The 127,199-nt window shown below is 45.6% G+C and overlaps 3 protein-coding genes across 5 annotated transcripts; all 3 read left to right on the forward strand.

Annotated features, from left to right (window-relative positions):
* Nucleotides 1–3,703: 3,703 nt before the first annotated feature.
* On the forward strand, nucleotides 3,704–31,653 carry LOC128331885 (immunoglobulin superfamily member 1-like). The gene is made up of 8 exons (XM_053265873.1): nucleotides 3,704–3,771; nucleotides 3,897–3,932; nucleotides 12,975–13,277; nucleotides 13,545–13,835; nucleotides 21,084–21,374; nucleotides 23,958–24,077; nucleotides 25,199–25,251; nucleotides 28,544–31,653. The coding sequence occupies exons 1-8, from the start codon at nucleotides 3,741–3,743 to the stop codon at nucleotides 28,700–28,702; spliced, it is 1,284 nt and encodes a 427-aa protein (XP_053121848.1). The 5' UTR covers nucleotides 3,704–3,740; the 3' UTR covers nucleotides 28,703–31,653.
* Nucleotides 31,654–36,839: 5,186 nt separating this feature from the next.
* Nucleotides 36,840–72,466, forward strand: LOC128331886 (osteoclast-associated immunoglobulin-like receptor). Of its 3 annotated transcripts, XR_008310463.1 has the most exons (9): nucleotides 36,849–36,876; nucleotides 40,404–40,439; nucleotides 44,613–44,933; nucleotides 48,598–48,882; nucleotides 54,616–54,906; nucleotides 59,517–59,624; nucleotides 61,037–61,089; nucleotides 62,855–63,166; nucleotides 72,441–72,466. XR_008310463.1 is itself a non-coding variant. In XM_053265875.1 (8 exons), exons 3-8 carry the CDS (start codon nucleotides 44,741–44,743, stop codon nucleotides 63,011–63,013), a joined length of 1,089 nt encoding a protein of 362 aa, XP_053121850.1. In that variant the 5' UTR covers nucleotides 36,840–36,901; nucleotides 40,404–40,439; nucleotides 44,613–44,740; the 3' UTR covers nucleotides 63,014–63,381. The 3 variants fall into 3 exon arrangements, 2 of the variants coding, with proteins under 2 accessions (XP_053121850.1, XP_053121849.1); XM_053265875.1 differs by lacking the exon at nucleotides 72,441–72,466 and having other exon boundaries at nucleotides 36,840–36,901; nucleotides 62,855–63,381; XM_053265874.1 differs by lacking the exon at nucleotides 72,441–72,466 and having other exon boundaries at nucleotides 62,855–63,381.
* Nucleotides 72,467–74,455: 1,989 nt separating this feature from the next.
* Nucleotides 74,456–93,587, forward strand: LOC128331888 (T-cell-interacting, activating receptor on myeloid cells protein 1-like). Its single transcript, XM_053265880.1, has 5 exons — nucleotides 74,456–74,526; nucleotides 84,755–85,129; nucleotides 86,330–86,617; nucleotides 88,643–88,933; nucleotides 92,208–93,587. The coding sequence occupies exons 1-5, from the start codon at nucleotides 74,472–74,474 to the stop codon at nucleotides 92,396–92,398; spliced, it is 1,200 nt and encodes a 399-aa protein (XP_053121855.1). The 5' UTR covers nucleotides 74,456–74,471; the 3' UTR covers nucleotides 92,399–93,587.
* Nucleotides 93,588–127,199: the final 33,612 nt, after the last annotated feature.

Below are 127,199 nucleotides of genomic sequence, written 5' to 3' on the forward strand. Positions count from 1 at the left end.
CGTTAACTTCTTCTTCTTCTTCTTCTTCTTCTTCTTCTTCTTCTTCTTCTTCTTCTCTTGTTTACACAGTCAGACAGGTGTTATTGACGGGTTTGTTTTATCCAGACATCGAGTCCTTCCCAAGGACCTGGGATGGCTGAATTTTATTGTCATTGTTATAGATATCGTCGCAGAATATAGGCTGTTCCCAGTAAAGCTGCTTTTTGTAATTGGCTGATGGTGATTTCTGTGGCCCCTATGGTGTTGAGGTGCTCTTCAAGTTCTTCTTCTTCTTCTTCTTCTTCTTCTTATTATTATTAATTCGATTTCTATACCGCCCTTCCAAAAATGGCTCAGGGCGGTTTACAAAGAGAAATAACAAACAAATAAGATGGCTCCCTGTCCCCAAAGGGCTCACATTCTAAAAAGAAACATAAGACACACACCAGCAACAGTCACTGGAAGTACTGTGCTGGGGGTGGATAGGGCCAGTTATAAGCCGTTAACGGCTTAGGTCCTGGTTATTTAAGAGAGCGTCTTCTTCTCTACGAACCCCACCGCCCACTGAGGTCATCTGAGGAGGTCCCTCTCCAGTTACCACCAACTCGTTTGGTGGTCACACAGAGACGGGCCTTCTCGGCTGCTGCCCCGAGATTGTGGAATGTGCTCCCTGCTGAGTTACGATCCTCCCCATTTCTGGCTATTTTAAAAAAACATTTGAAAACCCATTTTTTTACCCAAGCCTTCTCAGGTTTTTAATTAAAAAGTACTGTTAATTTTATGGTTTTTAAGTTACTGTGTTGTTTAACTTTTATATGTGTTTTAATTGTTGTTAGCCGTCCAGAGACATAGGTTTAGGCGGGGTGTGTGTGTGTGTGTGTGTGTGTGTGTGTGTGTGTGTGTGTATATATATATATATATATATATATATATATATATATATATATATATAAAGAAAGTTCAGTATATCTTGCGGGAATATATGGTTTAGTGATATTTATCATGAAGATCTCTGTGGGGAAATGAAAATCTATATGCAAGCCAAGATTTGCTGCATCAAGAAGAAATGAATCTCATCCCGGCAAAGAGTTCCTCTTTATGCTAATTCTTCATTTCCTCATGAAGAACATAACACTGGTACTATATTTATCATACAGAACATGCAAAACAGCACAACCTATCCTGCCCCCCCGCCCCCGGATCTCCAGTTTGTAACTTGCTTCAATCACCAAGAAAAGACCCATCAGAGCACAGCCGGCTCCTATGTTAGGCAGGGTAATTCAGTCCACTCAAGCAACTGGTTTGGGAATGTCACAGAATGGTAGCAGATTCTCAGTTATTTGGGTTAACTTTTTTTTGGTTGCCATTTCCTGCTTCAGGCACCCACATGTTTTGGGCCACCTTTACATCAGTGCCTGAAACTTATCAAAATCTTTCTGATTTGGGGCTGAAAGTAGATAGGAAACGAGAAGATGTTTCCTTAAGAACTGCGGGCAGATGCGGATTAACACAAAGGCAGAGGAGGCATCTGCCTAAGGCGGCAAAATTAAAGGAGTGGTGGTGGCAGTAGCTCCAGGGAGAGGGGGCAAGGCGAAAGTCTCCCATTTTACTTTGATCTTTTAAAAAGCATCGGCAGTAGCAGTGGGGGAGTGGGGGTGAGCGGGCAAGGGCAAAGTTCCCCCTTTTGCCCCCTAAAGATAACTGGTGGCGAGATGGAGCGTGGCAGCTGGCTGCAGGGGGGGCAAGGAGGGGAGAGTCTCTACATCCTCCCACCTATTCAGAGACTTAACTTTCTTTTTTTCAGATTTCAAATTTTTATTAACTTTTAACAATAATAATAATAACAACCATAACAATCATAATAAACACCTCCCACCTATTCAGAGATTTAACTTTCTGAAGAAGGAGCGGAACCCTGAAGAATGACAATGCTAGCAAGTCATGTGAACATCATTTTAAGATGGCATCTCCAAAAGGCAAGAACAGGGACAGTGATTTTCAAGGGACAGAATTATGAAAAGGCAATTATCCCTGGTAAATGGGAATAGCTGGCATCTTTTAACTACATAGAGCTGGGCAAAGTCTTCAGTGGCCCATCTTGTAACCATGCTGTTAAGCAATTGGATCAAGCGTCACTCCTGAGATGAAATGTCATCATCCCTTTTGGGGAGAAGTCATGTGTTTGGCCCATTTCTGCTCCATTTTCTTAAGATGAGAGTGAAAACAAGATGAAATGAATTGCATCCCTGCAAAGTGTTCCTCTTTCTGCAAATTCTTCATTTCTTCTGAAAATAACACTGGTTCTATATTTATCATACAGAGCAGGCAAAATAGCACAACCTACCCTCCCCGCCCACCCAGAGCTCTAGCCCCTAACTTGCTTCGATCACCAAGAAAAGATCCATCAGAGCACAGCCGGCTCCTATGTTAGTCAGGGTGATTCAGTCCACTCAAGCAACTGGTTTGGGAATGTCACAGAATGTAGCAGATTCTCTGTTATTTGAGTTAACCTTTTTTTCACCACAGGAGTTGTCATTTCCTGCTTCAGGCACCCACATGTTCTAGGCCACCTTTGCATCAGTGCCTGAAACTTACCAAAATCTTTCTGAGTAGATAGGAAACAAGAAGATGCTTCCTTAAGAACTGTGGGTCCAAGGGGAATAATCTGAGTAGATCAGTTCTCTGAGGTGGGCTGATGCTCCACGTCCAGAGCAGAGGGCTGGTTTACCCACCAACCCCAACTGGTAGGCCAGCGCTCCGGCACTTGAGTCATCCGAATTTGGGTGAATTGAGGGTGATTTGTCGAGGCAGCTGGCCAAGCCACCTGTTTTTGACAAATCAGTTTAAGGGTCTGCAATTCGATTTGACCTTTAATCGAATCACAGAATCTGATTTATGCACACCCCTAAAAGGGACAGTTGCTCTCCCCTTTCTAAGCATCAGGTCACAACAACAGTCAGGGCAGAAATGTGCCTGTATCATCTCAAGCATATTAACCAGCTGAAGCACCAGTTGTGGCACCAATAGCCATCAGGACTAGTAGTCCATCCAGGGTTGATTTTATCATTAATTATGATGGGAGTTTCCTTGAGGTTCATTAAGTATTCTGAGTGCTACACACCCTCTACACAGCCTCTGGGCTTATTGAGCTTCCCTGCCAAGTAATTCATGGTCTGGTATCCTCAAAGACAGAAAAGTGCGAATTAATGCCCTGATTCAGCCTCTTGTTTTGGAGGCAAGTGTGTTTGGCTGCTTCCAGTAGATGAGGTTTCATTTATATCTAAATCTTGAAATTCAGCTTTCTTTCTAGAAAGAAAATCTGTCCTAAGACAGGATTCAATGTATTCCCTGGCTCCAGGATCCATTGTAGTCCCTTGCTTTCAGGGTCCAATCCTTTCAACAAAAGCTGATTCGATTGACCCATCTGTATAGCTGAAGAGTCCTCCTCTCTATTTTATGAGAAGTCAGATCATAAGATCATGTCCAGGCAGAAGCTTCAAGTATCATAAAGGGTATTTTTGTCAAGAGCCGTTCACTTCCTCTGCCTTTCCATGCTGTAACTGCAGCCCAAAATAGGATGTGGTTTGTAAAGCAACATTTCAAGTGTTCAGTTGTGTGCCAGATCATCGCTGAGAAGAACTGACTTGTGGATCAATGTTGGGTTTCTGAAGCAGTAGCTCTTGGCTGAGATCTTCATTTGCAGGACAGTCGAGCTAAGAAAAGGATGCTGGTGTTGCTACGGAGCTGAGTGGCCCTTCAAGATGAGGTTTTATTTTGACATCCTCTTTCTTGGTTGGTATTCTATACAGAATGGTAACAGGAGCAGAAGTATGCAGTGGCAGGGTGGGAAGATCAGGGATCCAGCGTTTTCCCAAGATGATGATATCCTTCCACTAATGGAAACTTCTCCTTTCCAGGAGGGTGGCTGAGTGGACAGAGGTATGCGTCTGGAGGTGAGTAGCAGTAGACAAAAAAATGGGACTATTTGGGCTGACTGGGGGGCATAAGGAGAGCTAAATCTCATGTCTCTCCACAACCCAGGTATCTTCCTTACTAGTGCTCTTTAGTACCACTGAGGCAATGCTTGTGCACAGTCAGATGGACGTGGAATGAAAATTGTTGCTCTACGTGTGACTAAATAGTTCTCACAATCCATCAACCAATCATCTTTATTACGGTCAAAGACCAGCACAATAGATCTCTCTATTCCTCGTACATATGGAAATGGAAGCCAGTTACTTCCTCTTTGGCTGAAATTCAGGAGAAGTTTTCCATAGATGGTATCTGACCCCAGTAAAAATATCACATACTGTATCAAAAAGGATTGCTCTTCACTTTGCTGGAGTGGTCGTGGGAAGAAGGGAACCTATTTTCATCTTAGATGGATCTGTCCTAGGGCCTCACCCTTTTGGATAGAGGTATTCATGGATATGAGTAGGATTACAAACCAGAAAATAGGCTTATTCCCCCAGCTGGTGCAAGGAAATGTATTTTCTGGGGTAAATAAAGATGTAACATCAAAACAATTAATTGTGTTTATGGTAACTGTTGTTGGATTAGCTACTGTATAGCTAAACACTGGAACAATCAAACAATGCTAGTTATTATTCAGTCCTGTTCAAACCAAACTATAAATAATGCTTTTCATGTTACTTGGTCAGATTTTATTCTTTACACTAATCGGGAAAATTGTGGTTGTTTTTCTACTTCAGAGTTTGGATGGATTGGTGAATCGGGCTTTGTTGTATTATGTTTTGCTGTTTGTGTTTGGATCAATGTTGTTTAGCATTGTTAGTTAGTTAGTTAGTTTTTAGCATTGTAAATTTGTTTTAATCAAGTGATAATCTTTTGAGGGGAAGATGGATGTGGAATGAAAATGGTGGCTCTACATTTGATTAAATTTATCTCACTATTCCTCAAAAATCGTACTATGCAATGTCCATTCCACTGGACAATTGCTTAAGTATGTTTACTCAGAAGTAAGTCCAATTTGATTCAATGTGACTCACTCCCGAGAAAGTCTGTTTAAGACTGCAGCCTCAAATTGGCAAAGATTTTCCTGTTTTATGTTTTAAAATGCCTCATCCTTTTCTTGACTACTGGCCTGTATTATTAGCCATCTGTTAATAAATTAGCCTAACCATCCTAACCTAGATCAGGAGATGAAATGACTCATCAAAAGACTACTAGTGTGAGAATCAGGAGTCACTTTAGCTACACAAAATTGGGAGATTTCCTGAAATTTGCTCTGCACTGGTTCTGGTCATGATTGAATTTGGTTCATTCTGTTAATGTTTTTTTAAAAAACACATTTGAACTGTCCTGAAAAATGTAATTAAAACTAAATAGAATTTAATTTCTATTTGGGCACTTGCACATTACTGAAAAAAACAAAATGGGATAATTTTTAAAAGGCAAAGTATTATATACGGCGAGGGAACTATGTGGCAGGACATAGTGAGTCACTATGAAATGCAGGGCAAGCAGTGCAGAAAGGCAGAAATAAACAACATAATAAACTGTCTCACAGACCAATTCTCCTCACATCAGCAGTGTTGTGCAGGTCCTTAGAATCTGAAATTGATTTCAAAGTCAGGAAAAAATCTCAACAAAGCAAGTGTTAACATAGGAGAACCGCACAGAAAAAAAATGGAATGATGAAAGAAATGATGTCAGTTCCAGAGGAAAAAGTTATTGTAGAATGAACCTAAATCCGCATTTCTAACACAAAGGAATATAGAAAATTGGGGCGGGGTGGGGGAACCATACAAATCACAGCAATAAAATGTGAAAAAGCATATGTATGATTTGTAAATCAGCAAGTGGGCAATAGTATACGACTGATAATCTACAAATATAATAATTGGGTCAAAAAGCTAGGAACGTGCATCCTTTGATTAACTTCAAATGATCTTGTAGATAATTGAATTACAGAAATGTATCTGTATCCAAAAATGAACATGAGTCCCATAAACAATGCTTCAAAGATGCACTCTGAGTAGATAGTCAGTTGTCCTTTGGCACATGTCTTATTGATGGAATAACATGTAGTTCAGCATGGCAATGGTACTTTGCCCCCCAAACCCCAGTCCCAAGGAATACGCAGATGCAATAGGCGTGGGGGAAAGGGCCAAATTTTACTGACTTGGTACAATCAGCGAACTGTGTGAAACAGACTCCACCCCCCTGTGGTCCTAACTAGGCCAGTTTTGGACATTGCTGTCCTTGCCTGTGCCCCCAAATGGGCAACACACCTTGACTCAGGATAGAAGTGGGATAAGCTTGCTTCATCCCCCTCATTGTCAACCCGTCAGGGTCAGGGCAACTCCTAGAGCTTCACACACCCCAAGCCATGCAGACTTTAAGATGTATGAAGCCCAGAAGCAGGTTTCCTGGCAAAACTAAGTCCCTGAGCCACCTAGCCTCTAGGGACCGATTGACCAAACCACCTTTTTCCAAACTGCCCAAGGGTGCTCACTGATCTCAAACCCATGTACACCTCCTCCCAGCCTGCAATGTACCTGCCACAAAGGGAGGTCAGCCTAGCTTGGCCTTCCTACCCCACCACCTTCCAGGATTGCAGCAAGCCCACTCCGCAGGTTCGCCAGGTACAAATTGTACCCTGCCGTGGACAAATGCACTCCGTTGGGACAAAAATGTTGAGGCAACGAGTGCACTATACTCGGCTGCGGGATGTAAGTGCCCCCCCCGCCCCCGGGCCATGGCACACCTGCTCATGGCTGCATTCACCTTCTTTTGACACCCGCAGGGTTCAGGGTCCAACTCCAAACCCTATGCTGAAGGCAGTCTGCCCATACAATGTACACCCCGGGGTTCCACTGGTGAATGGTAGTGAAGTCGGAGGTGGCTTGTTGAATCTGGGAGATCCCAGTTCGCTCCCCCAGATCATTCTCACCCAAATGAATCACTAAAACCTCTGGAGGTGGCCTGCTAGCTAGTGGTGTGCATTGGTCCGGATCCGAAGTGAGCGATCACCACACCCATCAGCACCCAACTTGGTTTGGGGAGGCGTGCCAGCATGTGATGGCTTGGAATGAGGGGGATGCTGTGCTGCTTCCAAGCCTGTGGGCAGAGCTAGCTAGCAGTAGAGGTGTCCACGGACTGGTCCGGAGGCCATTTTGGAGGCCTCCAAACCGGTCCGGATCCGGACCGGTCCGGCGGGTGGTGGTGGCTACCTTTAAGGGTGGGGGGTAGAACTTACCCCTCCCGCCGCTCTTCCCCCTCCGGCGCTGCTTTTAGAATCCACGTTTTCGGGGTGGCCGCGTTCTTCCCTGCTGCCCCGGCGCGCGCGCTGCGATGCACGCATGCGTTTTGGCTTCTACACTACTTCCGGGCAACGACGGGGGCCGGGGCGGCAGGGAAGAACGCTGCCGCCCCGAAAACATGGATTCTAAAAGCAGCGCCGGAGGGGGAAGAGCGGCGGGAGAGGTAAGTTCTACCCCCCCGCCCTTAAAGGTAGCCACCCCCCCCCCGCCGGACCGGTCCAGATCCGGACTGGTTTGGAGGCCTCCAAAATGGCCTCCGGACCGGTCCGTGCACACCTCTACTGCTAGCTAGCTCTGTCCACAGGTTTGGAAACAGCTGGCCACACAGCATCCCCCTCATTCCAAGCCATCACATGCTGGCACGCCTCCCCAAACCAAGTTGGGTGCTGATGGGTGTGGTGATCGCTCACTTGTGGGGCCAGAAGACCAGTGAATGGCCACAGATTAACACATGCACAGGAGCTGTTGCTCCCCCAGCACCTGCCAAGAAATAACAGTGCACAATGATTAGCAAATATAACGCAGAAAAACCTTGGACTTCCAACGGCCAGTGAGCTTAATCTCACCATCTTCTAAGCCCAGCTGGTGGGAGGTGGTGGCAGCACCAATCCGGAAGGAGTACAGGCTAAACAGGTGAGCCGGTTCACCCAGGGCAAGGAGCGCTTTCCACAGAACAGCCCAGAATTGGTATTGTGTCAGGGGCAGGCCATCAGAGTGTACGAAAAGGCGGCCCCTGCACCAGGCATAGCACGTCCCTCCCTGTGGGAGCCAGCTCAACAGACTGACCCTTGCCTTTCTGGTCAGTCTTAGACCAGTGCAGGAACAGCTGCACACCAGGTCCCTGAAAGGATAAATATGCAAATTGCAAGCATCAGTCCCTCGGGGCCCGACAGCTACGTGGGAGGACCTCACTAGGCCAAAAGACTCCAAAGAAGACTGTAGTGACAGCTGCCCGATAAAGCGTCACCTCCCAAGGGGAGCTGCAAAGGGGCTGGAGCTTATCGAGAAGGGCTGTGACCAGCTCTATAGTTATAGGCCGCCTCTGTTCTCGGACCCTTAGATCCTCCCTAGTCCAACCCTCCAACATGCACCTCACTCTAACATCACCTGTGGTGTCACACACACCTGTCACCTGCACCTCAAATGACAGCATGGCCAGATGACCTGCCAAGGTGGAGACTGCCCACCCAGCGACATGTGGGTGTACCAGGTATTGCATGAAGTGATCGAGTGGGATCGGCCAGCTTTCCAGCAAGCCCTCGCACTGCCAGAATGCATGGAAGGCGGCTACCTTACAGGAGTAGCTAGCCCTCATGCTGGGGGCCAGAGACGCATTAATGGCCTGCCAGGCTTCTAGTCTCCAAGCCTCCACAGAGCCTCCAGCATCACCTCGAGGTCCAAATTGGCTTTTGGGGCTAACTCCCTGAAGGTATGTTCGGGTGCAATCACCCTGCACGTGAAGTTAAGGTGGCCGATCACCACCTGCAGTTCCTTAAGGGTGGCCTTTCTCACCGATAGTAACAACTCAAGCAACCCCCTCAGCACTTCGAGCTTATCCCGCGGGAGACGACTGAACCCTGTCACCGTGTCTAGCTCAATGCCTAGAAATGACAGTCATGTGGTGGGCCTTTTGGTCTTTCCTTTGGCCAGGAGCACACTCAAATCCTTACACAGCCTGACAAAAATGTCGGACAGATGGTGACAGACCCCTGACCCAGAAAACAGGAAATCATCAAAAAAATGCGCTGTGGACATAAAGCCTGCCCTCTGCCTCAATGCCCATTCCAGAAATGTGCTGTAAGTGTCTGGCCTGGTTCTTCAGAATGTTTAATTGATTTTATTCTGTTTTATAGTTTTGATTTTAATTGTTAACTGGTATTAATTGTTTTCATTCTGTTGTAAACTGCCCTGAGCCATTTTTGGAAGGGTGTTATATAAATTGAATGAATGAATAACAAATAAAATAAAATAGTGATGGATGCATGGAACAATAAAAATCCCTAGTGATAGTGCTGCCAAAGCATGTACTAAGTATCATGGAGCATTTGAAGCTTCATTTGTTGGCTAACTTTTAAATCAGCATCTGAAGTTTCACCATGAACTCTTGTCTTGAAAAGAGAGAAGAGCTTCACAATTTTCAAAAACCATCAAGCTGGTTTTTGGGTAACCAAAATGGTAAACCACCCTGAGCCATTTTTGGAAAGGCCGTATAGAAATCCTAATAATAATAATAACAACAACAACAACAACAACAACTAGCTGACCCCTCACAGAGCATCTGTGCAGTTGTGTACTGAGCCTGTGACATCCCCCCGCAGCTCGCTCGCTCGCTCTCCCCCACGCAGCTCGCTTGTCCTCCCCCCACAACTCACCCTCCCCCCCACAGCTCACTCACTCCCCTCCCCCACAGCTTGCTCACTCACCCTCCCCCCGCAGCTTGCTCGATCGCTCTTCCCCCCGCAGCTCCCTTGCTCTCCCCCCACAGCTCGCTCATCCTCCCCCTGCAGCTCGCTTGCTCGCTCTCCCCCCGCAGCTTGTTCGCTCGCTCTCCCCCCTGCAGCTCTCCCCATTGGGCTGGCCAGGGCCAGGCCATCCCACCACCGCCTCCCACCTTCTCCTCCCGGCTGGTAGGGCTTTGCCCGCCGTCTGCCCACCTCCTCACCACCGCCATCATTTCTCCCCACCACCGCCTCCTCTTTCTGGCCAGTGGGGCTTCGCCTGCTGTCCACCCACCTCTTTTGGCTGGAGGGGATTTGCCTGCCAGCCCTCCACCTCTGCATCCTGACTGCAGCCATTCTTTCTCTCTGCTTCAGTGCTGGAACTCTTGCACGCTCTAGAGCATCTGGCATTAGTACTTGATTGCTCCCCTCACCTCAGAGATCTTCCCACCCTCACCTGGTCTGCACTCCTGCTCGTCCTCCATCCCATTGCTTCCATCCTCCTCAGCCTTCTTGGTCATGGCTGCAGGGTTGCTGCCGCCTATTGTCCAAGTTACAGCCTCCTATCCCCAGAGACCTCCCCACCCTCACCTGCTCCCTGCTCCTCCCTTCAGGAGCAGCAGCAGTGGTTGACCGGGTAGTTCCTCGCTGCCGCCACCACCATGGCCGCTCATTCCCCTCAGGCCGCTGACAGGCCCAGGCCCATCTCTTTCCTGCCTGCCTCCCTCTGACAATGGCCTCGGTAGCCCCAAACAGCAGCAGTGTTTGCCTGGACCCTTCCTTGCTGCCACTGCCACCATGGCCACTCATTCCCTTCAAGCTGCTGACAGGCTCAGGCCCATCCCTTGCCCTTCCTTCTGTCTCTCTTCCCCATCCCTTCTTTTTCTCTCTCTTTCTCCTCCACTCGCTCTTCTCCACTCTTTCTTCCCCCTCCCTTCATGTTTTTTCTCCCTCCCTCCCTGAGTTAAAAGATTTTGTTCATTTACACAATGGCATCCTCCTTCTCCTGAAGGGGCTCTTTCCTCCCTCACGACCTGTTTTTTTGCAGATCCCTGCCTGCTATCCTTTTATATCCAGAACATCTTCCAACCAGTAACAGCTGCATTCCCACTGACCTTAACCATCACAGGCCCCTCCTTCTTATCTGCATAGGGGATCCCCACTGCCCAATCACCATGGTGCTTCTGCTCTCACAGGCTCCTTCTCCCTATCTGCATATGGAATCCCCACTGCCCAATCAGGTGCTTCCGCTTGCACTCTACATATGGAATCCCCACTGCCCAATCAGGTGCTTCTGCTTACAAACTCAGCCAATCGCCTCTTTCCCACCACGTCGCCATGCATGGCCCGTCTTGCTCCTTCTTCCTGTCTGCATATGGAATCCCCAATGCCCAATCAGGTGCTTCTGCTTGCAAACTCAGCCAATCGCCTCCTTCCTACCACATCGCCACGCATGGCCCGTCTTGGAGAAATAATAATATAGATGATGATGATGATGATGATGATGATGATAGAGGCACACAGCAGGCCAGACCATTGTTTCCTAAATGCTGGCAACCATGGGCGTACCAAGGTTGGAGTGGGTCTGGAGACAAGATTTTAAAATGGGCCCCTTGCCTTGCTGCTTTCCTCTCCTTCTCCTGGCCCCATGTCTCTGCTGCAGAAGAACATTAAGTACACATGTAATATAGTGCAGCAGGTTAACAGAGGACAGGAGACTACAGTTCCAAGGTGTAAACAACAGCAGAACCAAATAATAAAACAATATCAAGTGTGTGAAATACAAGGGGGCAATTCATGCTTGCTACCACAAGACCAGCTCTGCTCCCCTTCTGTGGGTTCCAAAGGAAGCTTCTGTTCCAAGCTTAACAATTTTTGTCAGGGCTGTAGCATGGCGGGATTTTTTTTTTTTAACCCCAGTATTTTTTCATTTGTCCATTTAAAATGAACAGTAATATGAACAATGCATCACACTAAAAATATACAAACAAAATTCAGTGTTATTAATATCAAAAAGGGCATGTAAAATATCCACATCTTTTTTAACTGAAACATTTCGCATCATATCATCTTTAACTGCTCTGATTCCCCTCCCTGACCTCTTTGCTGTTTCTTCTCCAAAAATCATCCTCTGCCAAGATGTCCATCCCCATCCCCTTAATTAAGGGCAAATTCCCCCAGCACCCTCCTCTTGCAAATGAGTATTTAGCACAAAAGACTCCGTCTCCAGAACTGCTCATCTCTCAGTGGCAACATCTCTTCCTCTGCTCTCACAGCCTCACTCACTATTCTCTAAGGGAGTAGGGAGGGAGAAACACACAGAGAGACAACAAAGTCTCTGATATGGGCAGCTCTGCTGTGCTTCCACACTCACCCACCTGGCATGGGCACCTCTTCCCTTCCTGCCTTCCCTTCCCTCCTCCTCCTCGGATGGCCCTGTCTGTGGAGAAGGGCAAGGACTGTCCTTAGGGGCCCCTCAGAGGCTGTGGGCCAGGAGACATTTGTCTCCCTTTGTCTTGTTGATGGTACGCCCCTGCTGGCAACCCTATGTTTCTGTCACAGACGCTGCATCACTCATGCTAATCTCTCTAGTTCCTTTAGACAAGAAGCCCAGCACATGAATCAGCTCAGGCCTTGTTCGGATTCTGCTTGTCAGGCAGGCAGCATCCTACCTCTCAAAAGCCACTGGCAGCCCAGGAACTCAATCCAGCTCCTACTGGACTCCCTTCTAGCCCCCAGCACAGCAGCTAATTACCAGCAGCCACCTTCTCCCATGTGAGCAGAAACAGAGAAAATGACTCCATAACTCCCAGCTGTGAAAAGCAAACGAGGCTTCAAGAGAGTTTATCATGTGGCCCCTTATCATGTAGTTTAGCAGCTCACCCATAGCCACAGACATAAAGCAAGAACCTCGATAGACACCCAGATTCACATTCTTGCTATTCACGCTGGGGACAGAGACCGGGGACTCAAAGTGCTGTTTGCCTCCCTCTAAACTCACTGAATCCATGGATGAAGCCAATGCTGCTGCGTGCTGCCCTTTCAGCTCTTGTTCCATTGAAAATATGACCTGTGTCAAAATGCAAACATGCAAAGTGATTAATATGTGCTCTGTTCGTTAAGGTCAAAAATCACTACCCTATGGGTATTTGCTCTCTGATCCATTACAAACCTCATTCTAGTGTGTTCATTGAGAACAAACAAATGTCTCCTATTATATAGAATCAGGCTCCAGCTTCCAAATCTCACTCTTGTTTTCTCTCTCATCCAGATGAAAGTTTCCTCAAGCCTTCCATCTCAGTGCACCCTAATAATGTGGTTGCCCTGGGGGGAAATGTCAGAATCCACTGTGAGAGAAGATACGAGTACCCACAAATCGAGTTCCATCTTGAACAAGTTAGACAAGGACAACTCTATCTTTATGCCTCCAAGTTGGTAAAATCATATGAAGCTGAATTTCCCATTTTAAAGGCCAAGAGATCAGATGGAGGGATCTACATGTGTGTGTATCACAAAGAAAGAGATCCACACAATGTGTCACCTCGTAGTGATCCTGCATATATCAATGTAACAGGTAAGGCTCTGGCTGAATCTTTATAAATTATTTTCACAAATAAACTAAGATGAGTTTTGCATTTTTTGCTTCTGTCAATCATGTGAACTAGTTGCATTGGCTATAAATTTTTTTTATTTTTTTATAAAAGGTTTTCCTGTCAGTTTATTTCATACAAGTATCATTAACAATGCTCCCAAGAGATGACACTAAAGAATAGGATTTAACAGGATATATGGAGTGTAAACTTTCCTAGATGACATCATTGCATTTTTTTTCTTCCTCCAGATCCCAGCCTCAACAAACCCTCCATCAAGATGAAACCCAGAACGCTGCTTGCCCTAGGCATGAATGTCACTATTGAGTGTCAAGGGCCAGAGGCTGATCTAATCTATTCCCTGCACAAATCCCAGAACTTGGCAGCAACACAAGTGGTAGAGACAGCTGGACACCCAGCCCGTTTCCCTTTGCCCTTGCTGAGGCTGGAGGATGCAGGGAGCTACACCTGCCAATATGCTCACAGAGAGCAGCCATTTGTCTGGTCAGAGGCAAGTGACCCTGCAGAGCTGATATTGAAAGGTAAGGCGCCACATCTGGCAGACCCTCCCAGGTCATTACGCCAACCTGAGCAGTAGCATGGAGTCTGAACCTGAGGAAGAGAGAGCAGTCATCCTGCACCATAGACCCAAACCCTGACACCAGGCTGGAGCCTGAACCTGCCATCTGGGACAACTGGAAAATGGAAACCTGGAAACAGACCACCTAAGAGCTGGCTCGCATTGGGAATGTGTCTCCCAGTGAACCAGTATCTTCTGATCAAAAAACCTCTTGCTCTCCCAAGTCCCACAACATCTCTGACAACAGCTAGGATGGACTTGAATTTCCAGAGGACAAATGCTAGACTTCATGGCAGAGGACTTCAGTTTTAAATCTCTCTCCTCTCCCAGCAGGGAGGCAGAGCCTTAAAGCGGTAGCCTAAACATGGAAGCATTCAAGACCTCATGCCAGCTCCACTTCTGGCCCATCCACTTTGCAGACTAGGCAGTTTCTATGCAGACTAGGCAGGAAGGGGCACTGGCAGCCTGGGTCACGTGCCCCTGCCCTAGTGAGCAGAAAAGGTCCATTGGGGCATGGGATGGGCCCCTGCCTGCCTCCCTGCCACTGACTATTGCAGCAACAAGGAGAGAGCAAGCCAATTCAGCAAGGGTGGAGGGCACCACCAGGGGGTGGCAACCTGTGGGTGCACTGTTGCACCTTGCCTTCTGCACCTGCATGGGCACCTTCTGTTCCCGCAGTTAGGAGCCTCCTGTCATCTGAGCAAGCAGGCGGGAAAGCAAGCAAGTGGATGCTCCCCATCCCCTGTTGCCTATCCTATCACCCACTTACTCCCCTCGCTGCTCTGCTGCTTCCGCCTGCCAGAGTGCATTACAGTGGCATTGCTTTGTCATGTGACAGCAATGGCATTATAATGCACTCTGGCAGGCCAGCTGCCCAGAAGCAGCAAGTAATGGAAGGAGCAGTGGGTGGAGGCCACAAGCAACAAGGATGATGGGTGGGTGGGCGGATGATGACAGGGACTGCCCACCCACCCACTTGGATAATGGGAGGTGCCCACCTGCAAGAGTGAAATGGGAGGGGGCAGATGCCAAAGCCAGGCTTTGTCTGGGGTACCAGAAATCCTTGGGCCGACCTTGCCCCCCTCTGCCCCCTAATGGAATAAGCCATTCACTGCATGCTCTCCAGCCCTCACTGCAACTCTGACCATCAACTATAGAAAACACTAGTGACCATGGCATCTCCTATAGGCTTTAGGACCATCTTCTAAGGTTTTAGCATCTTAGGATCTCTCCAAACTGGGTGAGTGGGCGACAAAGTGACAAATGCAGTTCAGTGTTGGCAAGTGTAAAGTGATGCACATTGGGACGAAGAACCCCAACTTCAAGTATACGCTGATGGGATCTGAGCTGTCGGTGACTGACCAGGAGAGGGATCTTGGGGTCGTGGTGGACAGCTCGTTGGAAGTGTTAACTCAATGTGCAGCAGCTGTGAAAAAGGCCAGTTCCATGCTAGGGATCATTAGGAAGGGGATTGAAAATAAAACTGCTAATATTATAATGCCCTTATACAAAACTATGGTGTGGCCACATCTGGAGTACTGCATACAGTTCTGGTCACCACATCTAAAAAAGGACATTGTAGAACTGGAAAAGGTGCAGAAGAGGGCAACCAAGATGATCAAGGGCCTAGAGCACCTTTCTTATGAGGCTAGACTACAACACCTGGGGCTATTTAGTTTAGAAAAAAGACGACAGCGGGGAGACATGATAGAGGTCTATAAAATCATGCATGGTGTGAAGAAAGTGGATAGAGAGAAATTCTTCTCTCTCTCCCATAACACTAGAACCAGGGGTCATCCCATGAAATTGATTGCCAGGAAATCTAGGACCAACAAATGGAAGTACTTTTTCACACAACGCATAATCAACTTGTGGAATTCTCTGCCACGAGATGTGGTGACAGACAACAACCTGGATGGCTTTAAGAGGGGTTTGGATAACTTCATGGAGGAGAGGCTACTAGTCGGAGGGCTGTAGGCCACCTCCAGCCTTGGGGGCGGGATGCCTCTGGGTACCAGTTGCGGGGGAGTAACAGCAGGAGAGAGGGCATGCCTTCAACTCCTGCCTGTGTCTTCCAGTAGCATCTGGTGGGCCACTGTGTGAAATGGGATGCTGGACTAGATGGGCCTTGGGCCTGATGCAGCAGGGCTGTTCTTATGTTCTTCTCTTCTAAGTTTATAGTCCCCAATAGCAAATCAGTGACAGAGGAGCTTCAGATAAGCTTTCTCTCTGAGCTTGGGACAAGGTCTGGATAGTTCTGCCATTCAGCATTTACTACAGTGCACCATATAACCACCTTTCTATTGATAAGGATGATGAAAGGTGCTAGAAAATGGCCCCCTCCCAATTGTTGAATCGATCTGCAAGCTAATGATATAAAAACAAACTAGGGATGTGCAAACAGGTCCGGCGGTTCGAAGGTCCGGAGGTTCGGTCCAGAGGTTTGGGGGTTCGGGATCAAACCAACCCCTGCCCATGTTTCCATCCGGACCGGAACCAAACCTCCAAACACATTTGTGAATTAATTTAAAAAATTTTTTAAAAATGAATTTAAAGTACCTTTAGCCCCTTCGGGGGACTTCCTGTATGCCGCGCAGTGGGGGCGGGTACTCTAGGCACCCATCTCTGTGTCCATTGGAGCCAAACACAATCTGAGTGAACACACCATCTCAGAGCTCAGGTTAAGATTGCATTTCCACCTTTAACCCCAGCTAAAAGGCAAGTTACAAAGCTGGGCTAGGCAGCGCTGCCCCACTGGATCAGACCCAACCCTGGCCCACTCCATTGAAGTCAATGGGACCCTCTTATTGCAGAAGTCAAGAGCAGTTTTCTTGTCAGCCTTCTGACAATGGGGGATGGGTAGTGGGACTCTATCAAGTAGAGAAGTGTGAGGTAATTCTGTTTTGATGAAAAGTTTTGGCCATCTGCATTTGGTTTTGATTTCATAACAGAACACAACATATGTTCCATGCACATCCCTAGTATAGAACACACACACACACACACACACACACACACACACACACACCGTACAGAGACCATTTAAGAAGAAACTGAATTCCATGCCCAGAGGCGTATCTAGGGAAAATAGCGCCTAAGGCAAGCATTGAAATTGCGCCCCCTGTCCAAACATCTGACACCCATCCTTCAGATAACTTTACCATAATATCAGCGGAAAAATACAAGTCTGAAGGTCACGTACAAGTCACATATCTGAATATGTGTACAGTGACTCATATTATATTTAAAAAATATATTACCTGTAGCCCCTTTGGGGGGCTTCCTAAAGGCTGGGGGGGGGTCTGCAAAGGTTCCCCCTCCCCCCTGCTGGCCTCTAGGCCCTCACAGGGACCATTTAAGCATGTGCAATGGCCATTTTTAAAATATATATATATATTTTTTAAATGGCAGCTTAAAACAAAATGGCCACCACGTATGCTCAAATGGCCTCTGTGAGGCCTGGTATGGCCTAGGGCCTCACAGAGGCCATTTGAGCATGCGCGGTGGCCATTTTGTTTTTGGCAGCCTTTAAAAAAATTAATTTTAAGAAATGGCGCCCCCTTCAAGTGGCGCCTGGGGCACGTGCCCTTCCTGCCCTACCCTAGATACGCCCCTGCCCATGCCTAATACCAGTTTCTGTGCTTCCATTATAATATTACAAGAATACACCCAGTCTGGATATAGCCAGTATTAGAATCAAATGTATATACTGTCTGATATGTATCCCTAGGTGGTGCACACAATCTAAAACACGACAAATATAAAACAGAGTTAAAACAAAACAATTTCACAGAATAAAAAATTAAAACAATCTCATGGGATTAAAAACAAACATATTTCCCTGAGACCTATTTAATGTGCAAATATATGTTAAAAACAGGTGTTCAAGATAGCAGATGTTTTGATGTAAAACATCAGCCTCAGTGCTATACAAAAAGTGTCTGAGTTGTGCTCTGAAATACAACTCAATGTCATGATTCAGCAAAATGGCTAACAGCAATCAGCCAATCCCGTTACAGTGTCAATCCCATTACAAACCCCCAGTGTCTCATACTCAGAGGGAGAGAATAAAATTCCCAACCTCACATAACATGAAAAGAAAGTAACAATGGAAGGGATAAAATAAAACAACATAAAATGAAGTTCATATCCACACTCAATATTTAACCAATGATTTTTATTGTTTCCCTCATTTCTTCTTTGACTATGAAGTTGGGTGCAGCTGTTCTATATACATGGCTCCCCTGATTTTCTGTTTCCTCATATCTGCTTCCACAGCCAAGGTGAATATCTTCGTATTCACTACTCTGCCTTGATGCTGTTCTTTAACATGCACTGCCCACAGTTGTGTTCTGTTTTTGTGCTGTATGTCTGCCTCATTTATTTATTTATCCAATTTCTATACCATCCTTCCAAAAATAGCTCAGGGTGGTTTACATTAAATCTTTTTTACTTATATCTTTTTATCAGTAGCCGACCTATTTCCCCAATATAATATTGCATGCACTCCAAGCACACCATTTTATATATCACCCCTTCCCCCCGACACCTCCCCTTCTTATTCTCACAAATTTGGCAATCCTCTCTTTCACATTTATTGTCATACAGTCTTGATTTTACTAAGTGCTGTCTCAAGTTCATTGAGGCTGTACAGATAACATTTGCTTCCAGACCTTGTTCCTTTAGAATCATCTGTGCCTCCCAAGTAGGGATGTGTGAATCAATTCAGGTACAAATTGATTTGTACCCAAATCTAGCTGATTTGGGTGATTTGGAGACAGAACAAATCATCCCCGTGGTAGATTAGCTAGATTCAGGTCCAAGTTGAATCGCACCAGATTTGATTTGAATCGATTCAAGATTGAACTCCTCCTATGAATTTCCCCAGATTCCCAGCTTTCATTTAAAAATAAAAAGTTAAGCTCTAGCCCATGTAGAAGTGGAGTTGTGGAGCAAAATGTGTGGTCACTATTTTTCAATTGTTTGGATTCTTTGGTGTATAGTAACTTTTCCTCAATGAATCCCTATGAGGATTCATTACACACCTTCATTTCTTCTATTCATTTTGGCTGTCTTTGGACAGTGCCAACTGTCAACTGCCATGTGCCAACTACACCCCCCTCCAACCCACAAGGCAGTGGGGTACTACTCAGTTCATATTCTAGGATTTTTTTTCAAGTGTTTAGACTCTTTGGTGTCTAATAACCTCTTCTCATAATGAATCCCTATGAGGATTCATTACATACTGAAGAGTCTAAACACTTCAAAAAAAAAAAAAAAAAAAAACCACCCTAAAATATAAACTGAATACCCAGTAGTTTTGCGGGTTGGGGGGTAGTTGGCACATGGGATGCCACTAATTCCCCACCTGCAAAGCAGTGGGGTCAAAATGAACAGAAGGTGTGTAATGAAGACACCAAAGAATCTAAACAGTTCAAAATTTCTTTAAAAATAAAATGAGTACCCCACTGCCTTGCAGGTGGGTGGCGGGTGGGTGTAGTTAGCACATGGCAGTTGACACTTGGCACTGTCCAATGACAGTCAAAATGAACAGAATAAATGAAGATGTGCAATGAATCTTCATAGTGACTGCACATTTTGCTCCATAACTCCACTTCTACAAGGGCTAGAGCTTAGTTTTTTTTAAAACAAAATTGAAGCTGAGAATCCATGTTAGGGTTAGGATAGGGCAACTTCAAATCCCCTTTATTTCCTATGGTGGAAATATACAAAATCAGTAAAAACTAAAAAAAAAAAAATCATTAAAAACCAATCAAGTGCTCCACTGCCTTGAAATTTGGGTGGTAGGTGGCACCCATGGGGACCTACCCACCACCCAAATTTGGTGCCCTGGCACTTTTATAAGTCATCCAGATCTATCAGAATCCAAATCTGAATCAAATCAAATCCAAATCCAATCTGGGGTGATTTGGAGGAACAGATTTGGACAAAAAACAAATCAGGGGTGATTTGATTCAGGCACAAATCAAATTGAAAAAATTGATCCATGCACATCCCTACTCCCAAGTAAACCTTTCCATCACATATGGGATTTTAAGTACTGAGTACCCGTCTCTAAATTTGGTTCTCCTATGTTCTTTGATTGGGAATTCTTAACCATTAATTTCCCCTATTTCCTCTGCTTTCCTCCTAGATAATTCAACATGATCTTTGGATGATACTCCACAGCTCTCTGTATCATGCTTTTCAATGTCTACACTTTCATCCCCTGCGGATGAGCTGATCTGTTGTTCATTATTATTTTCTTTTTAGTTGGTTTTCTGTACCACCTTGTCTCAACTCCCCCCCCCTCTTAAATTTAATTTCCATGTCCAAGAAAGGTAACCGCCCTTGGGCATCAGGATTTTCCCCTGGTTAATGTAACACTTCCCATTTCATTCAGATCCCTAAACTCCTGCTCCATATTATCTTTAGATATAGTTATAATTATTATATCATCAATGTGCCTCTTGTATAATATAATATCTTGACTGATACATCTCCTCTCAATAGAAAACATGTAACTTATGATCAGGAGTGGGCCAAATGATTTCCCATGGCTAAGCCACATTTCTGCTCATAATATTCCCCACTAAACCTAAACACTCTACATTGTAGACAGACTTCTATAAAACCTTCAATATCTTAAATGGTGAAGCCATAACACTCAATTTCTTGCTTGTTTTCCCACAATAGTTGTATTAAACTTTTCTTCACTCCCTCATTATCTTGTGTATAATGCTTGCATATCAAAACTTTCCATATATTATTCACCATCACTATTGTCCATAATTTGTCATGCTTCCAACATCTGTTTTGTATTACATAAGTGAGAAAGGACATATTTTAACAAAGGTGACAAAATTGTTGCAATTAACTAGCTTAGGTGATCAGCTGGACCATCACATCCAGATATAATTGGTCTAACTTTAATTTCAGTTAAAAGCCTGATAAAACAGGTGTGTCTTCAGGGTTTTCCTAAAGGCAAAGAGATAAGGAGATGCTCTTATTTTGACAGGGAGCATATTCCAAAGCCCTGGGGCAGCCATAGAGAAGGCCCAGTCCCGAGTTGCCATCAAACAAGTCGGTGGCATCTGTAACCAGGGCTGGCTACTGGGAATGTTGCTTTGGTCAAAGTCAGCAAGACATGTAAATGTTAAATATCACTCAGCATGACTCCATGGGCTCCTCATGTCTTTCCTGTTCCTAGATCCCAACCTTTCTAAACCTACCATTGAAGTGATTCCTAAGGGACAATATGATCCAGGTGTGAATGTCACTGTCAAGTGCCAGGGGCCATACAAGGGCCTGAATTTCTCCCTCTACAAATCCAAGGATCGGATAGCATATCTGAGGGCAGAACCAGAGAAAAATACAGCTGAGTTCCATTTAAATGGAGTGAGTCTGGACAATGAAGGGAATTACACCTGTCATTACCCCCACTCAGCATATGCCTTTGTCTTGTCAAAGCCAAGCAATCCTGTAGAGATCATTGTGAGAGGTGAGGAGCCTTCATCTATGAATGCGGTGGTGGAGGGAAGGGTTTATTTTGAACAAGAGAGATGAGTGAACAAGGGAAATTCCTTTCTTGTGTCAGTGCCAAGTGATCCTGCACAGATCATTATGAGAGGTGAGCAAAAACTGGACATGCTGGGACAGTCATATGTGTTGGGGTTTTTTCCTTCCATGTCTGCCTTTTCAACTATAAATGGGATAGTGGTGGGAAGGGTCTATTTTGAACCTGGAAAAGAGGATGGGAGAAGGGAACATTTCACCATCTGATTGTTTTCAAGTCTCTCTCTGGAACATTAGAGGCTGAAATCTTGCTTTTATAAGAAAAGGAAGTTGATACTGTGAATATGAAGAATTCTGTATCTGTTAGTTTCTCTGCTTATGTAATGTCATCATAGGTTGAAGGAATGTGCACAACCCTGGAGACAGATGATATATAGCAAACATAACCCTGGTCAATGTGTGCCCTAAATCTATTGATCTCCAATTGTGTTGCACTGCATTAATCTTTATAGCAAAGAACTAGGGAATGCATGTAGAGAAACTTCTAATATATAATGGAAGGAAAAGATGTGTGTAAATGAATGTCTCAAACAGGACAGATGAAAGAATGATGAAGAGGTAGTTTGTAGAGTATGTAGAATATGCTGAAAGGGCAGGTGGACCCAGCCATATACAACACATACAATGTAATCCTTACCAGCTCAGCAAAGAGCCACCTTTCACAGTGCTCTTATTTTTTAGTATCGGAATAGTAGCTGTCCCTATTCAGTCCAATAAGGATGTGCAAATTGATTCAAATTAAATTGATTTGACTCGAATCTGAGTGATTTGAATTTGAATTGAGTTTGAATTGCTCAAAAGGGCAATTCAATTCAAAATCAAAATGGATTTTCAAAATTTGATTCCAATTTGATTCAAGAGCTGTTTGACACCTTTTTTAAACCATTCAGGCCCCTGAAGGTGCCAAAACAGAGTCAAGAAAATCTAGATTAGATTTGAATAGAAGTTTTGGACTGAATTTGAATCTGATTCAAAATGTGTTTTCAGAATTCAATTCAGATTCAAAATGAATTGAAAAATTCATTTCATGCACACAGCTCTACAATCCAGCATAGAGTATCTCCCAGGGACTATTGCTGATGTCTCCCCTGTGTTTCCTTTTATATTTTGAGCCCCTTTGGGCAGGGAACCACCTTCTCATTTCTTGACCTATCTACTGTGTAAACCTGTTTGTGAACTTTTTTGGGGTGTGTGTGTCAAAAATTGTATTTAAATATTCCATACAAATTCAGCAATGTGGGAGCTTCCCATGGTGCAAACCCACACCACTAGGGGTTTTCTAGTTCCACCCATGTGGTTGCTTCATTCACAGTTACAGAGTTTTCCCACCTCTTCTCTTTCTATCATTAAGATTTTTTAAAAATTATCTATAACAATAACAGAAAAAATTACAAAAATAAAGGAGCAGAAATGACTTAAATTAAAACAAAACCTTAAAAAATAAATAATAATAATGTCCTCCCTTTGGTTAATATATCAGCAAGAAAGAGACTTCTAATAATTAAGTTATGTCCCTATATTTATAGGGTCAAGCCTTTGTAGAATTACTGAAAATCAAATTTTCAGTTTTTAATCAGATAAGTAAGAAGAGAAGGAACTAGACTGAAGATGACAAAAGGGAAACAAGAGATTGGAAGAAAGGGATGTGGGTTATTTTTAAAATGTTGATGTTATAAGGCATCTAATACAGGACCGGGTCACAGCAGTTGCTGTTTTGGATCAATATTAATTGCTCCAAAATTAGGACTGGAGTGGAAGTACCCAACCCCAGCAATTTGCCGGAATTCTTGCATTATTGCTGGGGCTGTTGTGGGCCAGTGGTCAGAATCAGTGAAGCTTTTGTAGGGAAGGAGGGTTGATGAAACTGCAGGAAAATTTGAGGGTTTTCGCTTATAAAGAGCAGAAGTGGAGACAGTCCCCTAGTTTTCTTTAATATAAAAAAATATCTCTAGGGAAGTGGGAAGCAGCAGCAGACATAACACTCAGCTCACCATTTGCACAATTTTTCTTCCTGGGATATATCAGGGAAGGACGTGTCATATGAAATGTGCTGCTGCCTGCCTCCTCAGAGAGCTTGTTACACTCAAGAAAGCAAGAGGAGCACCACTGCTTTTGGTTGGTTCCTCTGCCCCCTCAAACTTCACCAGCAAATCTGAGGAGGGCCATCCCTGCCAAAATTACCCACCACTACTGGACTTCCACTGTTGATAAAAATAGTAGTGGAAGTAGGGAGCAATTTTGATAGAGCACTAATTGAAATCAAAGCATTCCAGAAAGGTATGCCATATGCCATTCAGTTTATCCAAGAGAGGTGTGTGTGTGTGTGTGAGTGTGTGTGTGTGAGAGAGAGAGGGGGGGCGGGGGGAGAGATTGATTTGTGTCGCGATGCCATCTAGGAGTTTACACTTGGATTAACTGAAGGATCATTACTTCTAGTATTAGGGCATTGTTGGTGGGTAGTTAGAAAAGCATTAGAGGCATTTTAACTCAACATGTTCATCATTTTCAGGTTCACAACCAAATTCAGACAGACCCAAGACAATCCTTCTGGCAAGCTGTGTTGGAGGCCTTCTCCTTCTAGTTCTTTTGCTGTTGGTTGCCTTCATATTGTACAGAAAGAAGAGAAAAGGCAAGTGGGACTATGTGAGGGTTTCCTTTAACCTTTAAGGTTAAAGCATGCATCACAGCATTTAGGTGGTAAAGTCCTCACATGGGGGCTGTACCATCTCAATTTTCACAGCTAAGGTGTTTAAAAAGCCTCCAGGTAAAAGGTGTTCCCATGTCAAAAAATATCAGTGAGAGAAGGTTCTTTAAAAATGAAGCAAGGTTCTACTTGTTATGTTTGCATAACATAACAAAGGTAATGTCTGGTGAAGTCTTAAAACCTGAGGGAATGTTGAACAAGTTTCTAGTGGTCAAGGAGTGGCATTTTCATAGGTTCTAGGCTCTTTCAATAGCTAGCTCAACAAGAAATATGAAATTGAGGTGCCAGTACATAGATGATCCATTTGCAGGTAACCGTCCTACCCAACTTCTGAAGGTGGCAGATTGAGAGATCATTCAGGAGATAATTGTAATCATAGAGCAGCTTCATATGGTTGAAGCTGCTCATCTCCCCATCTCTTACAACTTTTAAAAGGGCAGTCAAGATGCATTTGTTCACCCAGGCTTTTAATTAGACACTGTTTTAATTGTGTTTTAATAGTTTTAACTTTTTAATTTTAACTGTTGAAATGTTTTAATCTTTTATTGGCTGTTTTTATAGTTTTATAAACCACCCAGAGAACTTGCATTTTGGGTGGTATAGAAATGTATTAAATAAATAAACAAACAAACAAAAAACCAAACAAATAAATAATGGAGAAAACAGTCCTTTAGAAATCCAGGACCCAGACCATTTAGGGCTTTATAGATCCACATACAGCACCTTCAATTGCACTGAGAAACAAAGTGGTAATGAAATTGTGATCTTTCCATACTGGAGAAATGTGATCACTACATCAATCTCCAGTTAATAGTCTGGCTACCTTATTTTGAACTTGTGGAAATTTCTGAATGAAGGATTTGGTTTGCCTTGGTGGAGAATGCTTGCAGTGCAGAATAACACATAGTCCAACATAATCAGATATTATGCAAGAATCAAAGGTCAAGCCAAAGGTCTTCGAATTTGGGATCCATGGGAACAAGGTCTTCAGTTCTAATCTGAAACAGATTGGATGAAAAATCTCATAGAGTATTTCTGATTTATAGGCTCCACTGCCAATGAAAGAAGCCAACCACTGCCAGTTAATGAAACCAATACGGTAAGAGGATTACCTGTGAACAAACATACTTATCGTAACTAACTAGCCTGCCAGTGATTACATCTTTAGATACTAAGCATGCTACCTAGGGGGGGAAACCAACATGTCAGTGGGTCAGCATCAGCCCATTCATCTTACTAGAGACAGCCATGAGGAAAGGCCAAGAGTGGAATGCCGTGTTAAATTGAAAGCCATCTTTATATTCCATCTAGTGTTAAATTGAAAGCCATTGAACATAGCACAGCACAAGTGCCTACACACTATTTTAAGTAGTTGCCCAACTTTGCTTCTGTGCCACACCAATGGGGCTGGCTTTCATATGTGCAGCTACTTCGGCAGGTGGGAAATGCCACTGTGGCTTTGCACGAAGCCAGACACCGATACAGGCTTAGCTCTATTCCTGCATCTCTATGGTGAAAATCCTGTGGCTGACATCCAGAGGGCAGTAGTTCAAGGATGCTGTGCTAGTGAGTGCCACAAAGTCAGAAGCTTGCATTCCAGGATAGTGTTGAGGTGATGCAACAGGGTGCATTGGTGGTGCACCTCCTTTTGTGAAACCTCTTCCTCAGACTGTTAGTTACAGAGAATGACACAAAGCTATCTGCTCACCCTGTTGTATGAGCACAACACTTGCAGAAGCAGATAGAATGTACAAGAGACTGAGCAGCTTTGAGCACCTGCTCAGCTCTGTGACCTTTTTGTGTAGCGGCATCTTTGTTTGTTGGACCAGTGTAGTGTTAGTCTGGATATTGACTTATGTGTATAGTATTGGCAATTAGAGTAGAAACCAGTTCAATCTAATGCCTTCCATTGTTTAGTTGTCACTACATGACAAATGTGACATAGCAGCCAGTCTCCAATCTACCATGGTTAGGCAAGGTGATTGAGAGGGTGGTGGCCAACCAGCTCCAGGCAGTTTTGGAGGAAACTGGTTATCTAGACCCATTTCAAACTGGCTTTTGAGCTGGCTATGGGGTTGAGACAGCCTTGGTTGGCCTGATGGATGGCCTCTGCCAGGGAATTGACAGAGGGAGTGTAACTCTGCTGGTTCTTTTGGATCTCTCGGTAGTGTTCAATACGATTGACCATGGTATCCTTCTGGATTGCCTGGGTGAGTTGGGGATAGGGAGCACTGCTTTGCAGTGGTTTTGCTCCTGTCTCTTGGGCAGATTCCAGAAGGTGGAGCTTGGTGAGAGTTGCTCCTCAAAACAGGAGCTATTATATGGGGTCCCTCGGAGCTCCATTCTGTCACCAATGCTTTTTAATATCTACAGGAAACCGCTGGGTGAGATCATCAGGAGGTTTGGTGCTGGGTATTGTCAGTATGCTGATGACACCCAAATCTACTTCTCCTTTTAATCTTCATCATCAGGAAATGGCATTCATTCCTTAAACACCTGCTTACAGGCAGTAATGGGTTAGATGAGGTATAACAAATTGAAACAGAATCCAAGCAAGATGGACATGCTCATTGTAGGGATTCAGAATCTGAGGGATGAGTTAGATCTTCCTGTGGGAAGATTCCAGGGTTACACTCTCCCAGAAGGAACAGGTATGCAGCTTGGGAGTACTCCTGGTGTCAGGTGCCTGTCTGTCCAGCATCCAAGTAAAGGTCCTTGTCAGGGCCGCTGGAAGTTCCCCAGCATCCTCTTCCATCTGTCTTCCCGACATTTTCATTGAGGTCTCAGGCAGGGTCGCAGGCAGCTCCTCGTAGTCCTCCCTGGTCTGCAAAGAAAACACAAGAGAACACTTAACTAGAAGTATCAGGTTCAAACTGCCTCCCCAACAACCTGGGCTGCTCACCAGATTTCCACAGGCCCAGAGCCCAACAAGGTGCAAGGCCTCCTTCAAGGAAGGATAGCAGTCTGGGAACAAGGGTTGATCAGGAACAGCCAGAAACTCCAAAGCCAACCCGAAGCTGGAACCCCTCAGAGTCAAAGGCTGGGGCTGAAGCAAGCTCTAGGAACAACACATTGCTTCCAGCAGCCTGTTCACTGCCTGCTGGCCTTGATTTATAGTGCTTGGCTAATTGGGTTCCTCCTCCAATCAGCTGCCAAGGATTCAGGGTTTATCTTGCCTATTAAGCAACCATTTACTCAATCTGAGTGTTTCCAGCTGCTGCTGTTGACGCTCCCATCTCCGTTGTTGGGGTGTTATTGCTTGTACATTTTCCGGCTCCGGGTTTGGCTCTTCACCCCGCCCCTTCTCCTGTCCAGCTTCGTCCAGACCTGTCTCAGACAGTTTTTGCGGTCCAACAGCCAAGCTCTTTTCTCCAGGTACTGCAGCTGCTGGAGGGCTGGTATCTCAGGTGGAGTCTATGGCCAGGAGTTCTTTCTACCAGCTTCGGCTGATTCGACAGCTGCATCCATTCCTTGATTAGGACTATCTCAAAACAGTGGTGCATTAGCTAGTAACCTCCAGGATCGACTATTACAATGTGTTCTACAAGGAACTGCCTTTGTACATAGTTCGGAAACTTCAGTTAGTTCAAAATGCGGCAGCCAGAATGGTCTCTGGGATAACCAGTTGCACTGGCTGCCGATATGTTTCCGGGCAAAATACAAAGAGCTGGTTATTATATTTAAAGCCCTGAACGGTTTAGGTCCAGGTTACCTTAGAGAGCACCTTCTTCTGCATGATCCCCACCGCATGTTAAGGTCATCTGAGGAGGTTAGTCTCCCGTTACCACTGGTTCGTCTGGTGGAGACTCAGAGGCAGGCCTTCTCTGTAGCTGCTCCTAGAATGTGGAATGCACTCCCAGCAGAAATCCATAGCTTGAGTTCATTGTTGGCCTTCAGGAGAGTCCTTAAAACCTATCTGTTTAGCCTGGCCTTCCAGGGTTTATATACTGTTTTAAATGTTTTAATTGTTAATGGGTTTATACCATTTTAAAATTGTTTTGTAATGATGGCTTTTAAAGGACTGATTCATGGGTTTTATTTTTGTTGCTTTGTACCACCCAGAGCCATTTGGATGGGGCAGTGTATGTAGATAGATAGATAGATAGATAGATAGATAGATAGAATAAAATAAAATAAAATAAAATAAAATAAGTGGTGCCTGATCCTGCTAAGCAGCTTTGCTTAGCAGCTACTTTGAATGAGGGTGAGGCTGGAGGGACAAGTGCTGTGCTTCATGTTGACCATCCCAGACATCACTCACTCCTCTTGTGAAGCTGCCATTCAGATTTCTTCTAATTTCTCTAGAATATTTCCATTTGCTTTATTTTAACTTCTTGGGAGGAAGGGGCAGCAGGATTGCACCCTAAACCTCTCTCTTTCCCCTGCTCTAGTTCCTGGAAGCTGATGCTGAAGAAGACCCCAATGCAGTCTCCTATGCTGAACTGAACCACCACCCATTGAAAAACAAGCAGCCACCCAATCCTGACGGAGTCTCAGAGTCTTGTGTCTATGCCTCAGTGGCAAAAAATGGAACCAGGAAAGGCCAATAGGCAGGATTCTTTGGGATGTGCTTTCTCCTGGAGGCTTGGCATATCCCTGAGCTCCGTAGACACACTTCTTAAGACTGGTTCTTACATGCAAGCCTCATTTATTTTCTCTGCAATCACAAGCATGGGAATTTAACCACATGGAAAATATATTTGGATCAACTAGATGGCTACACATACATGGCCAAATCACAGCAATCTCTGTGGCTACAGAAAACCTATCCATATAAGCCGTTAACGTATGACTAAAAGAAGTCGTTATTGTGACTATTCTTATATTTACAGTGGTTACTGCATCCCATAGCTAAAAGAACTCTATTTACCCTTGCCTTTATTCCAGACACACATAAGATATGGTTTAGGTTGGATGATTTAGCCCTCTTCAGGCATTACAAATCACCCCGCTGTGGCCATGTACAGTGGGGCAAAGGGAAAGAAAGTCCTTCCCCCTGTGGAATCACTCCCCCCTGACTCTTCAGACAAGCCCCATTGTAATTGTGAGTGGCAGGGCGCACGAATGAGTGATGCGACAGGGGTGGGACTTCCTCTCCCTTCACCCTGCTGTACACAGCTACAGCAGGGCAAATTTATAACTATAAATTTATAACTATAACATCTGAAGAGGGCTTTTTTTTAATGTCAACTCTAGACTGCATCTAACCTAGAAAAGTATAGAAATCAGACTGGTTATTTTCCAAGTCCCTTTTGCTTGGCAGTCTTCATCCAAATCAATACAAGTCCAGGACGAGATGAAACGCCTCTTCATTGAAAAATGATATTGCCGTACATGGAGTAAGGAGATTGGAAAGTAGCCAAGTGGTAGATCACGTCTGCTTTGCATGCAGAAGGCCTCAGGTTCAATACCTGGCATCTCAAGGTAGAGTTAGGAAAGACTGCTGGCTGAAGCCCTGGAAAGCCACAGCTGGAGTAAATAATGGAACTTAGATGGGCCAATGGTCTGACTCATACTGAATTAGGGCAGTGGGATCCCAGAGGTTGGAAAAATGTCTGTAAAGTGGTCCTAGAAATGTGTGTGTGTGGGGGGAGGTTGCCTACCATGTTCCACTGGTCCCCAGCAGTCCAGCAATGCCACCCAAGAGTCCAGCAATGCCCCCCAAGAGTCTCAAGTGTCATTTTGGGTGCAAAATCACGGAGTTTTTATTATTATCTTTTTTTAAAAGGCACAAAATGGCAGCTAGAAATGACCTCCGAGGTAATTTCCTGCCACCCCCAATCCACAGATACGTGAATTTTAACCCTCCCCACTTTCCCCCCATGTATACTGACGTTGGATGTCAATTACCTGGCTGCAGATATGCAAAACCACCAATGCTGGATCAGGGGCGTAGCAAGGTTGGCGTGGGCCCTGGGACAAGATTTCAAAATGGGCCCCTTGCTGCCTTCCTCTCCTTCTCCTGATCCCATGTCCTAAGCATGTAGTAGTAGTAGCAGTAGTAACAGTAATAATAAACTCAGAAGCAAATTCAAATAGCCCTTTTTACACCAATGACAGCAGAAAAAAGCAGTCCCGTTTGATCTTCTACTACTACAACAAATATGTATATAATATGGTGGTTTTTCCCCAACAAAAGTTTCCAAAGCGGTTTACATAGAATAACACGAAAGAAAGAAAGATGGATCCTTGTCCCCAAAGGGCAGAGATCTTTCTTTCTCTTTCTTTCTTTCTTTCTTTCTTTCTTTCTTTCTTTCTTTCTTTCTTTCTTTCTTCTTATTTTTCTAGATCTCTTCTATGAACTACATTTAGTGTATGTCTATCCACTACAGAAGGAAAAGCCACTAACAGGGCAGCAGAATTTAATATATGGAGCTACCCCAATTTTTTAACATTTAAAAACAAGTCAGCATTTAAAGGGCTTTTAAAATGGAGTTTCCTGTGATGGAGCAAGTGTATATAAATAAGACTTTTGGTGGAGAAAGGAGAAATGCTTAATTTCATTTTAGCCATTTGTGAAGACACTTTCAATAAGTTGGGTATTTTAGTCCATTACAAGCTTATTAAAAAGACAATATATGAACTACTGTTACACGCACAAAGCTAAATAAAATATTTATTATGAGAGACATATTGTGAAATAACCATTTTCTCATATATTTGGCTATTTAAGCCATTCTGAGAACTTTGTTACTAAAAAAGCAGCACACAGTATAAATATTCTTAAGAGCATTCCCCCACCCCCTGCCTCTTATTTTTTTAAAACGTTAAAAACCTTTACTGACTAAATTCCTCACAAGAAGGTATATTGTTGGGCTGTGGGGAGGATTTTTATTACACATTTGTAATGCAGAGAGAGAGAGACAAAGACAGAGTTTCAAACCAGGGAAGGATGTGGGGGGAGAACAAATACAAGCAGACTGGCTTGTCAAATGCAAGCATACACACAGTGGCTTAATGAAGGGCAACAATAAAACAAAACAGATATGGGATGAGGAATGGAGATTTTTGTTTTACTGTGCTTGAGAGATGAAGTTCACAGTCCCTCCACTTTCCAACTGCTGGGCTGCACTGAGGCTCCCTCCTTGCCTCCTGTGATTTGCTGAGAGCTGCTAGGGAGAGGGACGGAACTCCTAGGGTTAACCCTTTGCTAGTGCTGATGATTTCGCCACTGCTGCTACCACCAAATCCAAGCTCCCAACCAGTGAGTGCTAAGTTTGCAGGGCGACTCATGGGCAAGAGGGGCTGACCTTGGGGGCCTGTCTGACCCTGTGGGCCCAGGTGCAACTGCCCTCCCTTGTCCAATGGACCCTACGCCCATGGATCCACAAGTAACAAAGTCTTCCTGTATATAAAACAGAAAATATATAAAAACAAGAAGTGAAAGATTGTGCTAACAGAAGTTTTTCTCTCTAGAATGTATAATGTTTTCTGTGAAGCTATAAATGAATGTCAAACACAGATGGGAGAGGGTTTTTCAATAAAATGTTTTGGAGAAGCACTTGAGAGTTATATGTAATTTGGGATAAAACTAAGCCACAGATCCCCAAACAAAAGAAAACTTCTGTTTGAGGCTGTATTTTCGGTATCATACTCCTTCCAGTATTAGTAGGACTAGGAAGCCAGGGATTTCCTCTGTAGTTCATTTACTCGGCTAGGTAATTTCTTTAACCGGACACCAGTATACAGAGTTTCAAACAAAAGCTTTATTAAGTTGCTGGCAACAAAGCTCTTGTGTGTGATTGCACGCTCTAGCAATTTCTACATACCTTTTTATACTCAAACAACAACACATTCCACACTTGCGCATTGCATACAAGCCAAGACATCCCTTTTTAACTCCAAAGGTCTCAGATCTCACATCCAAGTGTGATTTCTCTCACCCACACTTCTCAAGAGATGGGCTTGTAGGCCCCAATTTCTACCCTCCCCACATGGACATTCTTTCAAGTAGTGTAATCAAATGCCTTCAAGGCAAGGCACGGGGTGTACCAGACATGAAAGGCGCCATCTATCTTAGCTAGCTAGATACTATTCAGATTAATTATGCTTTTTCTTTTTTGCTGAAAAAGCAAATTGCAAATATCTGCCTACAAACAGGACTAGGATGTATGGCTCTATTTTTTTCTCCTTTGGAGATTTAATCAATTGGACTTTAAACAGAGTGGCCATAGGAAGAACCTTGCTGGATCAGACCAAAGGCCCATCTAATGCAGCCTCCTGTTTCCAACAGAGGCCTCCAGGAAGCTCAAAGGCAGGGCTTTGACACCAACCACCGCAAGCACCGTTGATAAGGAGTGAATAGCTTGTGTCCTTTTTGGCTGTTTGAGAGCAATTTGCAAATAATATTCCAACAACAGCAATAAATACAGTAGCATTTACACCAGCATCTCCCCTCAGCAATTGGAGGGGAGGAGCCAGATCACAATTGGTCCCAGCCAAGCGAGTGGAGAGGGCCTGGGTTGTCTCTTTGACCTCTCCCTCTGCTGCACCCGGGTGGAATGAGTATGAGAGAACCCTGCAAGGAGGCCTCTGGTGGAATTCGACAGAATGAGGGTTCTCTGCAGCTAGGAAGGAATATAGAAAATGAGGCTAAGCTTGACTCTGAACCAGAAGTGAGTTCCCAGTGACTTAGGCACTCTGGGGATCTAATAAAGATGTTTCTGCTCAGTGATTCATTTATGAATGTTCTTGGGGAGAGGCATATTAGAGCAGGATACATGAGGACAGGTGTTATTAAGTGACAGTAGTGGGAGATGATAATATTTTACCTCACAATGCCTGTGAATTGTGTTGGAGTTAGGAACCTGGCAGTATCAGCTCTCAGCTGCTGTGACTCATAGTGACCACTGGAGGGGTTTAAGGTCATGGATAAAAGGGCTGGACTGCTCCCCTCTTGGTTCTTCCGGTGTTAGTCTTCATTTTGTCTCTCCAGAGATGGTTGTTTGTTTTGGTTTCTCTCTTCAGCCATCAGCTACAGCTGAAATAAGCTGCAGGCTCTTCCACATTTATTTGTAACCTTTTCTCTAAATCAGGGGTGGGGAAACTTGGCCCTCCAGCTGTTTTGTTCCCCAACCCTGCTCTAAATAAATCCTTGTAGTTCTTCAATGCTGAAGAACTGTCTCAAGACCTCTTGCTTTGCTGCTTTCTCCCCAAACTGGTTTTGCTTTGTTATTTGAGGACTGAACTACCATTCTTCCTCTGCAAATAACCGCCCTGAGCCATTTTTGGAAGGGCAGTATAGAAATAGAATTATTATTATTATTATTATTTAGAACTATAGAATACATCCAAGATCTGGCAAACCCAGGTGTTGCTATTTGCTCCACTCCCAGTTTGGTCAAGATGTGTGCTTCCAGAGAGGTCTTGCTTTATGCTCCACTTGGACCATTGAGGCAGTGTCAAGGTCTGGCCAGCTGCTAGGGAAGTTCATGAAGCAAGCGGAGCTGCTGAAATCGGATATGGCTTGGCTGAACGCTGTCGGCAAGGAATGTTGACGAATGTTGATTCTCAGCAATGAATAGGAGGCTGGAGATGTGATTTATAGAGCAAGCCGAGAGCTTCCAGCTGGTAGGAATTCATGGCTTGTCAGCCCTCAGCAAGAGGCGTTTGCTCCTCCTAACAGCCTCTAATTGCGTTTTACGTCTCATGATCCTGCGCTGTTGTGGAGTCATTGGTGTTTCATTACATAGCTCTTCTTCACATTGGTCCCCCACGCCTTCTGCTGACTCAGGTTGCCGTGCCTGCTCTAAATCATTAGTTGGATCTACCACAGCTGTTTCATGAACGCTGACAGCCGGGCTCTGCCCCTCAGACACTCCTGAATCGGCTGGAAAGTTGACAGCTTCCCCTTCCTCCTTGCTGTCGGAGGTCGAGGGCGTGACAGGCAGTACCATGGACCACCACCAGAAGGTGACACCAGGGGGCAAGGAAACCTTGGTTTGTTCCAGGGTGGGGGAATCTACATGCAGAAGCCCATCTCTCTTCTGAACTTTGTTCAAATATTTTTGTAAATTGCCCTGAATGGCGGTTGGCACGCTATGTGCACTACACCACAACTCACTCCCGGCCACCCCAGTGCCCCCCAGGTGGAGTTATGGGTCTGCTGAAACCTCCATTATTCCCAGGGGGGACAGGACCTTAAAGAAGCGTAAACTTCCAACAATTCCTGAGAAATCAGCCCTTTGCCCTATTCCTTTGGAATCTGGGTTGTGGCAGGCACCCCTTGGGGCACTGCCACCCAACCCACTGTTTTGCCCCTCAGGCCCCCTTTCTGCCCCGAATCTGCCCCAAAGACATGTCAACTTCAGAAATTCTTTAAAAATCAGCCCCTTTCCCAATTCCTCTGGAATCTGGGTGGCAGCAGGCACACATTGGGGCACTACCACCTGAACCACTCTTCTGCCCCTAAAGCCCCCTTTCTGCCCCCAATCCACCCCAAATAACATCAACATCACACATCAACAACAGAGCTTTGGAAAAAATCAGGCAGATTTCCAAAGGTCATGCATATCCACATTCCCCCTGCCCAAAATGCAATTGATCTACACACAACAGTGTGAAACAACAACAGTGAAATGCACACTGCCCCATTGGCCAAAGAGAGTAAAATTTACCCTTAAATTTGCTTAAAAGGAATAAGGAGGCAATTGCCAGCAGATCAGCCCATGCTTTCGCTGGCCAGTCTGCGGGCTGGAAGGGCTGGAAATTCAAACAGATGTCAAAAATAAAAATGGAGACTGAAGGAGAAAGACTTTCTGTGATTGCAAAATGGAGTTCCAAAACAGCCGAAACAACAAAACATTTTGTATCTGAAACAGGGACATTTTGGTTTGGCTACAGAATTTTCTGTTTTGAGCATTGGGTGTTTTGTTTTGGCTACAAAACAGCCGAAATGGCCTGTTGTGTTCACAAAACATTTTGTATCCGAAACGAAATGCACATCCCTATTGGTTAGCCCTGCTGAGGCTGGGCAAAGAGGCACCTTTTTAATGTGTTGATTCTTCTTATTGAGCAGGGGGAGAGTAACTGGCCCTCTCCACCCCCAGCACAGTACCTGCAGTGACTGTTGCTGGTGTCTATCTTACATTTCTTGTAGATTGTGAGCCCTTTGGGGACAGGAATCCATCTTATTTATTTATTATTTCTCTCTGTAAACCACTTTGTAAACTTTTGTTGAAAAGTGGTATATAAATATTTGCTGCTGCTGCTGCTGCTGCTGCTGTTGTTAGGGCTAAACATGTCAAGCCTTATTCGCCCAGATCGACTTCATTTCTCCTTACTAACTGGATCTGAGTTGGGAAATCAGGACTGCAGGTAATGCGGGTCTTTAATGAGATTTGGTGGTGGAGGCAGCAGCAGCAGTTGCTGCTGCTGCTGCTGAAGGGGTCCTCCTTTCTGTTTCAGGAGACTTAAGACAGTGTGCAAGTTGATCCATGCTGGACTTTCACAATTTCATAAAAAGATTCTTTGTTTTTGTTTTTAAGTGTTTCCCAATGTTTTCCCACTCTGTGTGTGTGTGTGTGTGTGTGTTGGGGTGGGGGAGAAATGTGTGAAACAATATATGATAAAAAATTGTGTATATATTTCAATTTCCTACCAAATTTTTCACACACACACCCAAAAAACCCCTTTCCACAGATTCAATATTTCTAGAAATGTTGTATCTCTATCATCCCTTTTTCAGGGTGGTGGTTGATTGGGCAGAGTCAGATAGCTTCAGGTGATTCCAGTAGAGTAAAGTAAAGTAAAGTAAAGTAAAGTAAAGTAAAGTAAAGTAATAAATAAAATGATGATGATAAAGATAATAATACATTTAATGTGCATATCAGTAAATTACTGTACTCCACTCTGGGTAAGAAGATAGATTAGTAGCCTAAATACATAAACATTATTGGGTGTGGATGGGCAAGATCAGAATGAGAGCAAATTGCCATGGTCTTCCCCAACCAAATCTGCTTTTCTTCCTCTTGCATGATGTAGCATTGGTGGAGGATGCTATGGCTGGTGGTTTTATAAGATCTTCATCTTTTCATCCGCCTTTATATACATGATCTTAACGGGAGTTTGATCTGCAGCACTTAGCGTGTGATTATTTTTAGCTCCATCCTGTAAAAAAAGTCATACATAAATTCTTGACAATTAAGATAGTCTTAAAGGCACAGTACAGGCTGGGTTGTTTTTTTGTGTGTATGATGGTGGTGGCGATGGTTTTTCTTCTTCTCTAGTCAGTGGGACACTATGATTTTGCTGCAGCTGCTGTGTTACTCATGCTGATTTTGCTAGGCTATTAGGACAAAAAGCAATCAGCACAGAAATCAGTATAAAGCATAGACTCTGACCACTGAATCCCACTGATCCAGTGTCTTTCACTCACCAAACCCCCAGCTGAAAGAGACTCATTTTTGCATTTCTGGCAAAAACATTTGCTCCTGAGCTTGATTCTCTTAGGGAGGCTGCACATCTGTCCAAGAGGGGTAGCGTGCAGAATCACAGCTGGCTCATTGCTCAAGACATGGCTGTTCCTCCACTCTCCATGTATCTAACACTTTTCTGCAGAGGCAAGCAGTGAGCCCTGGGGAGCGCTCCTGAGTCCTTCCACTGTTCTGGAACCCTGAACAGCCAGGGTTCTAGAATGTGGTGAGAAACTCTTTCCAAGTTCAGAACTCTGCATCCATGCAGTGACCACAGGAAATGCAGAGGACCATGGCCAAGAAAAGCATTGGTACTAGGAGTGGCATAGCTAGCGGGTGTGCTCCCGTTCCATTGGTATTTGTGTTTACTGGACATTGTTAGGCATTCTATCCCACCCCTCACCTGATGCTGGAGAAGATTCTGATGAAATCTAGGGATGTTCACAAAACTGGTTTCCCCGGTTCAGTTCAAGTTCAGATCAGAATTGAATCATCCTGGGCATGTTTGGTTTTGTGCCCCCGAACTAGAACTCTGGCTTGGCTTGAGTTTGAAACAGTTCAGGGTTCTAAACTTTTTTTAAAAAATTAAGCTTATTGCAGCCTCTGGGGGTTATGGTGCAGCAGCCTCTAGGGGTGCTACTGCCGCTGTGGGGTAGGTCTTCAGATGTTCCACCTCCCCCCCACCGGCCTCCCCCCCTTGGTCTTCTATGGGCCTTCAGCTCATTTGGGGCATTTTCAGCCCCCTCCATGGTCCTGATGGCCATTTTGGAGGCTGCCTCGCATGAGCCCTCTATGGGTATTCTCACCCATAGAATACGGGGAGGAGGGGAACCTCCCCAAGGCAGCATCCCTGGAGGCTGTCAGGCCTGCGGGTAAGCTTTAAAAATTGTCATTGGTTGTTTTTTTTAATGTTTAGATCCCCGAACTGGCCCTGAGCCAGTTCGGCTTGAGGTTGAGACTGAGCTGATTTGGCTTGAGGCTGAGCTGAACTGGGCCCAGGCTGGCTCAAGGGCTCACCCTCCAGCTGGCCTGGTTTGCTAGCAAACCGGCTCAATCTCGGGCCAGTTTGCACATCTTTAATGAAAACCACTATTCTGAATTGAACCCCCATTTACTGTCTGGTTCCTTCGGCAGTGCTAATCTAAGGAGTGCTGCCTAGAATGCACCATGTCCTGCTTCTGCTTAATGTAAGTAGCTATACTACTGGTGTTGAATTTTCTTTTTGATCAGATCCCAAGGGTAGAAGTTAGAATGCCAGATTATATACTGTTTCATCAGGAAATGGTATAATCCCCCTAAATGCCCGCCTACAGACAGTAGTGAACTGTATGAGGGATAATAAATTGAAACTGAATCCCAAAAAGATGGAGGTACTCATGGTAAGAAGTCATACTTCGAGGGACGTGATAGATCTTCCTGTTCTCAATGGGGCTGCACTCTCCACGAAGGAACAGGAATGTAGTTTAGGACTGCTTCTAGACCCAGGCCTCACTCTAGTTTCTCAGGTTGAGGCTAGGGCCAGGAGTGCTTTCTATCAACTTCAGTTGATACGACAGCTGCTTCCATTCCTTGATAACAATGAACTCAGAACTGTGGTGCATTTTCTGGTAACCTCTAGACTTGACTTCTGCAATGCTCTCTAAGTGTGGCTCCCTCTGTATGTGGTTCAAAAACTTCCGTTGGTCCAAAATGAGGTGGCTAGATTGGTCTCTGGGGTTTCTCGGAGATGGAGATACCATATTATGCCTGTTTTAAAGCAATTCCATTGGTTACCAAGAGGTTTCTGGGCAAAATACAAAGTGCTGGTAATTACCTTTAAAGTCCTGAACAGCTTAGGACCGAGTTACTTGGGAGAGCACCATCTTCTGCATGACACCCACAGCTCAGTGAGGTCATTGAGAAACGTTCGTCTCCGGATGCCAGCAGCTCGTCTGGTGGTGACTTGGGGCAGGCCTTCTCTGTGGTCACTCCTGGGCTCTGAAATGTGCTCCCTATAGCTGTTAATGGTTCAACATCTCTTCCCACCTTTAAAAGAGCCCTTAAAACACATCTTTTTAACCAGGCTTTTAGTAATCTGTGAATGTTATAATTGTTTTAAATTGTTGTTTTTGTGGTTGTTTTATTTTGCCTTTGTTGTACTTACTTTAGTGAACTGCCTAGAGCCTTTGGAGTCAGGTGGTATATAAATTAAATAATAAATAAATAATGATCCATTTGCATTTCAGCAGAATGAGATTTAATGGCCCTTGAGTGACTTCTTATGTCATCTTTTGCAACTCTCCTGATCCAGCCAAAGTCTGGAGAATTTCCAGATGGGGCTATTAGCTCAAATCTGCACCGGAATGGAGGATGCACTAACAAATTAGACGGATTCATGCCAAATTTTGTGTGAGATGTTGGGGAGCCCATAACACAGGACTTTGCTTTTTCCTTGTGCATTGAAACTTGGTCCCGATTTATGTCTAGGGTTTTTTAGTCCACTATCTGCCCTGGCTTTCTTTCTTTTTTTTTTTTTTTTGATAAATCAGGGTACCAGATGTGCCCCAATGCTTCTTCCACAATGTGTGGAGAGGCCATTACTGATAACTTGACTTGTTTAAAGTGCGGGGTTGTTTTTTTAAAGATTTGCTGGGTGAACTTCCAGAACACCAACTGCAGTGCTTTTGTAGAGTTGCCAAGCTTGTGGAAGTTGTGCAATCAGAAGGGGGTGGGAATTAAGCTTAGCTAAAAGGAGGCACGTTTTGCTCATGCTAAGCGACCAGCTGTGAGTCTTGCCCAAATATAAGCAAGTGAAAAGTTCATGATCCTATGAACTGAAGTATCCAAAATGGAGCCTGCAATCCCACAGTCCCATGCAGCTATTGCAATCACAGAAGGACGCTCTTCGCGCTACCTCAAAACAGAGCAGTCTGGCAAGACAAGTGCTGTGAACATGCACAGAAGAACTATTCACAAGGAATAGAAAGGAACCACATCTAAGGCATCCTATGCAAACAGCCCCATTAATTCCCTGAATTAAACTTCCATGATTCTGATGCAAAGTTTATTTGCTCTGCGGTTACCCTGTCCCACCCAATGTTCCCTCTAACAGGGACTCCCAGATTATGTTGACTACAACTCCCAGAATCCCCAGCCAAAGGCCACTGCAGCTGGGAATTCTGGGAGTTGTAGTGAACAACACCTGGAAATCCCTGTTAGAGGGAACAGTGCTCCCACCCCACAAGCTTAAAGCCCCCTCTAGAAATGCTCTTGGAGACTACAGAGATTTCCATCATTAAGGAATCTATTTCAGAGGAAATGGACCAGGCAGCATTCCAAGTGCTCCCTGGTTCTGAGGTCCCACCCACTCCTTTAAATGAGATTTGATTTCTTAGCCCCCAGGGTGTTGGTAAGGGGTCCTCCCCTCTGCTTTTCCAAATATGAAAACATACTCTGTGTTGCACCTTCACAAATGCTAAAAGCTGTCTCTGGGTTTTGCATTGTGGATGCAATCTGAAAGTGGATGTGGTTTGTCAGGCAACTGACGTATTTTAAATGACAGGGACACTGAACTTGATGGATAAGATTAGAATCATGAAACACTTCTGTAATACAGTAACTGCTATTGCCAGCTCAGCTCATCATTTGGGAAAGAACTGATCTATCAACAAGGAGGGTGATTCTGGATAGACAAGTCAATTTTCTTTTACCATGAAGTTTTCTTCTGGCATCCTACTTATTGGTTGGTATTGCAGGTGAAAGAGTAATATGTTCTTGGGTAGTCCAATGGGAAGATCAGAGACCCAAGATTGTATCCTGTTCAGATATTTTGCCATTAATTGAATTCTCTCCTTTCCAGGATGGTGGCTGTCTGGGCAGTGGTGGCTGGCTAAAGGTAAGTACAAGTAGCCCAAACAATATGATACAGCTGATCTATCTTTAAGGTGAGTGGCATTTTTGGCATTCTATCATCATAAAGCCTGAGCATCCTATTCATCATGAAATTAAGACAATTTATCCAGTGTGAAATTTGTCGTGGAGAATCTAACCGGTAAGGGAAAAGTTCTAATCTGACCAAATTTCAACACATTCTCACGAAGAATGGCTGTGTTATAGCAGTTTACAATTTTTGCTTTTATTTGTAAACTTTGTGCTCTTTGCAAGTAATGTTTCCCCCACCCCAGTACTATCATAAATCTCACCATTTGGCAGTTTAGATTATGTCTGAAATTCAAGGGTATTGCAGTGGTATGCCTTTAGCTGGTTTGATAAAAATCCAGGATGTATTCTGAAAGTGATCAGGTTTTGAAGTTCTCATTTTAACCAGTTACTTAAGGAAGAACATGTAAAGGTAACTCATGTCAGTCTGATGGATTGAGACTGCCCTGGTAGAATCTGCTTCCTAACACCAAGACAGATGTTGCTAGAACAAGCAAGCAAGCAATTTGGAACTGCAAGGTGGGGGGAGCTTTAATTCTTGCCCCCCACTGGATCCTGACAGAGGCGTAACTAGGGAAAACGGCGCCTGGGGCAAGCACTGAAATTGAGCAGGAACTTGGGGCGGGGGGGTTGCTTCCACCAGATGCAGGCAGGCAGGAAGGAAGTGGCTGTGGCAGAACGGGAATCGGGGATTGATACAGGAAAACACACACCTTGTTGTGACCACACGCTTAATAATGCGACTCTCACTCTTGAGGTCTGGTGGTTCCAGTCCACCCACCCGCCGACGAATCCTTCTTGTGCCGGGTGTCCGTGAGTGTCCTCCTGTGCCTGCTGCAGCCAGCAACGGGTCCGATGCTCTCCTTCGCGACCGCGCCACCACGTGCAGGCGAACCTAGCGGAGGATGGACGCACGCATGCGCAGCGCGACTCGGCACGCCGCCGGCTGAGTCGTGCGTGCGTGCATCACATGACACTGACTAGAGACCCGGCAACTTGCAAGCCACTAGAGGGGGCCTCTTTCTGGCTGCTGGTGCCTGATAGTGATAAGTAGAGCGACAGCGAGCCTCAGCAAAAGCACAGGCAGCACATGAAAGGCACCCATCGCGGCGCCCGCCGCCAAGCCAGGCAGCAGGCCAGCAAAGCAATGGGGGGGTGCAGGCGCGGAAGGGACCGCTCGTGGGAGGGGTCGCCGACGTGCTCCCTTCCTTGCCTGAGAAATTTGTATTAAAAATTTTTTTAAAAAAAAATTGGGGGGATTGGCGGGGGTCATGGCGGCACCCCCCACATGACCAACAAAGATGGCACCTGGGGCACGTGCCCCCCCTGCTCCCCCTATCGTTACGCCTGTGCCTGAACTAGATTCTTGTGCCCTTCCTCCTCCAGTGCCTCATTTTTCCCAGCAGGGAAGCTGCCTTTGGGACCCTAACAGGACCAATGGAATATTGCATTCCTCATCTTTAGGGCCAACATAGGAGACAGGACAAGGGCAAGAAATCTACTGGCTTCAGGATCACTTGCTATGATAGTATCAGGGCCAGGGCAATAGGCAGCAACTGCAGGAGAAACTGACATCAAAAGATTAGTTAGGGCAGAGGTGTATCTAGGGAAAATAGTGCCTAGGGCAAGCACTGAAATTGCGCCCCCTGTCCAAACATCTGACACCCATCTTTCAGATCACTTTACCATCATATCAGCTGAAAAATACAAGTCAAGCTCGTTAATCTTTTAATATTTCAAAAACTATTTAGCAGTGGATGTTGCCAGACCAAAATATGCTGGGGCTCATGAAATACCCAAATACTATGTGGAGGTGTACTTGGGAAACTAAACAGAAGTGCCTGTCTAATTCTCTACTATGCACTGTAGCATCACTATTACATACGTTTTAAAAATAAATGGAGAATTTGACTTTTCCCAAATACTCTGAAAATAATTAAAGGATATGCAGAGTAAACTGTGTCACTGCTTGGAATATATTCTAGTATTTCAGAAAGACAGTTAAAATGAGAGAAAGAGAGCAAGAAACTCCCAGTGGGCCTTAATACTAAGGATTTCACACTGATTCAAAGACAAACTCACCATTAATAGCCATATTATTAAGACATCACATTTAACTCACTTATCACAAGAAGCAAAGTAAGAGCAAATGAATACAATCCTAGCTCATAAGCTTCAGCTCAGTATTCACAAGCCCTGATTCTCTGCACATAGTGCCAAACTGAATATGTGTACAGTGACTTATATTATATTAAATTAAAAGAAATTGTTTATCTGTAGCCCCTTCAGGGGGCTTCCTAAAGGCTGTGGGGGGTCTGCAAAGGTTCCCCTTCCCCCCACTGGCCTCTAGGGCCTCGCAGGGACCATTTGAGCATGTGTGGTGGCCATTTTGTTTTCGGCAATCATTTTTTTTTTAATTTTTAATTTTTTTTAAAAAGGTGCCCCCCTTCAAGTGGCGCCTGGGGCACGTGCCCTGCCTGCCCCACCCTAGATACCCCCTGAGTTAGGGGGCAAGCTAGGAGCCAGAGTTGAAGAGTCAAACCAGGAATGAAGCTCAAAGGCATTGCTTATTACTTTAGATCAGGGGTCCCAACCTGTGGTACTCCAGATGTTGCTGAACTACAGCTCCCATCACCCCCAGCTACAATTAATTGGAGTTGGGGCTGATGGGAGTTGTAGTTCAGCAACATCTGGAGTACCATGGGTTGGGAACCCCTGCTTTAGATCAGGGATTCTCAGTGTTGGGTCCCCAGATGTTATTGGACTTCAACTCCCATAATCCCCAACCCAAGGCCACTGGGGCTGGGGAATAGGGGTGTGCATGAACCAGTCGGGAGCCGGACCGGTCTGGTGGTCCGGCACTGAGGGGGGTCTCCCTTTAAGGGTGGGGTGGTAGAACTTACCCCTCCCGCCGCTCTTCCCCCTCCGGCGCTGTAGCGATAAGTGAAGTTTTTGGGGCGGCAGCGTTCCTCGCTGCCGCCCCTGCCCCCGTCATCGTTAGTAAACTCTTAGAGCAGCATGTGCGTGTGGCGGCGCACGCGCACCTGTTGCTGCCTACATCACACATAGCATGCGTGTGACGTAGGCGGCGCGCATGCACGGCGGCGACAGGCGCGTGCGCGCCACTGCACGCGCATGCATGCTGCTCTAAGAGTTTACTAACGATGACGGGGGCAGGGGCAGCAGCGAGGAATGCTGCCGCCCCAAAAACTTCACTTATCACTACAGTGCCGGAGGGGGAAGAGCAGCGGGAGGGGTAAGTTCTACCCCCCCCGCCCTTAAAGGGAGACCCCCCCTCTGTGCCGGTCCGGACCGGTCCAGACTGTGCACATCACTACTGGGGATTATGGTAGCTGAAGTCCAAATAACATCTGGGAACCCAAAGCTGAGACTCTCTGCTTTAGATCATCAGTATCCTGTGAATCTGGTGCTCACTATTAGGCACAGTCCTCTTTAATCCCCTTCCTCCCATTATGAACACCACATTAGGATATGTATATGCAGGAAAGTGAACAGCTGAGTGGCACCAGAGGTGCTCTTGCTCCTGAACTTCTAGGCCGAAGTCTGGGACCTCCAAATCCTTTTAGTCTGTCCCGGGTGGTGTGTTCATGTTAAATATGTGTTTAAAATCCTAGGGCGGGGGGCTCCAAAAGCCTTTAGATCCAGGCTCCAAAATTACCTAGGTGCACCTCTGAGTGGCACAAGGGAACAACTCAAAAAGGAATTCCTTTTCCTGTTTGCTGTACAGAATGGGGACAGGAAGGATGGGATGGGATTAAGGAGCCCTCGGCCTTTCTTTGTGCTTGAGTGGAAATGGGTCCTTGGGAAGGACCAGTGCTGCTGGCTCTTCAGCTTTTGCTTGATTCAAAATACACAGTGCTTACTGGGGAAAAACCAAACAGATGCTGGCCAGAGATTTTGGGGAGATGCAGATGTACTTGGAAAGAAGGGCATGGGCAGGCTACTATGGGCAGGTACACTATTTCATTGCAGGGAGATACCCGTGGATGGATGCATGTATGTGACTGAAATCAAAATCAATGTACTAATTTCCTCCATAGTACAGAGTCAGACTGCTGCAGATACTTCACCTTCCAAAACTCACTCTTGTTCCCTTTTTCTCATTCAGGAAGACGGTATAGTAGGCCTTCCATCTCAGTGAGTCCTAGTGAGGTGGTCACCTTGGGGGCAAGTTTCAGCATCCACTGTAATTGTGAAGACTCAGCATGGGAAGAGTTAATCCTGTTCCAAAGACGAATGTCTTTGCGCAAATGGAAAGTGCTCAGGGGAGAATGGAATGGGACCGTATATGTCAAAGCCATTGTCAAAGCCGAACCATCAGATGCGGGGATCTACTGCTGTCAGTGTTGCTTGTTCCTACCAGTCATTAACAATGCTAACCAGGTACTATGCTCATATCACAGTGACAACGTTCAAATCAACATAACCGGTGAGTGCCTCACTCAGTTCTTGCATGCTTTTTTTTTTTTTTTTACAAATGACACTGAAACAGGTTTTGCTTATTCTGCATCTGTAGTTCAAGTGGAAAAGCTGAATTTTCATATTTACTTACTTACTTATTTATTTACTTGATGCTGTGTGCCATTTTATGGCACATTTGAATAGCAAGTTTCACAAGTGATGCATTCTAGATTAAAAGGCATTCCTTGTTCAGATTAAGTAGGACGTAGGTTGATTAACTAGATATGTGGTCTTCCAGGTTTCATTACATTCCTCCTCCTGCATCCTATATCCTCCAAACCCCAAGATGATTGGGATTGAAAAACCAAAGTGTGAAAGCTAGAGGCCAAGTAGTAAGCAAGAACAAAATGTGAGACTGTAGACTACATTCAATGCTTACATAGCGGGCACCTTCACTGGCAGTTTCCATGCATTTTTGGTTCACTAATTAATGTGTTTGCACTTAACTTGTTTCTTACAGTGAAGGGTTTTGGACTTAGAATTTTCTTGGTTTTTAAAAAAAGGCAATTTACTGGAGGAGATTAACTTCACTGTTGCTCTATCATACTTCATAGGCCTGTGCCCTGTAAAAAATGTCAGATCCAACCCAGTCCGACTAGATTTGACAGTGAAATTGTCAGGTGGGCCAACATATCCACCGCAAAACTACTGGCTGATCAGAATTGGGTCAGAACTCTGAGACTTTCCCAATATTCTATTGGTTATTTTCAGGGATGGCACCCTGACTAGCAATATTTAAGTAGCAATATTTGTCAATATGTAAAGCACCATAAATTATCTTCCCTCTTTGTTTGCTTCATTGTCAAAGAGGCATATGATAGGTTGGAAGAGCCTTACTTAATACTTGCACTATTCTGATTTAATTTGAGGCCAAATAGTTTAAATGGGATAAACCATATGCTTTCTTCATGAAAAACCTCACTGATTTTTAAACTATGTTTTTATAACAAACAAACAAAAGAGTGGTCATACAAGAGAAAAAATGAACTTACTGTTGGAAATTCTCTGTGGTGAGAGAATCCCTTTCTCATTATAGCAGAGTGCACAGAGGCACAACACAGCGGATATTTAGTTAGGCATGCGTGTATGCTGAGAGTAAAGTAACTTGGAGCCAATTTATAGTTTCAAATCAATATTAAAGGCATTTATTAAGGAACTCCATTCTAGATAGGAAAGTGAGGAGTTAGGATCTCTAATCTATCTATCTAGCTGGATGCAGATGGATTCTGCATCCTCTCTGCACTTATGGTGCAGGGAGAGAGGCTTGCTATGTTGCAAGGTAGGAGGCCAGGTAGGAAGAGAGAGAGAGAGGAAGGAAGTTGAATCCCCTGACAGTAGCAATCTACATTTCAAAGGGATAGCATCAGAGCAGTGGAGAAGGGATGACCAATGTCTTGACTCTCTAGCCCTCTGACTTACTAATCTGTCCTCCACTGTCTGAGGCAAAGAGACAGCGCAAAGTCCTTTAACTTCCAACACTTACAACAGTATGACAACCTCAGCTTATCAGAAAACATACAGAGTGAGGATATTGCTAAAATGGGCTTAGTTTAAAACTCAGCCTTGTAACACTAACAATGGATACTACATTGCATTGTCTGACACAAGTGATATAGGTCTTTGTTGTAAACCGCCCAGAGACTTGAGTTTTGGGCGGTATACAAATATATAAAATAAAATAAAATATAAAAGGTCTTTCAGGAAAACATTTAATGAATGGCTTATTATCCACAAATGATATTAAAGAAAGGATATCCCTCATGCATAAAAGAGCCCAAATCATCTCACATATTACAGGCATTCATTTGTGTTGTGTATTTTTGCATTAATGCCAAGGGCCGTATTTCTAGATACCATGGCTGTAATATGAGGGAACCGCATACTGGAACTATGAGGCTATTCTCACGACCAGGTGAAACCGGGCTAAGGGAGCCTAGCCCGGTTTCACCTGGCCGTGTGCTGCCATGGGGTCTGTGTGGCTCCCGGCAGCAAGCCTCCCTAAATGCCTCTCCCCTTAAACGAGGTTAGCGGAGCAAGCGCTCTGCTAACCCCATTTATAGGATCATGTGTCGCCGTGGCATGGTTCTGCACCATGGCGACTCATGAGAAGACCCCTGAACAGGAGGCTGCAACAAGCCTCCCAGCATTGGGGGGGGCTCCCCAGAATGCCCCAAGCACTCGCGTGAGGCATTCTGGTACTTCCAGAGGCCAGGAGGCCCCCGATCCCTGCTGCCCCAACCAGCTCCGTTATGGAGCCAGTAATCGTGTGGGCGGCTGATCCAGCTGCCCAGGGAGAGCTGACTGCTCGTGTGCAGGGAGAATAGGCCAAGCCCGCTCTCTCTGCAAACCCCCTCACGGTTCTCCATGCTGCTTGTGTGGAGAGCCTTTATTTGTCAGAAGTGAGAATTCTTCTAAAGCATTACTCTTAGCACCGCAGTAACCTCTTGTGGCCACTAGGGGCATGAGGAGTTATCTTAATAGGTCTCTCTTGATCATTTAAGAGTCAGAATTGTTCAGTGGTTGTTGAAGGCTAGTGCCTGTTTGGGCATGTTGTTCAATGTCTTTCTCAATATGTGTTGTTTAGTTCCTTAATTTTGTTTTTTTGAAATCGTTCTACTGTCTCCAGATAATCTCTTGGGCTGAACTTCATTTCCACTGGAGCCTACTCTACTGTGTGAGGACTTTAACATTTCTCCTCACACTCCTCAACAGTATTTAGCATAATTTTTTTTTTAAAATGTCTAAAGCATTGACCAGGTAGCTGCTTTGAAACCTTGCAGAGATCAGGGAACTGAATGGCTCTCGGGTTAGTTGCAGAGGATGAAAATGCTCTAATGGAGTGACTTCTTAGTGAAGAGGGCTGTGGTTTCATGGCAACTGCAATCCTAAAATTATCATTAATTAATTAATTAATTAATTCATTCATTTAATTTCTATACTCCTTTTCATTAAAATACAGTTTACCGTATAATTAAAACAATGCATAATTAAAATACAAATTAAAAGTACAAGTATGAAATATAAATATTAAAATAATATCTCTTCTAAAAGTTTTAAACCTAAATAAAATAGTCACACACAAAACTAAAAGCAGCAACAGCAAATAAAAGAACAGCTCTCTCATAAAAGCCTGCGTGGGCAGCAACTCTTGGGAGCAGGCGGTCCCTCAGGTATCCTGGGCCCCAGCCATTAAGGGCTTTAAAGGTCAAAACTAGCACCTTGAATTGGACCCAGAAACAAACTGGCAGCTCTTTCAAAATGGGTGTGATGTGATCCTAGTGGGCAGCTCCAGATAAAATCTTAGCTGCTGCATTTTTCACTAGCTGCAGTTTCCGAATATATTTCAAGGGCAGCCCTACGTAGAGCGTGTTACAGTAATCCAGCCATGACATGACTAAGGCATGGGTAACTGTGGCCAGATCTGCCTTCCCGAGAAAGGGACGCAGCTGGTGCACTAGCCGAAGCCGTGCAAAGGCACTCCTGGCCACTTGAAAAACATTAGTAGTGTTCACCAGTAATCACTTCTAGCCCACTCTGTTTTTGAATTCAGCTTTCTGAATTCTGAAAGCTTTCTGAATTTTTGAATTCAGAATTCTAACTTTTTGACCCCATTGCATTTTTCCTGCCTCCAGATGCCAGCCTCCCCAAACCCACCATCAAGATGCAGCCCAGGAGACAGCTTGCTCTAGGCATGAATGCCACCATTGAATGTCAAGGGCCAAATAATGGTTTGATCCACTCCCTGCACAAATCCCAGAACCTGACTGCAACACAAGTGGCAGACAAATTTACAGCCAATTTCTTTTTTCCCATGTTGACGCGGGAGGATGCAGGAAGCTATACTTGTAAATATCAGCAGAAAGACAAGCCATTTGTCTGGTCAGAGTCAAGTGACTCTCTGAAGCTGGTTTTGCGAGGTAAGGCACCACATTGGACATACCCTCTGTAGTGGGCGGGAGAGTGGAGAAAGTGTATTTTGTGGTATGTGTGCAGCTTTCTTGGAACTGCCCAGATTATTTATATTGCTTTCTCTTTCATTGATTTTACTGCCACTATCCAGAGACACAGCATTTACAGTATGTACCAAATGTCAGTCCCTTTCTTATAAAGTGGGTTTATAAAGTGGGTTTATAGATGTGGAAGGCTTTTAATCAAATGACCCTGTCATCTTCCTTGGTTGAGCAACAGCAGCATGTTATTTACAGATTGTAAGGTCAGCTTGGTTCACTATTGAGAAGAGGGCTGCTTGCTTTAGTTACAAAATGGATACCTTACCATTTACTCTCTTTCCTCCCAAACACAGCCCTGATTTATAAACTCTTTCCCACTTGGCTTTCTCCAAAGCTTTTGCCATAGATCCAAACCCTATATTTTTGTGAGTCAAATATACACTACAGCTGTTCACAGAGGAGCTCTTACACCTGGACTTCTGGGCCGAGGTCCAGGGCCTCCACAGCCCCTGCCCCCCCCCAAATCCTCTTTAGTCTGTCCTGGGTGGTGTGGTTGCCCAGCCAAGCATGATGATGCTTAATTTGCAGGGCAAGGGTGGGCCTCCATAGGCCTTTAGGTCCAGGCTCCAAATTCACCTGGGTTTACTAAATTTACTCTAGCTGTTCACATGATCAAAAACTGGGTAGGAAAAGTGTCACTCTTTTGTCGCTGCCTAGTTATCTGCTCAAATTGGGGTTGATTGATTGACTTTTTGAGCATTCCGATTCCAGTTCATTTAGTCACGTTGTGCTATTCATCCATTTGTTTAGTTATCTGCTCACACAGAGTGTGCATAGCTCCCAAAGTTGGTTAGGATATTTGTCCTACTGGGTTTTCAGTCATGTGACCAGCCTTAATGGTTTTGGTTGTCTGAACAGCCTCACCATCCTACCCAGCAGCTGTACTCAACTGCTGTGAGGCAGGAAGAAAAGCTGTCCTACCTGGTGGGAGTCTAGCAGAGAATCACTGCCTGTGCCTCCTACTTTGTTTCCCCTCAAACATGAGCGGAAAACGGGAGCGCGCCCAGCTCCCAAAACTGGGCAGGTTACTTCTCCTACCCATTTTCCCCTCATGTGAACAAGCCTATAGTTTGGTCCTAACTTTGTGTATCTTAGAATGTCACTTAAAGTATGAACAGGATGTGGCAGTTCCAGAGAAAGGTTTAATGAGGAGCTAACCTGAGAGTCACTGTTGGCTTGCTGCCGCTCACCACTCAAGGCAAATGCCAGTAGGCTGCCTTGACACACTACTGACCCCTCTCCCTGGTGTGAGCCAGTGCTGATACAGCCACACCCCCATTGGCCCCACCTCTTGCTGACCCCACACCCTCCTCCTTTGCTGGCTGGGGTGCTCCAGCTCTTCTTTCTCCTCACTGCTTCTCTCCTTCACCTGCAGCAGCTGCTTAAAAAACCACCACCTGCCTGCCCTCTCCTCTGCACTGAGAAGAGAGAGTCAGGAGAGCGAGAAGCAGCTCTTCCTCCCTCCTCCATCATGCTCTCTCTTCCCAATGCAGAGGAGAGACCAGCTGGTGCTGCTGAAGAAGTGCTGGCTGTCCTCTCCTCTGCATTGGGAAGAGAGAGCCGGACACAAGGTTGGGGGGGGGGAGTTGCTTCTCTCTCTCTCTCTCTCTCTCTAGCTCTCCAGCTGTCCAGCAGTTGGAGGTAGTGTAAAGTGCTTAGGCTTGTCAGGATCATATTCAAAATGCAAATAAAGTGTGGAAGCCATTTGTTGCATAGTTCGTCGTAAAGCTGTGGCTGTTTATATTGCCACCCATAATGCCGCATTTTCCCAGCCGTGACTGTTCATATTGTTTCTAAGTGCTTTCCGTGCCCTCCTACTGCCCCATTTTGGGCCAATGGGGTTGCAGAAGAGTCAGGGGATAATGGTGTGATGGGGCTTCCCCCCCCTTTTCCTCTTGGTGGCTTTGTGCCAAGCCGCCTGAAGGGGGAGCAGTCTTTTCTAGCTTCTGCAAACTTAACTGTTCCTTGCCATGGCTGACAATTAAAACTAATTAACAATCTCGCTGCTAAAGGCTGAAATAAGAAAGAAAGAACAAAAACTGTTGCACAAGTACATAGTGGTAGATCAATGGAGAGACAGAGTAGGCATTTGCCTACAGCGGCAAATTTTGACAAGCAGCAAATTTTGCCCCTCCTCAAATTTTGATGCCCCTCTCTGTGGGCAGTGGCAGCTGCAGCAACGGTGGAGTGGGTGAGGAGAAAGTCCCCCCTTTTACCTTTTTTTTTAAAAAGGCAAACTTTTTTGTTTACGGTAAAAGGGTGGCAACATTTATTTGTAAACCGCCTTGAGCCATTTTGGACGGGTGGCATAAAAATTGAATGATTAAATAATAAAATGAAAAAAAAATTAAAAGCCTTTTTGCCTATGGGTGGCAAAAAGCTTAATCTGCCCCTGCAAGTACACCTAGGATTTTTTTTTTAAGAGTCATTAAAAGCTGAGAAGAGACTAAGATATTGAAACGTCAAATTGCTGAATGAACCCTCCACATTACAGCACACTGCACCACAGAAACAACGGGACAGCCCTCCTAAAATGGGAAGATACCGCTAATTTTTTGAAATGCACATGCAACGATGTAACACTAAAATGTAAAGATAAAACCCAGAAGAAGGTTTCCAATGTGTGAATAGCACCTTGCTGTCATCACATTCACGATAGTGTCAAAACACAGTTAGTATGGACTCACACTTAGCAGATACACAGTGAAACAATTATGACATGTAATCTGGAGTGCACCCAGTGCAGAGGAGAGGACAGCCAGCACTTCTCCAGCACTGGCAGGTCTCTCCTCTGCACTGGGAAGAGAGAGCAGGAAGATTTAGACCACTTTTGAAGCAACCGTCATCATGATGGAGATTGTTTTGGCAGCTTTGACTTGGAAGACTCGTGCCCTGCATCTGCTTCAATGATAGTACTGCTGCTGGATGAACTACCAATTCTGCCATGGCAGACGGAGAGGCCACAGAAGCTGGAATGCAGGAACCTGTGGCAGTCACAATTGACACACTGAGGCGATTCTCACAATCTCCAAAAAGCGGCCTAAAGGAGCCTAGCCCGCTTTTTGGTGATCGTGTGCTGCCAAGGGAGCCACGCGACTCCCAGCACCAAACCACCAAAACTACTCCTCCCCTTAGCTGCGGTTAACGGAGTGAGCACTCTGTTAACCTCAGCGTTCTGCTCATGTGTTGCTGCAGAGCGCGGTGACATACAAGTAGACCCCCGAACGGCAGGCTGCAAGCAGCCTCCCAAGGTCAGGGGTCTCTCCAGGATGCCCCGCCCACTCACGTGGGGCATCCTGGAACTTCCAGGGGCCACGCAGCCCCCAATCCCTGCAGCCCCCGCCAGCTCCATGACAGAGCCGGCAGTCATGCGGGAGGCTGATACGGCCACCCAGGGCTGCAGGCTTGCTCGTCTGCAGGGAGAGCGGGCTAAGCCCACTCTTTCCGCCTAACCCCATCTGGCGAGTCTCACTGATTGTGAGACTCGCCTCACTGTTTGGCGCTGTGAAAGCCTATTTACACTGTGAGTCATGTAGTCTACACTCCCGGTTTCTTTGCACCTGCGCAGTAAATTTTAAGTGGTGCTGGCAAGTGTCCATTTTGTGCAACTCATCCAAACAAAACAGGAAAAATGTTGTGACCCTGCAAGATGGGCATCTAGCCCTACAACCATGGCACTTTTAAGCAGATATACGACTTGCCAATACAGTGCATAGCGGAAATGAAAACAAAGGATACATCCTTGTGGCCATTTATTAAGGGGGTCACCTTTAATTAGGAGTATTGCTCGGATAGGCTAATACAAGTCCCCAAAAGAAAACAGATCACGGACACCAGCTGGATTTAGTTCATCAATTTATTGTTACACGCTAAATATCAGCTAAACTATAGTTCATTCACTCACACATGCATACTTACCAGCCCCACTTAAAGGTGATCAGTTCTTTAATGGGGTGTTGGGAGAAGATGGGGGCCCCACGATGTTCGATGCTTTTCAGAGAAAACCTTTGTTGATGCCTGACTTTAAAAAGGTTGCTTGCCTTTGAAGCTGTTTGATGGTCTATATTGGCATCTGTCCTTATCTCTGGACTGACCATGGCCCTTGTTTGAGCAACTCCTTTCCTGCTGCCTTCAGCATTTTATTCTGGTTTTCTCTGGTCATTTTGGGGTTATCTGTATCTTCTTCTAAACATTTATCCTGTCTTCGGGGCTGGTATGTCCTCTGCTCACTCATGCATTCTTTCACGTACACACACACAGAGTTCCTTTTATCTTTTGTTTTAGACAGAAGTAAATCATACTAACAACCTTTTAAGTGGGAGCAATTCCACTTATTAACATCAATACTTCATTCAGTTATACACGTAGGCTATGAAACTACAACAATCACTTTGAATCAAATAATTATACTAGTTATATTACATGTCATCCTTGTTTTTGAGAGTCAAGTTACTGAGGCTGTTCGCATGAGCAGCCAAACCCAGACTTGAGCACCTCTGCCTAGGTTTGGCTGCCCGGGTGAAGTGCCGGGATTTAGGCCAATCCCAGTGCTGCCTCCTTAAGCCTAGGAATTTACCCAAGGCTTTAACCTGAGTTAAAGGAAGCGAGTGTGCCCTTTACCCCAGGTTCAGGGTCATGTGTTTGCTTGGGCCACACATCAACTGGAATTATCTAGGGGTAAGGTAAGCTCAATCTTGCCTTCCCCTCCACACCCTCCCCAACCACAGAAAATGGTCATGTGCACAACCTTACTAGCTCTGTTGTGTAGTTCTCTCAACCCAAGCACAGGACCAGCCTCTTTCTGGAGTATAGATACATATGTTACAGTTACAACACATTTTCATTAATTCAGTCCACCAACTATCATCTGTAGGGACTACTTCTGCAAGCACCTACGTCTTGAACAACAAACCAAACAAAAGAGCTAGTAACTTGAGTGTCCCTCCCTGGATATAATATGTGTTGATTGGTGTTTGCAATACATTTCGGGTTTATTTTATATTGAAGATGTCCTATTGGTTATGAAGTTATCTTTGAACATTTGTTTTGCTAGCAGCCTGGTAGATATCTTGAATGAATCTCCAATATGGTTTTTATTCTGGACTGATGTCACTGAAGAAGGCTAGAATAGGCCAAAACACATCTGGCTGTCAAGTACTGTGGCAATGCAGAAAAGATAGGACTATGATGACCAAGCCCTGTGGCAATGAATACAGGATTTACTTGAAGGACTTTTATTTGTGTTAGTCCCTGCAGAATGTGCCACGAGGTTGTGTTTGAGAATCAACAGTGAATATTATTCCTTGTGTGTTTTATATAAGGACTTCTATTGAATTATTGCATTTTAAAAATACAAATCCATTTCTGTGAACAGAGATTCTTGCAGCTAGTGGGCATATTAGTTTTTATGACCATACACGAATGACATTGACTGCTTGTATTTGGTTAACTTTGTCATCCATATTAATATAAATTTGTAATTATATAAATCTGGGTTCTTTTGGACTTTGTTTTGATTGTGAGTAAACCTAAACACAGGTCTTTTTCATTTCATTCATTCAGAATCAGCAGGAAACATACATGTTAAATGTCAATCAACATGACTCCATGTCATCCTCACTGTATCTTTCCTATCCTTAGATCCAAACCTCCCTAAACCCACCATTGAAATGATGCCCAAGGGACCCCATGATCCAGGCATGAATGTCACTATCAAGTGCCAGGGGCCATACAAGGGCCTGAACTTCTCCCTGTTCAAACCCAAGGACCGGATAACATTTCTGAGCACAGAACCAGAGAAAAACACAGCTGAGTTCCATTTAAGCCGAGTGAGTGTAGACAATGAAGGGATTTACACCTGCCAGTATCATCACTCAGCATATGCCTTTATCTTGTCAAAGCCAAGTGATCCTGTAAAGATCATTGTGAGAGGTAAGGAGCCTATCTTAGAGCACAGCTGGATATAATGGGATACCTACATGTATTTTTTCCATGTCTGCTTTTCAACTATAAACGGGGTGGTGGCGAGAAGGGTCTATTTTGAACATGTGTGTTTTTCACTCACACACAATCACAAAATGGGAGAGTACACAGCTCCGAAACCTGGGTAGGATGCTTTTCCTACCATTTTCAGTTGTGTGAATAAGCCTATAATTTATTTCCAGGGCTGCGTACTTTCCTCTAGTTTACAATTACATCACCAAGCAGAGCAACTAGGAGATGCAGAATTCAGCGTCTTGGCAATCTCGAGTTTCTTCTTTGTAAAAACAGGTTTCCACTTGCTAATGCTCCAAAGAGATACTTGAAAACAAGGAGGTGGTGCTTGGCAAAAAGCCCCAACACTACAGTAAGAGTATCTTGGCCATGTTGGGGAGGAAAGTGTTTCAATCAATGGAGCACATTGAGAAAAGGCAGAGAGAGGGTTAAGTTTAGGGATGTGCAAAACAGGTTCGACGTAGAACATGTTCAGTTCAAACGTTCAGGGTCTAACCGAAACATCCCCTGTTCGGTCCGACCCCGGACTAAACACCCCCCGACTGTTTGGGGGGGTCATGGATTTTTTTTAACTTACCCCCTTCAAGGGAGATGTTGGAGGTGGCGGGGAGGTCCGGGGAGGTTCCCCCTCCCCCCAGCAGCCTCCCTTATTGCTGCACGGCTCTTTGGCCCGTTCGGGCCTTCCCCCTCTGGTGAGGTGGCCATTTTGGAGGTTGCTGCACCTGCACAATTGGCCTCTGTGCCAATTGAGAAGAACTACTACTAAAATTACAACAAAAATGAAGAATAATGCTTTACAATAACATGCACAATGAGTAGTGCATGTTAGGAAGAAGCTTCTCATCATTAAAATATGTCCCCACTGTAGTGCTGTGCCTTTGTAGAATTTTTGAAAATCTAGTCTTCTGTTTTTAATAAGGCCAAGTATAAAGTGAAGGAAAAAAGACAAAGGGAAAACAAGAGATAAAATGGAAGGGATTGGGGTTGTTTTTTGGGTGCCAGCATGATGACGAGTCAGATATACTACCAGATCACAGCAGTTGCTCTTCTGCAGCAATTTATTATAAATACATATATTATATATTAAGCTACAGTACACTACTGCTCATGGCTGCTCACAACAATAACATAGATACAATGTAAAATGAAAGTAATAAAGTTAAGTAAACAAGTTAAAAGTCAGGCTAAAAACCACAATCAGTATTAAGTTTCAAATTAAAAGTTATTTTAAAAGCTAGAAGCTGAGAGTTATAAAAACTAAAAACTAAAGAACCTATCAGATATAACCAAAGATGGAGTATTAAAAAGCCTCTTTTAAAAAGATGTGCTAACTGGGCAAAGAGGCACCTTTTACTGTGGTGATTCTCTTTATTTAGCGGGGGAGAGTAACTGGCCCTATCCATCCCCAGCACAGTACTTCCAGTGACTGTTGCTGGTGTCTATCTTATGTTTCGTTTTAGAATATGAGCCCTTTGGGGACAGGGAGCCATCTTATTTGTTATTTCTCTTTGTAAACCGCCCTGAGGCATTTTTGGAAGGGCGGTATAGAAATCAAATTATTATTATTATTATTATTATTATTATTATTATTATTATTATTTAGTTGTTTCTTAAAAACACTGAGGGAGGGAGCATGGCGATGCTCTTCAGGGAGAGTGTTCCAAAACCAAAAAGGCCCTCTCTCTCGTCCCCACCAACTGGTTCTCTGTTAGTGGCTCAGAGCAGGGCCTGAGATGATGAGCGGAGGGCCTTGGAAGGTTCATATGGGCAAATGTGGTCTGACAGGCACCCTGGCACCAAGCCATGTAGAGCTTTAAAGGTCAAGACCAGCACCTTGAATCTAACCAATGAAGCTGCCGCAGGATGGGTGTGAACTTGCACCCACGAGTATCTTTGAAGCAGAAATCTGGACCAGCTGAAGCTTCCGAATAGTCTTCAAGGGCAGCCCCACATAGAGCACATTGCAACTCATAGAGCACAGTCTAATCTGGATGTTACCAACTCATGGGTGACTGAGATCAGGTCTGACTTCTCCAAGTAGGGTCGCAGCTGGTGTACTAGCCATAGTTGGTAAAAGGCACTTTTGCACACCGCTACCACCTGCACCTCCAAGGACAGCTTCAGGTCCAGAAGCACCCCCAAGCTGCAGACTTTGTCTTTCAGAAGGAGTGTGGTGAGCACACTGGGATTGGGACCAGCAGTTTTGCAGGCTCAAAAAGCTAAGCTTGGGCTTGTGTCTGGGATTGCTGGTTTTGCAAGAAATTGAAGTGTGAACTTTGGTTCTGTTGAACCAAAGTAACTGAATGGACTTGTTTATTCTGTAGTCAAGGCTTGACAAGAGGAGGAAAATTCACCACTCCCAATCGAGCCAAGGATGGGAGACCAGGGATTGTTTACATTAGGATGGAGGCATGTTTAGATTTGATGTGACTGTCTTTGATTTGAGATATGACAAGAGGGTTTGGGGAGAGGTTATAAAAGGGGCATACATACCCCTCCCAGGAGGCAAGTGGAACCAGGAGAGAACCAGCAGGGAAGAGAAACATACTCAGACCCTGGGGGGTGGTTGGTGTCTGTCCTATCAAGGAAGACACCTACTCTTGGCCCCTGGGCTAGTATATGGACCTTAGCCTCCCTACATCAGGGAGACTTCCACTCCTGCATTTTCATCTAAGCTGACTGGGCAGCCTACAGCCTCCCTGCTGATCCTCAACACCTCTTGACCAAATTACAGATGGTGCTGACCAGTAATTTGTTTATCTACAAGAAATGCCTTTAGTTCAGATATCCAGATCTAACTCACCTGTCCCTCCTCTGTCTTTCCTCCTTTCCCATTGTGAAACCACTCCTTTCCTAGCTTCCTGAAAGGCCTCTGTCTGCCTCCTTTAGCTGGCCTCGACATACTTGTCTCGGCTGCTTTCCTTGTCGCTTCCTTCCTTCTTCCCCCTGTTCCTCCTGCCCCTGCCTCGCTTTCCTCTGCTTTTGGCTCATTTTCTCTACATCAGTAATGAACTCCTCCCTTCTCTATCTCGGCTTCTCGGCTCACAGAATATACATGATTTCCTTTCTCCATGCCTGCACCGTGGATGAAATGTTTGCATTTTTGTGGTTGGGAGCAGAGATATAAGAACAGACTGTTGCTAGGAGCTGAAGTAGATAGTGAGCTTGGGTTAGAACAGCTTGCATTTTTAGTGAAGTGAAAATTAAATTCCAGTATTTTAAGAACTATTACAGCTTGCTCTGTTTTCTGAAGCTTGCCCTACACTAGGAAACATCTGAATGAAATTGCTTACATGCTTGCGTGCTTAATTGCCTGGATGTAACCATAGTTTAATGAAGCTTTTAAACTACAGTTGTGTGTTTTGGCGTGTCTTCTCCCTGCCCCGTCCCACAGACTGCCTGTGATCTCAGAAATCGAACTGGGAGAGCCTCTGTTGGCTAGTTGGGAGGGGCTGTGGGCATTGTTTCTCTCCTGAAGGGAGGGTGCCGCAGCCTGCTCACAACAGGAGTGTGACCCCATCCAAGACCAGATTTACCTCATCACTCAGATGATCAGTTCTACCAACCCAGAGCATTTCCATCTTGTCTGGATGGAAGCAATATTGTAACTGAAGTATACAACCCCAGCAATTTGCCAGAATTCTTGCATTATTGCTGGGGTTGACAGGGGGTCAGAACCCCTGAAGCTTTTGTAGAGGAGGGGGCTGATTAAATTGCAGGTGTGGAGAGCTATCAACAGTAGCTGTGGTAACAGTCCACTTGCTTTCTTTATTAATAAAAAAACTCTCCAGGGAAACAGACAGCAGCTGCAGACATGCTGCCTGAATCCCCACTGGCACTATTTTCCTTTCTGGAATACATCAGGGAAGGACATGACATGAGACCTGCTGCTGCCCAGCTGCCCACTTCCTCAGAGAGGTGTTTGTTTTTTTACAGTAAGGAAAGCAAGAGGACCACCACCACTTTTGATAGGCCCCCCCCTGCCCCCCACCCTTTCCACTGCTGATGAAAATAGTGGTAGAAGTGGGGAGTAATTTTGCAACAACTCTAACTGCAGCTAAGCATTCCAGAAAGGCATCCCATATCTATTCCATTTGTGGAAGGTATTTGTTCACATATATGCTATTTGTCTCAAGATGCCAATTCTGGGCATCTTGCATTTATAGGAGTTTTCACATTCTGGCAGACTACCAATCATGTGAGAAGCCCTGCCCCAATGTCCTCATTCAGATGGTTGCTTCTTTCACACATATTCCCAGTAACATAGAACCACACTACAGGGAGGCGCTCTGTGTGTGTGTGTGTGTGTGTGTGTGTGTGTGTGTGTGAGAGAGAGAGAGAGGGGGGGTAGGGGGGGCAGTGGTATGGGATGGAGAACTGATGCATGGATGACAAAAAAATTGTAAAGTTAATGGGAGATGACTATGCAAGTGACAGATGGACTAACTGAATTAATTTAAGGATTGTTGCGAATAGCATTTGGGCACTGTCTGTGGGTGGCTAAACAAGCACTAGCAGCATTATAACTGGATGTCAATGATTTTCAGATTCAAGACAGATTTCAGACAGTTTCCAGACAATCAGGTTCGCAAGCTATGCTGGGGGCCTTCTCCTTCTGTTGGTTGCCTTAATATGGTGCAGTAATCGAAGAAAAGGTAAGTGGGCCTCTGTGTGGGTTACTTGATAATGGCTAAGATTAATGTATACATCATTGAGGTGGTACAGTCCTCACCTAGGTGGCCAGATTTGGCTTTTAAAAAGCCAAATTCTGGCTTACGGCCCATTTGACTCACGAGTATACCCCTTAGGTTCTGGCAACCCACATGGGGGCTATGCCACCTCAATTTTCACAGCTAAAGTGTAAATCTAGAAAAAGCCTCCAGGTAAACATGTCAAAAAATGTCAGTGAGTGGATGTTTTTTTTTTTTTTTTTTAAGATGAAGCAAACTTCTAGCCCATGTGTTTACAAATATAGCTTGGAAGTATGAAGATAATGTGTGGTGAAGTCTTAAAACTTGGGGGATGGCTGAATAAGACTTGTAGTGGTTGGAAGCGACATTTCATAGATTTTTAGCCCTTTCAATAGCCTCCTTAACAAGAATCATGATGTTGAGGTGCCAGTACAGAGAGGATAATTTTGCAGGGAGTCATCCTGCTTAACTCCTGAAGGCAGACAGAACTGGAGGAGGGGTTCAGGAGATAATCTTAATCACAGGCCAGCTTCCTAAGGGAGAAGGTGGTCCACCCTGGTCTCACACAACTTAGGACATTATAGTTCAAAAGGAGAACTTTGAATTGCATCAGTAACAACCTGGAAGCCAAATGCAGATCTGTCGGTTCTGGAGAAATGTCATGAGATCACTATATGTTAAGCTTCAGTTCATGGTCAGGACGACTGACCTTGAACGGTTAAAATTTATGAATGGAAATTTGGTCTTACCTTACATAGGAACATAGGAAGCTGCCATTTACGGAGTCAGACCATTGGTCCATCTAGTTCAGTATTGTCTGCACCACACCTGCTCAACTTAGGCCCCCAACTATTCTTGGACTACAGCTCCCATAATCCCCAGCCATAGTGGCCAATAGCCAGGGATTATGGGAATTGTAGGCCAACATCTGCAGGAGAGACGAAGTTGAGCAGCCCTGGTCTACACAAACTGGCAGTGGCTTCCCCAAGGTTGCAGGCAGGAATTTCTTTCAGCTCTATTTTGGAGATGCCAGGGAGGAACTTAGAACCTAGATGCTCTTCCCAGAGCAGCTCCATCCCTTAAGGGGAAATATCTTACAGTGCTCACACATGTAGTCTCCCATTCATATGCAGCCAGGGTGGACCCTGCTTAGCAAAGGGGACAGGTCATGCCTGCTACCACAAGACCAGTTCACCTTGATGGAGAATGTTTCTAGGGGAGAATAACATACAGCCCAACAAATATTAAGCAAGGGGCTTCCTTCATAAGCCATGGATTCTACCATTTGGAATGTTTTGGGAGGGAACGGGGTCTGCAATTCTAATTTGGGGCAGACTGGGTGAAAAAAAATCTCATGGGGTATTTCTGCTCTGCAGGCTGCACTGCCAATGAAAGAACCCAACCACTGCCAGTGAACAAAAGCAACATGGTAAGAGGCTTCCTATGAACACACAATCTTACCGCTATAACCCTCCTGACCACAACTGCATCCTCAGATCCTAACCATACAACCTAGGAATAGACCAACAACTATTTAAATTGCACCAGTGAGGCTAAGTCATCTCAGTGAGGCTATTCCCATGAGCACTGGAAAGCAGGATAAGGGAGCTTAGCCCACTTTCCAGTGCTCATGGGAACCACCGGGCTCGTGGGTGAGCCTGGTGCTCCCAAGGCAGCTAGCCTGCCTCAACCACCCTCCCCCTGAATGAGGTTAATGGAGCTGCCACTCCATTAACCTCATTTTGTTGCTCGTGTGTCGCCGTGATATGCAGCGACACATGGGTAGACCCCCGGCCGGGAGGCCCATGTGCTTGTGCAGGGCATCCTGGAACTTCCAGGGGCCGGCCAGCCCCCGATCCCTGCCACCCCTGCCAGCTCCGTGACAGAGCTGGCAGTCATGTGGGCAGCCAATGTGGCCGGCCAGGGCCCTGGGCAGGATCATCTGTGGGGAGAGCAGGCTTAGCCCACTTTCCCCGCAGACCCGACAGAAGCTCTTCTCACAGATCGTGAGAAGAGCTTCGGTGTGTCAACCTCAACCCATATATCTTACCTGAGTTGGCTATGGAGACCGAAAAAGACTAGAATGGAGCTCCGTGTCAAGCTCCAGTGTTAAATAGAGCCACCGCTATATTCTGTGGACACTGGCTGACACAGGAACATAGGAAGTTGCCATATACTGAGTCAGAAAGTTGCCATATACTGAGTCAGAAAGTAGCCATATACTGAGTCAGACCATTGGTCCATATAGCTCAGTACTGTCTACACAGACTGGCAGCGGCTTCTCCAAGGTTGCAGGCAGGAGTCTCTCTCAGCCCTATCTTGAATATGCCAGGGAGGGAACCTGGAACCTGCTGCATTCAGATGCTCTACCCAGAGCAGCCCCATCCCCTAAGGGGAGTATCTTATAGTGCTCACACATGTAGTCTCCCATTCATATGCAACCAGGGCAGAATTTAAATGATGGTATTTGGCAATGTTGTGCTAGAGTACAGTTACACAACTACTTAGAAAAGCACATGTGCACATGCACAGTGAATTTTCCATCATTTGCCGTGCCAGCAATGCCTTCTGCAGTGTCAGCCACTGATAGGGGCTTAGCTCTATACTTGCATCTCCGTGGTGAAAACTCTATGGCTGACATCCAGACTAGTGTTGCACCAGTGCAAACGTGTTGCACCAGCTGATTCCACTAAGCTGGGAACTTGCATTCCAGTCAAATGTTGTGTTGATGCTAGCAATGCACTTATGCAATCTGTGGTGCAGCTCCTGCTGTGAAACTTCTTCTTTAGTGAATATCAGATTCAGGGAATGAAGCACAGCCATGCACTATCCTTACTGCACAAGCACAACACTTCTGCATTGGCAATTAGAGTAGAAACCACCAGTTCAATGTAATATCAAAAGAGCCATCCAAGATGGAGTTGGGACTGTATCTCCCCACAATTATGGCATAGCAGTGTGCATACTTGTGCTAAGCAACTTTGTTTAGAAACTCCTTTGAATGAGGGTGGGGCTACAGGGACAAGTCTCATCTTTCATGTTGACCATCCCAGACATCACTCACTCCTGCTGTGAAGCTGCCATTCAGAACTCCTCAAATTTCTCTAGAACATTTCCATTTGTTTCATTTTAACTTCTTGGGTAGAAAGAGCAGCAGGATTGCACCTTAAACCTCTCTCTTTCCCCTGCTCTAGTACATGGAAGCTGATGCTGAAGCAGACCCCGATGGAGTCTCCTATGGTGCATTGAACCACCACCCACTGAAAACCAAGCGGACAGACAGTCCTGACAGTGTCTCCAAGTCTAATGTCTATATTTCAGTGGCTTCAAATGGGATCAGGAAAAGCAAATAGGAAGGATTCTTAGGGATGTGCTTTCTCATGGGATCTTGGCATACCCTTGAGCTCCACAGACACATGTCTTAGGACTGGATCCTGCAAGCAAGCCTCGTTTATTTTCCCTACAATCACACACATAGGAATTTAGCCACAGTAGAAAGTATTCAGGTGAGATGGGTGGCTGAAAGTGCAATGGCCAGAACTCAGCAATATCTGCTGTTAGAAAACTCTTATTCATAGACAGTTACTGTTATATGTATTTAACATAACATATATAAAATAGCATGTAGTTATTATGGTCATTAATCTATCTATCTGTCTGTCTGTCTATCTGTCTATCTATCGTGGTTATTGTGCTCTATACCTAAAAGATTTTTACCTTTATTTCACACACACAAATGCTTTAGGGTAAATTATTTGTTGTTGCCAATTCTAGACTGCATTCAAAGTAGAAAACAATGGAACTCAGACTTTGGTTATTTTAGGAACATAGGAAGCTGCCATATACTGAGTCAGACCATAGGTCCATCTAGCTCAGTATTGTCTACACAGACTGGCAGTGGCTTCTCCAATGTTGCCGGCAGGTATCTCTCTCAGCTCTATCTTGGAGATGCCAGGGAGGGAACTTGGAACCTTCTGCTCTTCCCAGAGTGGCTCCATCCCCTAAGGGGAATATCTTACAGTGCTCACACATCATGTATTCACACATCCTATTCATATGCAACCAGGGCAGACCCTGCTTAGCTGAGGAGACAAGTCATGCTTGCAACAACAAGACTAGCTCTCCTCGCTTTTGAAAGGACCATCACATGTTATGTTCAACACTTGCACAACAAGTGTACAGTCTACACAGGTACAATCATTCACATGTCATGTTGAACACAGATAAAGAAGTACACTTCTGTAGCGAATTAAAGCCTTTGTCTCAGAGCAAGCATACATGAAGGAAAGAAATGCTGAATCATCCCTGCTGAGCTTTCTGGAGAGGCTTCTCCTAACACTCTTCTGTATTATCGGTAGGTTCAGGGCTGCCACTACCACCCCTTGGTCTACAGAAATTCTCTGGGCTTGGGGTGGGATAATCCAGAAAGAAAGAAAAACCCTCTCTTAATTTGACTCTTGGGAAAGTACAAAAATCTTCCACATGCAAGCTTACATGTGGTGAGAAAACTGATAGCTGCTGAACTTTTGAGGAAATGCTTGCACCAGAGAACTCCCCCTTCACCCCCACCCTTTTTCCTGAGTTAAAACCCAACTCTGGGAGGCTTGTAAAAAATAAAAGAACTAAAAATTTTTTTATTCAATTACTACAGACTGCTTCCATCCGAGGCTTATAGCTTTCTTAGATACAGTTAAGCATCTTAGTAGGATTATAAAAATAGGTTGTCTTATGGATGTTTAAATGTTTATAGAGTCTGTTGCAACTTAGGTAGAATGGGTATAGGCTAGTATTTTAATTAGGTTGCAGTTAATCAATACTAGAACAGTATCGGGGATATAGAAGGCACACACCAAAGAAACAGAAATTCTAACGCAATGTTTGATTAAACAAACTTTCCCCTAAACTTCACAAAGCCAAAGCCTAGGCTTCATTTCCCCTTGAACTCACCAAACTCTGGTTGAGATTCAAGCCCCTGCAGTTCTATCTTCCAAGAGCTGCAGTCATCCACCTATAGCCATCCTCCATGGCCACATGTGTCCTACTCTTTAACCAAGACCTGCCCTTCTTTTCCCCAGAATTCCCCTCAACTACTCTCTAGGTCCCAACCAACTGGTATACTGACTGGCTGCCCTGGAGTTCACCAGTGTGTCAGTCAAGACAAGGCTTCACTCCCTGTTAACTCTTTAGGGGGAGGGGTAGCTGATCACTACAACTTCCTATCCATACCATGCATTTGAAGGGCCTGTATCCAGGTTCACATTTAAAAATGAACACAGGTACAGTCATTCACACAAACACATGTATGAGTGTGCAGACATCTGAACACTTGCACAGCATAGTTTCTGAATTGGACTCATGTCCCTTATTGTGTGGCTTACAGTTTTACTTGTCATCAAACATCCGGACAAGCCTAGGTAGAGATGAAAATCTCTTCACTAGAAGATGATGTGGCTATACATGGAGCAAAGAGATTGGGATGTAGCTCTGTGGCAGGGAGCATGCTTTGCCCAGGAGCAGCAAGTATGGGCAGGGCAGGGTGGCGGTAAATGAGCTCAAGGTGAGGCTCACCCCTGCTTTCCTCTCCATGCCCCAGCTGCTCTGTCCTGCCTGGTTTCACCTGCCACCATGTTAACTCCAGGTATGCAAGTTGATTATTTGCCTAGATCAGGCCCCCAGCGGGCATAGTGGATTGTGGGGTATGCAGTTCTTTTAATGTCAGCCCTAGTTGCTGATGTGGCTGGTATGTCAGCCAGAGCTGCATCCATTAAAAGAAACACACTCCACACAATCCACTGCACAGCCAGGGGCCTGAAGCTTATGTAACCCATCTTCTTACTCAAGAAATGGGGGGGCGGGGATTGGGGTTCAAGTCCCTATTTTCTGAGAGAGTGTATTTCCACCAGGGATTGCAAGAAAGAAAGAAAATTCAATTGTCAAAGTCAAGAATTTATAAGCATTTGAGGTTTCTTTGTACAAAAGAATTTGTTAAGCACCCTTAAAGATCAACATAACACCTGTTTACAAAATGGTACGAATCATAAAACATACATACAATGATATCATAAGACTATTCTGTGATAGCTTCTCTGCCACAAAGTAGCATGTGGCTTGATAAAGAAAACCAAACCAAACGCAAACTCCCAGTCTTTCTTTTAAGAAAATTGTCCCAAAGCACTTTTGCACAGTCCATACCACTCCAATGAGAGCTCTTTTAAGTGTGCAGCTGATATGAAGAAAACAGACATGCAACAAGCGGTTGGGCTTGTCCAGAGTCTCAAACTGGTGCACAACGTGTTTGAAAAGGAACAGCAATAAGGAAGCAAGTTCATAAGACACGAAAGGTTTCCAAAATCTTCTTTTCTCCCATACTTTTCTTCATTCTGGGGCTGGAACCTCCAGGAGATTCTAAGTACCCGCTGAGCATGCTCCGTTACCAATTGTGCAGCCCTATTTAGGAGCATGCTCCGTTACCAATTAAGAAAGGGGAGGGAAGATCACAACACCCTTCAGTTGCCAAATTCAGGGAGCCTGTATTGTTAATCCACTCTATAAACTAACAATCCCTGGCTTCTCCAAGATAGAGCTGAGAGAGATTCCTGCCTGCAACCTTGGAGAAGCCGCTGCCAGTCTGTGAAGACAATACTGAGCTAGATAGACCAATGGTCTGACTCAGTATATGGCAGCTTCCTATGTTCCTGTGTTTAATAATACTGCTAATAATGGCGGCCGGGGGGCAGGGGGTTTACACTTGCATGAAAAAGTGCTTGTTTAAGAAGATGAGCTGTGAGAAGGCAAGTGGCTGTAGCAGTTCACTCCATGGCTGTATAAGGAGCATTGTAAACCGCCCTGAGCCATTTTGGAAAGGCGGTATACAAATCCAATCCAATCCAATCCAATCCAATCGATCAATCAATCAATAGAACCTCATGACTGCTGTCCAATGAACCCACAGAGCCCCAAATAAAGGAGGGAAGAGGGTGGGGGAAGGCAAGGCAAGTGTGGCAGAAGGGAGGGGGTTGAGGACAGGCCAGTGGTGGGGTGGGTGGGAAGCTCTGACAGGGATTTCGGAACCCCAAGATAATTCTGCCAGGAGGGATCCTATTGTCCATTCCCAGCATAGTGTAACAGTCAACTCTAGTAACTGTTGCTGGTGTCTATCTTATATTTCTTTTTAGATTGTGAGCCCTCTGGGGACAGGGAGCCATCTTATTTATTTATTTATTATTTCTTTGCCTAAACTGCTTTGGATACTTTTGTTGAAAAGCTGTATATAAATATATGTTGTTGATAAAACATGAAGACATTAAAACAATTTTAAACGATAGATTCTGTGAAGAAGGGGGAGATTCAGGGGTGGAGCCACCACTGAGCAAATGGGCTCAAACGGTCCGGGTCGCTGCCCCTCAGGGGCTGCGCCTTGTGCCCCAGACACACACCCTGACATCAGACGCCGGGGGGGGGGGCGTGATTTAGCTGCAAAATGGGGTTGTGCAGCCCTATTTAGGAGCTAAACCATGCCCCTGCATCTGATGTCAGACATGAGGGGCGTGGCTAAATGCTCCCTGTGTCTTACATCAGATGCAGGGGGTGGGGCTAGGGGGAACCCGGGCCACCGCTGACCTCCCTCCACACCTGGGGAGATTTCTGCCACAGAGGTGAAGGCTCCTACTTGGTATAGAAGGTTTACTTGTCTTCAGATTCCATCATTGGCTTTATAAAGTTCTCAGTCTGTGTGTGTACCTCGTTCAGTATCAAAAAGCTTACTACCTTACCAGATTTAATCACTAGGTGGTGGTATTCGCCTTGGCCAAATTGAGAGCTCCTTGTTCAAGAGCTCTGCAATAACTCTGACCTCTTCCTTCTTTTATTTATTTTATTTATTCGATTTCTATACCACCCTTCCAAAAATAGCTCAGGGCGGTTTACACAGAGAAATGATACATAAATAAGATGGCTCCCTGTCCCCAAAGGGCTCACAATCTAAAAAGAAACATAAGACACACACCAGCAAGAGTCACTGGAAGTACTGTGCTGGGGGTGGAGAGGGCCAGTTACTCTCCCCCTGCTAAATAAAGAGAATCACCATGGTAAAAGGTGCCTCTTTGCCAAGTTAGCAGGGGCCTATACATATAAAAGCAGTCTATAAATTTAATAAATAAATAATATCAGGTGTAGATGGTTGAGAGTGGAGTGAGAGCAAAATAACATGGCCTCCCTCAACCAAATCTCCTTTCTTTACTTTTTTCTTATCCTTGCGTAATATACCGCAGTGTTTCTCAACGTTTTTGGAGTCATGGACTGGTACATTATTCATGCGCCATTTCCTGGACCAGCAGTTAGTAAGGGGGTCACCCCCCTCACCTCCAACCCCACCCTCAGGCACCCCCAAAAAAACAATTTTGGGCAGCTCTCTGGAGCTCATTTCCAGGCAGCCCTCGCTGCTGGATAATGTTCATTTCGAGGAAGTGAAATGAATGTTATCCAGCACCGAGGGTTGCCTGGAAATGAGATCTGGAGAGCTTGCAGTGGCCCCCACCGGCCCAATTTTTTTTTTTTTGGCGGGGGGTGCTTTTTATTAGTGATGCCTTACAGACCGGTACCCAACGCCTCGCAGACCGGCCCCAGTCCACGGACCGGTGGTTGAGAAACATTTATATGCAGTAGCACCCAGCACCCTAGCATTAGTGGAGTGTGCGATGGTTGGTGGTTTTGTAAGATTGTCATCTTTTCAGCTAGCTTTTCTAGCAATGTTCTTAACTGGAGTTTGATCTGTAGCAGTTAGTGTGTGATTATCTTTAGCTCCATCTCATAAACATCGTCACACACAAATTCTTCACAATCAAGATAGTGTTAAAGGCACAGTACAGGGCCAGGTTGTTGTTTTTCTGTCTGTCTGTGTGGTTGTGTTTTTTTTCTAGTCACTTGGACACTTGATGGTTTTGCTGAGACTTCCAGCCTCAGAGGCAAAGTGCCTCTAAATACCAGTTGCAGGGGAGCAATGGCAAGAAAGAGGATGTGCCCTCACCTCTTGCCTGTGGGCTTTCCAGAGGCATCCAGTGGGCCATTGTGTGAAACAGGATGCTGGAACAGATACACATTGGGCCTGATCCAGCAGGGCTATTATTATATTCTTATGCTGCAACTGCTGTGTCACTCATGCTCATCTTGCTAATCCATTATGACTAACTAGTATTTTTAAGCCCGTTAAATAACAGGCGCTAGTAGGGGCGGGCTGGACCCACCGCCGCCGCCTCTGGCCTCCTGGCCGGGCGAAGAATTCCGCCGCCGCGAGTGCCGCCTGCCGCCGCCACCTCTGGCCTCCCGGCCGGGCGGAGACTTCCGCCACCACCCAGAATGCCACCCGCCGCCACCGTTTTTCCCCTCCCCGTGGCCAGTCTGGACACGCCGCCGCCTCTGCTCTCCTCGGGGCCGGGCCCGACCCGCTGTTGCCGCCTCTGCCCTCCCCGCGGCCGGCCCGGACCCGCCACTGCCGCATCTGGCCTCCCAGCAGCTGGGCTGACCAACCGGCCAACATGGCCGCCTGGTGGTGGCGGTCGTGTCTCCCTTGGCGTGTTCTGGGCATGCGCTGTGCACATGCCCAGAACAGCCGAGGGAGACACGGACGCACGCCAAGCATTTTATTATATAGGATAGCAAACAGCATGGGAATCAGCATAGACCAGGGCTCCACAACTTTGACCCTCCAGCCATTGTTGGACTACAACTCCCATCACCTTTGACTACCGGCCATGGTGTCTGGGGATGATGGGACTTGTAGCCCAACAACAGCTGGAGGGCTGAAGTTGTGCAGCTCTGGTGTAAACTGTATGTGAACTGTGGGTGGCTACTGAATCTCATTTATTCCCTCACCAGAGCCCCATCTGGAAGACACTCAAGCACCTTCTGGCAAAACCAGTTGCTCCTGAGCTCAGTTCTCTTAGGGAGGCTGCACATCTGTCCCAAAGGGGGAGAGTAAAGAATCACTGCTCAAAATATGGCTGTGCCTCCATTCTCCCTGTGTTCAACACTTGTTTGCAGAGGCAAGCTGGGGTATGTTCCTTCCAGTGCTTGGAACCCTGGACAGACAGGGTTCTAGAACAGGGATTCCCAACGTTGGGTCCCCAGATGTTATAGGACTTCAACTCCCATAATCCCTAGCCCCGGTGACCTTTGGTTGGGGATTATGGGAGTTGAAGTCCAATAACATCTGGGGACCCAGCATTGAGAATCCCTGTTCTAGAATGTGGTGAGAAACTCTTCCCAAGCTCAGTACTTTGCAGATATGAACTGATGGCAGGAAGTGCAGAGGGCCATAGCCACTGAAAGCTTTGGTACTGGGGGCTGTGTCTAGCCAGTGTGCTTCCATTCAATTGGTACTCATGTTTATTGAGCATGGTTAGGCATCCCCCCCACTCAAGAATCTGATGCCGGAGAAGATTCTGATGGAGTTCCTTATGCTGAATCGAACTGCCATTTACTGAGTGACATCCAGGCTGACAAAACACATGTGCAATAAACAAAGTTGCACAACTGCAAGAAAATCTTGGAGCTGCCCCAAATCCCAAAGCTGCACACTTGCACAAATGTTCCCTGCAGTGTAAATGGATTGAGGAAGAGGCTTCCCAGCAGGGATGCATCACAGACTAAGAACAACTCTGCTGGATCAGGCCAAAGGCGTATCTAGTCCAGCATCCTGTTTCACACAGTGGTCCACCAGATGCACATACAAGAGGTGAGGGCATGCCCTCTCTCCTGCTGTTGCTCCCCTGCAACAGGTATTTAGAGGCATCTTGCCTCTGAGGCTGGAGATGTCCTATAGCCGCCAGACTAGTAGCCATTGATAGACTTGTCCTCCATGAATTTATCGCAGCCCCTTTTAAAGTCATCCAAGCTGGTGGCCATCACCACATCCTGTGACAGAGAATTCCATAGATTAATTATGCACTGTGTGAAAAAAGTACTTCCTTTTGTCGATCCTAAGTTTCCTGGCCTTCAGGTTCATGGTTATATGACCCCTGTTTCTGGTGTTGTGAACGAGGGAGAAAATTTTCTCTCTGTCCACTCTCTCTACTCCATTCATAATTTTATGCACCTCACTCATGTCCCCCCGTAGTCACCTCTTTTCCAAACTAAAAAGCCCCAAATGCTGTAGCCTTGCCTCATAAGGAAGGTGCTCCAGGCTCCTGATCATGTGCATCTCATTGCACAAGTGCAAGGATGTTTGCTGTGATGCCGCACTAGTCTGGGATGCACGCAATTCCTGACATAGCGCAACTTGCTTCCACAACATCCTCACACTTGCACAGTATGTTGGTGCAAGAGTTTTGTTAGTCTAGATGTCAGCCATTGAAAACCAAACAGGCAGCCAATTCTGACAGAGGCCCACTTTCTATGCATCTGTGGTCAATGATAGAATTGGGTTGGGGGAGGAAATAGGGAAGTTTTCTTAGGGATGGGGTTGATTCTGGGACTTTGGCAGACTCCTGAATTCCACAGAGGCTGGTTCATGCACATTAAGAATGGGTATGCAATCCATTCACATAGAAACCCCTTCGAGTAATCCTGGGGCTATATGGAGACAGTTTGCAACTACAAATACAGTAAGCTGATCAGAGAAATCTCTGTGGCTAGAGATTTCTTATCTATATACGTTCTTGATTCAAAGCTAAAGGATATGCATTGCTTATTGCATCCAGATGAAAAGAGCAGCAAATGATCAACTGTATAATTTTACTACCATTGCTGGTGCCATCTGTATATTCAGCCTCATTCCCTAAAATGTCTTGGGTTGTCACTGCACCACTGGGTGACATCTATCAACACCTTTCTGCTTTAATGCTAAAGAAAGAGAACAAGGAGGTGCTTCCTTCAGCAGTCCTAGTCTGATGTCACCTAGAATGTTCTGCATCTGTTTAAAATTAGTACTGGGCTTGAAGGGTCAATGGGTTCAATTTCAAGGGCAGAAGATGGAATACAAAATTAAATAGGAATCCATTTGGATTTCACCAGAATGAGATTTAATGGTCCTTGAGTGACTTGTGTTTGAACTCATATAATTTTTGCTGCTCTTCTGATCTGGTGAAAATCTGGAGTGGAGGCTACAGAGGCTTTCTGACAGAAGGACGTTTCTTAGAGACTAGTGACTGGGTGGTATATAATTGTAATGGATAGATAGATAATACATAAATAAATATTCTAGAAGCAATAGACAGGATCTCAAGCACTCCTGCGCTCCCAGTCTTTTCAGAGATTTGGTTCCCTTTCCCCCCAATAGTGCTGCTAAGGGGTTCCCCCTTTCTTTTCCCAGAATCCCCAAATGCATACTATATACTGCACCTTCACAGTATCTCAGAAATGGATGCTAAGAGCTAATTCTGAGTTTTGTTTGCACGCTGTGGCGGCAGCCTGAAAGGGGATGTGGTTTGTCAGGCAGTCTAGGATACTGATATGGTCAACTGTATTGTCAGATGACAGAGACATTGAACTTGATGGGGAAGACCTGAATCGTAGAGTACTGCTGTGTTACAGTAACTGCGATCCCCAGCTGAGATCTTCATTTGGGAAAGAACTGGTCTGTCAAGAAGGAGGTCACCTGGGTAGATGACTCAGCGTTCCTTTACCATGAAGTTCTTTTCTGGCATCCTACTTACTGGTTAGTATTGCAGGTGAAAGAGTAATGAGTTCATGGGGAGTCCCATGGTAGGGTGGGGTGACCAGAGACCCAGGATTGTTTCCTGCTGTTCAGATATTTTCCCACTAATGGAGTCCTCTCCTTTCCAGGATGGTGGCTGACTGGGTGGTGGTGGATGGCTGAAGGTAAGTATAAGTTGCCAAAATAGTATGACTCTCTCCATTTGGCAGTTTAGAGTATGCCCAGAATTCAAGGGTATTGCAAGGGTGTGCGTTTCGCTGGTTTGGTGTTTTTTTAAAAACCCACAATGTATTCTGGAAATTATGAGATTAAAAGTTCCCATTTTGAAGCTGCCCTGATGGAACCTGCTTCCCAACACAAAGACAGATGTTGCCAGAGGAGGCAAATGAGCAATGTCAGTTTGAGACTGCAATAAATGTGTGTGGGGGGGTGGGGTGTTAATCCTTTGCCCCCACCATAGTAATGATCTAGACTGTTATGCCCCTGCCCTCCACCCCATTGTGACTCATTTCTCCCAGCAGGGAGGTTGCCTTTGAGACCCTAATAGGACCAGTGGAATAAAGCTGTATTTCCCATCTTCAGTGCCAAATGATGGGGGTGGGGATCTGCTAGTTTCTGTGTCACTTAGAGCTAGTTCATGCATTCACCAGCAATGCCTGCTTTTTTGGAGGAATCAGGGATTCCTGGTTGGTGCAGGTCTCATGGAGCATGTCATGTGGGCTGCAAAATCCCTCCTGATCTTCAATTGGTAGTGCACCAGCTGGACATTTAACTGGGATCATTCATCTGAGATCTAAGCTCAGCTTGTCAGCCCAGTTAAATGTTGGCTGGTGCACTGCCAACCTGGGATTGGTAGGGTTTTTGCATCCCACACAGTATGCTCCATGGGACACCCACCCACTGGGACTCCCAGATTCCTGGAAAACAGACATTGCTGGTGATTGTGTGAACCAGCCCTTAAAATCAGACCCTCAGTGTCAGGACTGGGCCAGAGGCAGTGACTGCAAGGGAGTCTGGAGCTGGAAGTTAAGAGCCAGGGTTGAAGAGTCAAGCCAGGAGTCAGGAATGAAATTCAAGGCCACTGCTGATTACTTGAGATCACCAGTATCCTGTGAATCTGGTGCTCACTATTAGACACAGGCAAAGGCCTGTTTAGTCCCTTTGCCCCAATTATGAACATCGCCAGAGATTCTAGAATGCATGCCTCAAAAGGAATTCATTTCCTTGTTTGCTGTTTGGAATGGGAACAGGACGGATGGGATTAAGGAGTCCTTCGCCTCTCTCTATGCTTGAGTGGAAATGAGGCCTTCGGCAGGGCCAGCTCTGCTAGCTCTTCAGCTCGTGCAGGATTCAAAATATGGGCCCTACTTTAAAAAAACAAACAAACAAAAGACAGACAGACAGACAAACACTTGCTGGCCAGAGTTCTTGGGGGCATTCAGACAGACTTGGAAAGAAGAGCAGGTGTGGGGTATTTCACTGCAGGGAGATTCCCCCAGACTGATGCATGTATTTAGTCATCCCAAAACCTTCAGTTTAAGATGAGAGTTGAGCTGTAAAGATTTTGTACAGTCTTGTATATTATGCTGCTTTGGAAATGAGTCTCTATGCACCTATATACATGTATAGACCTCCCCCTTACTTGCAAGTACACTCCATGCCCTTAGAACCCACAACCTTACTCCTGATAAACCTTTGCATCCTTGCTTGTGAACTGACCACCCACTCTCACTCATGAGTTTGAGTCAGCCTTACTCAAATGTAGACCCCCATGCTTACTAGGGTCTGTTCATGGATAAGGCTGTCTATGCATGAGAAGGGATACACCATTACTCTCCATAAAGTCTCACCTTCACTCATGATATACCACACCCTTACTTGTGAGCAGACCTCCAGCCTTACTCAGAAGTAAACCTTGCATCCTTTATCAAGAGTAGACCTACACACAAATAAAGGTGAGAACTACTCATAAAGTTGAGGAGTTACTCATAAGCAAGGATGCACTGTCTACTCAGGAGTATGTTTCAGGTGGACACATGAGAATGGTTCATGTTCTATTCAGAAATAAGAGGGTTATATCTTCTTGTGAGTAATTATATGAGAACTACAGCAAATATGTTTGAGGGGCTACCTACAGATAAATCCTGGTCTACTCATGAATGATGTTAAGGGTCTACTGGCAAGTAAGAATGGAAGGCCTACTCACAAGTAAGGGTAAGTTTCTACTTCTAGCAAGGATTCAAGGTTCTCATACATAAGGGCATGGGGTGTACTTACAGGTAGGAAAGGCAGCTGGTCTTGTGGTAGCAAGCATGACTTGTTCCCTTTGCTAAGCAGGGTCCACCTTGGCTTACATTTGGATGCAAACAGGATGCAACTGGATGCAGTTTGGATCCAGATTTGGATGCAATTTGGTAGCAAGCACTATAAGATGGAGAATAGGGCCATATCTCATTGGAAGAGCATCTGCATGCTTGAGGGTACCAGGTTCACTCCCTGGCATCTCCAGGTAGAGCTGGGAGGGACACCTGCTTCTAATCTTGGAGAGCCACTGCCAGTCTGTGTAGATAATATTGAGCTAGATGGACCAATAGTCTGACTCAATATAAGGCAGCTTCCTATGTTCCTAAAAGAGGGTGAGTTCTGCTCATGTGTAAAAGTTCCAAGCCCTGCTATAGTATGTCAAACTTGGGTGAAGAACTGTGTCTTGTAGAGATGAATCAGACAGAAAATCTTCAGGTATATATACAGGTCATTATTGTGGCTGGATTGGGGACTTCTTGAATTTTTGGCTGGACACTTACTATACAGGTAGCATTGGGGGGAAGCACTGTGCTTTGTAAAGATGTATCAGGCAGAAATTCATCAGAAGCACTTCTAGCAAGTAATTGGGGTAATTGCACTTGTTGAATTTATGCCTAGATGCATACATCCCTGCCCAGACCAATACTGAAAACTGAAAGACCAAGATAAAGACCAAAACTGAAAGACCAAGACAAAGCATTCATGTAGCCTCATTTCTAAAGCAGCATAATATACGAGACTGTACCAAGTCTTTACAGATTAAATGGCATGGAAGTTAAGATGGGTGCCTTAACTTGCAATTTCCATCCTTTTTAGAGCATGAGTGAAAACCAAAATGATCTTAACTCTCCTTTTAAACTGAAGGTTTTTGGATTACTGAATTTACAGGCCTTTTGAAAAGGAAAATCTGATTGGTCATTGTGAGAATGGGAACTTTAACTGTAGCTCTTACTCATCATGCTATCCAAGTGGAGCCTCCATATTCATAGGCAATGAGGTCATTCACACGACCAGGCCCACAGGAGTAGAGTAGGGCTTCCCCACGTAGGGCTGGTCATGAGCAGCACCAGGATCACTCCTGATCCTGGCATTCCACCCCCAGGTAGTCCTGGTTGTAAACCAGGCTAAAAGTGAAGTAGGAGGGCATGCGTGCACCTCCTACCCCACTGCGTGGTCGTGTGGATGCTCACCAGCACCTCCTCCCAGGCTGCCAGCAGCCATCTTGGCCATAGAGGCCGAGAGAAGGAATGACCCAGCAGCAGGGAGATATCTGAAGTCATGTGATATCCTTGCTTGCATGGTGCATTGTGGGAAATCTGGCGGCCCAGCTGCCTTTCCCCCACCTCCCGCTTGCCATGCTGGTCACTGCCACACCACTCATCTGGTTGTGTGAGTGGCGGAGCCCTCTTCGGGCTCAGATTGTGTGGGGGAAAGGAGGTAGGCTCCAGCCTTCCCCCCCCAGCCAGGACTGGTGCCAGACTATTTTGCACCCTAAGCAAGGTTCAGTACTTGCACACACCCCAAAAATATTTCAACTTCGATTTTCAAAAACAGATGTTTGATAGAAAAAATGAAAAAGCACTTAACTTGAAACTGCTAAATTTATTTTAAATTGCAAATATTTTGGCACACAAATAATTTGGATTGATTTGATACACTCTGCGCCCCTCTGAGGTCTGCGCCCTAGGCGGATGCCTAGTTGGCCTAATGGTAGCCCCGGCCCTGCCCCCAGCCCCAGCCAATTTGGTCATGAGAATGACCTTATTATACCTCTGAAGTAGAAAGTTCATGCCTTATTCATACCACCTTGTGTATCCTTGCAAGGTCTCCTGCTATCTCACCACCACCCCATGCTCCCTCTTAAGTCATTTTGCCACCTCAACCCACTTTGTATGCCCTGGCAAAGTCTCTTGCCACCTGGCTGCCTATAAAAAGAAAGGGTGGGAGAAGGGAATGTCTGTTTATCTCTACAAGTGCCAGAGTGTCCTAGACTCTCCTTATCAAGCAGCTATATTCAGAGCCAGGGAGTTCCTTACCAGGACTTGCCCTTTCAGGCTCTACCTTCAGAACCTTTAGTAGGGGGAATCAACAATAAATGCCCATCACTGATTTTATTCTGTTATTATGGAGTCTTCTGAAGCTAAGTACTCAGGAAAAACCAATTGGGCAATGACTGGGCAAAGTCATTTTGTGTAGATTGCATTTATAGAAAAGTGCAATAAATTAAATATATGTAACAGAAGTTTTTATTAATGTGCATGCAAAAGGGAAGTAGAAAAGTAGTTTAAAATTAGTAGGATTTCAACTTCAAACATTATTTTATAGAATAACAAATTGCCATATATGGTAAATTTGAATGAGTACTTCTGAATCTGAGAAAGCTCTTCTGCTTCTCTTGAGCAGAATGTTGTTTTTGAATTATTGATCCGATTGCTGAGTGTTAAAAATCTGTTGAGAAAAATAACAGTTAAAAATATGATGATATTCAGAATTTCTTCTAAAAATAAAATAAACAAATCTTTCCCCCAGAATATTCCAGTGTAAAAAGTAGTGTATTCAGCTACTTTAATTGGCAGGATTGTTTATGCAAAACTGAGTATTTGTAGATTATCAGGAAATGTGACTTTATGTTGCAAAAACAAATCTATAAACTCTTCAAAACATATAACTGAATTTTTTTAATTAATCAATGTGCTTTTAAAAACATTTTTTTTTAAAAAAAAACCATCACTAAAAGGATCTATTGACCCCCCCCCTCCAATCACTAAAAGGCCCTTTAAATTTATTTAAATTATTTAAATTATTTATTTAAATCACGAGAAGTCAGCAAGATCAGCAAGAAAAATGAGTAGATTGACACCCCACCCACCCAATCACTAAGAAATCTCACCAGCTGTGGATACTTGGGTCTCAGTTGGTGAGACCGGTCACAATTTTCAAGTCGTGGATACTCAAAACCACTGTTGGGAAAACCGCAATTGGAATGACTGTACCATGTAATCCAGCTCCTGACCTGTGGCTCACGCTGTGCCTGATCCAAGTGAAACAATAGAACACCTCTCCCCACCTCTCTCCCTCTCCCTCTCTTGTATTTTTATACCACCCTATAAATAAAATTTTATGGTGCTTTAAAATTTAACCAAAGAACTAAAACCTAAAAACCATGTAAATACAAATTAAAATTACTATCAATAAAACTACAAAACGTTAAAACATCACAAACTAAAAGCCTAATAAAATAGGTGTGCTTTCAAAAGCCGTTTTAAAACAACCACAGATGGGGAGATTCTGGTTTCATTTGGGAGTGTGTTCCAGAACCCTGGGACAACTCTAAAGAAGACCTGATTCGGGGTCATAACCAAGCAAGCCGATGGTAACTGCAACCAAACCTCCTCCAATGATCTCAATGGGTAGCAAGGTTCATAAAGAAGAAGGCTTTCTCTTACAGTAAATACTCTAGCCCCAAGCCATTCAGGGCTTTAAAGGTAATAACCAACATTTTGTATTTTGCCCAGAAAAAAATTGGAAGCCAGTGTAGTTCTTTTAAAATAGGAATAATGTGGTCTCTTCAGGTGGCCCCAGAGACCAGCCTGGTTGCCTCGTTCTGCACCTCACCTGCTCCACTCCACTCACCGCCCTCGGTCTCCCCTGTCTGCACACATGCGCAGTAGGAGTTATGGAGTGTCGCATCTCAGGACTCTAGGGAGCCACACACGCCCCCAACAAGCATTTGGATGGATGATCTCCAATTGGGAATTGACAGAGGAAGTGTGACTCTGTTGGTCCTTTTGGATCTCTCGGCAGCTTTTGATACTATCGACCATAGTATCCTTCTGGAACGTCTGAGAGTGTTGGGGGTGGGAGGTACTTACAGTGGTTCCGCTCCTACCTCTCGGACAGATTCCAAATGGTGGTGATTGGAGACTGTTGCTCTTCAAAATCTGAGCTTAAGTATGGTATCCCTCAAGGCTCCATACTCTCTCCAGTGCTCTTTAACATCTACATGAAACCACTGGGAGACATCATCAGGAGATTTGGAGCAGGGTGTTATCAGTATGCTGATGACACCCAAATCTACTTCTCCATGTCAACTTCTTCAGGAGATGGCATAACTTCCCTAAATGCCTGCCTGGAAGCAGTAATGGGCTGGACAAGGGAAAATAAACTGAGACTGAATCCAGATAAGACGCAGGTACTTATTGTGTGGGGTCAGAACTCCAGAGATGATTTTGATCTGCCTGTTCTAGATGGGTCACACTTCCCCAAAAGGAACAGGTTTGCAGTCTGGGAGTACTTCTGGATCCACACCTCTCCCTGGTATCTCAGGTTGAGGCGGTGGCCAGAGGGGCTTTCTATCAGCTTCAGCTGATACACCAGCTGCGTCCGTTTCTTGAGATGAACGACCTCAAAACAGTGGTACATATGTTGGTAACCTCCAGACTTGACTTCTGTAATGCACTCTATGTGGGGCTGCCTTTGTATGTAGTCCGGAAACTTCAGTTGGTACAGAATGCGGTGGCCAGGTTTGGCAAGATCACGTCACTCCTTTTCTGATAGAGCTACACTGACTGCCAATAGGTTTCTGGGCAAAATACAAAGTGCTGGTTATAACTTATAAATCCCTAAATGGCTTAGGCCCTGGGTATTTATAAGAACGTCTTCTTCATTATGAGCCCCACTACCCATTGCGGTCGTCTTGAGAGGTCCGTCTCCAGTTGCCGCCCTCTCAGCTGGTGGCCACACGGGGATAGGCCTTCTCGGTTGCTGCCCCGAGACTGTGGAATGCGCTCCCTACTGAGATACGATCCTCACCATCTCTGACAATTTTTAAAAAGCATTTGAAAACCCATCTCTTCACCTAAGCTTTTTCAGCTTTTAAAAATGTTTAGGTTTTAATCTGTGGTTGATTTTTAAATTGTTAAATTGTTTTAAGTTTTTGTATATGTTTTTAACTTGTTTTATGCTATTGTTAACCGCCCAGAGATGAAAATTTGGGGCGGTGTACAAATTTGATAAATAAATAAAATAAATTTGGAGGCCCCCCAAGAGGCATGAGACCATGGACCCCTGCCCTGTGGTCTGTGCCTAAATGCTCCACTGCATACACATGCCCGCAATGTAGATCAGATTGCAGGTCAAGCCTAGATGTTACCCGCATACGCACCACTGTTTTAAGGTCTTGAGAAATGGACATAGCTATGTATCAGCCAAAGCTGATAAAAAGCACTTCTGGTCAATGCCTCAACCTGAGTGATCACTAAGAAGTTTGGGTCCAGAAGTACTCCCAAACTATGTACCTGATCTTTCAGTGGGAGGAAAACCCCATCCAGAACAGGCAGATCTAAACTACGTCCTAAATTCCAACATCCCACAATGAGTAGTACCTCTGTCTTGTTTGGATCCATCTCATCACCAATTTCAGGCAAGCATTTAGAGCGGTTAAGTCGTTTCCTGACAACGTTGATATGAAGAAATAAATCTGGGTGTTATCAGTATAATGACAACAGCCTGCACCAAATCTCCTGATGATCTCCCCCCATGGTTTCATGCAGATGTTAAAAAGAATTGGAGATAGAATGGCTTAGGGGTGTGCATCAGTGTCCCCTATAACAGGGATTCCCAGATGTTGTTTACAATCCCATAATGCCCAAGCAAAAGCTATTGCAGCTGGGGATTCTGGGAGTTGTAGCCAACAACATCTGGGAATCCCTGTTAGAGGGAGCACTGGTGTGCACAAAACCAGGTTGCCCGATTCAGGTTCGGGGGTTTGGTTAATTTTTTTTTTTTAAGCTTTTTTAAAAAAACTAAAAAACTCACCTCTTCCCAGTTCAGGGGCTGCTCCGCAGCTGTGGTGTGTGTGTGTGTCCAGAAGGTCCCCCTCCTCTGCTGGCCTCCAGTTAGTTAAAAATATGCCTGGTTCAAGTGATTTTCAGCCTGTTTGGGGCCTCTGCTCCATGGCAGCAACCATTTAGAGGTCTTCACGCATGCCCAATGGGCCTCTGCATGGCCAGCCAAAAATTGCCTAAACCGGGCATATTTTTAACTAACTGTAGGCCAGCAGGGGAAGGGGGAACCTCTGGAGGACCACCACCACTACCCCCGGCGCAGTCATGGAGCAGCCCCCAGACCGGGAGGCAGTGAGTTTACTTAGTAAAAAAAAAAAGTTTAGATTTTTTTTTTTAAACAGAACCCCCAGACCTAAACCTGGACTTATTCAGTCCATGATCGGGCTGAACAGGGGCTAGTTCAGTTTGAGGACAGTTATCGAACCACCAAACTGGCCATGTTCAATGTTGAACGGGTTCAATACCGAACCCCGTCCCACATCCCTAGAATGGAGCCCTGCAGGACACCATAGCTCTCACTATGAAGAGCAACAATCTCCAAGTGACACCAACTGGAATTTACCCAAGAGGTAGGAGCATAACCACCACAAAGCAGTGCCTCCCACTCCCAACCCCATCAGGCGACCAGAAGGATACCATAGTTGATGTTATTGAAAGCCGTTGAGAGATCCAAGAGAACCAACAGAGTCACACTCCCTCTCTCAATTCCTGATTGGAGATCATACATCAAGCAAACCAAGGCTGTCTCCACCCCACACAGCCTGCCTGAAAACTTGTTCGAAATGGTTCCAGATAATCAGTTTCTTCCAAGACTGTCTAGAGTTGAGAAGCCACCACCCTGAGAGAGTTGATAAATGCTGTGAGGGTACCTCCACAGTGGACTTGCTACTAATATTATGCACATCTACATGAATCTTTAAAGAAACTCTGAGAAAGCTAATGAATATGACCTCTGTTTGGAAATGTTCTTAAACTTAAATGAATCATGCAATTGATATTTTCTCTCTGAACTCAATATTCTGAGTTCTTCCATGCAAGGACGTATCTAGAGTAGGGCAGGCAGGGCACATGCCCTGGGCGCCACTTGAAGGGGGCGCCATTTTTCAAAATTAAAGACATTTTTTAAATGGCCGCCAAAAACAAAATGGCCACCGTGCATGCTCAAATGGCCTCTTTGAGGCCCTAGGCCATGCCAGGCCTTGCAGAGGCCATTTTAGCATGCGCGGCGGCCAGTTTTTTTTCAGCGGCCATTTTTTAAAACAAAATTTATTTTAAAAAATGGTCACCGCACATGCTCAAATGGTCCCTGCAAGGCCCTTCGCAGACCCCCCCACCCATGGCCTTTACGAAGCTCCCCGAAGGGGCTACAGGTTAAAAAAAATTTTTTTTAAGTAATATAATATAAGTCACTGTACACATATTTAGTTTGGCACGATGTTCAGGGAATCAGGGCTTGTGAATACTGAGCTGAAGCTTATGAGCTAGGATTTTATTTGTTTTCTTTTACTTTGCTTCTTGTGATAAGTGAGTTAAATGTGATATCTTAATAATATGGCTATTAATGGTGAGTTTGTCTTTGAATCAGTGTGAAATCCTTAGTATTAAGGCCCACTGGGAGTTGCTTGCTCTCTTTCTCTCATTTTAACTGTCTTTCTGAAATACTAGAATATATTCTGGATAGCCAGCATAGTGTAGGAGAGCCAGCATGGTGTAGTGGTTAGAGTGCTGGATTAAGAACGGGGAGACCTGAGTTCAAATCCCCATTCAGCCATAATACTAGCTGTGTGACTCTGGGCCAGCCACTTCTCTCTCAGCCTAACCTACTTCACAGGGTTGTTGTGAAAAAGAAACTCAAGTACACTGCTCTGGACTCCTTGGAGGAAGAGCAGGATATAAATGGGCTCCACTCTGGGCTCCTCGGAGGAAGACCACTCTGGGCTCCTTGGAGGAAGAGCGTGATATAAATGTAATAATAATAATAATTATTATTATTATTAATAACAATAATAATAATATATTGATATTAATATAATATAATATAATATAATATAATATAATATATATTATAATATTAATATTAATATTAATATTAATATTAATATTAATATTAATATTAATATTAATATTAATATTAATCCAAGCAGTGACACAGTTTACTCTTCATATCCTTTAATTATTTTCAGAGTATCTGGGAAAAGTCAAATTCTCCATTTATTTTTAAAACATGTAATAGTGATGCTACAATGCAGAGCAGAGAACTGGCACTTCTGTTTAGTTTTCCCAGTACACCTCCACATAGTATTTGGGTATTTCATGAGCCCCAGCATACTGAAATTTGTAGTATTACAGCATTTTTTGGTCTGGCTACGTCCACTGATAAATAGTTTTTGAAATATTAAAAGATTAACGAGCTTGCCTTGTATTTTTCAGCTGATATGATGGTAAAGTTATCTGAAAGGTGGGTGTCAGATGTTTGGACAGGGGGCGCAATTTCAGTGCTTGCCCTAGGTGCTATTTTCCCTAGATACTAGGGATATGTGTTTCGTTTCGGATACAAAACGTTTTGTGAACACAACAGGCCATTTCAGCTGTTTTGTAGCCAAAACAAAACACCCAATGCTCAAAACAGAAAATTCTGTAGCCAAACCAAAATGTCCCTGTTTCGGATACAAAATGTTTTGTTGCTTTGGCTGTTTTGGAACTCCATTTTGCAATCACAGAAAGTCTTTCTCCTTCAGTCTCCATTTTTATTTTTGACATCTGTTTGCATTTCCAGCCCTTCCAGCCCGCAGATTGGCCAGCGAAAGCATGGGCTGATCTGCTGGCAATTGCCTCCTTATTCCTTTTAAGCAAATTTAAGGGTAAATTTTACCCTCTTTGGCCGGTGGGGCAGTGTGCACTTCATTGTTGTTGTTTCACACTGTTGTGTGGAGATCAATTGCATTTCGGGCGGGGGGGACGTGGATGTGCATGACCTTTGGAAATCTGCCTGATTTTTTCCAAAGCTCTGCTGTTGTTGATGTGTGATGTTGATATTATTTGGGGTGGATTGGGGGCAGAAAGGGGGCTTTAGGGGCAGAAGAGTGGTTCAGGTGGTAGTGCCCCAATGGATGCCTGCTGCCACCCAGATTCCAAAGGAATTAGGGAAAGGGCTGATTTTTAAAGAATTTCTAAAGTTGAAATGTCTTTGGGGCAGATTTGGGGCAGAAAGGGGGCTTGAGGGGCAAAACAGTGGGTTGAGTGGCAGTACTCCAAGGGGCGCCTGCCACAACCCAGATTCCAAAGGAATAGGGCAAAGGGCTGATTTCTCAGGAATTGTTGGAAGTTTACACTTCTTTAAGGTCCCCCCCCCTCCGGAATAATGGAGGTTTAAGCAGACCAATAACTCCACCTGGGGGGCACTGGGGTGGCCGGCAGTGAGTGGTCGTGTAGTGCACATAGGGTGCCAACCACCCCCATGGGTTGCTAACCCATGGGGTGCTGGGTTCTGTTGTTTCTGAGGTGTTCTGAGTGTAGATTCTCTGGTAGCATATCAGATTTTCAATGACAAACCATGAATCCAGTCTCATATGCTACCAGAGAATCTGAATCTACACTCATAACATCTCAGAAACAACAGAACCCAGTACCCCATGGGTTAGCAACCCATGGGGGTGGTTGGCACCCTATGTGGTCTACACCACCACTCGCTCTGGGCCACCCTGGTGCCCCCCAAGTGCAGTTATGGGGCAGGAATTATGGAGGTCCATCATTCCCTATGGGGAAGAACTTTACAGATGCACAAACTCCATTACATCTTTAAAAATCAGCCCTCTGCCCAATTCCTTTGAAATAATTCTGGCAGCTTCCTTGTCCCCACTGGGCACTACCACCCACCCTACTCTGCTCTGGGCCACCCCTTTTCCCCCAACATGAAGCTATACTTTTGCTGAAACCTCCATTCTTCCCTAAGGGAAAAATTCTATACTTCAAAAATTCACCAAAACCCAGCCTTTTGCCCAATTCCTCTGAAATTTGGATGGTAGTTTCCACCCATTGGGCACTACCACCCCCACCCACTAGTTTTTCCCTGGGGCCATTTTTTAAAATCCAAAACATTTCGGATTCAGATTTTGCAATTTCGAACAAAGAACAAAACGGGGGTATTTTGGATTCGGGCCAAAAACAAAACAGAAAAACAAAACAAAACGCACAACCCTACTAGATACGCCTCTGCTTCCATATTATAATGTCAAACTGCTGCAGATACTTCACCTTCCAAATCTCACTCTCCTTCCTTTTTTCTCATCCAGGAAGAAGGTATAGTACGCCTTCCATCTTAATGAGTCCTAGTGAGGTGGTCACTTTGCGGGCAAATTTCAGCATCCACTGTAAATGTGAAGACTTAGAATGGGAAGAGTCAAGACTGTACCAAATGCGTTCATCTTTGCGCATATTGAAAATGTACAGAAGAGAAGAGAATGAAACTGTATTTCCCATTTTTGGAGCGAAACCATCAGATGCGGGGATCTACTGGTGTCAATATTGCTCAGTCCTACCAACCAATATATCAGAGGACAAACTAGTCAATAACTCAAAGTGCCAAAAAGGCAAAAAATTAAATTACCAACCAGCAAACCAGACAAGATGCTCATATGACAGTAAGAACCTAACAATCAACATAATAGGTGAGCGCCTTACTCAATGCTTTTCATTTTACAAATGACACTAAAACAGGTTTCAGTTATTCTGCATCTGTAGTTCAAATGGAAAAGCTTAACTGACTAATATATATCTGATGTTCTGTTCCATTTTATGGGATGTAGGTTGAATAACTAGATATGTGAATGGGTTTCATTGAGTTCTTCCTCCTACATTCTATATTCTCCAAACCCTAAGAAAATTGGGACCAAAAGACCAAAGTGTAAATGCATTGAAACTGAGTGGTAAGCAAGCCACTCAGGTCACCTTGAGGGCAAATAGGTAATAACCAGCACTTTTTATTTCAGAAACATATTGGCAGCCAGTGCGATTCTTTTAAAATCAGTGTTATATGGTCCCTTCGGGTTGTCCCAGAGACCATTCTGGCTGCCACATTCTGTACCAATTGTAGTTTCTGTACTACGTACAGCAGCAGCCCCATGTAGAGTGCATAACAGTAGATGAGCCTGTAGGTTACCAGCATATTATATACCACCCAGTCACTAGTCTCTAAGAAACATCCTTCTGTCAGAAAGCCTCTGTAGCCTCCACTCCAGATTTTCATTTAAGAGTACACACACACACACACACACACACACACACACACACAGATTTTTTGGCTGAGGATGCAAATTAAATGTGGAAAGATCTAAAACTTGTGGCCTATAGCATTGCTGCTAACAACTAGTTAACTGACACAAACACGCCCCTTAACTATCCATTAGGGTAATTCATAAATTACTATTATTATTTATGATCATAAATAACTATTTAAAAGTAATTGTGCTTGTCTCTCCAAAAAAAGAAAGGAAGATTTTGAAATTTGGTCTAAACTCAACTTAACAGTGTTTGGAAACACACTCTTTGGCAGGTCAGATAAAAATCTTTGGGACTGGTAGCAAATTATATCCAGCTGTATATGGGAGATGAAAAGATGCAAGTTAATAAGAAATTGACATGCAAACAGAAAAAGGGAGGATGCTTAGGTGTACCAATATTTCCATGTAAATGTGGATTGCATGTTGATTGCACTGATTCCCCAGAGAGAAAACCATATTTAAGTGTATAGTGGAAGAAAAATACAATATAGTACCCATTCCAGATCTATTATGGTAAGACAAACATGACAAAATGACCATCAAGCAGTGTGAACCATGCCTTCCTTACTGTGATTTTCCTCTCGCTAGATTCCAGTCTCCCCAAACCCTCCTTCAAGATGAGATCCATGGAACAGGTTTCTTCAGGCATGAATTTCGTCATTAAGTGCCAGGGTCCAAATAAGGGTCTTAACTTCTCCCTGCACAAATCAAGGGACCTGATAAAGGAACTGCTAGAGCAAGACAGAGACACCGCTGAGTTTACTTTTTCTGCAGTGCGTTTGGAAGATGCAGGGAAATATACCTTTCAGTACCAGCACACAAGATATCCCTTTGTCTGGTCTGTGCCAAGTGAGCCGATGGAACTGTATGTGACTGGTAAGAAGCCCGGCTTGGTGTTCTGCTTTCTGTCACTTCCCATGTTTCTTTCCCTGGATGAGATATAGGAAAGTCCTTCACACAATTGAAAAAACTGGGTAGGCAAACTAGATCAGAGGAGGCGGGAGTGATTGTCTATGAGGCAGGAGCTGGGTAGGATAGCACCATCCTACCCAGTTTTTATACCCAGCATTTGACCAAGGTAGGATGGGAAACTGTCTTGCCAAGCTCCTAGCTAGCGCACAAGCATCCCTCTCCTCCTACCTAGTTGTTGGCTCACACACCAGTGAAAATTGGGAGAGCACGCAGCTCCTGAACCTGGATGGATCTACCTTCCTCCCAGACAATAGTCCCTGCCCTCTTTGGCATACATTGGTGTGCCCACATGATCCACGCTGCTCCGTGCAGTGCAGATCTATGGAGGCTAGGACTTGTTTCCCTGACCTCCAGGAATCCCAAAATGCAGCACAGAATGAGCACAATGCATTGGAGGATTCTCCTGGGAGATGGGCACTCTAGGCACCTGACTCTATGTATGCTCGGGCTGTGTGCATACAGACAGCTCTGGCTAAAGGCTAGTAGGCGCTCTTACCCCCGGACCTCGGGACCCCAGTCTGCAGCCTCCAAGGTTGGGGGGGCTCCAAATGGCCAGGGGGGCCTCCTGCAGCCACCCTGTGCCCACCCCGCTGCTGCCCCACCGCACCAAACCTCTGGGGTTTCCCCCCCATAATTTCAGCCACCATATACATGGCCAAGGGGTGGTGGCTGGGGGGTGGGGGGGGGTGGGCTGCTCAGGCCTCCCCACCCCACACGGTGGTGGAAGGAGCAACTGCTGGGCCTGTCTGTCCATCCTGGCAGCTCTTGAGAACTGCCAGGCACTTCAGTGTGCCTGCACAGTTGAAATAGATCATTGGAATCCCGTCACGGGCTTGCGATGATCTATTTCAACTGTGCAGGTGCACTGAAGCACCTTGCAGTTCTCAAGAGCCACTGGGATGGACGGACAGGCCCAGCGGTCACTCTATCTGCCACTGAGGGGGTGGGCCTGCTTGGCTCACACACCCCTGGCTGCTACCCCTTGGCCGTGCACATGGAGGTGGAAATTATGAGGTTCATTTGGCACAGCAGCGCAGCAGCAGGGTGGGAATGGGGTGGCTGCAGGAGGCCCCCAAAAGCAGCTTTGGGGGGGCTTGCATTGGGGGGGCCTCGCAGCAGCGGGGGAGGTCTGGGAGCAAAATTTACCAAGGTGAATCCCTGAAGGGTTGGGCAGGGCTGGAGCGCCAGGATCGGGCATGATCCCGGCACTCCGCATGAGCAGCCTAGGCCAAGCTGGGCTGTCCTCGCCTGGGCTAGGCTGCTCATGAGGATAGCCTCTATATTTAGCAGTGGATAGAGCCATTGTCTCTATTCAGTCTAGAATAGCATCTCTGCAGTGGCTGGTGGTGGTGGTGGTGTGTGCGTGTGTGTGTGTGCGCAGACTGGGAGCTATTTGAGCTCCTACTACTATGAATATTTTTATACTGCTTTTGAACAAAAGTTGTCAAAGTGATTTACATAGATAGATAGATAGATAGATAGATAACATGGCTCCCTGTCCCCAAGGAGCTCAAAATCTAAAAAGAAACACAAGGTAGACACCATCACGAATTTTGTATGATACAGAATGTATCATACCCAACAAAGAAAAGGAGGAAAAGAAAATAACATAAGGTCCTTGATAGAAAAATAAAAAAATGAACTTCACCAGACCGAATTATTATACATAAGAATAGTAATAGAATTAGTGTACTTATATAGAAGAATGCATCTCAGCAGGGGAAATATACAAGACTGTTGCTGGGACCATGGATAATGAGGGCCAGCTGTTCATGCTGTCAAGTCTATCTTTCCAGCATTAAGGGCTAGACATCCAGCTGTTGGTATACTGCTTATCCTGATCACATCCGTAGAACCATTTGATTCCCAACAGGGGTGCACACAGAATGTTATTCCATGTCTCTTTCATTCCCACCCCACTACTCCTAGATTCCACACTCACCAAACCTTCCATCCACCTGTGGCCTGAAGGACCACATACTGTGGACTCGAATGTCACCATCGAGTGCCAGGGGCCAGAGAACGGTCTGAACTTCTCCCTGTTCCAATCAAACGATGTAAGAACATCAGAGAGCATAGACTTGGTTGGAAACACAACTAAGTTCTTTTTCCGTGTATTGAGATTGGAGGATGCAGGAAACTACACCTGTCAGTATCACCAGAGAGGAAATTGGTTTGTACTGTCAGTGCCAAGTGAGGCCATGCAACTGATTGTGACAGGTGAGGAGCCCATCTTTTTCTTTTTCTTTCCTTTTCTAACTCTTGCTGTTGCATGACATCACATCCTGTTTACAGGATATTGTAAGTAGCTTATGTAAGGAACAGATCCAACCAGCCAACTCATGTGTGAAGAATTATTGCCAAGTCACCCCTCCCTGTTACCTGGTGAACTGACTGGGTTTACAATTAATTTAAAAATAAAGAATCATCTCTGGTAGATTGTCTCGCTGCCACCAAGCACTCCTTAATTAACAGAGTTACCTCTGACTGGAATAGGAACACTAAAACTCCCCGTCCCCTCTGTACTTTTCTAGCAGGCAAATACATACATACATACATACATACATACATGGTTCCACTTATATAAGCTTAAGTGGGGGAGGTAGTAGGCTTTACTATTCCTGTTGAGAGCATGTGAACTAGGGGCTTCCCCTCCCCATCTCCCAAAGTCAAACACTCTGAGAGGGCTTGTAAAAACAAAGAAAACAATGTATTGATTTATTATTTTTAAAAGAAGAATAAGCCAGTTCAGGATTTCATGCATAACTGTTGCAAACAATATTAGCTTAGTGCTTACGAGAGCATTCAAAACACCCAGATGTTCTCAGGAAGCACTTAAAGTAATCTGTCCCTAGACTAGGCTTGAAGATAGTAAGTTACAAGAAGCAGATACTTGGGTATACAAAGCAATACACACAAAAGGATAATAAATTCTAACTCAAGTCTTACTAAAACACTTTCTCCTAAGTCTAATCTTCTGAAGCCATAAGCCTTGGCTTCGTTCCCTTGGACCTCACCAGGGCCTAGGTGAGACCAACCCCTGAAATCCCTGACCCTCAGGGACTTGCAGAACTCACACCGAGAGACTCTGGCAAGACTCCATTTCTTCTCTCTCACTGGGTACACCCTTTCATCTTCCCATAAGACCCTCAGGAGTCCTTTAGTCTCACTCACTTGTTAATCGATTGGGTCATGACCTAGGGTCTCCAGTCTGTCAATCAAGGTCAACTGTTTTCCCCCAAGTTAACTCTATCAGAGCTGTATCCCATTCCTCAGACTGCAGGAAAACATAAGTAATGTGGAAATCAAAGCCGTGGATCTGAAAAGACTCACAAATCCAAACCAACCTTGCAATCCAGAATCATTGAAGAAACAGGAGGTGAGGTATCAATAACAATAAAAATTAAGTGGGCTTGTCTAATAGAAGCACTTTAAAAACTGGAACTGCAACACTTTGTTTAGATTTTGGCCTACTTTCCAGTAGGCTTATGAGATCACCCGGCATTCCGTGTGTGTGTCCATTCTCCGCTATCAACTTTGCAATGCCTGGACCAATATGAACCACATCAGGTACAGTTGTAGGGACACCTCAACAGTGTAATTTGTGATGATGTCATTGGCCCCAATTCAATATAGCAGATGTGTAAACTTTTGAGGCGCAAGAGGGCTAACTTGTGAATTGCCTAATCAATTTGAACCAAATTTTCTACAGGTTTAGGGACACATAGGGACACCTCAATGGCATAGTTTGTAATGATGTCATCCACCCTGATTCAAGATGGCAGACATGTGAACATTTGAGATGCAAGTGGGAATATTAAATAAATAGTAAATAAGTGGGAAATGATTTGGACCAAATATTGTACAGTTGTAAGGACACATAGAGATACCTCAAACGCATAGTTTGTGATGATGGTTTGTGATGAGAATATGGTGGGCACATGAACATTTGAGGCACAAGAGGGCTAACTTGTGAACTGGCTAACTGATCCAAACCAAATTTAGTCCACTTGTAGGGATAATGAAAGGAAAGTTGGCAGATTAGTTCTTACTAGAACAAAATGTTTTATGTCCCATTCTTCCTCCAAGGATCTCAGGGCAACTTCTATGGTGTTCCTCCTCTTCCCATTTTATTCATACAACCACCCTGTGAGATAAGAGAGAGCAAGTGAGAGAGGGTGGCCCTGTGTTATGCTCTACTTGCCCGGGGCCCTGCACATTGCTGCCCCTTGTGGCAGCCTGCTACATTACAGCAGGCCCCTACACTTTTGGAAGCCCTGGACAACCCCGTCTTTTGGGATCGCTCATTGACTTTTCCCTCTAGCAGGAAGAATAAGAGGCTTCTTGGCTGAAGCAGTCCTTGCCTCAGTATCAAGGTTTTCTTGTTCTAGTGTGGTTGTCATAGTGTTTCTCCTATCTGCTTTGCTTGACCCTTGGCTTGTTTCTGACTCGTGGTTCCTGTCTAGATCCTCTGACTCCTAATCCCCTACCTGACATGATCCCTAGTGGGAATATAGGTACATAGGAAGGTGCCATAGACTGAGTCAGACCATTGGTCCATCTAGCTCAGTATTGTCTACACAGACTGGCAGTGGCTTCTCCAAGGTTGCAGGCAGAAATCTCTCTCAGCCCTATCTTGGAGATACCGGGGAGGGAACTTGGAACCTTCTGCTTGCAGGTGCTCTTCCAAGAGCAACCCCATCCCCTAAGGAGAATATCTTATAGGGCTCATGCATGTAGTCTAAATTCATATGTAATCAGGGCTGACCCTGCTTAGCAAAGGGGACCATTCATGCTTGCTACCACAAGACCAGCTCTCATCCTATGCTCTCCCAGTTTCTGGTTCTCCCAGTCCTGGTTCTGGACTTGTGCCCCCTAGTGACCGCTGTCCATGTCTCTGCTTCCTAACACCCAGTGAGCACCATGGCGCAGCAGAAATCTGAAGTCAGATTTTCATGCTCTCAGTCCTAGCCCATCACCACTGTACTACATGTTCATTGTGGAGATCCAATGCCAACTAGTACATGGGGTGCATTGCCAAGGTCTTCACAGTCCATTACAGAGAGCTGGTTGAATCATAATGGCTGAATAGAGAGAAAGAGAGTTATCCTGTTCAGGTGTTATCAAAACTGAGGATGCTGTACTCATGTATAGAGCAGCTGAGAGCATGCTTAGAAGCCCCGCCCTTGCACTGACATGCTATGAAGCCCCACCCCTGTTGTCCAGGGTTACAGCATTTGTCTCTGCAACTAGCAAGTGACAGGATTCCAATCCAGAGCATGTCAGCATGGAGGTGGGGTTGTAAGCATGCTCTTGGGGAGTGCAGTGTCCCCAATTTTGATAGCTTCTGAACAGGGCTATAGCCTTTGTGGATAAATGAAATAATGCAAGAGGTGGAGTTAGTAGCAAACCTACCCTTTTTCACTGCAGCCACCGACAGATAATGCCTCTCTCTCTCTCTCTCTCTCTCTCTCTCTCTCTCTCTCGTTTGCAGCTCCCTTAATTCTGGTGAACAAAATCCGTCTGGGAGTGGCTAGCTTGGTCTTGATTGCTTTGGGGCTGATCATCACTGAGGCTGTGTACAGCTGGAGAAGAGAGGCTGCAGATGATCCTGAACCAGCGTCAGAGTCCCTTCAGCCAAGCACCTCCCATGAAGCCACTGAGATCACGGAAATGATGTCATGAAAATCAGTTTCCCTTCTGAACAAAGCACAGTGTTTCTCTTTTTAGTCACCCCAGGCCTTCTTTTTGTCCTGTGGCAGCATCCAGGAATCTTTGTGTGGACAGAAATGGCCTTGTATGAAGACTCACTACCAAACCTTGCAGGGCTACAGCTGCAGATATCTCCACAGATCCAAAGTTCTCCCTGGCCTGCCACTCCCACTGGTCTGCTTGCCTCCTGCTTCATGTGGTCCATGATGTCTTGGTCTCTATCCTGTCTAGAACTGGGCCCAGACCTGATCCTGTACAACAGTGCTCCCTGTAACAGGGATTCTCAGATACTGTTGACTACAACTCACGTAACCCCCAGCCAAAGATCACTGCAGTGGCGGGTGATAGGAATTACAGTCAACAATATCTCGAAATCCCTGTTACAGGGAACACTGCTGTCCGGTACCAACCCGCCTCTGCAGCTCTGAAGATGCTGTCCTATATGGATCTGGGGTGAGTGTGTGTATGACAGAGCCTCTCCTAAAACTGGCCACAGGAGGGCTGAGCCCTGCCCCAGATGATCATGCAAAAAAGCCTCATGGATAAAGGAAAGGGAGCTGTGCAGCCCATAATTTAGAATACAGCAGCCAGCTGCTCACTTTGTGTCGCTTGAGAGCAGAGTTTAGCTGTGGAAGGAGCTGAGCTGAGAGGAGCTTGTGTGTGTGTGTGTGTGTGTGTGTGTGTGGAGAGAGAGAGAGATATGAGTTTTTCAGAATGGAAAGGCCAATCCTTGAACAGAGAGATTCTAATTCTTTTACTATTCTTCATTATTTGTGAACAATTGGGATCCCTTTTGAATTTAGTTTGTCATCTATTAGTCTTATTTACAGCCTGTTGTCACCTTTTGAAAGAGCAGAATTAGAGCCTAATTGCTTTTTACTTAGCATAAGTAATCTCTACTGAGGCTTACTGAGTAGGGCATAAGCCCTCCTGAGTTAAGTGGGACTCGCTCTCAGATAAATGTGCATAAAATATCTGCTAATTAAATGATGGCTAAAATAGCGTTGCCTGCAGGAAGGAAGCAAGGTAGGTTCTGAATGTTCATGCATGCACCCATGCACACAAGGGGGGAAAGTAATGCAAACAAAAAGAAACCCCAGGGTAGTTAAAAAGTCTCTGTCAGAAGCCAAATGTGAGAAGACATCTGTCTCTAATGCAGTGATTCCCAAACTGGGAGCCTCCAGATGTTGCTGAACTACAACTCCCATCCGCCCCAGCTACAATGTATTGTGGCTGGGGATGATGGGAGCTGTAGTTCAGCATCATCTGGAGGCTCCCAGTTTGGGAACCACTGCTCTAATGGCAAGGGGAAAAAGGGGAACAAAACAAAAATAGACATACACATGGTTTCCTCTCCTTGCCCTGCAAAAAAAGTGTGCATTTCCCTAAATGTAGTGGTTTCTGCCTCATCTCTAGCTGATATACAGAGCAAGGATGTACTTCTGTAGTGAGAGAGCAGCCTAGCAGAACTTCCCAAGTAACTGCACCAGTGCAGCAGGGAAGCGGAAATTTTTGATGACATCCCTTCCCCTAGGCAGCCCTCTCTGCCACCTGAAAATATGTCCCTGAGGGTTGTATAGCCCTCAGGGAGAAATATTCGGGTGGCACAGAGGGTTTCCTGGGGAAGAGGAGGGCATCAAAAATAGCCACTTCCCCACTGCTCCAGTGCAGTTAGTTGGGGAGTTCTGTTAGACTGCCCTCTCACTGCACCACTGCAGCCTTGCTTTGTATGTCAAGCCCTGAAACAGTGTGTGTGTGTGTGTGTGTGTGTGTGTGTGCACACGCACATGTGTGAAGTGTGTGTAGGTGTATTTCTAACTCGCGAAGTATGGAGCCTTAACTAAGCACCAAGACTGAATGACTGGCTAATATATTTTTGGTGTATACTTTTTCCTCTTGGTGCAGCTCAGCGAAATGATTGGCTTATGTTGTAAAAAAAAAAATTAAAGTTGCGTCTGTGAGTGAAAGAACAAGTGAGTGAAAGAACAAGAAAAAACTTAAAGTTGTTTTCTGTGAGTGAAAGAACAAAGAACACACTCCATCCCTGTCCCCAATAATGGTGATTTCCAAAGAGAAAGCATGAAAAAGTATATCCTTTCCTTTTTTGAAAAATCAGAATCTATGTAACAAAATGCACTTGATTCCTGTTGGTTTCTCTGTCCATGTGATGTATGCTCCTTGTTCCCCCACCTAGTTGGGTTTGACTTAGTGAGCCTCATTTTGGGTAAACATACCTAGAAATGTGTTTTTATTGTACAAGTTTACAGAATGTGCTTTGTAAATTGTTCCAGTTTTCTCCGTAAGACCTTACTTTGTTACATTCTTCTTTTCTTTTCAGATAATGCAAATAGTACAATAGTATCATGCAAAGAACATTCTATAACTGCGTATCATAACCATTCTACAATTTTTAATTTCATCAGTTACTAGATTTTAGATTTCCTTCCTTTTTCAGCTGAAGTGTATGTATTACTGAGATAAACTTGTTTCCACAATAATTAATGTGATAGACTATAACTTTATTTGCCTGTTAAATAAGCAGATGTAGAGATGTGCCTGAAAAGTAGACCATCTTCATCATGTCTTGAGCTTCCCCCCACTTAAAACACGTCCAGATCCTCTGTTGTCCCGCAAACCATCAACAAATCAACTCACACAAGTCTGTCCATGACCTGTGGTGTGCTAGTTTTGTCCCAGATACCTTCTTGTCAACCAGTATCAAATCTCAATTGCTATTAAAACATCTCTGATACACTGTGATGACAACAGTTACTGGAGAGGAGAGCTGGTCTTGCAGTGGCAAGCATGAATTTGCTGAGCAGGGCCAGCCCTGGTTTGCATCTGGATAGGTGACTACAATGAGTGCTTTCTGCCGCAAAATATTCCCCTTAGGGGATGGGGTCATAGCTCAGCTGTTGAGCATCTGCTTGCATGCTGTAAGGATGTGCAAACTGATTCAACCACGAATCAATTCAAGACAAATTGGAAGTGATTTGCTTATTCTACCCCAAATCGAACCACCCTGGGGGGAAAGGGAACAGATTTTGGGTAGAATAGAATCACCCCTGATTAGACCCGAATTGAATCGGGTGCCATTTTGAGGCCAATTTTGCTGGGGAAATGGGCCTAAAAAATGGCAGGGAGAGCTAGTCTGCCAATTGGGGATAAGTGGGTAGACCAACTCTCTGAGGGATGGGATGGTCCAAGGGAGTGATGGTCTACCTGCCAATCCCAATTGTAGACCAGCTCTCACTGGAGAACCAGGGGAGCTGGTCTACCAATTGGGATTGGCAGGCAGACCAACCCTCCACTCTGCATTTGGTGCATCAGCCCACCTCAGAGAGCTGGTGTACCCACTGATCCCAATTGGTAGACCACCACTCCCTGCCATTTTGAGGCCTGTTTTCCCAGCAAAACAGGCCTCGAAATGGTGCCCAATTCACCTGAATCGATTCGGGTCAAATTGGGGTGGTTCATCAAGGCACCTAACCAAGCCAACAGCTTTAAATAAATCAATAAGGAACTCTCTGCTATTCAATTCAACCTCAAATCAGATCACAGATATTGATTTATGCACACCCGTAGCATCAGACTTCCAGCTTCAGTCCCTGGCATCTCCAAGTAGAGCTGAGACAGATTCCTGTCTGAAACCTTGGAAAGTTACTGCCAGTCAATGTGTTGAGCTAGATGGACCGATGGAGGCTGTTCACACAAGCGAAAACTGGGTAGGACAAGTTCGCATGCTCCCAATTTCCAGTTGTGTGGGAGCAAACAACTAGGTTGGAGGAGCGAGAAGTTATTGTGTTGGAGACAGGAGCTAGGTAGAACAGCAATTCCTCCTACCTTGATCAAATGCTGGAAATGAAAACTGAGTAGTCCTACCCAGGTAGGTAGTCCTCCTACCTACTGTAGTTGTTGGCAGAGAAATATGTGATTAGCCCCAGAGTCATCCAGTGAGTTTCATAGCTGAAAAAACTCGGGTCTCGCCGGTCCATCTCAGATGACAGAGTTTGGAATGTTGTCAATGGATGGCAAATTGTTAGTTATTGTATTATATTTTAGCCAGTATATGCCCTCCTCCAGGTGCCCCTGCCAAATGAAGTGAGGCAGGTGGCTACCAGGGAGAGGGCATTTTTGGTGGTTGCACTGATTTTTAACTAATTTTAAAATGAGTTTTAAAGCTATTTTGTATTGTATTTTCTTTTTACCTTTTTTGTCTGTCATGATTTAATATGTTTCATTGTTTTTATTGTATGTTTTAATCCTCTGTTGTGAGCCGCCCAGAGAACATCCAGTGATCTCTCCTCCACCTCTGCCCAATCCCCCAATCTCCCAGCCTATCTTCCCACAGATCTCCCTCCTCACTCTATCTCCCTGCTACCTGCACACCACTCTATCTCCCCCCCTCCCCTTATCTGGTGGTATCAGTGATAGCTGATATCCTGCTCATTCCTCCCCAACTTTCAAAAAGGCAGAGGGCAGAAAACAGAGCAGCAGGAAGTATCTTTTCCACAGGTGTTAGGTAAGGCAGGATTCAATGAGGCTGTTTGCACAACCAAAAACAAGTGTCCTACCCAGGTTTGGGAACTGTGCACATTCCCAGGTTTTGGTCGTTAGGAAGCCAACAACTAGGTAAGAGGAGGGAGAAGTTATTGTGTGGGAGACAGGAGCTGGGTAGGACAGCTTTTCCTCCTACCTTGGTCAAATGCTGGGTATGAAAGCTGGGCAAGATAGCACTGTCATACCCAGCTCCTGTCTTCCACACAATCACTTCTCCCTCCTCCTACCTAGTTTGCTTGGAAACAACCAGAAATTGGGAGCATGCACAGCTCCCAAATCTGGGTGGGGGTCTCCCGGACCTGGGTAGGACACTCTGAATATTCTGAGGCTGTTCACACAACCAGAAACTGAGTAGGACACTTGTCCGTGTGTGTGTGTGTGTGTGTGTGTGAAAAGCCTCAGAATATTCTTTCTCTTTAACATTTCCATTCTTTCAAAGATTTATTTCACCCTAGTGATGCTCCTGAGCGCCCTCCTCTCTCTTCCAGATAACATCAGAAAACACAGAATCTGGTCCATGATGAACCTTCACAGCATTATACATGTGGATTTTTACACACTGCATCTGTTCCAGTCTTTGTATGCTAAGTTAGTCAGTCTTTATTATGGTCCGTATTAATAACATATCTGTACATTGGGTGTAACCATTTGTGAGCAGAGTGCGAGCAGAGTGAGTCAGACTCGTATTACAGAACAACAGAATTTCACAACTGTGTGTGTGATTGACAAATTTGTGTCTATTAGCAAATATTTGACATAAAATTTGTCCGAACATCCTGACAAGTTATGTATAAAACAGGGTCAATTAACCTATGCCTAAGACCTATGTAAAAGACACACCGCAGGAACTCATGCACATTTATTTATTTATTTATTTATTTACATATTTTTATACCGCCCAAAACTTATGTGTCTGGGCCATTTACAACAGATAAAAACAACATTAAAACATTAGTTAGAAACAAAAAGAAGAAATTTAAAACACAACAATATTTAAAAAAAATTAAACAATGCTCTGAAACAACATTAAAAACAATCAAAACAGTATCAGTTAAAAGCCTGGGTGAACAAATGTGTCTTTAAAGACCTTTTAAAAGCTGTCAGAGATGGGGATGCTCTTATTTCACTAGGGAGCACATTCCAAAGCCTTGGGGCAGTGACGGAGAAGGCCCGTCCCTGAGTAGCCACCAGACGAGCTGGTGGCAAATGCAGATGGACCTCTCCTGATGATCTCAATGGGCAGTGGGGTCATAATAAAGAAGACGTTCTCTTAAATACATGAAAAAACACCTGTGGGGAAGATTTCTTTAGCTTAGTGACTGGGCAGTAACAGCTCAGTTACTAGATTCAGAGAGGCCTGCAGTACAACGCTGAGGTAGTAGCTAAGCATAATCAACCCACTTATGAGGCTGGGTGAAGCAGTACCTTAGGTGGCAGATTGATGGAGGCAGCAATCCACTTCTATTGACCCATCTGAGGTCCAGGGACAATATCTCTGCTCAATCAGAATTCTGCTGTATCTACCAGCTAACAGTTTCAAAGAGAGGGCATTCATACGGGCCCTTGAAAAGGCTCATCTATGTTTATGGAAGTTAAGGAGGAATAGATAATCTACTGGGAGAATTCACATCACACCACTAAGCAGGCAATTCTCTAGATGTCCTTGAGAGGTCATTCTGAAACTCAATATCCCAGATCCTTCATTTCATAAGTTCTTTGGCCCTGTCTCTAATCCCACAGAGAGGATTTCCTCTGGTGAAAGACCATACGTATGGAGTTTCCTAACACTGTTCTCCCACCAACTCGAGCAATGCTTATATAATAATAATAAGGGAAGGAGGCCAGAGGGCATTAAGCTGATTCTTGTCCAATTTATTAGTATTAGATACCAAGCTCTGGCCTCTATCAAGTTAACACCTGGTTCTAGTCAGAGTGGCATTAGAAATACTTTTAGGGGTCAGAAATAACGCTCTTAAGAACCTGGCTTGGGTGTCTTTGTATGCTGTGGCTGCAGCCTGAAAGGGGATGTGGTTTGTCAAGGCACCATAAGGGTGTAGAATGTGGTCAATTGTAATGAGAGCTCACAGAGAAATCATGCATGAAAAAGAAGCACTGCACCGCAGAGGACTATACCGCAGAGGACTTCTGTATTTTGCAAGTTGCAGACTGCACCTGAAATTTACATTTGGCCGACAGCAGAGCAAGGAGGACACAAGACCCTGCTGGCTTCAGAACCCACACCATGAAGTTCTCTTTCAGCATCCTCCATCTTGGCTGGTGCGGCTGATGAAAAGATACTGGGACCAAAATGTGTGCAAAGGCAGTTGCAGGGTTGGGTGGAGGACCCACTATCATTTCCGTTACTTCAAATTTCCATTACTCAGATATCTCCATACTAATTGAATCTTCTTTGCAGAGTAATGGCCAGCTAGGCAAAGGTGGACGTCTAGAGAAAGGGTTCCCAATCTGTGATCCTCCAGACATTGCCGAACTATAACTCCCATCATCCTCAGCCACAATAAATTGTGGCAAGGGGTAATGGAGTTGTAGTTCAGCAACATCTGGAGGACCACAGGTTGGGTATCCCTAGTCTAGAGGTATCTTTAATTAACTCCATCCTCTCAAATGAACAGCAACCAATAAATAAATAAATAAATCTGTAGCGCCTGCCAAGTCTTCATTCAATGAAGAAAGGGGAAACTGGTGGACCTGCTTTCCCCCTTTGCCATTTAAACCATGGGCAAGAAGGATGGGACCACTTTGCCCTTCAAGTGGGAATGACTCAGTGAGTGTGTTGGGGATTCTCCGATGAGACAGGGGCTGTTCCCAGGGACCAGGAATAGTCCTGAAAACATACCTCCCCGGCATGGGCAATACCAGCCCATCTGCCGGCTCCTTCATCCAAGAAGCACCCAACTGGCCCTGGCAAGGAATAGAGGAAACCGCACTTGAGTGCGGCATAATCTCACAAAGCTGGGAGCAGCTCTTGCAAAATTTTGGACTGAGATCTTGCGCGATGGTGAGATCTTGCTAGAGTTGCCCCACGTGTCAGGGGCTATATAAAGCAGGACAGGATAGGAGGAGGGCTCATGGGGAAAGGAGCCCTGCGATTCCGAAGGAACTCCCAGAGGAAGCTTGTGAAGGCAACAAGCCTTAGAAAGAAGGAGTAATGCTCCCTGGGGATCAGAAACCTGAGGCTGTCCTGGCCCCACAGCCAACCAGGGAGGGAAGAGACTGACAGAGCAGAATAGTTGTGTCTCCCTTTCAGCTCTTCCTCAGTTGAAAATATGACTCCTAAAAAACTCAACTGCTGACCAGAAACATAAAGAAATTAGGAGTGAGCCAGTTAGTAGGCTGGTTCTCATGATGAGAAGTTGCATAAGAATAGATACCTACCCAGCTTATGGAGATGCAAGCGCTCCTGATTCTTAGTTGTCTGTCAGCAAAAACCTGGGTGGGAGGAATGGTAGTTATTATGTGGGAGGCGGGCATAGGCTCTGACTGTCTTCCCTCTACCCTCGGTAATATATGTGGGGTAAAAGTGCTGGGTAGGACAGCACCATCGGACCCTGTGCCAGCCTCCAACACAATCACTTCCCCCTCCCTCCCTAGGTCTTTGCTAATAGACAACCAAAAATTGGGAGCACGCACAACTAAGGCCTGTCCTACCTAGTTTATGGTTGTGAGAACAGCACCTGGAAGCTGTTGTAAGCAGTGGCATGCCGCCCAGCACCTGCTGCAGCAGAGGATCGGTTCCACCACTCAGCTGACCTCTGCACATGCGTTGAGGCCATTTGCTGGCCAACCATATGGCCTCCTCCAGCTGAGTGGTGGCGCTGATCCTCTGTCACAGCGGCTGCTAGACGGCGCGCCACTGCTCACAACAGTTTTCAGGTGTGGTGGGAGGACAGGTAAGCATCTAGTAATTTAAAGGTGCCTCCCACTTCCCCCCACTGGTGGTGCCCTTACCAGCCACTGTTGCCCTGGCATCTCCAAGAGGGGGCTGAGAGAGACTCCTGCCTACAACCTGGAGAAGCCGCTGCCAGTCTGTGTAGGCAATACTGAGCTAGATGGACCAAGGGTCTGACTCGGTATAAGGCAGCTTCCCATATGTTCCTGTGAATAGTTCCCCTGAGAGGAAATGCCGCCAACCACTGCAAGATTGAAGTGGACCACGGAGCAAAGCTCTATCTCATGGCAAGTTAAGAAGAATGAGTCATACAGCCAAGGCAGTATTTTCCATTGCCGATGCCAGGCAATCAGATGGGGCAATCTACCGCTGTAGATTTCACTTGAGTTCATGCCAAGACCAAGTATATTCAGTATATTTAGATTCCAGTGACAGAGTATACAGCAACATAACAGGTGAGGACCTGGCTCATCCCTTGTTCGTTATATACACAAATGACACGAAACCGACTTTGCATTTTCCCCCCATGTAAGTCAAATTGAAAACCTGCATTGCAGCAGCTGCTGAAAAAGTCAATGCAATTTTGGACTGCGTTAACAGGAATGGGGCCAGAGCATTTGCTTGCATACAGAAGGCCCCAGGTTCACTTCCTGGCAGCATCTCCAGGTAGGGCTGATAAAGACTCCTGCCTGAAACCTTGGAGAGCCACTGCCAGTCAATGTAGACTATACTACGCTAGATCGACCAATGGTCTGATTCGGTATAAGGCAGCTTTCTATGCTTCTGAATAAAAACTTGAACGAATCACTATCTTGTGGATATTTACCCTCAGACCCATGTTCTGTCTTCCCCCAGAGCATGCAGATGGCTCCCATCTTACAAGGTCAGCCTTGAATTCCAGATCACAAGTGACCTTTCCATTCCCTTCTCTGCTGGTCAAACCTCACTTTGGATGCTGCATCAGTTTGTTTATGGGCAAATTTGTATACCACTTTTCAATAAAATAAGCCCAAGGTGGTTTACAATATATTTAAAACAGCACAAATATATTAAACAATTAATACAAAATATTACGGGGCTATTCTCACGATCAGGCAAAATCGGGTGAGGGGAGCCTAGCCCGATTTTGCCTGATCGTGTAAACCACTGGGCTTGCAGGCGAGCCCGGTGACTTACGAGCGGCTAACCCGCTTTAGTAGCCCTCCCCAAAACCTGGGTTTGCGGAGCGAGCACTCCGCAAACCCGGGCTTCCCAATTGTGAGTAGCCGCGGTGTGGCTCCGCGGCACAGCTACTTACAAGTAGACTCCCAGAGGGGAGGTGAAAAGCCGCCTCCCAGCTCCGGGGGTCTCCCCAGTATGCCCTGCGTGCTCACACAGGACATACTGAAGCTTCCGGGGGCCACGCGGCCCCCGAGCTCCCCAGCCCCCACTGGCTTCGTCACGGAGCCGGCAATCATGAGGGAAGCCTATCCGTCTGCCCAGGGCTCCCTCCCCGCTCACTGTTCTAAACCGGCTCTCACTGATTGTGAGACCCACCCGGCTCTACGTTTCAATATTGAAAATAATACCAAGCTATTAAAGTTTTTGAAACATACACAGTCAAGGTCTGGGCATTGCATTTGCTGTAACGGATAAACTGGAATGAGTTCATGGGGGCATATCAACAATGGTGAGGGGTCTGGTGACCCCTTGGTGAGGGTCGTGGTGAGGGGAAATGGTGAGGGTTATGGTGAGGGGGAATGAAGTCCTATGAGAAACAGTGGAAGGAGAAGGGTATGTTTTGCCTGGAGCATTTCCAGATGGGGCTTTTAGGTTGGAATGGAGGGTATGCGTTTACACATCTGAACAGAGTCATGCCAAAGTCCATGCAGGACATGGGGAGCGCTTCATACATGATTCAGGTTTTTCATTGCTCATTGGATGGAGCCCAATTTATGTCTGGGGTTAAAAAAAAATCCACTTTTTGCACTGGGTGGTTTTTTGTTTTTGTTTTTGTTTGGCAAATCCGAACTGGCAGTAAACCCGCAGTAAAGCCTGATGTCTGAAAATGCTCCAGGGAGTTATTTGCACATGGCTTCGTGCTTCGGGGTAAATGTTGAGCAAAGCCACTTCAAACTACATTCATGGCATTGAGGGAAGCAACCCCTCCCCTCGGCTCTCGAGTTTTGTTTTGAAACAAGTTCACATGGCAAGTATCCGTGTTTTCCTTCTAGCCAATGGGGGGAGAGAGAGCTTCCTTAAGAGCTATATCTGCATTTCTAAAGAGAGCATCCCTCTTATCATGCTAATGATTCTACATCAGTGCCTCTCCCTATTTGCCCCAACATTTTCAGAAAAAGTAGCTTAAAACCAGCATTTTAAAAATCCGGAAATACGTCAAGATAAGATAGAATTTGCATCATAAAGCCCAATTTGTAGGTGAAGAATCTCGAAGGGACTTTGGGGTACGTTTGGCTTGTGTGTGAATGCACATACTCTCTTCTGAAGGGGATTTGGGGTAGAAGCCCTGTGTGTAAAGCCTCCTGGAGAAGACTGGGGGATATGAAAGCTATATTCAAATATCTGAAGAGCTGTCTTGTAGAAGAAGGAGCAGATTTTGTTCTCTGTGGCTCCAGGGGGCAGGATTCAAACCCATGGATTAAAAATTACATTTATTTATTTATCATATTTATATACCACCTGATATATACAATGAAGCAAGATAGGAGGAATCTCCTAATTGTAAGAACAGTATGACAGTGGAATAGTCTGCTTCATGCAGGGGAGAGCAGCCCTCCTCTGTCTAGAGATTTTCAAACAGAGGCTGGAGAACCATCTGCCAGGGATGATGTAGGAGATTCCTGCACTGAGCAGGGGTTGGACTAGAACAGGAGTTCACAACCAGTGTTCCCTCTAACAGAGATTCCCAGATGTTGTTGATTGGTTGATTGATTGATTAAGTGCAGTCAAGACGGTGTCAACTCTTAGGGACCACATAGTTAGATTCTCTCCAGGATGATCTGTCTTCTGCTTGGCCTTTAAGGTCTCTTAGTGGTGCGTTCATTGCTGTCATAATCAAGTCCATCCACCTTGCTGCTGGCCGTCCTCTTCTACTTTTTCCTTCAACTTTCCCCACCATTATGGACTTCTCAAGGGAGCTGGATCTTTGCATAATGTGTCCCAAGTATGATAGTTGGAGCCTGGTCATTTGTGCCTCAAGTGAAAATTCTGGATTGATTTATTCTATGATCCATTTGTTTTCCTGGAATCGTCAAAAGTCTTCTCTAGCACCAAAGTTCAAAAACGTCAATTCTTTTTCTATCTTGCTTCTTCAAAGTCCAGCTTTCAAATCCATAGAGTTTCATGGGGAAAGCCATTGTTCGAACGATTCTTTTCTTCGTAGGTATAGATATGTCACGGCATCTAAATATCCTTTCCAAGGCCTTCATTGCAACCCTACTGTTGACTACAACTCCCATAATCCCCAAACAAAAGCCATTGCAGCTGGGGATTCTGGGAGTTGTAGTCAACAACATCTGGGAATCCCTGTTCGAGGGAAGACTGGTGGTCACTGAGAATAGTACTACTCACACCACCTCCTGTGGTCAATTTCACACTCCCCAGTTTCATCCCCACCTATTCCCCCCCCCCAAACCCCTGCTAAATTATCTTCCTTTCTGCCATCTAATGGGGTGACAAAAATGAAGAGGGGCATTTTGGGTCAGCCCCATTAGGGCTGCTTATTGTGGGGAGTGAATAAACCACATGCCCAGACTCAAATGGTGAGAAGTCATCTCCAGGTGACTATTGTATTGAAAGCATCCTGGAGATTTTGATGGCTAATGTTGTGGAAAGTTTGGGGGGAAATTAATGGCTTAATATTGTGAAAAATATTATGAAAAATTATCCAGGATTAGCTTCCGTTGGAGTTCGCAACTTTTTGTTTACATGACTACACCCTACGTTAAGGGCAATAACTGATGCAGAATGAGGCTAACCCAAACCGCAGTATTCATAGAAATGCACATGACTGATTGTAAGAGTGCTGAGTCATATAAACACTGCTTTACCATAAGCCACAGCAGAGGTCAAATGCTGACATGTGCTCAGACACAGTGCTTTTTCAGTCCCTATAGGATCAGGGAGAAGCACCTGTTACACTTGGGCAGGTGATGAGGCTGAGGCATGAAAACCAACCTGGAGATGTTAGCTTGAGATTGTGAAGAAATACTGGGGGAAATCTCTCCAGTAATAGCTTCAGTCAGTTGTCAGCCTATGTTTGCATGATCCTGCACTAATGGAAATGCCTGATATAAAGCAGGGATAATCCAAACCACAGATTTCCTAGCAATTCACATAACTGATTGAGAGAGTGCTGAGTCCTATTAGATAGTTGGAAAAACCTGCTGGTTTAAGACCAGAGTTAAGGCTATCTCATTTTGGCTTAAGCTCCACAAAGCTGGGAAATTGGAACCTAAAGCTGATGCCTTAACAGACATGGTCAGTAATGATGTTGTGAAATGTCACAAATTGTGTTCACTTACAACTTGTTCTCCATGTATCCATAATTATCTTTGGTCTTTGATTCCCAACTCAAAAATGGGGAGGGTGGAGTGCCTGGCACCAGCAAAGATACCCTGTGACAAATAATCCCTCCTCTGGTTGTAATGTGGCATTACATCATCCTCACATTCTAAGGCTCCACAGTTCTGCTCTGGATTCTTGATTTGCAGCTAGTAGGCTCTTAAATTGCACAGTGTGAAGGCAGCAGTCTACATATTTAGTAGTTCTGTAAGTGATGGGGATCACTTATTATACTGAGTCTTTTTCTGTAACATGGTTTGGGCAAATATAGCATATTTTAATATGTTTTATAGCAGCATGAAGTCCAATATTAGGAAGAATTTGCCTGGTATCAATCATGCTCTCCAAAAATCATGGACTGTATTTCTAAAGGATATGCAAGTGATCTCTGAGGAATCCTGAAAGTGTTAGCTTTCTTTAAAGCAGAAGGCAAGTTACCAGATCTCATGGTTGTAATGAAAATACGTTGGTGGGTTCCTGGGGGAAACAAACATGCAAATAGAAAAGCAAAACCTGAAAAGTGAGGATGTAACTATTTCAGAGCCAGAATTAGATGCCAGCATCCCCAGGCAACTGTCAGGGCCCTCCGGGCCCCCCAGGAAAACTTGCTGCTGAATCCTGACTCATTGTGCCCACAGCCTTCATGCAGCAACAGAATTACTCTCTCAGCTGAGAAAGTGTCAACTCTTTTCGCACATCTCTTCAGCAAATGGGAGTTTTCTCCAACAAGCCCTTGCACTGAGCCCATAGGAGTCTCAAGAGGGGGTGGGCAGGGGGAGCAGCTATTGCTGATGGGACAGGTGGTAGAGAAGAGATGGTCATGGAAGGTGATTCTGTTGCATTCTTTTTAGCCCTGACAGTGACCCCAGAAGGGAGGGGAAGGGAGGGGAGAGGCGAAAGAGGGAAAGGTGCATGAAAGACAAGCTTTGTTGCTGCCATCACCTGTGCAGTAAAAGCACACATACAGAACACCCCCTGACCATGCCAAGGTACAGAGCCATCTCAGGGGACAAACTGGACTTGGCAGAGGTGGCACTGCCACCCTCCCACTGAACCTCCCTTTGCCCTACCTACCTCGCCACGTCTAACCTCCCTGAACTCCCTGCCTTTTGAAAAAGTAGGGGATATCATGATCCACCCATGCAGACAGACTCACAGAAGGAGCCTGCTCCCTCCATGCAGGCCCCCTGTGAGGGGGTCACCAAACAGTCTACTATTAGGGAGGCACTGATGGACTTCCAAGAAAAGAAATTGCCAGAGCCAGATCCTGTGCCTCTCCAGTACCTGGGGGATCTCCACCCCAAAACACCTCATGAAGACCCTCAGGACAAGAGCAACGAATCTGAAGCCCACCCATTGTTGGCAATTTACCCTGACGGGTCAGTCTGGGACTCAGACCGAGAAGAAGGGCCACACCAACCATCACCGTAAAGCCTGGGCAAAACTACAAAAGTGGCAGAAGAGCACTCACCTCGCAGCTAGGCCAAGGCTAGTGTAGAAGGGTCTACTAGAGAGTAAGAGGACACCTCAGAAACAAGGGAGAGCCCAAGCACAGCTGTCTATACTAATGAAGGAACCTACCGCTTCAGAGCAGCAGCCTATGTACAATAAGCTTCCTGCTGATACTCAAACCCTGCTGGAACAGTAGGCCATTTCAGCTGCTGACTCTGGGCCCAGAGCTCTCTCTCGTCTGTAGACCCTTGATCTGGCTCTTGCTCCCAGCACCTTAGTCTGGTGATGCCTAGAGTAGGGATGGCGCTCTCTTAAAAACTGATCTGGCGGGGTGGCAGTGTACCTCCCTGCTGCCCTGTTCCCTCCTTGGTCTAGAAGTGACTGGAAGTACCCCCTGTGCGTGCAGCATATACACACATGTACGCACATGTGCATGTGCACAGGGTACTTCTGGTCACTTCCGGTCCAAGCAGGGAATGGGGTGGCAGGGAGGTACGCTGCCGCCCCACTGGATTGGTTTTTAAGAGAGCGTCAGTGGAAACGCAGGGTGGGGAGTGCATCCTCCCCTCCACCATTTCCTCTAAGACATGTGCATGTGCATGCGCTCACAAGTTTTCTGATGTCCACTCAGTTAATTTTGGATCCCACTCAGGTTGAATTAGGAAGGCCCCACTCTGAATGCAGGTGTGCACACAGTGACTAGATTCTGCCACCCAGAACAAAACTCATTCTGCACAGAGATGAAAAAAATTAGAGGGACCACTCCTCCCCTGCCTTTTAAAGGTGCTCTCCCCTGCCTTCAAACCGGCCCCCATCGGTTCTGTGCACATCCCTAGCCTAGAGGGATCCTGGTCCCTGCTCCAGCACTAACTCTGGCTTGTGAGAACCCTGCTCAGAACCTTGCTCCTCCTGAGAAATGGTGATGGGGGAGATGGGGAATGGAGCTGCAAGAAATGTGAGTCCATACTGCCTGTTGCTCAGTTCCCCAAATTCTGCCTTTTCAAAAAGCAAGGACAGCAGGAAAAGAGTGATGTAGGAGCATCAGCGGCATGTGCTATGTCACAGGCGCGCAGCTTGCATAATGGTGGCTGGGCCACTGGGTGAAGGCCAAAAACCAGCCAAAGAGCGACCAAACCGGGTGAGGGGGTAGCCTTCAGGAACTACCCCGAGGGGAGTAAAAGGTTAAAAAAAAAAAGAATTTAAAGGTCCACGAATCCCCCGAACTTCGGGGAGAGTTCGGTCTGGGGTTCGGACCGAACGGGCAGGCTTCGGTTTGACCTCGAACAGGTTCGGGGTTGAACCTGTTTGCACATCCCTACTAGGGACACATAGGGATGCCCCAATGGTGTAGTTTGTGATGATGTCACCCACCCTGATCCAAGATGGCTGATGCACAAACTTTTGAGGTGCCAGTGCACTAACTTGAGGACTGTCTAACTGATTCGAACCAGATTTGGATTGCGGTAGTGAGCTACACACAGGGACATCTCAATGGTGCAGTTTGTAATGATGACATCCACCCCGATCCAAGATGGCAGACACATGAACATTTGAGGCACAAGAGATCTAACCTGTGGACCTCAATTTGCACCAAATTTAGTCCAGATATAGAGACAGTGAAAGGAAAGTGGGCTGATTAGTTCTTACTAGAACAACTTGTTTCCCATTCCTCGGATCATTCCTTCAGAGTTCACTTTGAACGAAGATCCAGCTTTACTTCAGACCTGCCACTCTTTAGCCAATACCGCTTAGGATTGGAGAAGTTCCTGAGTTCAAGATATAAAATCCAGAACAAGCTTTCAGCACCTTATTCCCTTTCCCAATCTCCCTCCTCCTTCTCCAGCCACCAACTGATCTTAACTGTCCATCTCCTCAACTCTCATATGCCTTCCCCCAGCATCCTAAGTGAAAATTCCCTTTTCCACCAGCAGGCATCTCTCCAAGGCAGCCAATCAAACACTACTAAACTTCTACACAATTAACCCATTTTTCAACTTAACCATCACAGGCTGCCACACAGGCAAGAATCAAAATCAAGAGAATGAAGCTGGCCTGGTTAAATGCAAACATTAAAATAGATCTTTATTCCTTCAGAACTTCCCCTCCACCTGCTCAAGTGGCAGCAATGATTGCTGTTGGTGGAAATTGCACTCAAGCAGGCAGAGTAATGGGGGAGGGGGAGAGTTCCTGCTATTGCATTTTCATTTTTAAAATTATGTATTTATTTGATTTATATACCACCTGACTCCAAAGGCTCCAGGCAGTTTACACACAAAAAAGACAAACAAAACCAACTAATAAAACAGGAATTAAACAATTTAAATTACAGCAATTAAAAAATTAAAATTTTAAAACATTCAGAGATTACTAAAAGCCTTGCTTTTAAAAAGTGTGTCTTAAGGGTTCTGTTGAAGGCTTTTAAAGATGTTAGACCATGCATGTCTATAGGGAGAGCATTCCAGAGCCTAGGAGCGACCACTGAGAAGGCCTGCTCCTGAGTCACAGCCAAATTAACTGACAGACCTCTCTCGATGATATTAATGTGTGGCAGAGTAGAGATCATGCAGAAGGAGGCACTCTTCCAGGTAATCCGGTCCTAAAAACCATTTAGGACTTTAAAAGTAATTACCAGCACTTTGTATTTTGCCCAGAAACCTATTGGTATCCAATGCAATTGCTCTAAAACAGGCATAAAATGTTCTCTCTGAAACACCCTCGTGACCAATGTAGCCGCTGCATTTTGAACCAACTGAAGTTTCCGAACTATATGTAATGGCAGCCCCACATAGAGTGCATTGCAGTAGTCAAGCCTAGAGGTTACCAGAGAATTCACCACAGTTCTGACATCATTATCTTCAACAAATGGACGCAGCTGTCATATTAACTAAAGTTGATAGAAAATTCTCCTGGCCATGGCCTCAACCTGAGAGACGAGAGTGTGGCCTGGGTCCAGAAGAACTCCCAAGCTACAGACTTGTTCCTTTGGGGAGAGTGCAACCCCATCCAGAAGAGGAAGATCTATCACGTCCCTCGAATTATGACCCCTTACAATAGGTACCTTCATCTTGCTTGGATTCAGCTTCAATTTATTATCCCTCATCCAGTCCATTACTGTCTGTAGGCATACATTTGCCGGGGGGGGGGGCAGCCATTTCCCAATGATAAATAGATTTGGGTGTCATCAGCACATTGATAACACCCTACTCCAAATCTCCTGATGATCTCACCCAGCAGTTTCATGTAGATGTTAAAAAGCATCAGAGATAGGGTGGAGCCCTGAGGGACACCATAGAATAGCTCTTGTTTCAGAGAGTAACTATCTCCTAGCGACACCATCGGGAATCTGAGAGGTAGGAATGGAACCACTACAGAGCAGTACCACCTATTCCCAAATCTCCCAAGTGATCCAGAAGGATACCATGGTTGATAGTATGGAAAGCTGCAGAAAGGTACAAAAGAACCAACAGAGTCACACTCCCTCTGTCCATTCCTTGGTAGATATCATCCATCAAGCCAACCAAGGCTGCCTCCACCCCATAGCATGCTCTAAAGTCAGTTTGAAATGGATCCAGATCATCAGTATCATCCAAAACTGCCTGGAGTTGATCAGCCATTACCCTCCAAGGAGTTTGTTTACATTCCCGGGTGTCACAAATTGAAACTGATCCATTCTAATAGAGCCAGAGGAGATAATGGACACCTCTACAATTGACCCTGCCATAATCATGGAGTCCAAGTTGGCTCAAATGTGAGAGGTTCTATTCACAAAATAAGTTGTTAAAAGCATCACAGCAGGATAATGAAAAATCCAGATCTATGTTCAGAGAAGAGGGAACCCAAGTCAATCTCCTCACAAATCTGAACAACTCTGCTGGACACGAACTTGTGGATGCAGTACATGCAGAATAGAATTGCTTCTTTGCTGCATGTATTGCCACAGAATAAGGCTTCAAATGGGCTTTGTGCAGTGTTGAGTCTTCTTCATTTGTGCTCTAATCTTCTCCCTTGCCATTTCAACTCCTGTAGCTGTTCAGTACACCATGGAGTTAGTTTCGAAGCAGAACAGAGAAGGCGCTTGGGGCAATAGTGAGGCAATTCTCACAGTCGGCAAAAATCAAGCAAAGGCCACGTGCCTGGCCACATGCGCAGCAGTGTGTGTAGTGGTGGTGGGGGCACCTACTTCATGGACAGATCTTTAAATCCATTCCAAATTCCCAGTTTCGGTCTGACAGAGCACCATATGCAGATCTGCTGGCACGAGGATTTGTGGGAGAGGGGAGTCCTAATTTCTAGCAACCACAGGAGAGCAGGGTCACCATTTCTGGGCACAAGCAAGGGTTCACATTTCCACATGGGCAGACAGGTTGACAGGGGGCACGCTTTGATAGCAACTTGGCGGCAGCTGCTAAGACTGGGAGAGCACTCACCAGGGTACTCCTCCCTGCAGCTTTCCTCCATAGAGCATCCTGGCATGATCTAGAGCCCCTATGGCCTAGCACCCTCGTGAGAGTGCAGTCTGTGGGAGAAGGGGTGTTTTGCCATCAGGCATCATCTGAGTATTCATTCATTCATTCATTCATTCAATTGAATGAATGAATGAATGAGTATTGCTCATTTGCAGTGTTAATTTCTTAAATTAGAGGTGCAGAGGCTTAAGCCTGCCTAGGAATCGTATTCGGTACAGCGGGAAGGCCTGATCCTAGAAGTGTTGAAGCTTGTTTTGCTTACTTCATGGTAGAGCAATGCATTCTGCATATTATCATCCTCTATCGTTATTACTTCTCATAATCAGGCTAGTTCCCTGGCAAGTGCTTATTCAAATTACTTGCCTGCAAGCTAACTTGGGTATGTGAAGAACGCTGCAGCTTCATGTGGGGCAGTATTGGCTGAAAGAGGCCTTGCGTGAAAGCTGGCTTCATGTCAGCAAGTCCAAGAGCCACCCTTTTCAAAATAAGGATGCTTATCCACCCCCAGCACACTACCTCCCGTGACTGTTGCTGTTGTTTATCTTAGGTTTCTTTTTAGATTGTCAGCCCTTTGGGACAGGGAGCCATCTTATTTATTTATTTGTTATTTCTCTATGTAAACTGCTTAGAAAACCTTTATTTAAAAGCGGTATATAAATATTTCTGTTGTTGTTATTATAGTCCTTATGGTGTGGAGGAAAGCATGGAAGTATTTGGGAGGTGGGGTTGGGGGGCAGTGAGCAGGGTTTTAGGTTGGTTAGGGGATGGGCCTTCAGTGTTGTGTATTGCCCCTTGCCTCTTCCCATGTCTTGCAGAAGCGGAAACATGAAACCTATGCATGTATATCATCCACCTTTCTCTGTATCTTTGCTAGAAATGCAGCATAGGTTGCTAAGCAGGGCAGGATAAAGTGCTGCCAAACAGATATGAAACAAGAAGCTTTCTCCATCAAGACCGGAGTCTTGAGGTATATTAGACATTGGACAGATGCAGCATTCAAATTTCATTCATTCATTCATTCATTTATTACATTTGTACACCGCCCCAAACTTTCATCTCTGGGCGGTTAACTATAGTATAAAACAAGTTAAAATATATACAAAAACTTAAAACAATTTCACAATTCAGAAATCAACCATGAATTAAAACCTTAAAATTCAAAGAACAGAAAAAGCTTGGGTGAAGAGGTGGGTTTTCAAATTTAGAAACAGAAACAACCCTTCAGGCTGGTGCCCTGGATGACCACTTGGCTTGCCCACCCCTAAGGCTGGCCCTGAATGAAAAGGATAGCATAGAACAGCCGAGGGGCCTATAGGTAGCCCAGAGGGGGCAGGTGGCAGGGCATATATATTTACCTGACCATCCTTGGAGAACTTATGTAATGCCATTTTGGTATTTGCTGAAGTTCACCTCAGCTGAGCCACACTCGGAAATGAACTTCAGAAACTTGTTAAAGCCCACCAGAAGAGAGAGGTGAACTTTGAGGACATCTTTTGTTGAAAAAGTGTGCCATCAAGTCGATTTCGACTCCTGGAGCCTGCAGAGCCCTGTGGGTTTTCTTTGGTAGAATACAGGAGTGGTTTACCATTGCCTTCTCCCGCGCAGTATGAGATGATGCCTTTCAGCATCTTCCTATATCACTGCTGCTCGATATAGGTGTTTCCCATAGTCTGGAAAGCAGTGTGTATATATAATCACAATCATAATAGTCTTGTTATTCAAGTCTACACAGATATAAAGGAGGCTGTTGCATTATTCTAATATAAAGGAGGCTATCATAAATTTCGAAAGCATGCTGAATAATTCTAAAATGTTCTGTCCTGTGCCATGTAGCACGAAAGCGCTTTTGTAATCCTCTGATTCATCCACAGCTGCCATCACGGCTAGATAGATGTGGAGTTTCTGTTCCCATTTCTTCCAATCTTCTGCTTAGCTGCTGGTGAAGCTTAGCACAGAGGGAGGATTGAGTGCTCCATCCCTTCATCTTAATTCGGGGCTGCAGGGCTGGAATTCCCTTTGCAGGTGATTCAGGAGGGCAGTCCACTTCTGACCCCCATGGAGTGTGCTTTGGGTCATGCTTGGTACAGGAGGTGAGATTACCTGCTCAGCCAGTGCTGCACCCCAGGGCCCTCCTCTCCAGTCAGACTCCTCCCACAGAGGCTCGAGGGGAGGGGAGAAAGCGAACTCCTGCATGTTTTCTTAAAGCTATACACAGCTACTACATACCAAACTCGCAACATGAGGCTCTCTTTCAGCATCTTCTTTCTCGGTTGGTCTTGCAGATGGATGGGCAGCGGGACTTGAGGGTGTGCAGTAGCAGGGTGGGAGAGCCAGAGACCCCATTTTGATTCCTGTTGCTCAAATATTTTCTCACTAAAGAACTCCTTTCCTTTCCAGGATGGTGGCTGGCTGGGCAGTTACAGATGACTAAAGGTGAGTGTTGGGAAGCAGAAGCTTATTAATCTTGGGGTATGGTGGGTGAGGTCAAGCAGGAGCTAATGTTATGGCTTCCTCCAGCTAAACCTGCTTTTCTGATCCCTCTATGATAAGCGGCACCTGCTAAAAAATTTCCTGTCCTATACTAGTGTTACTCATGCAGCAACACCATCCTCCTTTGCCTATGGATAACCTAGACAGATTTTGGTTGCCCGAGTGTAAATCTAGAGGAATCTTGCAAATTATCAGCTGGCCATGGAAGCCATACATTCAAATCAAACTTGTTTTTCAGCAATTCACATATGATCATATTTAGCTCCAAATTCAGTGCTTGAATTATTCAGGGGGTGGGGGGCAGGGCGGTGTTAATGACCGACCACCTCCCAAATCTCACCCTTTTTTCTTTTCCTTTTGCAGCACAATCTTCTTCCAATATCTCCATCTCTGTCAGCCCCAGTGTGGTGGTGGCCCTGGGAGGAAATGTCAACATCTCCTGTAAGAGCGACCAACATCCACAAGCAGAGCTATTTCTCAACCTCAACTGGACTTTGATGTCACCAGCCATCAAGAATGCACAGACAGATGGGGTGGTGTTTTCCATCTTGAAGGCCAATCTATCAGATGCAGGGATGTACCGCTGTGGATATTGCCATGGTCCAGTCTGTGGCCAATATGGTTCAGTGTACAGTGAAGGGATATACATCTACATAAGAGGTGAGGGTCTAGCTCAGTCTCTGCATGGGCCTTGACACTAAATGACACTAGAATTAGAGGATTTTTTAAAAATTCCACATCTGTAAAACAAAAATAAAAGCTGCTTCCAGGGGAGTAGCTAGGGGAGAGGGGGCCCATGTTTGCCCCATCCCCGGTGGCCCCTCATAGTGGGGGAGATAATGAAAAAAATAGGGAGAGTGGAGCTGGAGGGCTGTCAGGAGCTGGGGGGGCAGGTTCTTTGAACCCATCTGCTCAATTATAGCTACACCCCTGGCTGCTTCAACTAAAACATATATTCAGTTGGAAAGAGGTTCCTTCCCTCCTTATGTTGCGCATGAATATCATGGGCAACATTGACAACTTAGGAATAGCAATATGAAACAAAATCCTTTGTGCTAGATTCAGCAGGATGGGGTTGGATAAGTCGTTCTATGACATTATCGTCATCGTCATCATCATCATAATTATGAGCAGTAATACTAGTAGTATTAATGTATATAATATCATCTACATGCATGGCATTTTAGGTAGAAAACATGTCCTTGCCCCAAAGAGCTCACAATCTAAAATTGACTTAAGGGAGACAATGGAGCAAGTGGAGGGAGGAGTGGAGGCAGGATGAATTGGAGATGGATATGCAGTTCTTTTTAGGCTGACTTAAATAAAATGTTACGAAACTAAAATGAATTGCGAAGAGCTCAAAACAGAGACTTTGATGAATATATGTCTTGTGGATGCTTGCACTTTTACCCACATTTGGTCTTAGTTATACTTGCAGCACATGCACATGGTTCCCATCTTATAAAGTCAGAGACCTGGTTGGCATCAGCAGGAAAATGGTGTACAAGGTTAAGGTTTATGCCTCTTGTCGCAGTCCCCTTTTGAATAAGGCCACTGCCCCATGATAGCTTTCTGTTAAAGTAACACTTCTGGTCCAAAACTAACCTCTTAACATATTCCTTGTAATCAGGGGCGGAACCACCATTGCAGAGACAGACATGTTCAAAGAACACGAGCCACCATTTTTCTGAGGCAGCGTCTAGCCATGCCCCCTGCATCCTGTGTTCCCTGTAAGAGAGATTCCCAGATGTTGCTGACTACAACTCCTGTAACCCCCAGCCAGAGGCCATTGCAGCTGGGAATGCTGGCAGTTGTAGTCATCAACATTATCTGGGAATCCCTCTTATGGGGAACACTGCCTGCATCTAACATCGATGCAGAGTGCACAGCCAGACTTGAAAAATGGGGCCACTCAGCCCTGTTCACGAGGCTCTTTGGCCAGTGCTGCATTCCCAGCCTGGCTGGGAACACAGTGCTGGTTGAGGAGCCTTGCAAACGAGACTGAGTGGCCCTTCTTTGAAATCTGGCTGTGCCCCCTGCATCAACATCGGCCACGGGGTGTGGTTAGGGTGTCTGTGTGTCTGTGTCTGTGTGTGTGCACGTTAGCATGCACATCTATTTAAAAAAGAATAGGCGTTGCACCCAGGCTGCCGGCAGCTTCCTACACCCCTGCTTATAAACTGTAGTTGTTCAAGCGCTCTAGTCTTACTCTTATTCTGTTTCTTGCCTAGGACAATCTTATCCAAAGCCTTCTATATCAGTAGACCCTAGTCAAGTGGTCACCCTGGGCGGAAGTGTCAACATCCGGTGTAAGAGTGAGCAGCACCAAACGGTAAAGTTCCATCTTAATAAAGAAGGGACTCTGCGAATAAAGAGAGAAGAGCCACCCAAGAGGAGGGCAGAAGGGGACGAGGCAGTCTTTCGTATTGCCAATGCCAAAGGATCAGATGGAGGAATGTACTGGTGTGAATACAAGATGGGAGGAAACAACGGGCTCCCGTATTCATATTTCAGTGACAGGGTATCTATCAACATAACAGGTGAGGGTTTGGCTCATGCTGTTTTAACAAAGGTCACCAAACCTCCTTTTTGATTTCCCACATCTGTATATCTAACAGAGAAGCTGTATTGCCTCAAATATTTTGCCATGGGCCCTGGGGTCCCAGCAGTTAAGGAGATGTAACATACAGAGTAAGATCAACAGACTCCATGGGCAAAATGAAAAAGCAGATTTTAGGTTGAAAGTTAACAAGAGTGGTCACAAAGGTACAGTTTAAAGGCAATGGCTGATGCCCTGAGGAAGCTTATGCGGATGCAAGGGCTACAGAGACACCCTGGGAGCCCTCCTGCAACTAGAGATGTGCAAAATGCTTCGGTCTTGAAACGTTTTGACTCAAAATGGGCTGTTTTGCGTGTTTCGACTTTAAATCAAATCACCCCTAAAAGGCCACTGCATCACCCCTAAAAGGAGTGATCAGATTCATAGTCGAAATATCAGCCAGATTTGAATCAAATCTTCCCAAATCAATTCAAGTATGGAGTGATGGGGAGGACAGCCTCATTTTAAGATTTAAAACAAAAACAAAGAGGCATCGGGGGGCTCCCTGAAATTACCTGTAATGTGCAGAGACCTCAGTGGGGGGGGGAGGTAGTGACCGACCCACCATCCCCCTTTGCCAAAAAAAGAGCCACGGAGGTGCCTTGCAGAGCTGGCAGTGGCACAAGTGGGGAGGCATCAGCTACCTGACCACCCAGTGCCTACCATCTCCCTGCGGCCGCTGGCTGCTTCTTTTAGGAAGAAGAGGCGCCTTTGAACCACTCCTGACAGGAGCAGTTCAGATTGCAGAGCTGGCAGTGGAACCACAGGTTCTGTTGGACCTGTGCTTCTGCGTTACATGCGAATGCAGCCAGATTGTGATTGTGTGTGAATGACTTCACTGAGTGCTTCCAGAGTGCAGGCAGTGCTCTAATGGTTCTTGCACAACAGCACGAATGAATGCATGCATGCAGGAGGCCTGGGGAAGTTCTGTAATGGCTCCCAAAGCATCCCCGCAGTCCCTCCACAACTATACATTGGGTAGGACATGAGTCCTACCCAGTTTGAGGAGCTGGGCATGCTCCTGTTTTTATCTAACACACGACTGCAAAACAAGGTTGGAGGTGGGGTGTTTAGTCATCTCTCATGCCCCAGCTGGATAGGACCATGCTTCCACCTACACCACCTACAAAAGCTGGGGACGGAATCTGAGAAGGGCAAGCTCATTGTACCCAGGTGGGGCTTGATAGACTATCAAGCTCTCTGCATCCTACCTTTGCTTTTCTCTAACAGATGATTGCAAAATGGGAGTGCATTGGCTCCCCATACTGGGTAAGACTTGTCTCCTACCCAGTTTATGGTCATGAAAATTGCCCCCCTCTTTTTATGTATACTTGGCCTTTCCCCACCTACAGAAGCACCCCTTTGGCCCTTCCAGGGCCGGTGCCAGACTGTTTTGCACCCTGGACAAGGCTAAGTACTTGCACCCCGCATTGTGTTGAAAACAATGAACTGGGTTTCCCCCTCATATTTCTACTCATTATTCTGTTTTCTCACACTCTTAACACATTGACAATCTATACTCTGCGCCCCTCTGAAGTCTGTGCCCTAGGCAGCTGCCTAGTTGGCCTAAGGGTAGCACCGGCCCCGATCCCGTCCCACAATTCCACAAGGCTCTCTTAAAGTTTCAGCAGTGATCTCATCTGTTCAGGATATGCCACAGGAACTGTCTTCTTGGTGGATCTCTTTATCTTTCCAGCTGCTACTGCTGCTTCTCTTTTACCTCAGCTTCTTCCACAGCCTTCTTCAGTTTTTCTCCTGGTGGGGTTTCTCTCCTCTGTTGCTCTTCCCTTTTCTGACACATTTGTCTCCCTCCACCACCTACTGTTACCTCGGTAACCATCTTTCCCCATCCCCTACAGCAGGGCTGCTCAACTCTGGCCCTCCTGTAGATGTTGGCCTACAACTCCCATAATCCCTGGCTATTGGCCACTGTGGCTGGGGATTGTGGGAGTTGCAGTCCAAAAACAGCTAGGGGCCCTAAGTTGAGCAGGCCTGCCATACAGCCTCCACTTAGGCACTGCATGTATGACCTCCTGTAGTCCTGTTCACATTATGTTCAACGCATGTACATTCTGTGTACACTGTACATATGTACAGTTATTCACACTCAGGTTCAGCGCATGTACAGTACTAGCCTTCCTCTCAGTACTCTGCATTTGACAGGGTGTGTACCCAAGTTTACTTTTTAAATGAATGCATGTATGAATTCACAAAAAGCCATATACCTGTGTACAGACCCTTCTATAGATGTGCAATCTAATGTTTGGATTAAGTTTATGTCAGATTACACTATAAATGATCTAAAAGTAGCTCTCTCACACTTTATGCCACACTTGAATATTGTTTAGAATGTTCACAAGTGATGCATTCCTGGTTCAATGTTTCCTCCAAATTAATGCAGCAGAATATGTGGGTTGGGTGACATGTTATATGACCCTCTAGGGCTTCATTGCATTTTCCCTCCTCCTAGATCCCAGCCTCCTGAAACCCTCAATCAAGAGGACTTCCAGAGAGGAGATTTCTCCACATCCCGATGTCGGCATCGAATGCCAAGGGCCAGAGGATGGTCTGACCTTTTTCCTGCACGAATCAAGGGACTTGGTAGCATCACAGATGGCAGAGCCAGACAGAAACACAACAAAGTTCCCTTTCTTCAGGATGAGGCTGGAGGATATAGGAAACTACACCTGCCAGTATCACCTCAGAGACAACCCTTTTGTCTGGTCAGAGCCAAGTGACCCTGTAGAGCTGGTTGCTTTAGGAGGTAAGGAGCTTGGTTTGGCATTTGTCTGTCTTCCTACTCTGTATGAGGGTGCCACCTTCCTTTGGCCCCACCGAATGGAATGCAGCCCTTTCTGCACAAGTCAGAGGACTGGATAACATTACGTTCTATTTTACACATTTTCAGGCATTCACTGACATACCATTTTCTTGCACATTCACCTAGTTTGGAGTTCTCTTTGAATCCTTCACTTGGGTTTTTATTGCCTTGTGCTCTTCAGCGGGTTACCCATCTTGAGGAGAACCCACCCTCTTGTCTCGTTTTGGCAAAGTTTAACTCGGCAGCTTTTAGTGACAGATATTGTCCATACTTTGGGAAGTCCAAGTGTAAAATGTCTGCTGGATCACTCCATCGACATACTCATTGACACACTCAAATAATCCTCAGAGCCTGGCGAGGCCAGGGGCACACCTACGTCCAAGAGTAGCCTAGACCTGAAGGGCTTCAGAAACCCACCCACTGCCACCGCCGCAAGGCCCACCTTAATTTAAAAAAAAAAATCCTGCTGCTGCCCAACAACTGCTCCTGTCTCCAGGGAAGGGGGATCCAAATGATCAGGGGGCTCCCCAGAGCCCCACTGCTGCCCCACACCCATCCCGCCACTGCCCTGTACCCACCGCTGCCCCACATCGCTATTTGCCATCTTCACTCCTGGGGTGGGGGTGAGTGGCGAGCAGAGCAGGCTTCCCCGCCATGGTGACAGCCTGTCTGGCGGGCACACCTGAGCAGTGTGAATAGGGAATGTCGCATGCCATGACATCACCGGCATGCGTGCAACACTCCCTATTCACACTGCGTAGGTGTGCCTGCTGGACAGGCCGCCGCCACTGCAAGGGGGAGGCCTGCCCCGCTTTCTGCTCACCCACCACCCACCCACTCCTGGTGGTGGAGGGGGCAAATATCAGCGCAGGGCAGTGGTGCAGCGGCTGGTGAGGCAGCGTGGCTCTGGGAGCCCACCCATCATTCGAAGGCCCCCCAGGAGGCAGGAGGTCACGGACCTGGTCCCCAAAGTCTGTGGCTAAATCCGCCTCTGGGTGAGGCAGGAATTCCCTTTGCAGAAGTTATACTGTTTGCAGCTCCTAGAACCCAGCCCTTCCAGACCCTACATCAAAGTAAAGAAAGTGTAGCTTCCAACCATGAAACTTATTACTTGCTGCTAATCAGCATGGATGCTGTTGATGTTCCAAGACCTACTAGAAAGTACTTCCTCAGTGGTATCTGATGGATAGAAGGTGTATTGTTTTTTCTTAAGTGGCTAAAAGTTGTTTCCCCCTCCAATAAGCATTCGTGAGTACCAGGTTCTGAGCTAAGACACACCAGATGATCAGGCGTAGGCTGGAAACAGGTTGGGATTTACAATATAGCCAGCAAAGGAAACGTAAGCTTGAGGTGCCGTGGAGACGCAAGGGAATGGGATATTAAGGACATGTGGTTTCCGTTTTGGGAACTGATGCTGCTTTAAAGACTCCCTCTGGATATGTAACGGCTCTCCCATATGTAACCTCTACCTTTGCAAAGAAAAATATCTTACAAAATCTCCACAGGTCTCCAGAAGTCCAGCCTCACAAAGAAAGGGATTATGCAGCCGCTGCCCTTAGTACTTCCTAGCATTCAGCAAACTGGAGAGCCAAATGTGTGGGAAACATGAAGGATCCAGTCAATTTTAGCTGTTGTCTAAAGGCTTCCCAATTTTGATGAGCAGGAGAAGGAGAGATGGAAAGTTCGAGTCCCTAAATGCCTCCACTCTCCTGCCTCTTTACTCAAACTCCTTCAAGCTCCCATCCATCACCAAGGCCTGCATATAGAAAACTAGGGAGTGGGTTGCTTTAGGGACATAGGGACATAGGAAGCTGCCATATATTGAGTCAGACCATTGGTCCATCTAGCTCAGTATTGTGTACCCAGACTGGCAGTGGCTTCTCCAAGGTTGCAGGTGGGAATCTCTCTCAGCCCGAACTTGGAGAAGCCAGGGAGGGAACTTGGAACCTTCTGCTCTTCCCAGAGTGGCTCCATCCCCTGAGGGGAATATCTTCCAGTGCTCACACTTCTAGTCTCCCATTCAGATGCAACCAGGGTAGACCCTGCTTAGCTAAGGGGACAAGTCATGCTTACTACCACAAGACCAGCTCTCCTCTCCTTTGACCCCAGACTGATTTTTTAATAAAACACCAACTAATAAGCAGGCTGCATTGTAAAGAATTTGGCAGCTTAGCAAAGGGAGCAGGTTGAATGAGGATTTTTGAATAGATAGGAAGTGGAGGGGTGTGTGTGTGTGTGTGTGTGTGTGTGTGTGTGTGTGTGTAGAAATTAGTAGGGACTTCATGCTTTGTTTCACTACAACCTGTTCTTGATTCTTCCCTCTCTAGTTTTTACAGCTTCCGATTCCCTGTCTCCAGGGGCGTACATTCGTTTGGGAATAGCTGGCATCATCTTCCTTTCTTTGGTATTGATAATCACACAGGACCTGATCCGCTGGAAACGGGGGCACTTTTAAATCTCTCTCTGATTGACCTGTCAGCCAAGAAGATTCCTTGCTGTCTCCAAGACACTGCAAGCAAAATCACAAGAACCAGCTTCCCTTCAGCACCTGGCCCACTTTTTGTCTGTTAGTTTGCCCGAGGCCCTATTTTTATTTTGTGGGTGAATCTAAGAATGTTTATATGGACAGAAACGTCTTCATGTAAAGAATCGCTACCAAACACTGCAGTGCTCCCCCTCAATGGATCTCCAGGGACCCCAAAGCCTCCCATTTCTGCCTTCTGACTGACCCAGCTGTCTCCTGCTTGGACTTACCTTGTTTATCATGATTTTCCGGATTTTGTCCTGCCTTTATTTGTCTAGTCTTTATTCTGTCTGCTTGGGGAGGGGGGTGGGAACTAGAGGCTGGCTGGTTTCCAGATCATGACTGTGGCAAGCAAGAGTGATGTTGGCTCTTTCCCATTGCACTGGAATCCTCATGAAAATCACGTTCTAGGTTTCTGTTTGTCTCTGGAGAGAAGCTGACATTGACACCAATTTTATGCTAACCCCTGGTGCAGTACTATGAATTGTTGATCAGTGTTTGGGAAGTATTGTCGAGATTCTTCGCAGAACTGTGTGTGCTCCCAATGTCTGGTTGTGAGGAAGCAAGGAAGGAGGAAAAGCTACCCAGGTTTCCCTCCTCCCTTGCTTCCACACAACCAAACATTGGAAGCAAACCCAGCTCCCAAACCCAGGTAGAACACAAACACTTCACACAACACGTGTGACGTGCCAGATGGGGTTCTGCGGGGAGAGAGGGCTTAGCCCACTCTCCCTGCAGACGAGCAGACGCTCAGAACTGGGTGGCCGGATTGGCCGCCCACAGGGCTGCTGGCTCCATCACTGAGCCGACTCAGTGAGAAGGCAGAGCAGACTCTCCCAGGGATGTGCCTCCTCTACGCACATCATGACTTTCGCTGGCCACCAGCCCCGCTCCCGCCATCCTCCCCTCTCTTCCCCATTCTGCCTGGCAACTGTGACGCACGTGGGCAACTTTTAAGAGACACGACACTCACACCACTCCCAGCTGCAAGTTGCACTCCAGGAGGAATAGGGCCTCCCCCAGGACTTGAGTGGGGTTAAAGGATGGTGACAGTCCACAGTGGGGAGGCAGTACTGCCCGTGGCTGCACATGTCTCACCACTGCAGCAAAGCAGGCAGCCGTGCATGCCCAAATATGGGTGGATGGGTAGGTGGGGTGGGCAGCACACAGGGCAGTGCTGCAGCTGTGCCCCCCTGATGGTCCCCCACCACACAAAACCTGCCTGCTTCATTTTGTACCTAACACAGCTATGCCCCTTTCAGAACAAGCAGTGGTGTTATCTCGCCCACAGCCAATAAGGGCAGCCTGGCAAGGGAAAGGAGTTACCTGCTGCACAGGTGTGCTCCAGCCATGGTCACCAGTACCAGGGCCCTTGGCAGAGAGAGGGCGGCGGGCAGTGGATGCCAAAGCACCCACACCAAGGGCTCTCGTCTCCAGAGAAAGAGCAGGAGAATCGGCAGCCTTTAAAAGCCAGGGCCACAGGTTGCCCTTGCTGTGCTGCCCCAGCAGCATCTCCTGTTAGTCCTATGCCGGAAAAGTGCCACCTGGCCAAAGCGAGGATGCAGAGTGCAAGCGGGCTTCTGTTGTGGGAATACACAATGTAATCCCAGCACACCTGCCCTTCACCTTGCAGGCAAACACTACAATAAAATTAATTTCAGAATGTGTGTTAACACAGTGATGGGACTGGTTTGTGTAAATACGGAGAGGGTGGTGGGTTTGAGCCATTCTCGACCCCATGCGTGAGCCTTGCAATTGTCTACAAGGTTGCGCATTAACTTCCTAGCCAGAGGGGATGCTTGGATGAGGGGAGTAGGCAGACTGCAGGAACCTTGTCCTGCTACAAGAACAGGTCACAAATTTTGAACAGGCAGCCCTCCTAGGCTGCCCTTGGCCATTCTATAACCCACACCGGCTTCCTCCCAAAGAGTACTCGATGGATCTGTCATCGATACCCTCCCCATTCCTTCCTTGCCCTTGTCTACTGCCCTGCAGCTGGCCCATTGCTTGATGCACCCCAGAATGCTATCATGGAATTTTTTCAGTTGATACTCTTGTTGGGGCCTCGAGGGCAGGAAGACTATGTGCCTGCACCTGGCACTATCCCTCTACCTGGGCACTGTGTGCCCGGTCCCCTTCACACACATCAAGTCCTGCAGCCCATTGCATACATCTCCCCTGATTCCCAGTTGCATGACCAGTGTTGCTTGGTGGCCCAGAGCTTGAGCATAGCACAGGCACCCAGCTGCTCCACCCAGCCGTGGAGTCTCAGCAGCCTTCTGCCCCCACAACATCCACAGATGGTAGCACCACGGGCAGCAGTCAAGCTGCAGATGCCTCCAAAAGTTGAGAGGGAAGCTCTGGTTAGACGAAGAGAGCAGGATATTTGTCGAGCTCAGGGCCAGCAAGAGGGTGCAGAGCCAGCTCCAGAGCAGCTTCAGAAAAGATGGCTACCAATGGCTGGATTTCAGACCATACTAACGCACTGCCAACCAGTGCAAAGAGAGGCTGCAGACAATAGGAGGTCTGGATTGGAGCCAAGAACAATGGCCCAATACGATAGGCTGCTTCACGGCCAGCCTATCGTATTGGGCCATTGTTCTTGGCTCCAATCCAGACATCCTATTGTGAAGAGGGAAAAGAGGGATGTTACTCCGGGGGCCACAATGGGTACTAGGCACCCTATCCCAGACAAGAGGCTGAGGGACAGCCAGATGGCCACTTTTTCAGCCATGCAGGGGGTTAGCAGGCCCTCTGCACCATCTTCCACCAGACTCTCTGTGTGGAGGAGGGTCACCACAACGGTTTACACGCTGGCCTACAACTCCAACTAACTGACTTTTAGTAACTTGTTTGCATTCAGCAAATCTATCTGCGGGATAGTCTGGGAAGTGGTGGACTTGCTGGTGGTAATGTTCATGGAAGATGTGATCCACATGGGCGACCTGAAGGAGGTGATGGTGGAGTTCGAGAAGAAAGGGACCCCAGACATCCTGGGCTCTATAGGCGGGGCACACATGGAGATTTGGGGGGGGGCCTGGAAAGCACGACAAGTACTTCAGTTGGCAGCACTACTACACAATGACCCTGCAAGGTGTGGTAGACTCCACAGGCCGATTGATGGATGTCTATGCCAGGGTGTCGGGCAGGAGACATGACACAGCAATTTTCTGGGCTGCCCCTCTTGCCTCAAAGGTCCGCACTGGCACCTGGGTGGACGTCCAGCCCATCTGGGTGGGTGGGAGAATGGTGAAGCCTGTGGTATTCAGGGACCATCGGTACAGCATGCTGGTGTGGCTGGTCACCCCCTATCATGTACCCAGAAATGCCCTGGAAGGGAACTTCATCCACCGACACATCAGCATCACGATGGTGGTGGAGCAGGCATTCAGGATGCTGAAGACCTGCTGATGTGCACTCTACACCTTTCTTGATGTGGAGGAGTATCTTGTGCCCAACGTGCTTGCAGCCTGCTGCATCCTCCACAATATCTGTGAGACGAGTGGAGATGTCCCGCAGGAGGAGCTTGTGGATCCAGCCGCACATCCATAGGGCAAGGAGGGTGGCAGAAGAGTTGGGGATGATGTGCCAGTGGGCCAGGTGGCGCAGCTCCTGAGGATCGCTGGCGGGACAAGGGTGGCACAGGCTGTGAGAATGGCCTTCGCAAATCATGCCTGGGAACATTTTCCCCTGGCCCACCACCAAGGTGGGCAAGTGCGTGGTGCTAGAATGGCTTGCCACCCTGTTAACCACTGATAGATTCATAGGGCCATTGCCCACACCTGTGGCAGCAAGGGGATAGGAGATTGCAAGCATCTGCCCCCATCTTGCTAAATGAAAGGGCTGCTGCCAGTTTATTGTTGTCAAATAAAGTTGAACCTTCCTTTATCAAACCACTGTGTTCCTTCCAAATGAAAGTGGATGTTCCCCACTCACACCTGGCCAGTGGCAGGGAGAGTGGCAGGGAGGGCAGCAAGCATCTTTTGGGTGTTGCATGTGGAAAGGAAGGACTTTGGATCCACCTTGTATGTGGCATGGAGGGCTACGAGCGGTTTGTGGGGTTTGGTGTAGCAGGGAATGCAATCAGATGCCCCTTGTGGGGCGTGCTGGGGGGGCCTAGGGGTGTTGGATAAGGAAGGAAGGGACATGGGATCCCCCTTGCATGTGGCATGGAGGGCAATGAGTGATTTGGGGGAGTTGGGGATTTGCAGATGCAATCAGTTCCCCCTTGGGGGTGGCGGGGAGCGCAACCAGTGATGTGGGGGTCAGATGGGGCCGCCAAGCAGATGGGATCCCCACCCCATACCACCAAGACTCATCCTGTGCAGCACAGACTGCACTGGGGGGTTGAAGGTGTGCAGGGAGCTTGAATCGTCCCAGTGTGGATTCACGTGGGCCTGTGGGTCCCCCTATGCTCAGGGTGGTGGGTATGGAGGAAGGGGGAAATGGTTTTTCTGGGCAGCCATGCAGTGGGGGAAGGCAAGGGGCATCAAATAGGGTAATCAAGCTTGATACCGATTGTATGCCATGCCGTGCAGCACTAGGAGCTGTTAATGCAACGGTGCCAGACCACTCATGACCAGAGACCTCTGCCCCTCACATGAGAATGTGCTCCCCTGCTGCCAAGTATTAGCCCCAGAACCACATTTGGTAACTGAAGAATTTCAGCATCTGATAATCCATGAAAGTGAAGAGAATTATTTTATGTGTGATAATTGTTCACTAGGAAAGGCATATATGAAGCGGGCAATCTGGTTGGGAGTGACTATGGGGAGTCACTCAGCCAGAAACTGATAGCCACTCCTTTGAAGCAGAATAAAGCAAATTCGAAAGTTAAACGATAGCTCCTGATTTACACTAGAATCTGTAAACAGTTAGAGAGCTTTGAAAGCAAAAATAAAGCCGCTACAAATATATACGCCTTTTATTCAGTGTTGGTTATCTCCTTCATCCAAAACTACTGTATGTATGTATGTATGTATGTATGTATGTATGTATGTATGTATGTATTTAAAGTATTTATACCCTCCCTTCCAGTGTACTATTTATAGGGGCAGCTTCCAACCATAATAAATTGGAAACATTAGGAAACAATTTTTAAAATGTATTGATTTTTTTTTTTAAAAAGATCAACCTAAAACCACAATTAAAATGACAAAATTTTAAAATGTGTTGATGATAAAAGCTAAGCACTAGGAAATCTACAGGATATAAGCAGTGGATAAAACATGTAAAAGCTTCTCTAAAAAGATGTGTCTTCAGTTGTTGCTTAAAAACATGGAGGATGGGAGCATGGCGAAAGTCTTCTGGGAAGGCATTCCAATATCACCTATCAAAGAGGGATCTTGAGATGTAATTAGAACTGGAATCAAATAGACAGCACAAATTA

Source organism: Hemicordylus capensis, chromosome 6 (assembly GCF_027244095.1).
Source record: "Hemicordylus capensis ecotype Gifberg chromosome 6, rHemCap1.1.pri, whole genome shotgun sequence".
Lineage (NCBI taxonomy): Eukaryota > Metazoa > Chordata > Lepidosauria > Squamata > Cordylidae > Hemicordylus > Hemicordylus capensis.

Bases quoted from the DNA above. Each gene is read 5' to 3' on its own strand.
- LOC128331885 (XM_053265873.1), top strand. From the start codon at position 3,741: ATGAGGTTTTATTTTGACATCCTCTTTCTTG. The intron at 13,278-13,544 runs GTAAGGCTCTGG...TTCTTCCTCCAG, and splicing joins TGCATATATCAATGTAACAG to ATCCCAGCCTCAACAAACCC. The intron at 13,836-21,083 runs GTAAGGCGCCAC...TCCTGTTCCTAG, and splicing joins TGCAGAGCTGATATTGAAAG to ATCCCAACCTTTCTAAACCT.
- LOC128331888 (XM_053265880.1), top strand. From the start codon at position 74,472: ATGATGTTAAGGGTCTACTGGCAAGTAAGAATGGAAGGCCTACTCACA. The intron at 74,527-84,754 runs GTAAGTTTCTAC...TTTCTCATCCAG, and splicing joins AGGCCTACTCACAAGTAAGG to GAAGAAGGTATAGTACGCCT. The intron at 86,618-88,642 runs GTAAGAAGCCCG...CACTACTCCTAG, and splicing joins GATGGAACTGTATGTGACTG to ATTCCACACTCACCAAACCT.
- LOC128331886 (XM_053265874.1), top strand. The intron at 48,883-54,615 runs GTAAGGCACCAC...TCCTATCCTTAG, and splicing joins TCTGAAGCTGGTTTTGCGAG to ATCCAAACCTCCCTAAACCC. The intron at 61,090-62,854 runs GTAAGAGGCTTC...CCCCTGCTCTAG, and splicing joins CAGTGAACAAAAGCAACATG to TACATGGAAGCTGATGCTGA.